Below are 115,538 nucleotides of genomic sequence, written 5' to 3' on the forward strand. Positions count from 1 at the left end.
GGTGTAAAGAGCAAAATGTTTACAAGATGCATATTAACCCCTTAAAGACTAAGCCAAATGTACAAGTTGAGATCAAAACAAAATGTAAACAACTCCAGAATTTGACTCTACATCTGTTCAACAATAATTTACCACTTTCATACTGTCAGGGTACCTGAGGTCTCTACCTTTGAGAAGGGTAGAGACTTAGTTGTTTATCCGTCTAGACGGGCCGTTTCTCCCGTTCCTCGCGGTCCATCCAGTCATTCTAACGCTGGCCGCAAGGGATCCGCTTCCTTTTCTAACATGACGCTCGATACGTGACGTCTTGACGCTATCCCGAGCGACCTGTCACTCTATTGGCTTTATCTAATCAGCACCCATCGGAGGCGTGTCTACTCCTCGGACTCAGGGTATTTAAGCTTGCTTCTCTCGTCAGCTCATTGCCCTGTCGTGGTTCTAGCTTGTCTAGTCACTCAGTGCTCTTGTATTCTAGTATTCTCTTTGGTTCTGACCCGGCTTGTTGTACTATTCTGCTTATCTCTGTTATCCCTCTGACCCGGCTTGTCTCTCGCTTACCTGTCTTCTCGTTCCCTCGACCTCGGCTTGTCTCTGACCATTCTCTGTTATTCTCTGTACGTTAGTCCGGCCATTCTAAGGCCCGGTATACGTACCTTTCTACTGTTTGTACTCTGCGTGTTGGATCCCTGTCCCGATCCTGACATTACGACAGGGCCAATGGATCCTGCAGGTACAAACAGTCAGCTTGGTTCTTCCGACCCCAGGTTTGATGCCATGGAACACAGGATGGATCAGATGGCCCTAGCACTACAGGCGCTATTGTCTCGTGCTAGTAACCCACCAGAGGAGACACGTACTCCTTCGATCTCTCCTGTAAGTTCAGGTCTAGAAGTAGCTACTGTAGGTGCTTCTTCTCGTATTACTCCACCAGTACGTTATGGCGGTTCTCCTGAGAAGTGTCGTGGCTTTTTGAACCAGATCAGCATCCATTTCGAATTACAACCCCGCTCCTATCCTACAGATAGAGCGAAGGTTGGATTTATTGTTACGTTACTCATTGAGAAGGCTCTGAGATGGGCTAATCCTTTATGGGAGAATGATAACCCGTTAGTGTACAACTATAATGCCTTTGTAGCTGCTTTTAAAAGAACTTTTGACCCCCCTGGTAGGAAGGTCAATGCAGCTAGATTACTGTTGCGCCTTAGACAGGAAAATCGAACACTTGTGGATTATGCACTAGAGTTCAGATCCTTGGCGGCAGAAGTTAAGTGGAACGAACAGGCTTATATAGATGTATTTTTAAATGGGTTATCAGATGTAATCCTTGACGAGGTCGCTACTAGAGAGCTCCCTGAGAATTTGGAGGATTTAATTTCTTTTATCTCTCGCATTGATGAACGCTTAAGAGAGAGGCAGAACACTCGAGATAGGACTCGTAGACCCTCCTTTAAACTAGCTCCTGCATTTCAAAATTCTGAGATCGAAACCTCACGTTTCCCAGAGCCTATGCAGATAGGTAATACTCACCTCACAGAGGAGGAGAGACAGTACAGGAGAAGGGAGGGTTTATGTATGTACTGTGGAGTCAGAGGTCATTTACGCCTAAATTGTCCTAATCGTTCGGGAAACGCTCGCACCTAAGTTTCTCTAGAGGACAGGCCTTGGGTGTATCTATTTTGTCCTCTGTTCACAATTATAAAGATCACAGGCTTCTGTTACCCGTTTCTTTGACTTGGGAGAAGGGAGTAGTAAAAACCATGGCTTTGATCGATTCTGGAGCCGCTGAGAGCTTTATCGATCAAGTTTTTGTTAACAAGCATACTATCCCATCCCAGTTAAGGGAGACACCCCTGGCCGTTGAGGCCATAGATGGTAGACCTTTACTTGAGCCTGTTATTTTCCGTGAGACCATACCTGTTAATTTAACTGTTGGTATCTTGCATGAGGAAGACCTATCCCTGTTGATCATTTCCTCTCCTTCTATTCCCATAGTCCTGGGGTACTCCTGGTTAAAGAGACATAACCCTATCATTAATTGGGAGTTAGGGGAGATAGTTTCATGGGGCCAGAATTGTCAAGAGAAATGTTTGCGGAAGGTCTCGCCTCTTTGCCTGGCTAACACGTCGGCTAACTCCTCTAATCCTTCAGAGACACAAATACCGCCTCAGTACCTGGATTTAAAGGCAGTATTTGATAAAAAGAGAGCCGATACCTTACCTCCACACAGATCCTTTGATTGCAAGATTAACCTACTTCCTGGTACTATGCCTCCCAGGGGTCATGTATACCCGTTATCTACTAAAGAGAATTCAGTTCTAGAGGAGTATATTCACAAGAATTTAGACAAGGGATTCATTAGGAGATCCTCCTCCCCTGCCGGGGCTGGATTTTTTTTTGTTAAAAAGAAGGATGGTACACTTAGGCCTTGTATTGATTATCGAGGTTTGAACAAGATAACCATTAGGAATGCTTATCCCATTCCTTTGATTACCGAACTCTTTGATCGTTTAAAGGGTTCTAACATTTTCACCAAGTTAGATCTCAGAGGGGCATATAACTTGGTGAGAGTCCAGCAGGGACACGAGTGGATGACGGCGTTCAATACTCGATACGGTCACTATGAATATACTGTAATGCCTTTTGGGTTATGTAATGCACCGGCTGTATTCCAGGATCTGATAAATGAGGTTCTTAGGGAATTTCAGCATGAGTGTGTTATTGTATACCTGGACGATATACTCATACATTCTAGAGAGATTGAGACTCACCACGAACAAGTCAGAAGGGTTTTGCACAAACTTCTTCAACATGGTCTGTACTGCAAATTGGAGAAATGTAGTTTCGATCAATCCCAAGTAAACTTCCTCGGTTATGTGATCTCTGGGGAGGGATTTAAGATGGACCCGGATAAACTCCAGTCCATTCTAGATTGGCCTCTACCCAAGGGTCTTAAGGCCGTTCAGAGATTTATTGGGTTCTCCAATTATTATAGGCGCTTTATTAAGGGTTATTCTTCTATTATTGCGCCCATCACCAATATGACCAAACAGGGGGCTGATACTAAGAATTGGTCTACGGAAGCTCTCCTTGCTTTCAAAACTCTCAAGGAGCTTTTTGCTTCCGCCCCAATTTTAGTTCACCCTAATACCACTCTTCCTTTCCTACTTGAGGTAGACGCCTCGGAGACTGGCATAGGTGCTATCCTATCCCAAAGGCTAGGTGTGGATAAACCGTTACATCCATGTGGATTTTTTTCTAAAAAATTGTCTGGTGCTGAGAGCAGATATGACATTGGTGACAGAGAACTACTAGCTGTTATCAAGGCTTTAAAAGAATGGAGACATTTATTGGAAGGGACATTACATCCTGTTACTATTTTAACGGATCACAAGAACTTGTCCTATATTGGAGAGGCCAAGCGATTGTCCTCCAGGCAAGCTCGTTGGTCGTTATTCCTTACCCATTTCAATTACGTTCTTACTTTTAGGCCTGGCTCAAAGAATTCTAAAGCCGATGCTCTATCTCGCCAATATGAACCTTTGGCTTCTTCTGAACCGGTTCTGTCCTCTATAGTACCCCAATGCAATATTATTGCTAACACAAGTCTCAAAATCCATTCTCCGTTGCTTGCCCAGATCTTGAACTTACAACATCTGGCACCTGGACAGACTCCTGAGGGAAGAAAATTTGTCCCCCCTGAACTCCAACTGGAGCTCTTACAGTGTTTCCACGAAAGCAAGGTGGCTGGTCATCCTGGCATTCGCAAGACTTATTCCCTGATCTCCAAGGATTTCTGGTGGCCTTCCTTACGAAAGGATATTAAGGAGTTCGTCGGAGCTTGTGAGACTTGTACCAGGACTAAACAGCCTCACGCATCTCCTTGTGGTTTGTTGCTCCCCTTGGACATTCCTGAGAGACCATGGTCCTGTTTGGCCATGGACTTTATTGTGGATTTACCTGCTTCCAAGAGACAGACTGTTATTCTCACGGTGGTTGATAGATTCACTAAGATGGCTCATTTTGTGCCGTTACCTAAACTCCCCACGTCTCCTGAATTGGCGGAGATTTTTGCAAGAGAAGTTTTTCGCCTACATGGGATACCTTCTGAAATCGTTTCTGATAGAGGCTCTCAATTTGTCTCACGATTCTGGAGATCCTTCTGTTCTCAATTAGGTATTAAATTGAACTTTTCCTCTGCATATCACCCTCAGTCTAACGGAGCCGCTGAGCGTACTAATCAAAAGATTGAACAATATCTGTGCTGCTTTGTTTCCGAACACCAGGATGATTGGGTCGGTTTGATTCCTTGGGCAGAATTCGCACACAATAATCTCGTTTGTGATTCTACTCGTTCTAGCCCCTTCTTCATGAACTATGGCTTTCATCCTTCCATTTTTCCTTCGGTCTCTTCTTCCCAAGGAGTACCGTCGGTTGATGATCATGTCGCCAATCTGAAGAAGTTGTGGGATCAGACTCGTCATATTCTCCTGCATAATTCTATGTTGTTCAAGAAACACGCTGATAAACACAGAAGGGCGGCTCCAGTTTTTGTCCCTGGGGATAGAGTATGGCTGAGTACTAAGAACATTCGTTTAAAAGTTCCCTCTATGAAATTTGCGCCTCGGTACATAGGTCCTTACAGGGTTTTGTCTCGTATCAACCCGGTTGCGTATCGCCTAGCCCTGCCATCGGCCTTACGTATTCCCAACTCCTTTCATGTATCTTTGCTGAAACCACTGATTTGCAACAGATTTTCCTCTACGGTTTCCTCACCTCGTTCGGTTCAGGTGGACGGTCAGGAGGAGTACGAGGTCAACTCCATTATCAATTCCCGATTCTCCCGGGGAAGATTACAGTATCTGGTCAACTGGAAGGGATATGGTCCTGAGGAGAGGAGTTGGGTACCTCAGGAGGACGTTCATGCTCCTCGTCTGCGCAGGGCGTTTCACTCCCGCTTCCCGTCTCGCCCCGGTTCCTTCCGCCCGGTGGGCGTATCTGAGAGGGGGGGTACTGTCAGGGTACCTGAGGTCTCTACCTTTGAGAAGGGTAGAGACTTAGTTGTTTATCCGTCTAGACGGGCCGTTTCTCCCGTTCCTCGCGGTCCATCCAGTCATTCTAACGCTGGCCGCAAGGGATCCGCTTCCTTTTCTAACATGACGCTCGATACGTGACGTCTTGACGCTATCCCGAGCGACCTGTCACTCTATTGGCTTTATCTAATCAGCACCCATCGGAGGCGTGTCTACTCCTCGGACTCAGGGTATTTAAGCTTGCTTCTCTCGTCAGCTCATTGCCCTGTCGTGGTTCTAGCTTGTCTAGTCACTCAGTGCTCTTGTATTCTAGTATTCTCTTTGGTTCTGACCCGGCTTGTTGTACTATTCTGCTTATCTCTGTTATCCCTCTGACCCGGCTTGTCTCTCGCTTACCTGTCTTCTCGTTCCCTCGACCTCGGCTTGTCTCTGACCATTCTCTGTTATTCTCTGTACGTTAGTCCGGCCATTCTAAGGCCCGGTATACGTACCTTTCTACTGTTTGTACTCTGCGTGTTGGATCCCTGTCCCGATCCTGACACATACTAGGGGCACCCACACATATTATATATTATATATAATTTTGTTCAAAAGAAACAGAGATTTCATTTCATATCAAACATTCAGATATGGAACTCCATTTTATATGAATAAAATCTAAAAAAGTTTGAAAAATTAAGACATTTTATTTTTCAATTTCTGCTTGGCAATTTAACTGTTAATGTCAGAATACTGTTCAGTTTTACTGCAATAAAACATACATATTTGTATTCAGAAATGTCTCACGAGTAAAACAGTAACCCCCCACATACAGGTTTTATGGGGTTTTGGAAAGTTACAGGGTCAAATATACGGCTTGTCCATTCATTTTGTTTCTGCATAGAAATTTGTCAGATTAGTTTGCTGTGCCTAGGTTGCATTTGAGACCGTATGGCAGCCCAGAAATGAAAATTATCCCCATCATGGCATACCATTAGAAAAAGTAGACATCCCAGGGTATTTAAAATGGGGTATGCCCAGTTTTTTTTTTAGTAGCCACTTGGGCACAAACCCTAGCCAAAGTTAGTGTTCAGATTTTTATTTTGCATTTTTCACATAAAAACTGTACTTTCACTGATAATATTATTGTCATTATATATTTTACTGCTCTGAAACACTCCTAGTTTTGTTCAGTGATGTCTCACGAGCACAACGGTACCCCCCATGTAAAGGTTTTGGAAAATTACAGGGTCAAATATACGGCTTGTCCATTTTTGTTTTTACACATTGAAATTTTGTAAACTGATTTTCTGGGCCTATCTCGCCTTTGAGACTGTATGGCAGCCTGGGTAATAACATTTCCATCGTTATGGCATACCATTTTCAAAAGTAGGCAACCCAGACTATTCAAAATGGCATAATATGAGATATTTGGTCTTGCCATTTTAACAGAAATGCCGGGCCCATGTAGAGATTTCTATTTCCTGATATTAGTTAGTGAAATAAATTCTAGGAAAGGGCAGGGCTTACCTATGTCCTCTATTAAAAAAAAAAGTGGTTACGTAGATTGCAATTTTCTTGTACCAGGTCCTAGTTTAGGGCTGTATGCAGTGGCGTACTAAGGGGGGGGCGGTCCGCCCCGGGTGCCATCCAGTAGGGGGGTGCCACACTCTGAACCTCCTGCTGGTCGGCCTCTCCCTCGCGGCTCCGGCGCTCAGTGAGTGAGTCAGAGCACAGGGAGGGGATTCCCAGCCTGTGTTCTGAGTCATCACTGAGCACCAGGGATGCTGTTATGGAGTGTGCCAGCAGGGGGCGCAGAGCTTGCATTCTGCCAGGTTTCTCCCCTGGGGCCACTCTGCCTGCACATCCTGCACTGCCTGGGCTGGGATGGAGAGAGACAGCCCCTGAATCATGGTAAGTTAATATAATTGTAAATTCACCCTCACCCCCTCCCTCATTCACCCTGTCATCCCCCCTCAGTCACCCTCTCACCCCCTCCCTCAGTCACCCTCTCACCCCCTCCCTCAGTCACCCTGTCACCCCCCCTCAGTCACCCTGTCACTCTGTCACCCCCCTCAGTCACCCTGTCACCAGTCACCCCCCCTCAGTCACCCTGTCACCCCCCCTCAATCACCCTGTCATCCCCTCAGTCACCCTGTCACCCCCAGTCACCCCCCTCAGTCACCCCCCTCAGTCACCCTGTCAGCCCCCTCAATCACTCTGTCACCCCCTCCCTCAGTCACCCTCTCACCCCCCCTCAGTCACCCTCTCACCCCCCCTCAGTCACCCTGTCACTCTGTCACCCCCCTCAGTCACCCTGTCACCCCCCCCCAGTCACCCTGTCACCCCCCTCAGTCACCCTGTCACCAGTCACCCTGTCACGTCACCAGTCACCCCCCAGTCACCCTGTCACCAGTCACCCCCCCCAGTCACCCTGTCACCAGTCACCTCCCCAGTCACCCTGTCACCCCCCTCAGTCACTCAGTCACCCTGTCACCACCCTCAGTCACCCTGTCACCCCCCCTCACCCTGTCAACCCCCTCAGTCACCCTGTCACCAGTCACCCTGTCACGTCACCAGTCACCCCCCAGTCACCCTGTCACCAGTCACCCCCCCAGTCACCCTGTCACCAGTCACCTCCCCAGTCACTCTGTCATCCCCCTTAGCCACTCAGTCACCCTGTCACCCCCCTCAGTCACCCTGTCACCCCCCCCCCTCACCCTGTCAACCCCCTCAGTCACCCTGTCACCAGTCACCCCCCCAGTCACCCTGTCACCCCCCTCAGTCACTCTGTCACCAGTCACCCCCCAGTCACCCTGTCACCCCCCTCAGTCACCCTGTCACCCCCCCTCAGTCACTCTGTCACCAGTCACTCTGTCATCCCCCCTTAGCCACTCAGTCACCCTGTCACCCCCCTCAGTCACCCCCCTCACCCTGTCACCCCCCTCAGTCACCCTGTCACCAGTCACCCCCCAGTCACCCTGTCACCCCCCTCAGTCACCCTGTCACCAGTCACCCCCCAGTCACCCTGTCACCAGTCACCCTGTCACCCCCCCTCAGTCACCATGTCACCCCCCCTCAGTCACCCTGTCACCAGTCACCTCCCCAGTCACCCTGTCACCCCCCTCAGTCACCCTGTCACCCCCCTCAGTCACTCTGTCACCAGTCACCCCCCAGTCACTCTGTCATCCCCCCTTAGCCACTCAGTCACCCTGTCACCCCCTCAGTCACCCTGGCACCAGTCACCCCCTCCCCAGTCAACCTGTCACCAGTCACCACCTCCTTCAGTCACCCCGTCACTCTGTCACCAGTCACCCCCCCCCCCCCCGTCACCAGTCACCCCCTCTCTCAGTCACCCCCCCTCAGTCACTCTGTCACCAGTCACCCCCTCCCTCAGTCACCCTGTCACCCCCTCCCTCAGTCACCCTGTCACCCCCTCCCTCAGTCACCCAGTCACCCCCTCCCTCAGTCACTCTGTTACCCCCTCACTCTGCCACCAGTCACCCCCTCACTCTGCCACCAGTCACCCCCTCCCTCAGTCACCAGTCACCCCCCCAGTCAATCTGTCCGTCACCCCCTCCCTCAGTCACCCTGTCACCCCCTCCCTCAGTCACTCTGTCACTAACCACGCCCTCACTCTGCGACCTGTCATCCCCTCACTCTGCGACCTGTCATCCCCTCACTCTGCCACCTGTCATCCCCTCACTCTGCCACCTGTCATCCCCTCACTCTGCCACCTGTCACTCCCTCCTTCCCTCACTCTGCCACCTGTCACTCCCTCTTTCCCTCACTCTGCTACCTGTCACTCCCTCCCACGCTCTGTCAGCCCCTCCCTCCTACGCTCTGCCACCTGTCCCCTCCTCACTCTGCCAACCCTATCCCACAGCACGCTATGTGCCTTACAATGCCCTACACACACTACATCCCTATCCCTCCCCCACACTATGTGTCTTACCCATACTACATCCCTATCACCCCTACACCAGGTCTGTCTCCTAAATTACTATCAATAAAGATTTGTATCAGGACAAGTAGATTGTCACGGCAGACAAGTAGATTGGGCAAACACTTTAGTCCCTGGACAATTAGTTTTTTTTTTTTTTTATTTCAACACCCCTGCCCTCTCTGCCATATACACCCCCGCCATATACACCCCTGCCTTGTCATAATATCCTCCCTGCTATAAACCCACTACCTGGTCATAATTCCCACCCTGGCGTATACCCCTTTAACATGTCATATAATACCCACACTGCCATAATCCCCTCCCTGCTATATACCTCCACCGTATCATAATACACACCCTGCCATACACCCTGGCCCTGCCTTGACATAATATCCTCTCTTCCATATAACACCCAATCCCATTGTTCCCACCCGTGACATAAAACACCATATACTCACCACCTCACCTGCAGTCACCTCCTTCAATCCACTGTGTGCAATGGCACACACTGTCATAGTATCCACCACACTGTCCCTCCCTGCCATATACCTTTCTCCTGATAGTAATACTCACCCACTTACATATACATCCACATTGTCACATTACCCCAGACAGATAGGACAGATATATACTGGAAGGCAGTGAGATTAAACATTTTTATGGACCATATAGGAGTTTGTGTACGCCCTGCAGTAAGCCGGCAGCCGGGGTATGACGTCATCCTGGCATCGGCATCACTACTGGTCGTGCAAGTGAGCTGTGAAGGAAGAGCACAGAGATCCCAGCCCAGCAGCAACTGCTTGTCACTCCCAGAGTAAGGTAGGGAGGTTGGTTGGACCTCTTAATAACTAAATGCATGTGTATATCTGTGGTTGTGTATATGTTTAGTAGATAGCTCCCTAATTTGGTGTCCTTAAATATGTCAATCCCACATAAGGATAACAAATAAGTGAGTTATCTACTAAACAACCTAAAGATTAAAATTAAGAAAAAGGCTTTTGAAATTTTGATCTTTTAGCTGTTTAGTAGAGAATTCCCTAAATTGGTGCCCTTATGTGAGATTCCATATGTAAAGATACCAAATTAGGGTGCTGTTTAGCAGATAGCTCCCTTATTTGGTGTCCTTAAATATGGCAATCCAACATCTCAGCATCTTGCCAACACTACACACAAACACATCCCTGCATTCCAGTGCAAACACTACATACAAACACACCTCTGTATTAAAACATAACCATTATATATAACCACACCACTGCATCTCGCCAACACTACACACAAAAGCATGCCTGCATTAAAATGCCAACACTACATACAAACACACCCATTCATTCACTCACACTTACTCCATACAAAAGCATGCTTACATTGAAAAAATTTTTGGTTTTTACATTGAAACATGCAAGCACTGCTCAATGCTACATACATTAAAAAAAATTGTGGGTGTTTTGGACATTTTAAAGTGCAGGGGGGGGTGCCAAAACTAGCATCCGCCCCGGGTGCCATATGCTCTAGGAAGCCCCTGGCTGTATGTATTGGTCAGCCAAGTCTACTTCCCCCATAAACTTGCTGTAGTCTACAATGCACTTCCGTTTTTTCCAGATTCTCAGTGCTACCTCTCACAGACACTGGCACTGTACTTTCGTTGTGCATCGTAGACAGCATGTATAGATCCTTCCTATCTCTGAAGCGAAGGGCAAGCAACTCATTCTGGTAGAGAGCTGAAGAGGAACCTCTACTTCTGCCTCTTGCCAGGGTTTGGGGGAAACCCCTGTGATTCTTTCAAAGAAATGGATACATTTTTAAATAATTCTATACTGGTAAAGTAATTGTCAACCCATAGCCTGTATCCCTTATTTAACAAGGGATGGATTAGATCAAAAACAATCTTGCCACTTATACCCACAGAATCAGGGCATCATGGTGGGTCAAGATGACTATCCTTCCCCTGTTAAATGCGAAACGCCCATGTGTAACCAGTACAGGATTGCATAATTGATAAAATGTAATGCCATATCGGGACCGCTTAGATGGTATATATTGTTTAAAGAGCAGTCAACCTTTGAATTTTATCAGGGATTCGTCAATTGAAATACTATTTTCGGGGACATAATTTTCAGAAAATTTGTCTGACATGAGTTGGATAAAGGGCCAAATTTTCAAGAGCCTTTCAAACAGTGGGTCGTTTTTAGGTGGACACAGTGAGTTATCATTAAAATGAAGGCATCGCAGCAGTTAAAATGAAGGCATCGCAGCAATTTATATTTTTAATAAAAATAACCCTAAAAAGGTCAGCATGATTAGAGAGCCCTCTGATCACAGTGATCACTGATACAGTACTGTACAGCAGATATACTGTACAGTACAGTGATCACGACAGCAGGGAAGGGGTTAAGGGAGATTTGGGCTGCTGCAACTGACACAAAGGGTAAAAAAAAAAAGTTAGATTTATTTTTACCCCCCCCCCCCCCCCAAAAAAAAATCAATATAGTACAAGAGTACTAAAAGCCCTAATCAGGCTGATCACAGTGTTAATGCTGTGATCAGCACTGAAAGTTATTAAAAAAAAAATCACTTTTTTTTTTTACTTTTATAAAGTTTTAAAACTTTTTTTCTACAGGATCAGCAACGATCTCTCTGCCTCTCTCTGTCTCAGATCAAAGTGAGGTGAGGAGAGGGGCAGAGACAATGTGTCAGCCAGTGATGATTTAAAATCATTGGCTGACACATTGCATGCCAGGCATGCCCCCTGACCGCGATCTGCGGACGCCACGTGTCAGCCATATGGCCATATGGTGTAAGTGAATCCTCATATTTGTTTGCCAAGATAGGTGATTTTAAGTAGACTTGAGACAGAAAGGAGTATTTTTCTAAACCCCTACACACTTGATAGGGAACACGTGGGCTGGGCGGCAGTATGCAAATACACAAAATAAGACTCCCACTACTGCTGGGCTGCAGCAACGACCATAACACACATCAGCCCCAAAACATACAGAGAAAAAACCTCCATTTGTATAAATATGCATAGGGATTTGGGGTAGTGCGCAGGTGACTCATTTACTATACTGTTACGTGGGGATTATGCATTTAGTCAACGCAGGAAAATAAAACGTTGCATTAGGAACGGACAACTTGGCTGTTCTTAATTAACTCACATGGGCGGCCAGAGGAGGTGGCTTAGGTAGCCTGCCTGGCTGCTCATTGGTCAGATGTGGAGATCTCTGAACTAAATAGCCAGCCTATGTATGGCGTTGTGCCTGCTTTCCTCTGTGTGTGTTAGTGTACAGGTCTGGGCACAAAGCTCCATATATTTCATAAATCTGGTGACATCTACACCGTGCAATTCTTCAACTTTGGTCATAAAACCATTTTACGTCTTTACATTTTTCAAGCTGTAGGTGGAGCTAGCATACCATTTCACCCTAGCAATTCATTTCTATAACTATTTGTCAGTGTTTTTTTTGGGGGTTTCTTTTCAATATATTGCAGATCTCGCGTGCATAGGATTCCCATGAGAACTGGAGACTCACAGCATGAGTATGCACATCTTGTGCTTTGTAGTCCCACTGTAGTCCCCAAAGGCCTCATATCTGCACACAGTGGCAAGTAAGAGACAGAGAGTTGTAATAGAAAAGCCAAAGAGGATGGAGAATATAAATCAAGATAATGTTACAAAACCCAGGGAATTAGGGAAGATGAACACGAGCTAGATAACTACATTGCTCTTAAAGGGACACTGCAGGCACCCAGACCATTTCAGCTCATCGAAGTGGTCTGGGTACTGTGTCACTTTTGCACCTAGTGCTGCAATGTTAAACATTGCCATTCCAGAGAACGGCAATGTTTACATTACAGCTATAAGTCTGCCCTCAGTGGCTGTCTACCAGACCGCCACTGGGGGGCTTCCGGGAATCTTAACAAACTTTCGGTCTGTTATCTAACACTGGACGTCCTCACGCTCTGCATGAGGACCTCCAGTGTCAGATTTATTTTCCCCATAGGAAAGCATTATTTAATGCTTTTCTATGGGGAAGTCTAATGCGCTCGACCTTCGCCACGCACTAGACCCTGCTCGTTGCGGGAAAGAGGAGGGGGCGGAGCTTTGACCCAGTGCCGAGGGACATCGACGCTGGGGTAAGGTATGTAAATAATTTTATTTACGGGGGGGGGGGGAGGGGGATAGAGGGAGGATGGAGGCAGAAGGAATAGTAGTGCCAGGAATACAGCTTTGAATTCCTGGCACTACAGTATCCATTTAAATTTGAAATTCTTTGAATTCTCACTTTATTGAATAACCCTGTTAGTATCAACGTTACGGATTATAATGGATACTTCCAACAAGAAAAAGGAAAAAAAAAAAGTCTAGCTCTAAATTTCCCAGTAAAAACACTCTTCACTGAGACAGGGAGAATGCCACATTAAGGAAATGTGTTTAGACCACATTGTAATTTCTAAAGTAGAGAAGGTAGTCACATTTTTTAATTTTTTATTTAACATTACTGTTTAACCCCTTAAGGACCAAACTTCTGGAATAAAAGGGAATCATGACATGTCACACATGTCATGTGTCCTTAAGGGGTTAAACCAATCATTATGAGATGGGCTTGCTCGCTACTCCCTAATGGGAATATCCATGACGTTGCATATAGGTAGTCCTCCCTCCTCTAAAAGTAGGACAGGCCTCAGGATAGACTGAAATCTTCTCTATACACAGCTAAGAACATCTGCAGGATCACCGCTACCAGAAGTAATCAAATTCCCTTTCTGGGAATCCCCTTCAACACTCTTTTCTGGCAGGGTAGTCTTGAATCCAGTCCTGCAGTTTCTACTGATGGTATTCTGGGCATTTTATGAATCGCAACAAATATCTCTTCCAATGTTCTATCTGAATATAATGTTACCAAGAATCTGTGTCAGTGTACGGCTTAGTTGGATAGCCGCTGTAAAGGTAGTAATCAGATCTCTGATACAGCTTTCAATGACCTTTGCTCTGCTGGTGCCACCCTGATGCTGACTCAGCAAACTAGGTGAAAAGGGCAGCACGATGTCAGCATCTCTACCTGGAAGATGGCATTGAAGTCAAGTTGTTAAAGTAACACTATAGTATCAGGAATCAATGGCGTACACACAATCCATGGGCGCTCCCCCCCGACAGACATACACACAAAACGTTTGTCACCCTCCTGTTTCCTACCTTTTGGGTGCAGGAGAGTGACTTTCCCTGGGGTTCAGTGGTGGCTCAGGCTGGAGGGAGTCAGAGATCTCACTCTGACTCCCTCCCGCACAGGCTCTCTGATAGGTGGGAGGAGTGACGGGCAGTCTCATCATCACAGGAGACCGGTCACGCTGTTAAAGCACCGCATCGCTGACTGGGGCCCACTGGAAATCTATCGGGTGGCCCTAACAGGATGGGCCCCTTAACGTGCAGCCCCGTTGGTTTGCCATGCAGGCTGCAACACATGGCTCTATAGGAAAGCATAAGAGGCTATCATGCATGCACAGCAAAACTCCACGATGTACGCCAGTGCAGCATTGACACAGGAAGCATCTCTAGGGGCAGTCTGAGTGACTGCCACTAGAGGTTATTAGCCAGCACTGTAAACACTGCCTTTGCTATGAAAAGGCAGCGTTTACAATGCTCAGCCTGCAAGGACAGTCTATAGCCACCAGAAAATTAAGTTGTAGCAGTTCTGGTGACTACATTGCCCTTTTAAGGTTGACAAATGCAGCAGTGATCTCAGTCTGATCTTTACACTTCATGTGTTTCAATAGTGTATTGGAGGCTATCATTAATCTCTAAAGATTAAGCATAATTTAATCGGGGGGAGGGGGAATTTGGTAAAGAGCTTTTGTGCAGGTGGACTAAGGCCACAACAAGAAGTGAGCGTCTCTGGCCAGACAGGTGTTTGGGCACACTATGAAGAAAAGATAGGAGGGTGTTTGAGGTGGCTAGAGAAAACAGGCATCAGATGTAGTTTGAAACTAGCCCCAAGGTATGTGCTTTTTCTTCTCATGTGGCTTTGATTGTTTTCAGAGTTATAAAAATATTGGACTACTTTGAGTTTATTTACATTTTACTTTTGCAAAAAATGTTTTTAACTAAACCTTGTACGTCCATATGCCAGTCCTACTATTACAAGTAGCATGTCTCATGCATTTGCCTGTTTTATTAAGAAGCAATTTGCAAGTGTAGAATAGAGAGACAATGTAACCATGGGGTATATACACACACAAGACATTTCCCAATGGAGGGAAGATTACATCCACACATGATAGGTGATCTAAAAAACTCGAATCAGTTGAGTCTGTTCTACCCCATCAATTTTTTTTTTTTTTTTTTTTTTTAAAGGATCTCTGAAGTGCAGTTGAATGTCTGTTTCCTCATTTCCAGGATGCTATGCAGCCTAAATCTTCCATGGAACTCTAAAAAAAAAAATATAGTCAGATATCCCCATAGATAGCACTGATACATAAAGGGAATCAACACAGTAAAGGAGAGTGTATAATAATTAAAAAACCACAAGAGGACAGTCTTAAATTAGAGAGGCAAAGGTTTTAAAATATCCATAAGTATTACTTTACTGAGGGTAGTGGATGCATGGAATAGCCTTCCAGCTGAAGTGGTAGAGAGAGAGAGTTTAAGCATGCGTGTGATATGTATAATGCTATCCTAGACTTAAGATAAGGCCACGGACTAATTAAAGTATTTTGAAATATTGGGCAGACTAGATGGGCCGAATGGTTCTTACCTGCAGTCACATTCTATGATTGGAACCTTAAGACCAAATGGACAATTTAGCACAGTTGTAGTGCCAGCATTCATATAAAAAGCTAAGAACCATGGGTGTTCTAGCCAACAGTGCCCATTGTTTTAAGAGAATATGTAGGTCCCAACGGTTTTAAAATGCCTATACTCCTGTATGTTGAAATTGCAGCAATGTGACAGCAAGAGATCAAACAGCCTAACTAGTGGAACAGATGGGTGCACCAGAAGTAGAGCCCCAGATATTTAGACTAAATCTGACCTGATTGCCTTCTAAAGAATCATGCACGATCAACATCTTTAGATCTACTTTATTGGAGATCACTTACCCTTCTATTAGGTGAAATTAGTTGCAGCCATTTACATAAGTTACAAAAATGAGAACTGAAGTAGCATTTTTTCCTGTCACTACAATAGCAAAGTAACAATACAGTGTAAACAAGTGAAAATAGACGTTAAGACAAGTGTCTGAGGCTGATAAGAAAGGGCATGGCTCACCCATCCAATCAAACGAGGGCAGTCAGGAAAGGTTGTGTTTTATTGGTTTCCTGAGTGGAAAAATATTACCATAGCTACTTAAAAACAGCTGTTGCTAGACAGATTTCGGTTACTGCATGTTTACAGAGTTTAAAACTTTTGAACTCCTCCAGGCCACTTTCAATGCTCAGAATTTGGAACATCTGTAGAATTGCAACTCTTTAGTAGGCTGGGAGAAAGCAATGCATCTGAACAAGACAGGATTTGCAAGAAGTGACTGCATAGCAGAGTTAGGGTTTTAATAGATCTACACACAAATCAAATTTAGTTAACACGATTAAAGACTCAATGAATGCATATTCTCATTTTAAATGGCTCGTATGGGCTTATTCCTTGGGCAATTGAGAGTAACTGACAGCACATCCATTCTTAGTCCTGGTAGGTTTCATTGAGAAACTAAACACCTAGCACTTTTTCCAACACCTTCATGTTGTATACGTTTCAGAAAGTCTTGCCTTCCACTTTTTAAAGTGGTCTTAATCCCTTTAGCCATAGTCACCGCTTGGTGCAGGTAAAATGCAAACAAGCAATCTCAGGTTATAAATCTACTACTCAAAAATATTGTGCAACAGGTTTCCTCAGAGGTCTGTTCCACTTTCATGCCAGTATTTGACAAAGCTACCACCTTCACATGTGGCACTGTATTGTAGTACGAGAACAAAGGCAGATTAGGAGTATGGCAAAAATGAGAACTTCCTGAATTACAAGGTCACTTAAATTTTAACTTCTTTTGAAATGTGGCCTATTACGCCTCAATAAGAGATACTTCTAGAAAAGTGTTTGTTACTTGAAGCGTTAACTTCAATTTCCTTCTTGTAACAATTGGTCAGAAGATTCGCCTTTTTGGTGAGCTTGGTAAGGACAGACAGGAGACCCCGAAAGTGATGTTGAAATTGTTCTACGAGGTCACCAGTTTCTTCCTCAGCACACTGCTCCTCTGTAGACTTGCATTCTTGATTGATCCCCCACTTCATATCATGCCTCAGAGATTTAAGTAGAATATATGAGTCATACAGGTTATTGTGCTCAATAATTTCTGTAGACTTTGAATGATCTTCATTTTCCTCACTCTCTGGAATCATGTCCTGCAGCATGCTTGGCACCATAATAGTTTCGTCCATTATGGTTGTAGCTGTGTTGAAGCGATGGATGGCATCAAGTAAGGATTGGCGTGGATGGCTGTACTTGGATATCTCCATTTTTCTGCGTCGATACCTTTGATTTTGAATCTAAGGGGTAAAATAAAATCTAATAAGTAAATGCTAGATACAGTGGTAGTGCAGGGGTTGGCAACCTTCCAGATATTGTGGACTACATCTACCATACTGATCTGAGCCATAATGCTGGAAAATATAGAGATATGTAGTCCACAACACCTGGAGTGGTGAAGGTTACCTAGCCCTGCTGTTATGTTCATACTTATAGAAGCCTGCAGGCAACCTTCTGAAAATATTATACTCAAGTCACATTTCACATATAGAACTGACCCCATACGAGGACAAACAAGATGCCAAGCACCCTACATAAAAAGGAAACTGAAAACATTTGTGAAATAGTAACCTTAATCAGAAAAGACATTCATCACAGTGCAGTTTGGTTTTCCGTCCAATGGTTTTAGGTCTAGCTACTCAGTTGTGTGACTCAGAAAGTCATTAAGCCTAGCTGAACAAGATTGACTTTAGATTATAAAAAAAGTGTAACCATTTGTTTTTGGCCCTTACATCCAGACACTAGTTCTCTATACTGACTGTAGGGTTTCTACACAGAATTTAGGGATACAGATACATATAAATAAATGGTGGGGACCAAAACTTTAAATTGAGAAAAGTTAATATTGAGCCAGGTCTAATTCCCCAATCACACAAATTATACAACTGAAAAATAAAATAAAAAGCAACACCTAACAGACAGACTCCCAGGAATATCAGAGGATACCATAGCAGCTAAGGGTGGGACCAACTACAGTATATCACTACCCATGATTTTTGCCTACAGTGTTACATAAGCAGATGTTTAGTTTTGCCTAGACATCTCAGATCTTTTGAAAGGTGAATACTATGCTCTAGTTAACCAAACATTCAATGTTTTATTTAATAGAACATCTTCAGGATGGGCATCTGCAACTTCCAGATATTATGTAATCCAGTCAGCACAAACAAGGTGCAGGTTTAAAGATAGATCGCGGCTGCGCCACAAGGAGTAATGGAATATAGTTAATAACAGAAAGTCCAGTGGTATAAATGAAAACCTTTAGGTTCACACCAGATGGAAACAAAAATAGTGTTTCTCCTTTGGAGGTTGGAATCAGCAGGCTGACCTGTCACGGAGTACTGGAGTGCAGAGAGCTGCTAATAAACAAGAAAGCCAAGGTGGGCATCATACTACCACAGCCGATATAGATATCACACACACTAGAGCAGGCTGACTGCTCGATGGTATCGGCTCTGGTATTGTTGCCCCCCTACTTTTGTCATCGTTTGAGCTCCAGTTAATCCAAAAGACTGACGATACCTACAATATATCCCGAAGTGGGGATTGTACCACTACAAGCGCTAGAGCTTGCTATAGCTCTGCCAAGTGTGAGTGCATGATTACCTCACCAGAACCACTTTATATGATACATATTGCACTATTAGGTCCCTCTCCGTTTCAAATGACTGAATATCTGAGAGACGGATTACTGATACCATTTAAGTACCCACATCTCTTGTTGAATATAACAAAGACACCATCCTGTGTGAACCTAAAGGTTTTTATTCCACTGGACTTTGTTATTGACTATCTTCCATTACTCCCTGTGGTGCAGCCCCCATCTGTTTTTGTTCAAAGGGTGAGAGGGACCCCTTTGTTGTGGTTGCTGCCTACGCCCTGATATATTAGCACTGGTTCATTTTTCGTGTACTTAAGGTGTAGGTTTGTAGCTTAGGATTTTATGGTGTGCCACTTCATGGCCAGCCTCTGTTACACGTTGCCAAGACTGGCAGCTGTCACACACCCATTACCAATGTGTTAATGTGATTAGAACAAACATCAATAGCTAGGTACAAAATAAACCTTGAACCCATTAGATATTGTGCAAGCCGACACCAATCTAGAACAGTAATTTTAATACCATACTCCACTGAGCCCTTTCTTGGTCAGATTTTATTCTTGCAATGTACTCTTATTCTGCACTTTATATAGTGAATATGAATATCAAAAGTACACAAGAGACCTAGGCTGTGCAGAGTGATACCCACTTAAACACCTGGAGGCTTACAGCAATATTATCCTTCTAACATGTGCTGTGGTCACATTCTAAGTGGAAATAAACCAATTCAAGCTAACCTGTTTCTGCATGCTGGAACTGTATTGCCACATTAACAGCAGATCAGATAGACCTGTATTGTCATTGTTCCTGTTACCATGCACTGCACATTTCCAAAATATCATGATATGGACATCTACCACAATATTTTTTATTTGTTTTTTTGTTTTTTTAAATTCCACCATTTTGTGCTTTTGTCCTCATGAGCTCTAATGCACTTGCAACTTTCTAAGGGAACATTTAGATAAGTTTCCTTTTACGGTTGTGACCTCTATCCATCCCCATTGCTGCTACAAAGTTAAAGGTTTACTTACCTCGTTTCCACTGTGGAGACCTTTGCTGCAGCTACACGCTCAGCATCAATCACCATTCCAGCTGACATCTCCCACAATCTCGTCCAATCCAGCACTTCTCAGAAAAGCATTGGACGATTTATATATGTGCAGCAAATAGCCAGGCTCTTCTAGTCAAATGTTTCTATGACAGCATGTGATTGAAAGTTCGACTGTCTGGAATTGGAAGCGCCACTAATGGCCATCAGGAAGACAGCTACTAGATGTGCATTTAACCCTTCAATGTTAACATCGAGGTGTCAGAACAGAACAGCCAGGTTTTACATTGAAATATTAAAGTGGTCTGTCTGTATTTACCGGTCCTTTAAGCCTCTTCTGGATTTTTCTCTTTGCCCTACATACCTTATGAGTATCTAGTTTTGTGGACGTAACAAACAGTAAAGATGAGGGGGAATCCGCAAATAAAATAAAAACAAAGTGAAAAGTACTGATGCAGTTATGAATATTCCAGCATATAGGCAATGCAACGGAAGCACAGCCTAAAATGTAAATACCACTCTTTATACATAATCCCATTGTGTGCTCTAGTGTCACAAGTTAATACCAGCTGTCTGTATCACAGGATGCCCCTTGGGAACATTGTATTTTGTAGAAAAGACTCCTGTGAGCTGTGCACGAGAGGACAGATCTATTTGTAGGATGTGCATTAAGCCTTGGTACAGTTTTCCATGAACGCCTCAGCATATTATGGATTCGCTCTGCATAGCAGCTCCTATATCATGACACATTTCCTGGGAAATCCCTGCTTCCCTGCTCAGATCTGCTCTCATTGCTTGGCCCGCTCTGTGCCAGGCAGAGTGTGTCACTCCTGGCCGCGCTCCCAGACCAACGCAGACATTAGAAGCTCTGCACAGCAGGAGACTACTCCACACTTTAGGAAGTAATGAGGCAGAGGGATCATGTTTCCTTCATACACAATGATACAAATAAAATAGCACTCACACACAAAAAAAAAAAACATAACCTGCATCTGATACAGGCCTAACTTTGTTAACTTTGTTAGTTCATATTTATATACAGACTTCCAGTGTCTACATGGATCCTTCCTGGTGGGTCTCCCCAGTGTTTGCATTATGTACTGAATGGCTGCCCTCAAACAGATTTCCCACATTGACATACTGACCTGGTCAAGTCTACATTGTGAATTAGATGCTCAGTCAGTTTGCACATAGAATGGCAGGAAAACAGAATTTGCAGTTTTGAAACCCCCTTATTGCATATACTTAGGGGTGCGGACATTTTTTTCAAAATCCACTTTTGCAATAGACTAAAGCAGTAGCCCAACTACTTGTGCATGACAAGTTGTGTCCTGATAATTTCGATTTGTGAATAACCATGTCAATGACCAGGGACCCCAAACTCCAAATGTTAGGATACACATCCCTCCCAAACACATTCTCGTCTCTAGATGGTATTCCTTAGATCTTTGCAGGAATAATAAAAAGGAAGTCTAAAACACATACCTCCCAAGTGCCTCTCTTTAGGAAGTCCTTATTTGAAGCCAAATCCTGCTGTCCTTTTTCCCCTCTTCCAGCCCAACAGCCCTCTCTTCTGTGTGCTCCATATATTTTGGTGTTCAACAGTTTCCCAGCAGTATAGTTCTCAGTAACGTGTCTTTAAACAAGATACAAAAATGGTCTAAGTTAGAATTACAGTTACATAAACTTATCAGCAAGTAATGAAATTACAAGATGTCTAAAGTAGAGCCACCCTGAAGCCATGCCTCCGAAAGTGAGGTAGTATTGAGTTATAAAAACATGAACTACAGTCAGTGGTGTATCCTGGTTTTGTGCTGCCCTAGGCAGGACAAAACTCAGGTGCCTCTCCTCTGGGCCCCCCCCCCCCCCCGTGCCACCCACACCCAACCCTTCCCTCCGCCCCGCATTCTAAATACACACTTTTTTACCCCCCCCCCCCCGCCTCCTTACCATTGGGAATGCTGGGGGGGGGGGGGTTCTCGTTCTCCCTGGTGGTCCAGTGGTTGCTGGGTGGGCGGCGCTGGCGAGGGAGCACTTCCTCTGAGCGGTCTGCTCAGCTCCCTCGCGCGCCGCAGAGTGAGGCTGGGAGCCAGAATATGATGTCATCTTCCGGCTCCCAGTCTCACTCTGCGGGCGGCGCGCGAGGGAGCTGAGCAGACAGACAGCTCAGGGGGAAGTGCTCCCTCGCCAGCCGCTCGCCCAGCATGTTAGTTAGCTGCAAGGCTAACAAGGCATTTGCCCTGGGCATTTGGGGGCGGCGTTTTTTGCTGCCCCCTGGAAAATGCCGCCCAAGGCACATGCCTTGTTTGCCTCGCGGCTAAAACGTCCCTCGGCATGATGTCTGGAAGCTGGAACCATGATAGTGTACAGTAAACATCACTCCATTTATAAAATCACGAGAGTCGACATTTCCAGATAAATATCTGCTGCCAGTTTGGGAAGCTATTTCATTACAATTTGATGAATACTTTTGCAGGTTATGGATCTATATTCAGGGCCAAATTTCCAATAATGCAGAGACAGCAACTGTTTTCAGAACTAGTCAGCTTTTGTTGGAGCTTAAAGGGACACTATGGGCACCTAGATGACTTCATCCTAGTGAAATGGTCTGGGTGCTACGCCCCACTATTTTTAACCATACAACTGGAAACACTGACATTCCGCAGTCACTCTGACAGACATCAAATGAGCTTCCTCCGAAATAGCAAGACTCAAGCAGATAGTCTCATAATCCACCTGATTGGCACTGTTTATGGCACGCATGCACGTCCATCAAATGGGAAAGCATTAGGTTGGCTGAGATCATCAAAACTGAGGAGACAGGGCTGGCCACAGGAAGCAGCACAGCAAGGAAGAGTAGGTAAATAAGCTACCTTTTGCATGCACTCAGAAAGGGGCCTGTAAACTAAACTGCTACAGGACAAGTGTGTATTCCCAACACAATAGTGTTCCTATAAAAGGACACTCCAAACACTTGAATGTGCTAAAGTGTTTTATGTGTGGGGAAAGTGTCCTCATTCCTTTTTACAAAGTGCAGATTTTAATGAATCTTGTTACACCCCCTTAGCTGTCACACACACACACGTCTGTGGAGCTAAACTCAAGAGGAAGGTAACTGGCCAGAGCACCTGCCTCGCAAAGACTTCTCATTGAGTTGCATTGGGAAGTCTGTGATTGGACAGCCACAGAAAGTCTGGGCAGTGTTAGAAGGGGAGGGCTTGCAAAGCTAGTAGTCAGATCTACAGTTTTTGCAAGCTGTTTTTCGATAGATCACCAATTAAAGTATGCATAATTAAAATGCACATATTTATTTGTGGTACATCTATTAAATTGTGATTTTTAAAAGTCTATTTTGGCAGTGGAGTGTCCCTCTAAGTGGGCTGGTGGGGAGACAGATACCAAGAGCCTTGGCCAGTGTCCTCTATGCTATGTTTGATAGAACTGCTGGTACAGTTAGAGCATGCAAAATGAAGTGCTGTGATGTCCCAGCAATTCTAGTGTCTGTATGAGGCTGGACTGGTAGGGATTACTTCCCATCTGCCCTCTAACAGCCTCTCACACAGGAAGAGATTTGCAGGAGTTGCAGGGACAGCACTGAGTGATGCACACTGAATTCCTGCAGCTCTAATATTGGTCATAGAACAGTAAGTGGATACTATAAAAACTAAGTTTAACTCCTCCCAAAACCTAACCAAACCCTTTCCTTATTCCCAAATGTAAGCACTCCCAGCCCAAGCCTTAAAAAAATTAATAAAAAATACCCTACCTTAATCCTAGCTTTAATACACGATTCTCTTAACACACTATGTAATCTAACTTACTTTAACCCCTCTAACCCCCTTACCATAACTACTTCAAGCATAACTGTACAGCCTTCATGCAGTTACACAACTATATGCTCAATTTCAAACAATACATTACAAGCAGAAAAATGCACCCACGTCAGTCAGTATATGCCATGGTCAGGTGTCACTATACACACATGTTTCTTTAGGTCTGCAATGTTCAGTTCGTTTTCAGTTTAGGGGTGGGGGGGGGGGGCAGAATCATCCTTGGGGCTCTGTGCCTACCTGTAACTGGCTCTCTATATCCCAAATCCCTGCCCAGCATGCAGTTATATGCTCAGACCTCTGAAGATGAAAGGGCTAGTACTGGTTAGCATTGGAAGTAGCCAGCTATGGAAACTTGCATCAAAGGAAAGGGCTTTGAATCCAAGGACTTCACTATTGGTGTAGGATAGTTAAATGGTTAGAGAGTCACTTGAATATACCATTACAATATAACACTATTAAAATCTATAGAATGGGTTTTAGTTTTGCAGGCATTTTGTAACTTCTTGTATTTGGATAATATACAGTGTTGCATTAAATAGAAAATATTATCAGATTACTCTGCATTGCTGGAGACAGAACCTTCATCTCTTTTATAAAGTATTTTCCAATGCTACATCAACGCCCTATGTTGGCTACTTTGCTCCCCACCCACCTTGCAGCATGTCAGGGTGTGTCATAAAACAACTACCAGGGTGTGGGGTAACAAGGGGACTCTGGGGCAACGTTCTACAACTGAAACAGTCACCATGACAACTAATTGACCAACTCTGAACCTTCGAGTGTTCCCCACGACATCATATTAGAATGAATACAAAACCAGTGTCAGCAACAAACCCAGCTTCTCCCTGATAACCTGCTCATTAACCAACAGGAGAGTCGTTACATTTAGCAGAATCACCCAATACAAAGTACTTCTAGTTCCGTTTTGGTTCATTTTATTAGTCATACTCCAAGTGTCATGGGGAAAATAAATAATAAGGAACTTTTAAATCGACAACAACCTGTCTCATCTCTGATTAATAAGTAATCAATGGGGATATTCCATAAACCAACCATCTCCCAATGCTCCCACCCCAAAATAACAGACAATAGAAATATGTGCTGCCCCTGCTCTGCTGCATTGATTTCTACACCCTGCAAGCCAAAAATATTTTTCTACCAACATTGGAAGAACTACAAACCTCCAACTGGTAAAGCATCATGGGGGTTGTAGTCCTGCGACATCTGGAAACCCTTTGATTTAATGCTTCCCCACCGCTGTCTTACACGATAAGGAGAGAAAAATGCAGAGAGTGATAGGAGTTGTGGCCCAATACAGAATGGCTATACCATGAAGCACAGCCACCTCCCTCTGTAACACTTTAAAAAGAAATGCATGAGATTTCCAAACCTGATCTACAGAGCCCAGCTGTGTCTGCCTCCCCAGTGCCTCCATAAACCATCACACCCTACCCCAACAATGGCGCATCTATAGCATTTACCATGAGACTTGCATCCTCCCTTCCTCTTTGTGGCTCCCAGCTGCTGCTCTGCACAATACTTTCTACAAACTTGGCACATCAGAGCTGCTCTCCGCCCTCTAGCGGCCGTCCTCGCTGACTGCTCTATTTATGGTGAAACTCGCCCAGCGCCAGCCTTATCTATGCCCTAGTGCTGCTCTGCAATTGGCTCTTACTCAGCCCAACCCTGAGTCTCATGTAACCCCTTCAGGGCCATAATGTCTCCTGCTGGGGTAGCTTTGTTTACAAACACAGAGTTCTGCTGACTCTAAAGTTGTTGTTTTTTTCCTTTACATAACGTTACAAAGACCCCAAAACACACTGTTAGACCAGGCAATGCTCCTGGGTGTGCGAGGAAGGGGGTATGAACACATTAACAATGTATTAGATAACTTGTAAAAACACTCACAGGTATGCTGTGTGTGTGTGTTTGTGTTATTGTTAGTGTACAGCATCTCTTCCATGCATTACCTCTAGATTGCAAGCTCTTTGGAGCATGGTCTTCATCAACCTATCCCTGTAACATTCTGTAATTGCCTTACCTATTGTTACATTCTCCACTTTATAATATAGTAAAGCACTGTGGAGTATGTTGGCACCATATAAATGGCAATAATAATAATAATAATTACACAACACTGCAGAATATATTGTTATTAGTATTTATATATTATTTATTATAGCGCAAACATATTCCGCAGAACTTTACAATACATTGAGGGTATAAAATGGTGCTTATTATTGCAACAATGTTATTGTTCTCATCTATGGATCCATGACTGAGACAGACAGACAGACAGACAGACACACACACACACACACACAAACACACACACACACACACACACACACTCTCTCTCTCTCTCTCTCTCTCAGCTTTTTTTTTTTTTATTCTTTATTTTTGGAGTGCATGGAAATATAACAAGTTAGCTTGTCATGCCCCAAGTATATGACAAAACATATGTTAACAGTTGGTCAGCATGTGAACAAAAAAAAAACAGCCCAATTTTTATAGAGCCACATATTCAGGTTAAGTGTTTCTCTCAGCTTTTTTGATAGGGTGACATCCTGTTTTCTGAAAGTGCAGCAAAGCTTTGCTAAAGTCGCATGAAAACAGGATGCTTGTGAGGTGTCAGATACCATATGTGTGGAGTTCTGGCTGTACGTTATAAAACACGCACAAAAACACACACAGGGTTACTTACTAAAGTGAGAATTCAAAGTGAATTTCAAATTTAAGGCCAGAGCAGCCAAACTAAAAACATAGCTGAAAGATATTTTTTTCCACTTATCTTTCCCTGCAGATTGTTCCTTTAATTAGGCAGTTTTGGTACACAGATCATTCCCCTACAGTTTCACTGCTCAATTTCCTGCCATTTAGGAGTTAAATCACTTTGTCTGTGGGGCCCTAGTCACCCCTCCCTTGTCTGAGACTCACACAGCCTCCTTACACCAGGGGCGGAGCAAGGTCACACTGGGGGCACGTTCTTTATTTGTGCCCCACAAATCCAGTTCTCTAACATTGCCCTAAACCCTAACTGCAGGTCTCTCTCCAAAGAGTTTATATTATAATAATAATATCATCCCTCCCAAATGTCCCTATTTAGGAGGGACAGTCCCTATTTTGCGCCCAACTCCCTCCCTCCTTCCTTTTTTTTCTAGGAGCTTCATATTGTTTATGTGTCTGAGTATATAAAAGAACTCCACAATAATAATACTTCCAGTAATATGTCTTTACTACAATAAATGTGTCGTGTAAAGAAGATGCATTAGTCTTGTTCTAAGTTATATTTTATTGGCATAAATTGTTATTAGTAAGTCACCTAACATTTCTTTAAAAAGTTCTGCCCTTGCCCAAACCCCCCGTGTCTAAAATTAAAGTATCCCTCTTTTTATGGGATTATTCACTAAAGTTAGAATTGTTTGTAATTCAAACGGAATTCAAAAATTTCAAGCCAAGCTGAAAATATAAGTTGGCTATGCTTCTAGTAGGGCTGCTTACTCAATTCAGTGCCCCTCCAGGGCAACCCATGCACTGAGCCCCTGGTGAATATGCCCTGAGTTTAGCAGGCTCCCAGTCCCAGAACAAACATGATCTGGGACATGTCTTGCACGCTGTATTTGAGCCCCTATTAGCTAGCCGTCCCTTTGCGCAGCCTCATTGATGGGAGGCAATGATTACACTTCTCTTCCTCTCAGCACACAAAGAGCCATGCGGAGAATAGAGAGACAGCAGGAGGGGAGCCATTGTCGCGCATGGGGTCCTCTAGGCGGAGCATTGGATTGGACCGACTGTAGAGATGGGCATGCCTCCTCTGTGATGCCATTGGAAGAGGAGAGGGAGCATCGGCACTGACAAAGGGAAGTAAATACACTTTATTATTTTTATGCCAAATGGCGGGGGACATCATAAAAGTTTGTATACCTAATGCTTTAGTGCTCCTTTAAGTAATGCTTAGTATAGTGCGGTGCTTGTATTTTATTTTTATAATAATGTTAACATTAACTAATGTTATTATAACAATGATAAGGTAATGGGCTCACAAAACGCCCAATTTCATCACCCTACAATTTAACTGACTTTTCCGCTTATTGTAATAAAAAAATAATAATTTATGTAATGTCAACTGTCCTTCACATTTGTCTACAGCTGAGTTGTAAAAGTTAAACATTTAAACGAACACAAACATGTTTTCCTGACCCTATAGTGTTAAAAAAAAACATGCAAGCCCTACTGACCCCCCCCCCCCTTAAAAAAACTAGAAAACTCACCTCATTTCCAGCGATGCGTAGGTCTGCTGGAGCTGGTTCCTCCCACTATCTGCCTCCTTGCCTGACATAATTAGAATTGATTATCTCAGCCAATCACAATGTTTTCCCCTAGGAAAGCATTGGATTGGATGAGATCCTGAATTCTGATGATCTTAGCCAAGGAGGCTGGCTTGGAGGCGGCGCCAAACGCCACCCTGGTAAATCAGCATTTCCTCTTAGAGATGCATTGAATACAGAGTGGAGAAGCTGAACGTCATGTACAGCACTGACCCGGAAAGCACCTCCAGTGTCTGGCTGTCTGAGTGACTGCCACTAGAGGTGTTCCTAGGCTGTAAGGTAAACACTGCATTTTCTCTGAAAATACTGTGTTTACAGCAAAAAACACGCAGGGACTGACCAGGGCCGTCTCTAATCCGGGGCAAATGGGGCAGCTGCCCCGGGCCCAGTTACTCAGGGGGGGCCAAAGCAGCTGCCCCGTGAGCCCTGGTGCCCTCTACTATTTATTTTTTTCACCATGGGCCCCCAGTGCAGCCGGGGGCCTGCAAACTAAGAAGGCCCATGCTCTTACGACCACCTGGTGGGCCTTTGTAAGCAGGAGCCCTTTAACAGCGTGACCAGCCCCATGGTTTTCGGCAGCGCTGGGAGGAAGTGACGGCTGGACGTCACTTCCTCCCAATGAAAATATAGAGCCACGTGGGAGAGACCAAGGAGGTAGTGAGGAGGGGGGCTGGGCAGGGAGAGCCAGCCCCTAACTCACAACAGCCTCAGCCACCACTCTGGACACCAGGAAGGCACCCTTCATGGTTGGAAATGGGAGTTAGGTTAAAAGTGTAAATTGTGCATGTGTGATTGTGTGTAAATGTGTGTCAGTATGTCTATCAGTGTCTCTATGTGTCAGTATGTCTGTCAGTTATGTGTCTGTGTTTGTCAGTATGTCTGTCAGTGTGTATGTCTGTCATTTAGTCAGTCAGTGAATGATTCTGTGTGTGTCATTATGTCTCTCAGTACATGTGTGTCCGTCCGTATGTCTCTGTGAGTATGTGTCCGTATGTCTCTGTGAGTGTGTGTCCGTATGTTTGTGTGTGTCAATTTATCTGTCAATGAATATATGTATGTCAGTATGTTTGTGTGTATGTATCAGTATGTCTGTCAGTGTATATGTTTGTGTAAGCATGTCTTGCACCTCTCTACTTTAGTTCCCCCCACTGTGTCATGTTGAAATGTGTGATTGCACGCCAGTGAGTGGGGGCTGGTGGGGGCAGGGTACAGTGGGTACAAGAAAATGCTTTGCCCAAGGTCATATTAATATTATAGACGGCTCTGGAACTGACTATACTCACTAGAGCAACTACATTAAGCCGTCCATTTAAGTTTAAGGCTAGGATAGATACCTATCAACTTTCTAAGAGTTTGTTCTGTAGTAAGTGATTACTGTTATACCTACCTTTATATAACACTCTGCAGAAAAACAAATATCCTATTTAGTCTTTCTATTCCACCAAACATAGACCCTGCACTCTGTTCCTATAGATATCATCACAATCTCTGACTTGTTTCTGTTACAATGTTTCCATTCAGCTCCTTTTGTTACAATTTATGTGCTATTATGTATCCAATTGTAGACTATGGCTCAAGCACCTTCTCTCTGTAATGTAAATAGAGCTAGTTTATTATTATTTTAAGATATTCTTATATTTTTTTATCAGTTTAATACAGCGACATCATTATTATATACGGTTATTTCATGTACTAGCACAATAGTCTAAGTGTCAAGGTGTGTTGTTCTCACCTTATTATTTATATTTTATGTTTTGGGCTGTACAATAATATTTAAATAAAGATTACACTGGTTTATACTCAAGAGGCAATCCCCTTATGGCAGGGATAGGCAACCTTCGGCTCTCCAGATGTTGTGGACTACATCCCCCATAATGCTCTTACACACATAATGCTGGTAAAGCATCATGGGAGGTGTAGTCCAAAACATCTGGAGAGCCGAAGGTTCCCCACCCCTGCAGTTTTTTCAAACTTTTGGTATATATTTTAGTTTAACAGATCATGTCCATTTATAGTTATTCAACAAATTGTAAATTGTTGAGAACTGATCTGAAACACACTTGTATAGGGGGATTAGCTCAAATGGTAGAGCGCTCGCTTAGCATGTGAGAGGTAGCGGGATCGATGCCCGCATTCTCCAATTTTTTTTTTTTTTTTAAATTGTTCTTATTACTTAAAGAGTTTCATTAAATCATTCTTCAAGATTAATGTATCATATAGATTTGTTTCATCTGATACTCCATTTTCTTTGTAATGTACATATTCCATATACCTGCTCACATATTCCATGGGTGACTCTCCCCTTTTACATTTTTGCACCACTTTTTAGGACAAAACACTTTAAATATCAGAGAGCCCTGCCAGACTAATACAGCTGCCTGTTTATAGATAAACCTTACCCCCTACCCGCTCTTTTTTTTTTTTTTTAAAGATAAGATAAAATATTTATATTTTCCTCCCAACATCACTATATATTGACTTGATACTTTTGTGTTTCCTTTTTGTGGGAATCTATTTGTCTGCTCTTTTCCTTAGTTTATGTTTCTTCTTTTCTTATCAGTTATGGTCACCTTGGTGAGTTAAGCTTTACATTATTATAATATATATATATATATATATATATATTTTTAAATAATGGAGCCATTATGGTTGCTAATGTCATGACTGGCAAGTGTCATTTCCCTACTTCCCCCCACTCTCCTCCCCCTCCCACACTTTTTTTTCACTGCTAAACTCAATAGGCCTTCCTAATCATAAAATAACTTCATATTATGTGATGGAACTGCAATAGCAAACAGCAAAAGTACTTGTACAGCTGCGATCATAGTTATAACACTACAAAAGGCAACGATACCTGTACAGTAGTGATGTATAACTTTACTTGTTACTCAATTTTTGTGACAATTTTGTCTGTATCTCAACCTCACTTTGGCAAATTAAGTGGGGGGAATAATTACTGTGTTCTTGACAATTTGTGGTTTAGTGAATAAACAGATCACTGATATAATAGAACTGCCCTAGACTTAAGATAAGGCCAGGGCCTAATTTGCGTATTTAGAAAATTGGGCAGACTACATGGGCCAAACGGTTCTTATCTGCTGTTACATTCTATTTCTCTAAATGTACATAATTTTCCAAGGCACTGTCCCAGGCAACATACTCTGTATTGACACTCTTATCTCAACATGATACATACATGGGGAATTAGCTCAAATGGTAGAGCGCTCGCTTAGCATGTGAGAGGTAGCGGGATCGATGCCCGCATTCTCCAAGGTTTTTTGTTTTATTTTTTGCTATAAACTACGTGTTTTACTACAAGCTTAGGAAAATAAACATTTATAAGTAGCAGAATATATAGTTACTGTTGTGCCTTTACAGGACTACTCTAGCACCATGACAACCGGTTTAACCCCAACTTCTTCAATCCGACATCTGATCACTCTGCCCTTCACTTCTGCTCCAATTTGAGGCTTTAATCAGGAAGCCTTGGGCCAAGAACCACTGGTAGGCTGAGAGAGTCAGATATGTACGATTTTTAATAGGTATACCTTGTTAAAACTCAATAGGCAATCCCCTTAGTGCTTTTTTCACACTTTTGGTATATATTTTAGTTTAACAGACCATACAGGTTTAATTTTCAATGTCCATTTATAGAGTTATTCAATAAATTGGGAATCGTTGAGAACTGATCAGAAACCTGATATTTGTAAAGGGGAATTAGCTCAAATGGTAGAGCGCTCGCTTAGCATGTGAGAGGTAGCGGGATCGATGCCCGCATTCTCCAAGATCTTTTGTTTTATTTTTTGCTATAAACTACGTTTTTTACTACAAGCTTAGGAAAATAAACATTTATAAGTAGCAGAATATATAGTTACTGTTGTGCCTTTACAGGACTACTCTAGCACCATAACAACCGGTTTAACCCCAACTTCTTCAATCCGACACCTGATCACTCTGCCCTTCACTTCTGCTCCAATTTGAGGCTTTAATCAGGAAGCCTTGGGCTGAGTACCACTGGTAGGCTGAGAGAGTCAGATATGTACGATTTTTAATAGGTATACATTGTTAAAACTCAATAGGCAATCCCCCTAGTGCTTTTTTCACACTTTTGGTATATATTTTAGTTTAACAGACCATACAGGTTTAATTTTCAATGTCCATTTATAGAGTTATTCAATAAATTGGGAATCGTTGAGAACTGATCAGAAACCTGATATTTGTAAAGGGGAATTAGCTCAAATGGTAGAGCGCTCGCTTAGCATGTGAGAGGTAGCGGGATCGATGCCCGCATTCTCCAAGATCTTTTGTTTAATTTTTTGCTATAAACTACGTTTTTTACTACAAGCTTAGGAAAATAAACATTTATAAGTAGCAGAATATATAGTTACTGTTGTGCCTTTACAGGACTACTCTAGCACCATGACAACCGGTTTAACCCCAACTTCTTCAATCCGACATCTGATCACTCTGCCCTTCACTTCTGCTCCAATTTGAGGCTTTAATCAGGAAGCCTTGGGCCGAGTACCACTGGTAGGCTGAGAGAGTCAGATATGTACGATTTTTAATAGGTATACCTTGTTAAAACTCAATAGGCAATCCCCTTAGTGCTTTTTTCACACTTTTGGTATATATTTTAGTTTAACAGACCATACAGGTTTAACTTTCAATGTCCATTTATAGTTATTCAATAAATTGGGAATCGTTGAGAACTGATCAGAAACCTGATATTTGTAAAGGGGAATTAGCTCAAATGGTAGAGCGCTCGCTTAGCATGTGAGAGGTAGCGGGATCAATGCCCGCATTCTCCAAGATCTTTTGTTTTATTTTTTGCTATAAACTACGTTTTTTACTACAAGCTTAGGAAAATAAACATTTATAAGTAGCAGAATATATAGTTACTGTTGTGCCTTTACAGGACTACTCTAGCACCATAACAACCGGTTTAACCCCAACTTCTTCAATCCGACACCTGATCACTCTGCCCTTCACTTCTGCTCCAATTTGAGGCTTTAATCAGGAAGCCTTGGGCTGAGTACCACTGGTAGGCTGAGAGAGTCAGATATGTACGATTTTTAATAGGTATACATTGTTAAAACTCAATAGGCAATCCCCCTAGTGCTTTTTTCACACTTTTGGTATATATTTTAGTTTAACAGATCATACAGGTTTATCTTTCAATATCCATTTATAGAGTTATTCAATAAATTGGGAATCGTTGAGAACTGATCAGAACTGCCAAATACACGAACAAACTATGCCACCGAGGCCTATGCAAAATGGGTACAATGAAGGCAGAAATCCTCAGTGTGAGAGGTGAAAGGATTAAAGATCTACTATGTAGGCATTTCTTTTTTCACCAGTCAAATAAACAAAAACTGCCCCGTCAGACTAAATTTAAAATGATTTTAATGAAAGAGACATCACAACAAAAAGTTCAAATTAAATGGCATAATAGGCAAATTAAAAAAAAAAAAGAATTTTGGGGGTCTTCACCCCCCCCAAGCACCAGCTCCAAGCAGCCTAGATGCTTGTGAAAGGCTCCTTGGAGCTGAAACGTTGTCCTGAGTGAGAATTCTTATTGTTGGCATTTATATAGTGTCAACTTATTCCGCAGCGTGTTACAATAATGTAAAGGGAGAAATGTAACAATAGCCGAAAAAATTGCAAATTATTAAAGAAACAATAGGTTGATGAGGACCTTGTTCAAACGATCTGACAATCTCCAGGAGGATAAAGATAGCCCAACACATCTTTCAAGTGCCGAAATGTGCAAAACTGTTCTGCCGTGGGGGAGGGTGGAGGGCACCCTGAAAACGCCCCGTTCCATACAGATTATAAGAATCCAGGCGTCTACCACCACCACCACATTGCTTCTCAATTGCAACCTAGTCTCTTATAACTCCATTAGTTTAACAGAAAACCCCAATCAATTTGTAGGAATGGGTAAAATAATTTGCGATATACATGAAATATAGAAAAAAAAAATACAAAAAAGTATCACCTATTTTTGCCTCCCTTGATTTGTAGTATGCATCATCATAAACATCTTTTCAAATGAATCCAGCTAGGATCTGCGGAATGTAAAAATGCTGAAATGGCTTCTGTTATAAGGCTTTTGCAGACCACCCATTATGAGCTTGTCTCTAGGCTGATAAAACCTAGATTGTTTGTTTGAAGCAGCGAAAGAATGTCCTAGTTACGTGAGGAACTGACATGTTTATGCAGAGGTTAGCGATTAGGATTTCTGGTTTTCGAGTGCCCTCTGCTGGTCACAATAGCAAAGTAGAAATATGACTGCTTTACGTACTTTATAAAATTTTGCATTCAATTCTAGGAGTTTTTGAGGAAGTCTAGAGAATCGCAAAGTATAAGCAGAAATGGGGGGGAGGGAGAGAAGAGTCAGCCACTATATTTCCTGTTCTGCTATTTTAACATAAGTCTGCAGTTTCTTTTCAAGTTTTTAGTTTAGTGAATTCAAACCAAACTGCAGTATGTGAGATGTAGTACCAAAAGCTGCCTACCCATGCTATTGATACTCAGTTTTTCTCCCCCCCAATATAAAACTAATCCATCACTCCTCATTCCTCTCATCTGAAAGGTCTCCTGCTATACCGCTTACTGTAATTAGAAACTATCGAAATTAACTAAATCCTCAACATTTCGAGCAAATCGTAGAATAAAGACACTACATGGAAAAAAAAAAAACAACAGCAATGAGGACTTTTTAAAAAAAAATTAAACAAAAAAAAACTTGTATTACTTTGCGCCCATCCTCGAATTCAATAACACATCTCAGGCACTCACTGTGATGAAACAAGCACGTTTATTGGACACAGCAACACTTTGACCTATACCTAAGTTTTTATCAAGGCTTCATAAAGACCTGGGTAGTGGTAGAAACGTTGCGGTGTCCAATAAACCTGCTTTATTCGTCACATTGAGTTCTTATGGGATTTGCTGACACATACTCCGTTAGCACCCTGTGGTTTTTATGATTGTGTGCAGTCCCCCCTTTTCCTCCTTGGAAACCAAATTCAATAACAGCAGATTTATGAAAGGGTAATATTTGAAAAGGTTGTGTTCAACTTCCGGAGAATCTTCAGTGTCATCTTGAATATAGTAAACTTTCAGCCAAAACTGTAAAACAAAATTGCGGACAGTCCATTTATCGGACTACTGAGCTCATTGGTGGAGCTGAACTCACTTTTTGTTTTGTTGCATTTATGCCTAAGCAGCAGAGAGTAAGCGGCAGATTTAAACGACACTGTTTTCTGTACTCCTAGCTGTTTAGCACTGAAATTTCCAATACTAAATGAGAAATAGATTGCATTTACAGTTCATAACTGAATCTAAATAGAAAATTCAGCATCAATGCAGATTCTGGCATGAAGGACAGAGAAAAAAGAAAAAAAAAAACCCTAATTTGCAATGAAAACGAAATCTACCTGCATGCATGTCGCATACATCTGCATTCCCATAAATATACTGAGAAATGCTTAGGTCTAGTTGGAACTTTTTAGCCACGTCTGCACACATTCTTGCTGCAGCAAGTGAGAATTCTTCTTGTAGGCACCTCAGGCATCCTCTAACATCAAAACAAAAACAGAAAATATGAGAACGGACAAAAGCTTAATAACCTTTCCTTCAATAAATGCCACTGATTCATTCGATTCATAGTACCTAAAGCCTGTATGTGCATTGCATTTTGAAATGATGCACATAAAGAGTTTAACCCATCTTCTGCTGGAGGTGTAACTCCACCTAAGGCAGTTTTATAGGGGCAATATTAGCCATCCTGGAATTAATGTAAATTCTGTGCATTTTCCTAAGCACAGAATAGCATTCACAGGCTGAGAGTGGTCAGCCACGCTTTCAATCAAGGTATAGGCGGGAGGATCAACTTCCGGCTTCTGCAGCTCCACGGAAGCCGAATGTCGCCGCTAGCCTTTGGAATTCACTCAGTGCCACACGGGGAACCATTGCAAAATGGTTTGCCCCATTACAGGAAACTGGGGCAAGGGTAATGCTGACATCATAAAAACTACATTGGCTGTATTGGTTATGATGTTTGGAGTAAACTTTAACTATTTAGCCCATAAACTCCAGCGGGACAGAGCTTATGGCCTAGATAAAACAAACCATGGACTAGGATGAACGATTCTTGACGGTTGCAGTCTTTCCTCATCTAGGATGGATCTGGAATCTGGAGAACTTGCCTATACCCATTCTACATATTCAGAACTTTTGCAAAAATAATGACACGCCATTTCAGATTATCCCACGATGACAATGTTATATGGTTTATATAAATAGACTCAGTTTTAGCCTCTTGATAAAACAAGACTCTTCCTAGTCTTAGTTTTATCAATGTTATTTAACCCTTTAAGGGCACATGACACGTGTGACATGTCATGATTCCCTTTTATTCCAGAAGTTTGGTCCTTAAGGGGTTAAGATGTGAGCAGGGGGATTTCTGAAAGGCTAATTGACTTTTTGCCCGTTCTCAACATGTGCGATTAAATTGTTTTGGGTAATTTGCATGATCTTAGGCTCCTTAACTCTAGAGGGTAATAAAAACATGAACCCCTTGCTCCCCGTCCACAGAGACATAATCTGTGCCTCATTGACAAGGCCTTAAAAAGGCATAAAATATGGTCTGTGTGGGGTGCTGCTTTTTTTAACACAGAGAGTGGCTGACAAGATTTGGGATCAGTGTGATATGCAATAGGTCTCAATTCCTTCCATCAAGGCACAAGGAAGCTAAAACCCGATCAAGGATTAAAAGCAACACTTCAGACCCCTAAAATACTTTTGTCTGCTGAAAAACTTTATGTGTAAAAAGTATGCCCCATTTTTCCATTTTGGAAAAGTGCAGATTTCAACTGAAATTGACATGTTTATAAATTATACCGGTAAAACAAGGGTCTGGCTGCACTCACCTAAACATGCTTAAATGGGGTGCTGCTGGGGGCCCATAAGTACAGTAAAAATAGAAATCCAGCGCACTCACTTATCAACTAAACAGCTACTTTGATGCTGACAGATTTGACTAGTTTTATTAAAAACACCTAATCTAGGCAAAAAAATAATGGGTGTTTAGTTACATTATATGATCATACATTGCATAAGCCTGCCACAAACGGGGTACATTGACGTTTGTGGCAAGCTTATGCAATGTATGATCATATAATGTAACTAAACCCCCATTATTTTTTGACTAGATTAGGTGTTTTTAATAAAACTAGTCAAATCTGTCAGCATCAAAGTAGCTGTTTAGTTGATAAGTGAGTGCGCTGGATTTCTATTTTTACTATAAATTATACTGGTCCCACCCACTGGATTTTCAAGCAGACAATAAGTTATGTTACTTCCTGGTTTGATTAGCTTATTTGCACTGAACTCATGAGGCAGCAGTTACTCAGAGCACCTATCTTGCAAAAACTTCTCATTAAGCAGCATTGTGAAGTCTGTGATTGGACAGCCACAGAAAGTCTAGGTGGAATTAGAAGAGGAGGGTTTGCAAAAGGTTGCAGAGATCTGCAGTTTTTGCAAGCGGTTTGTAGTTATAACTCTAATGATAAAATGCATGATTAATGCATGCAAGTTTTCATTGGGGATATTCTACCAAACAGATTTTTAGTTTGTGTTTGGCCAGTACAATGCCCATCTAAGTCAGGGGTCCTCAAACTCCGGCCCCCCCGATGTTGCTGAACTACAACTCCCATAATTCTCTGGCTGTCTATGTAATTCAAAGAATCATGGGAGTTATAGTTCAGCAACAACTGGGGGGCCGGAGTTTGAGGACCCCTGATCTAAATGAAGGATAGGTCAATTGTATTATTTATCAGTTCTCATAAAGTATGGTTAGGATTTTGTTAATTTTACCACGAGATGCAGGGGAATCTGTCTTTAACCAAACCTGTATTTCATTAGGGAGTTTAGGGTTTCCTGGACTAAATTAACAATTAGACATTAAATTACTGAAACCTTAGGAGAAAAAAAAAATAAAAAAATTAAATGTTGAAATACAACAACATGTCTAAGTAGCAATAAACTCATGCATACAGTGTCATCTTCACTGGAAACTGGGGTGCAAAAAAAAGAATTCAGATAGAAGTACCCCATTAACATGTTTTCCACTAAGTACATAATACAGCTTTATTTGTTCATGCAGGGTGCCTAAAGAAACCGCATTCACTTCTCAAATTTATGGGTTCAGACGGATCTTGCTCACGTACATTTTGCTTATTGCCCTCTATCAAGTGGCAGCTTCAGGCCAATTCTGACAAAATAAATCAATTCAGAAATTAACACCAACCGAAACTAGGAGTCAATTTGAACAGAGATTTCAAAAAATTGTTAAAGTCAAGTTCCATCTGTTCTTAACGTATACTGCCTCTATTGTATAATCATTCATCTCTATCCCATTCTCCCTTCCATGAACACAAGATGGATTTTTCTTTCTGCTTCATGTACCAAAGGTCTCACTACGTGCACCTGCCTGCAATCAGTTAAATGTCATTAAGTAGGTTAATGTTCCCTCCGACATCTTCCCATCAGGTTTGTAGCAGAATGCGATCTTCGCCTGTCGTCTCATTGACAAAGAGATTAGTTGTGACCTATTACTGGTTGCAACGGCTGTAAATATGAAAGCTGCACTTCTAATTTAACTCGAGAGCAGAATGTTTATACACTGGTCAGAATGGTGTCCTAGGCAAAGAACATTATATAAATGCCGGAAATAGTTCATAAATTAAACTTCCACACCATCTAGATTACAGAAATTTACTGAGAATCGTAGTCAGTTTGTTTCCAGACAGGGCCACGGTTGGTTTTGCTAATGTGCTTTTCTCAGAGTACCAGGCTCTGTAAAATTGGTCGTTGCTATCCATGTGAAAATTAAATGAACACAGGAAATGGTTTGCAGCCAGTACCACGTGAAGGCTGGGCGTTATCAGAAATAGTCACCTTCGTCTGGAGGCTTGTCAGATAAAACTTTCAAACAGTGGACAAAAATAACAGATTAACCATCTTCAACCAAATGCCAACATTTCTAAACAAATTTAAGTTTTGTAATTAATTAAACCAGTTCTAAATCCCAACCAGGGTTATAATCATCCCTAGAGTCCATAGAGCAATAATTTTATACTGACACAGTATGTGTGATATAAACACAGCTGTATCATGAATGGCCCCAAGGAGGTAAAGTGTGTACCAAGTGGTATGAGGCCTTATGTAAAAGGTGCTTTAAATACTGCCCTCTGGCAACCAGCACTGTTCTTATGGACAAACCAACACCATGGATACTTCAGACATCTATTATAGGGACACTAAGCACTAAACCCTAAACCAATTTCATCTTAAAAGTGATTTTAGTGCAAAGACCCTGTCCCTGCATATTTAGCAATATAGAACATTACCAATTCAGAGAAATAGCAATATTATATATGAAATTCTGATTATAAACACTCACACTCTTACACCTATTGGGCGGCAGCAATGACTATAGTATTCCTCAGCGCAAATACAAAGAACAAAACTAATATATTGATTATCACCGAGCATCCAACTGGAAAAAACCCTCAGGTGAAGTGGTGATAAACGTATGCTTCTGACAGACATGTTAATGGCAAAATTATCTACCATCATCATATGAGTCCCACCATGAAATCGGCATTAGGTGGCCTAGATGAGCATTCAAATATACTTTACTACTTGCTGAATTAAGTCGCAAACTTACACTAAGGCAAGAATTCTATGTGAATTTCAAATTTAAAGTCTAAAACAGATGAACTGTAAACATTCTCAAGTCAACTATACTGTCAGTTTGACTACTCTGGCCTTAAATTTGAAAATCCCTTTGAATTCAAACTTTTAGTCTAGTCTATAGTCTCACACATTTGTTCATAACTTACCTGGTACAAATAACTACAACACACTCCTAGACCAAGGAGGTGCATAAGGAACAAGCAAGGAAACATTATTTAACAATGTATTAGTTCATTTGTGAAAACGCACACGGCATGTACTTGTGTGCTTTGTATGTAACTGTTGGTGTACAGCATAATTTTACAGAACAACATTCTCCCACTCGCTTCTCTCTTTATGCCGTTTTCACTTTAAAATTTCTAAAGTTTTAGAAAACAAACCATGAATAAACTTTACAAAAAAAAAAGAAAAAGCACAAATGATTTGAGAGACAATTGAACGTGACTGGTATAACTTATATAAGAAATCACACATTTATTGTATATAAAGTCAAGTAAAAAGGTTTCCATTGTTATACAAGATACATTATGAAAGTCTCACAACAAATGCAGCATATAATACTGATAAAACAAATGGGCATGCTAAGCTCAATATGATTCTGACCTGTCTAGATTGTAAAAGACATGATGACAAACAAACACAAACATATTTTAAACAGCATTGGCAGTGCCCAACACTGGCTGCTTAGAAACACATTTCCCGAAAATGTAAGCCAATACAAGTTCCCTGTGGGAAAGGAAAGCTATCAGGATAAAGTCAGTTAAATAATTTACCATATAAATAGGTAAAAGGCTCAGTCGCAGGCTGAAATCTCACCAGCCAGTAACATCAGTTAAAAATAGGAATATCAATATCCTGGCCTTCGGAAGACAGCACTTCCTGTAATTACAGCATGAAAAAGCAATGAACCACTTTGATCATTAAAAATGTCCTGAAAAAAGAAAAAAAAAATCTTATAGCTACTTATAGAAATTGTGAGGACTGCGGACCAAATGTTTCATCCCTATGAAATACTATATATAGATTACTAGTTCAAATACAATAATAGCCATTGTAAAGTAAATGGTTAGGGATGCACATCCTGGAGGTCCTGGAGATATAAGGCAACTTTGGAAATTGCAAATAATTTATTGCTGCATTAAATGGAATACCATGTTTAACAAGTTCTATTTGATTGAAGGGGTAGTCTAATTACAGCTTGCTGTAGTGACTATGGTGCCAAGAGTCTCAAAACCAATTTGATCAACCAACTGTTTGACACTTACCTATTTATAGCACCTATAAAGTACCTTTTTGGAGCTTAAGTAGGCTGGTGAGGAGAGGGTACCAGGAGTCCTCTGTAGTCCAGTTCTCCTCCCATGCTTGATAGCAGAGCCGCAGGAACAGTTATAGAAGGTGTAAAACTCAATGCTGTCCCAGCTACTCCAATGTCTGTTTGTGAGCTGCACAGCAAGTGATCACTTCCCATGATCTGACATCTAAGACCTTCTCACACAGGAAATGACTTGCATTAGGAGCACAGACAGCACTGAGTGATGCAAACTGTATAACAGTTCCCACAGCTCTGTTATTAACCATACGAGGGTGGGTACTTGGCAAACAACTCTTCAAACTCTTGCACTCTACACAACATGTATAACCTATTCTCTCATTATCCCTAAATGTACCCACCCTCCCCCCAAAAAACAAAAAAAAGCCCTAAAGAAACCCTTTCTTTACTCCAAAATCTAAAGGAAAACTTTAGATTTAGAATCTGCCCCCGCCCTTGCACCCCTCACCCAGTGGCAAGTAAAGGGTTATACAACCTTTTTTTCCACTTACCTGGTTCCAGCACCAATGTCTGTCCCTTGGCGCTGGATTGAGCTCCTCCTCTGCAGACGTCAGACAATAGGGGAAACCTAATGCACATGTGCGGCAAGCACCACAAGTGCATTAGGCTTTCCTCCTAGGAAAGCATAGACCAAATTATTTACTCTGAGTATTTAGAGGACACTGGACGTCCTCACACAAAGCATAAGACACTAATTGCAGTCTTAGCCTTGCAATGAAAACATTACTGTTTCTCAGAAATGGCAATGTTTACAGCTGCAGAGCTAAGGGGGCGGGGACGGGGACAGTGTACCCAGATCACTTCAATGAGATGAAAAGTTCTGGGTGCCTATAGTGTCCCTTTAAGCATGCTATGCCTAAATCTGAAATAAAACCATTCACCTTAATCCTAGGTTTTACTCCTCTTAAAAACTGTGTTTTTGGGATTGGGATTGATGATTTCTAAATTTTGAATCTTAATCCAAGAGTTCACATCAGAGTTAGATTACATAGGGTGTTTTAAAATATTAAAAGCTTGAGAGGGGTTGTAGTTGTGGTACAAAAGGTTTTTAGAATTAGTGGTTATGGTTCGAGTGGTATTACATTTAAATCAGTGGTATTACATTTAAATCAATCCCAATTTTAAATGTAATACCACTCGAACCATAACCACTAATTCTAAAAACCTTTTGTACCACAACTACAACCCCTCTCAAGCTTTTAATATTTTAAAACACCCTATGTAATCTAACTCTGATGTGAACTCTTGGATTAAGATTCAAAATTTAGATAGAAAACATTGGCGAAGAGAGTGTCCAGGCACCAAATTAAAATACATCTAAAGCAGCAGAGGAACTTCCATTTCAGGTATAGCTGAAGAAGTCAGACAAGAGACATCTAGGTAAGAGTCAAACTATAGGAAAAAAATATTATACTCTAGTTGAGCATTTGTTTAAATGTAAAGGGCACTATTTAAAAAAAAAAAAAAAAAAATGTTTTAATATGCATTCCAAAACAATTTTTAACGTCTGTAAATTTACTTTTTCAGAGAATTAGAATTAAGGTTTTGTTAACACTCCATCTGGAGGCAACACACACACACACACACTAAATGCCCCAGTATCAGGGCATTAATCTCATACATAATCAAATGCTTTAACTGCTCCAGGTTGGCCTACATACTGCAGATCTCTGGGAGAAACCCCAGTAACTTTACTAACTATAAAAAGAGAAAAATAAAGAAGTTATGAGCTACCTAGTCCTGAAGAGGTAAAGGCAGAAAAATTGAGAGGTTTTTGTTTTGCAAGATTGTATAGCCAAAGTAGGAGTAGCATGAAGTTTTTTTTTTTAGTTTTGGTGTTGAGCTGACTGTTCTGTAAGAATGCATGGATTTAAAAAAAAAAAAACCCACACACACACACCTTATAATTGGTACTGCAACAATCTGTACGCTAAACCCATTTTCAGGCTTGTCCTCTCAGTCAATTTTCTTCCCAAAACATTCTAGGGGAAAATTACTAAGGGTGCACACATAGGGCACATACAGAGATGCTGAAAAGTGTATGCAAACGTGCTTATCTTTTTCTTTTAAATTTACCAGAGCAGTCTCCACACGAGAACAGACAGGGAACAACAACCAGTTTAAGCTAACCTTTGCAGATTTCTGCTGATGACCATAATTTGATTTTCGGCTCCGTTTCAACAAGGAAAACAGTAAATTGATTCCTGTAATAGTTACAGGCAGGGAAGGCCAGTCGGATTTTCTATGAATGCCGCTTCATAGACAAGCAAATTACATGTATGCTTGATTATCACATTTAAACAAAAACCATTTCCTTGAAGGTTCCTTTTTTCTAACTAAAAGGACAAATAAGATGTATGTGCAAGAGTCTAGTCTGGATCAATACTGTAAGTGATAGAACCCAATATTGGATCTATGGTACCAAACAACAAAATTGTTCTTTATGCGAATTGTAAAAAAAAATAAAAAATTTACAAAACAAACTAACAATAGTGTGGTTACTAGACGAGTAAGGAAGTAACATAACTCAATTCATAAAGTAAAGCATGTGCTATCAAGATATCCATCTTTCCACAAGCATTAGTGTATCAATCCGCAGATCAGTTTGTGGAATGCATCGCTTATGCTAGAGTACAGATATCGTTAAAATATTGTCAATGTTAAGAGTAGAGTGCTCCAGAAGTGAGCACCCACAGACAAAGAGCAAATGAGTAGTGAGGTAAAAAAAGAGTCCTATGCACTGAGCAGGAGGTTTTCCCAGGAAGATGTTGATATACGCCAGTGACAGAGTCTTCAATGCTTCACATAAAAATGAACAATTTCCTGAAAAACTAAATAAAATAAAGCACATTACTAGAAGGGCAAGTGTTCAATATTGCAATGAAAAATATCAACTTAAATGCACAAATTAAAAGAAAAAAAAAAAAAAAAAAAAACATTAAAAGGAAATTGAATAAATAGGGATCAGTGGATATCTCTGAACCCCATCACCAATTAGACACACCAGGGGTGTCTGAGGGCTTAAACCCAAATACATTATATAGAATTAAAGGGACTACTTATTGTAGATTTAAGTGTGAGGAGTATGTCATTTTACAAAAAAGTGCATATTTCATTAGAAATTTACACTTTTAGAAATTAACCCTGTTACACCCCTGACTGTCAACCAACCAATCAATCCTGTTACTTCCTGGTTGTTTAGCAGCAAATGCCCAGAGTACCTGTCTTGCAAAGACTTCCAATTAATCTGCATTGGAAAGTCTGTGATTGGACAGCCACAGAAAGTCTGGGTGGAGTTAGTAGGGGAGGGCTTGCAAAGGCTGCAAGACAAGTGAACTACAGGTTTTGCAAGCTGGTTTTAGGTATAGCCCCAATGGAAAAAATGCACAATTAAATGTCTGCATGTTTTCAGATTAATTATATATATATTAAACATGCAGACGTTCAATTATCTGTTTTTTGAAATGCCCCTTTATAAATGACATCAGTGGTAAAGCGCACATAGGACTATGCTGCCAAAAGATAACAAGAATGCCTGACAGCTGTCAATATCCAGTCAACTCTCTCACAAAACCCAGATGTAAAATTGTGAAAGTCATTTTTAAACATCAGCCTGGGGAACCACATATTTTTGAATAGACCACAATTTCCCACTTAAAGTTAAAGGGACACTATAGGCACCCAGCTCATTGAAGTGTCTTGGGTGCAGTGCCCCAGCCCCCTTAACCCTGCAAAGGTAATTACTGCAGTTTTTTAAAACTCCACCTCTAGTGGTGGCTGTCTACCAGCCACTAGAGGAACTTCCGGATCATTAGGCGACTTTAGGTTTACCTAATTGACGCAGTACGTACTCACATTACGCATGAGGACTTGCAGCATCTCCAGAATCCCCATAGGAAGCAGTGGAAATCATAATGCGAGCGCGGCCATTGCCGCGCATGCGCTTTAGTTCTCTCCCGCTGGCTGTTGTCGGCAGAGGAGGAGATAAGGCGGACCCAAGCCAGCGCCAAGAAACATCTGCGCTGAACCCAGGTAAAGTTACAAAAGGGTTTTTTATAATTTCTGCACCATGGAAGGGAGATGCTATATTGCCAGGAAAAGGAGTTGTTTTCCTGGCACCAATTTCCATTTAACCTGTCATGACAGACATAGGTTTGCAATTTTCTAACCGTCTGGCTTGACTCATGTTATACAATTAAGCGTTTCTTCCTTTAATACTGCTGAAAACTCATTTATTTCCATTACTACCCGTCTCATGCTGAGAGCATTATTCTTATTTTAAATGGGTGTTAAACTTGCTGTAAGACACCCCTCTCCTGCATACCCCTGTTTGGGAAGAACAGACAAGCTTCCCATTACAGGTTAAATGTCCCCAACTTTATGTTGGGCTTTATGAAATGCAAAAAAAAAAAAAAAAAAAAATCTGATCACCATCACTCTCCATTCTCAGTTGCCTGTTCAAAGCTCCTGCAATAAGGCATTGTGGCAGTTTCTCTCATGGTGCTCTCACACAGAGCCTACCCCTCCTTCAACTTACAGACATTGCTTTCCCTTCGCTGAACATAAGCAGCAGAGATGCCCAAAGGATGGTTTTCCTTAGGACACATATGCCGAGCACAACCTTCCTATCTCTGTGCTCTTAGGCACAGACTAAAATTAGCTGGGAGGCGGCATTTTTTTTTTTTTTTTTTTTTTTAACCTCTGACTTTAAAGAAATCTAGACACATTTGCCAGCAATTCTACAAGGCATAGATGAAATGTGCTTTTCTCTTGGTTGTCTACTTTAATGAGAATTTAAAGCAAATTTTAAATTTAAAGGTCAAGGTAGCTGAACTGGAAAAATTATCTAAGCCAGCTCTGCATCCAGTTCGGCTACTCTGGCCTTAAATTTGAAATTCGCTTAAAATTCTCACTTCAGCAAATAGTCCTGTCTAACATTTAAGATTAAGTTGTATCTGTCATGACAGGTAACCTTTAAGGATTGGAGCACTTTGTTGTGACTTTAGTCAAGTGACCCAATGTACATGAGGAAAAAAGTTTTGGTGTCAATGGTGCACTTGTTTTTGCTTCAATTCATCTTTTTGCTGTTCTTGTATAAAAAATGCCTCAATAGATGATCTTATTTAGCGAGATAGTTTATAAGTACAGATGTTGTACCTGAATACCTGCCGCATCAGGCTGAATCTACACCATCTCATACTGGTTGTTCGTTATGTACCGGGACAAGCAGCAGGATAGAAACATTCCAACAAGCTACAAGAAAAAACAAGCACACATAAAAACCACGCTTAAAAAGATATTGTACCAACGGAAGTAACATCCCTCATTAGCAGAATAATTTCCATAAAAATATAAATGAAATGTATAATAATATGTCTGCAATACAAAAGAAAAATAGCAGTTTTCCTTTAATACTGAAAATAAAAGATTGCATGCAATATGTTTGTTTATACTATTCTGTAAAGAATACATAAGTTAATTAATTAAGTGTAACAGTCAGACAGCAGTTTCACTGAAGCGGGGGTATTTACTTAAATGTATGTACTACAAAATAATACACACTGTGCTATAATCTACTATACAAAATCTTTACGTTTAACCCCTTAAGGACCAAACTTCTGGAATAAAATGGAATCATGACATGTCACACATGTCATGTGTCCTTAAGGGGTTAAAGAACAATAACAATGATGAGTCAATGGTTAATAAAGAAGAAAAATAAATGAAAACACAGACCATTTGTAAAGCAATGTAACCCTCGAATAAATAATTTCACAAGCACTGACTGGGGTGAAATTCATAATACAAACTACTCTACACGGCTTTTCAAAAAAATAAACATGATTTAAACGATAAAAGAATGCTATTTATACAGGTTTAGTCATACATGCTCACCAACGCTGTGTAATACACATGCCCACTGCTAATCAGTATGCAAGGAACAATCAGCCAGGATGATCGCGAGGCACTTACCTGGAAACAAGCTATCCCAAATGATATCCCAGCTACAATGCCCATTCTGGACTCCATCACTGTAGTTACCAAAGCTATGCAGCCCTATTAAAGAGCAGAATTAATGGTTAGGATTTTTAAGGTAACAATTATTGATGCTTTTATATTAAATCCCTACTCTGCATTACATTCTATTCAGAACAGAGTGACTCCAGGTGCTCTTTCACAGAACAAAAATATATGGCGCTAATAGATATGTACTGCACGCAAGGGATACTCTAAACACCATGACCTTTACAGCGTGGTGTTATGCTGCCAAGACAATTATGGAAGTTTTAACAATTTGCTAGCTCTGTTGGACAGCAATGCTAAAATGCAAGTGCCTAGTTCTGCATTAGCAGACCAATGCACACCCTAACCTTCAACATTTTAAACTGGTTGAAAGTGTCAAACCTTTGTTTTAGCAATAATGGGCAGACCAAAAAGGATCAGACACCCCACATTGCCGGTTTGTAAATGGTTTGATAGTTGACTCTGGGACTGCGCCAGGGCACTCTGTTCCGAAGCCACTGCAAAAAGGTTGACTTCCAGAGCGCCAAGTATGTGCAGTAAATCTCCAAGGACTGATCTTGAGTTAAGCAGATCTTGTCCTCTATACATTTATATGCTGGTGTATTCGCCAGCATAATGTATAGATCACGTCAATACCAATAGTGACATAATCTATACCTGCAATGAACTTGTAATGATTTGTGGATGACAGGTTCACTTTTCAATACATGGCGATCTTATCCCTGCCAGATAAACAAGTGGTTTGGTCAGTGAGTCAGTTTTAAAAAAATTCTGCTTTACGGAAAATTGTGGAGATCTCAATTAAGTACAGTTCAATAGCTTCATGAGAAACTCAGTATTTCTCACTTCTACAGTCACAGGACACTTGCATACCTGTATTTCAAACTTGTTTTTTTAGTGTCACCACTTAATTAAACACTAAGAAAATAAACAGAAAAGAAATCATCACCTCTTCAGCACCGGGTTTCAATCTCCTCATTTGGAGACCGTAAGCACATGGCAGGGCATGCTGTGATACCCCAAACAAACTGTGATGGCACTGCGCATGCACTCGTGATGTCACAGTATGTTATGTTTTACAAACCAGGAAGTAACAGTCCAGCTCTCGTATCCAGAGGGCTTAGAGGCGTGGCTTGAAGCTGTGCCTTCGATTGATTAAAAGGAAAGGTTTCGGGGATAGGACTGAAAGAACTATAACAACATCAATAATATGAGTTGTTAGAATGCCTACAGTGTTCCTTTAACCCCTTAAGGACCAAACGTCTGGAATAAAAGGGAATCATGACATGTCACACATGTCACGTGTCCTTAAGGGGTTAACGGTTACGTGGCTGAAAGAGTAACGTGATCTTACTACCTAATCAGCTATGTAGAGTGATAAATATCACATAAGCTACAAATTAATTTTTTTTTTCACAATTCTGAGTGCATTCTGAAACATTTTTGTTCTATTAAAGAATAGCAACAAACAACAAACATACAATGTCCATACATTTTGATGTTGTAACCTTAGAACATTTAGCTTTCAAATGCTAGTACGTGCACATAAATGGATGGCCCTAAGCTCACAGTTCTATGTGCAGACAACAAGCAAAGTGAGAATACTGTAACTGCTATTATTAAATCACATGTTAATAGTCCTCCTACACCAAACCTACCTGTGGAAATACTTTATCTTTGGCTTTTACCAAGTCCTTCATGTCGGCTTCTGTGCAGTTACCTGGAAGGCGGCAACAGCTCATGGGGATACCATGCGCCTTGTAGTATGGCGTTTCACCCCAGTTAATGTAAGATTTAACTCCACAACACTGCAACTGTAAAAATAGAAATGTATATTTATTCTGTTAAAACCACCAAAATACCAAGAGTCTCATTTAGAATTCAATCAAATTCGAGGTGTAAACCAGATTGTTGATATTTGTGTGGGGTCTCTCTCCCAGGAGTACAGGTCCAAGCATTGATTAAGATATTTAGTGGGATCAAGGGAGGTCCTAACTGACTTGTTACTGAACATACCATGTTGAGAGTAGTACAATCTGTCCTGCTCATAACCAGAGATAGGCTATCAAGTTTCAAAACTCATTTCCACTAAACTGGATACAGCAGCCAAAAATATTTTTAATCTGCCCAACACTGTCCGTCAGTAAACAGATCTCTAGCACTCAATAATAAGACCTACACGTGGTGTATGTATTCAAACCATGGTACTTTACAAGTTACAATGTTTTCACCAACACTGAACGTATGGGAATGCTAGCACGTTACAGATCGTAGCACAGCAAGATTAGCAATCACTGACCAGATAACCAATAATCTTTTTCTGCAATCAGACTGTGCTCGGAGGTATTAAAAATCATTGTAACTAAGTTGTAAGTTCATTTCTAAACTCTCAAAAAGGCATTCTACTATTTAACTGGCCCTTTAATATAAGCACAATCCATTCCTTATATTTCATCTTATTTCAAGAAAGAAAAGCTCACATTATATTTATCAATGAAGATTTTGATAATTATGAATTAGGTTCCATGGACCGTGAAGTGAATTAAAACATGTCAGCCATGTGTGTATATATATATATAAAAAAAAATGTCAAAATCATCAGGGTTACTCACTAAAGTGGAACTTCGGAGTGAATTTCCCATGCAAGGTCAAAATAGCTGAACTAGATAAAAAAATAAATCAATCTCCAAGTCAGCAATGCTTTTAGTTCAGCTACTCTGGGCTTTAAATTCATTCATTCTCACCTCAGTAAATATCCCTGTATGTGTCTCATGTGCACACATTCAAGTGGCCGGGTGTTCCAGCTCTGCATGGAATGGTATAGATCTAAAAGATAGTATCACTACAAACCAATAAAGAACATTCTTGGCATTATTTGATTGTAGTTCAGGGCATTTTAAAGTTACCCCTCATGCCAGTATTAATGCTACTCACAGTCCTCTGAATGGTATCCACAGCCTGGCTCCTGGCATCACCGGTGGAGTTGTACTGTTGGAGAGCTTGCTGGTAGCCATGTTCAAAGCTGTTCTTTATCTACGAAGAGTTAAACATTTTAAACCCTAGGAAAGTGAACAACTAACTACTCCAACATTCAGACAGCTACACTATTTATTTATTTATTTTGCCTGAGGAGGAAATTATGCTGAATTTTGATTTATTTCACTTCATACACCATTTAAGTGCTCTTTTTAAAAAAAATAAAATAAAAAAAGTGATGCAGGTCTAAACCTTCAGTCAATAACCACTAGCCTGAGGAATTATCTGCATACTCATAGACAAACCGGATGCTGGTCAGTTGTGTGAAATCTAACACTCACCTCGTGTCTGAAGACCAGTCCTACAATGGCTGCAATCAACTCAACCAGGAATATAAGAGAGAGGAACATGGCATACTAGAGAAAAGGGAAAACAGAAACCAGAAACATTATTACCACCAAGAATTAATTTTCTCCCAGGACGCAGGCCTAAAATGTGCTCTGTGTGTGCGCTTAAAGAGAACTGCCTAAATCTTTCAGTGCAAGGAGTATGTACCCTTCATGCATATGAAACCAGGGATTAAGCACTGTGTCATTTTTGGGGCAAGGGCAATTTCTAGTCCAGAATTACTTATTAAAGGGACAATCCACTTCCCAAATACAAAAGTAAAAATCACTGTTTAGTAGCTATACCCCAAATGAAAACTTGCATGCATTTATTTATGCATTTTTTTCATTGGGGGCATACATAAAAACAGCTTGCAGAACCTGCATATTTGGTGTCTGCTGCCTTCGTAAGCCCTCCTCTTCTAACATCGGCCCAGACTTTATGCGACTGTTCAACCACAGACTTCCCAGTGCAGCTCAATAAGCAGTCTTTGCCAGGCAGGTGCTTTTGGATATTGTTGCCTCTTCAGTTAAGTGTAAAAAGGCTAGCCAAACCAGGAGCTTGAAAAGCCACCAATGTCAATTTCTATAGAAATCTGCACCATTTAAAAAAAAAAAAAAAAAAAGAAAAAGACAATCGTGAAGTTTTTCAGTAATCTAAAGTGCTTTAGGGATCTGAAGTGTCGTTCTAAGCTCCTATTTATAATTTTCGTTTGAGGTAGTAATATTTACCAGGCTTGATGTGGTTTTTATTTATCGTATTTATGTTTTTTCATGTGTTTTTAAAACATATCAAAAAAGCGCTTAGATCGGTTCGGTAAAACAAAAGTTATGTTCGTGCCTGGTAGAGGTGGTATTGTCAATTTCAAAAGGAGTCAATTTGATTGTATGGGATGTCAGAGCGTAAATTCCTCTTTGAAGCTGGGACCCCCAGCGGAGCTACTCTGTAAGGCGTGATAAGACACACACACACACACACACACGGCCTGGAAGTCTGGTTTCAGCACAAACTAACTGCACAACAGATTTTACATAATACAATTAACACAATAGCTTTCATCCAGCTCAACATTTTACATAATAACTCAACAATAACACAATGAAACCCCATATCCTATATATCATTTTGAAGTCTGTGCCCAGGCCCATAGTCTGTGGGCAGGAGGCTAGCTGTTATGCCTCTCCAGCAGGCTGTGGCACGGGAGCTTCCTTGACACAAAGCAATGGCTTTTAGATTTACATGGCCTTTTATAGTAAAGCCCAGAAACGAATATGGATTTAGAGAAATCAATGTGTAAAAGCAAACAAGATAATCAAGAAAAGAAGCTATTTTAAAAAGTTCTCACCAGTTTCAGCATCCAAGTACTCCCCCGGCATGTGGCAAAGCACCCAAAAGTGCCCAGGAGAATGATGACAGCCCCAGTTCCAATGAGCACAAAAGGGACGTTGGTGGCATTCTCATTAAGTAGAGAAAAATAAATATCCAGGCTGACTTTCCCCCAAACGCCAACAGTCAGAAGGATGACACCTGTGATCTAAAGTTACACAAGAGAGAGTTACACAGAGATAAATATAACCAAGGCAGTAAGCACAAGTATATGTTTATGCAGATTGGAAATTTAATGCATGAATGTCAACGAAATGCCAAATCTAACAATTATATGAGATATGCAAACAGGCCTCAGACAGGTCATTTAAATTACCTTCAGTATATTCAACATGATCAGCATAATAATTTAAATGAAGGCACTGGAAATATAGCCATTAATTCACTCTTCTCTAGTAATGTGGGTTTTATGCAGAAAAAGAATGTGTGTGATATTTTTAGTTTTAATTTTGAGAGGGTTGTGTGGCATTACTAAAAGGGGTTCATCGACCAGGGATTGGCAGCCTTGAGCACTCTTTGTGGCTGCAAGAGCATTATGGGAGATGTAGTCAACAACATCTGGAGTGCCAAAGCTTGCCCCTTCTACAGTAAGCAAAACAACCATCACAGCTCAGTGTACTGGTTACACAGCTAAAAATTGATCTACCCCATCCACAGAATTTCTGTAAAACAATCTTGACAGGATATGGCAGGGGGTGGGAGGACACGACAGCAAGGCTCCCTTCTGCGTCTGTAAACAGTCCTATTTTGGGTCGCACTGTCCTAGTTTTCCATGCACCAAAATACAAGCAGCTCAACCGCTAACATGTATAAGTTTTACTTTTGTACTATCCATGAAAATCTGTCCACCCTTGGAGAGCAATGACAAGATGTAAATGCTGAGAGGCAGGTTAGCTCGATGCTTGCAGCTTATCAGTGTCCTTCAAGGCAGGATGGATTTGAACAGATAATATAGATGTGACACTTCTGAATTACCACATCAGTGGTTGAGGGATCAGGTTTTGGGTTCATGGAAAACCCTGGTCTTTGCCAAACCATTGCAAAATATTTGACAAACAATGAAGACACAAAACTAAAAGACCACTAGCATAATAACCACTATAGAAACATTGTAGAGATTACACATTTATAGTGGAACCCTTAAATTATAAGAAAATATCTAGAGAAGACATACTAGAAAATGTTTATGTTTACAATAACTAAATAAGTGATTTATAAACAAAAAGGCACCAAGATCTAAACAGTCCATGCAAAGATCACTTACTGCCAACTCCTCGATAGGATGGCCACGTCATATACACTTTGTTCTTTGGATTTTACCCCATGTGACAAACCAAACATTTCATAACCACCTGGGAATTGGCATCACTCCTTTTGTACTTTCACACATGTGGACAACCACTATGCCATGTATGAATGCTCTATTTTCTACATGGAATTTTAATTACAGATAAAAACATTGAGGAAAAAAAACAAAAAAAAAAAAACTGGAATAATCTACTATCCACACTGTTATGTCTGGTTTTATGATCGAAAATAGTAAAGGTTATTTCACCATAACAACTTCAGCTTATTAACATTGTTATGGGGAAAGAAAGTGTGGGTGCAATTCTACCTTCAGTGCTTTAACCATAATGCAATGGATTAATCCTGAAGATGGTCTGATTATGAAGCCAGGTATTTCCACCAGTTGGTGGCCAGTAATAGGCTGGAACCATCAGCTGAGACAGCCTGTCACTAGTCGCACGGCCAATCCTTAATATTGTGGTGCAGAGAGGAAGGAGGCAGAGGGTGGGAGTTGTGTGGGGCACTGGAGAATCAACTTTTGGGGCAAACCATACAATATTTAAACTCAAAGTAGAATTGTGCCTGGACAATCCTGCCCCATAACAACTTGAAGGAGCTGTAGTTGTTGGGGTGGGAGTGTTTCTTTAAATAACCGGTTTAAGCCAACTCTATGAAACAATGACATATCTTTGTCATTCGTGAAAAAATATGTACTAAAAATAAAAAAATAAAAACCCGTGGTCGGGACTAAACGGGTTTTGCAGGTTCTGCAAAGAACACAGTATAAAAAAAAAAAAAAAAAAGAAGAAACCTTCATGTGCCAGAGGCCCAGCAAGTTAGTGAATCAATTTCTTACACATATGTCTGAATGCAGAGCTCACGATAAATTTAAATTATTGCCTGTTAACAGGTCACCCTAATAAAAAGGTTTGGTAATATAAAAAAAAACGAAACAAACAAAAAGTACAGACTATCATCACTAGCTATCAGCAGTTGGCATGAAAGGCTACAGATAATCGATATCGACTCTGGGAAAATTATATTGGTCAATATCCCTAGTGTATAAATGTGTGTGCTTTATTCCCCCCCCCCCCCCCCCCCTCCTGCAGGGAGGGGAATATTATCTATGCTGGTCCAGGAGGAGTCAAAACTACCTGGTGCTCAAGCAGCAGCTTAACTCCCTGGCGGTCCATTTTAAAAGTGTGCGGTCTGCACCACCAGCAGGTTCTGACCACAGTAATTCTCTAGTAGTCCTGCATTCAGGGAATGAGACTGCAAGCTGGGATCCTGGCGGCTGCACCCTGACTCACTAGTGAGCGATTACACTAGTCTGATTCTGTACCCACCATAGGAGCAGACAAAGCACCCCCTCCCCTGATCGCCAACATCCACTGTAGCAGCCTCACCACTTGCCTGCAGCACGGCTAAATCTGCAGCTAGACCTACTAAACAGTGCATTAAAGGAAACATTGAACATTAAAAGATGTGCATTTTCTTTTTAAACCTAGGATCACATTTACCCCATAATTATCCATTAATTTATAAAAAGGCTCTCATATAATTGACATGTGGTTAAGATAATATATATTTTTGCTTTAAATAGCATATACTCAGTTAAGCATGCAATACTTACTTATCTCGGCATTTTCCAGCCAAGGTATGGCAGAAAGAGAAAGAAATGAAAGGTTATCTCTTTTATTTAACAAACTGGGGCATTTGTAGCAAGAGCAAATCAATATCACATTGGTTTTTTTTATTATCATTTTCATTATTTAAGGCCCCAGACAAATTTGAAGAGCAATATTTATTTTGTAGCTAACATTGTAACACAATGCATAGATTGGTTTTGTATTTTTAACTAAACCTGTAAATATGGTTATTCAGAGAATAGTCAAAAGTCAAGAATTTACCTAGAGAGTATAAAAAGTATTGGCCAGTTAGCTGTAAAATAAATCTCCAAAATCAGGGGTTACCAGATCAGCTTTTTTTGAGATTTAATTTCAAATTCCATGTGAATTCTTGTTACGAGTTCTTGGCGAGTTAACAGAAATGATATTAGCATTTTTACAGCCACACGTTCTTTACAAAAAGAAAATGCTGTAACTCAACAATATGTAATTGACATACAAATAGAACGTGTACAGACACAAGAGCTGAAGACGGCCCTGCTAAAACCAGGTTACAATTTAGAAATACATTGCTTTTAAATAGATTTAATAACAAACCTGGCAAGTTAGCTCAGTTACAGATCCAAAGACTGTGTTTTCACATTTACAAAGACATCCAAGAGAACTAAAGGGTTTTGATGGGACCTTTACAAAATCTCAAAGCAAACTAGCTGCAACTGCAAATCCAGCTTTACTGAATAGAAGACAAAACTAGTGATTTCATTGAAGAAATCACATTAAATAAAAAAGATGAAAATCATGTGACCAAATGTTTGCTGTGGGCTTTGTTCAATTGCTATGAAACGACTACACAAAACAGAAAAGAAAATTCCTTTTAACCAGGACGTAAGGGTTTTGCACTGCCACAATGTAAACTTTAAGAATATTTATTGTGAATTTGGCTTTGTTGTGATTAGCAAGTTTAACGTTTACACAATTGTCATGAATCCCTGCTCTAGAACACAGGGCTTCAAATATCTGCTCTCTTTTGGGGCCAATTATAGGTACACGTAAGGACTTGTCTTGTCCCAGGACAATACATTTTTTTTTTCTTCTTTCCCTTACAAAAGCACAACTCAGTCTTTTTAATTAAAAATTGTTTAAAGTGTTATGCACAAATACAATACAACAAAGAATTGTGACAATAATGTCAAAAGTATGCCTGCCAAGAGTAAAACGCAGGAAGGAGGAAACTAAATGAAAAAAATCACTAGGTGGAGATTTAGAAATTTTAGAAAAATACACAAAACAAAGCTGCATTTTACCACCTAAAGTTGTGTTTACATAAAAAATATTGTACAAAATGTTGAACATACATTTCTTTCACTCCCATATTGAAAAGCCTAGTTTAGAAAATTCTGAAGCATATTTGACGTGCAATACTTTTAGAAATAAAATCGCAAAAGGGGGCAAAATTATGATAATTACTTCAAAAAGTTTTAGTAACAACCTCCAGGACAAAACGATTTTCATCCCCATCACTGCTAAAAAAGAAAAATAAATAAATCTCTCATTTAAAGCTTTAGTGTATCGATTTAGGATTATACAACGTAATCATAAGATATGTCCAATAAAGAAAGAACATTGATTACTTAACGAATATATAATATAAAACACTTTCCTTGCTTTGGGAAATTGGAAACAGAAATACTGTCACTAAACCTATTCTTTGTGCTACAATACAAAATGTACCAAGAATGAAGGCAAAAATCCATATAAAATCATATTCGACAACCACAGTTACCAGACTCACTATTAAACTAGCATGTACAACATACCACGACTTAAAAAAAAAGAAACAATACCCAATTTCAATTAGGCAGAGACGTTCAGGCATCTTACACCTTGGTGTGCATTTTAACATTTGTTTCATAATTTAAATCAGTGAGGCTCAACATTTTCTAACACGTGACCTCTATTTATTAATAACCACACTAAAAGCAGCTCAGTAGCCAGATCAAGGGTTATTTTATAAAGTTTGCCCTGGACTGCACCTATTACTTTATTTCTAATTAATCCGTAATGACGTAAATACTTAGCAAACAAGCTTTTCTTGTAACTAGGACTAAGGTTACAAGTCTCTGAAAAAATTGCTCATTTCAAATCCTTATTTAAACGAATATATACTTCTAACATGCAAGCCAATATTATTAAGAATTTGATCACTGCCCCAGTATTGGCAATTCCACCAGGGGAACTCTGCCTCTTAGTTTACAAAATGTTACTATCCTTCTTCTACTCAAACAATACCCTATTAGACTCTGCCCTGTACAAACTCATTTTGGGACCCATTGCTAACTTAACCCTGCACCCTTTTTCCCTAATTAGTGCAATTAAAGATATATGCACTTTATTCGAGTGAATTAACACATTGTAACTTATTGTGATATAGTGAAAGATTTTGTATTTTTAACCCTGCACAAAATAGGTTTGCCATATGAGAAGAAAAAAAAAATTATAAATCATACATTAGTAATATGCAGGGTCCAAGAAAAAAAACACCTTATTGAAAAAACGTGCTGGTGTACAGATTTTAAAGTATCAATACTCAAAAGGTGCACTAAAAAAAATAATAGAATGTCCTGTTCCTTATTTTTTTTTTTTTTTTAAATATAGGTTTTTCTATCAATAATTTTAACAGTTACTGAAACGCAATTCTCTGTTAACAAAAAACATTTCATACTTGTCCTATTACTAAACTAGCATTCATCCCTAGGTAAAATACCATTTTAAATTAGATTAAGGTTTTAGTTTATGTTTTTAAACTTAGGGTAAGGAACCTAATTTTGTTTTGTTTCTTTACTAAGGAATAGAAGTTGGTTTTGTTATTTGGAAATTAAAAGATATAGGTTTCTTACAAGGGGAAATGGTTAATATACTAATTAACTCATATTTCCCTTCTAAATATTAACCTAGTACCCCATAAAGACCAACATATAACACAACTTTATGGTAGATTAAAATTGTAATTGAATTATTTTGATAAGGCACATTGTAATTATATTTTCTAACAATGAAGAATAGGTTTGTATAACTTGTTGATTTCTAACAGGAGAGACAAAATATGCTCACCAGAATAACACATCTAAAACCAATACTGGGCTGCAGGAGGTCCCCATGCTGGGCTGCAGGAGGTCCCCATGCTGGGCTGCAGGAGGTCCCCATGCTGGGCTGCAGGAGGTCCCCATACATATCCCTGTCCCAATAGAGGTCTATGTGCCCCATGGTATTACCCAGGGCAGTTGTGCCCTATACTTACCCAGAAGATGAAGGTATAGATGAGCAGGACGCTCTTCAGACATGTGATAACGGGCTTAGTCTGGAGCCGACGTGAAGGAGACGCCATGATCCCAGCTCTGCCAGCCGAACTACTCTCCTCTCCTCCCAACCGGAAATGGAGCGAGAGCCCACTGGAAGCAGCCAATCACACAGCGCAGCCCCCACTGCATTCCGCTGGAGAATCCAGCAGCGAATCCAGAGCAGACCAACCAGCCCCACGGAGATTCACGAATACTCCCGAAATCCACCGACTGTATCCGGAGATTCACGATCAGGGGGGTTTACTATTTCTAAGACTGCCCTGCAGGCTGGGGGGGGGGGGAATTACTCCGGAAATTACCGAAATAACTGACTTCCGATGATGGCGGAGATGAAAGACGACTCTAAACAAAATAACCGAAGTCATAACAAAACAAAACAAAAAAAAAAACACACAAAAGCAAACAACAAACATCACAGATATTTTGAAAAACTACATTTAAAGAGTCATTATTACTTAAAATAAAGTGTGAGGCCACTTTTTGCAAACCTATAACTAATTATTCATTGTAAGGTATGGGCTTCATACCACCCAAGTGTCCCTATTTAGGGCTCAAGTCCCTCTGTATCTCTTTTATCACTTAAACTGTTACTCCAAGCAAAATAACCATGATTCCCCCTAGTAATTGGACAAACCGCTTAGTAATGGCTTGTCCCCTTACGTTGGTACCCGCCAATTATTATCATTTTATTTATTATTTAGTATTTATATAGCACCATCAGATTCCGTAGCGCTGTACAATGGGTTATATAGCGCCAGCAAATTCCGTAGCACTGTCCAATGACTGTCATTCTGTACAACTCTGGTTCCAGGCTAACTGATGACGGCCCTATGACGACACCGGAAACAGTGTTACATCTCCGGTAGAAGAGGGGTTACTCTCTGTACGTCTAGCGTTTCATAGCAAAAAGCTACACATACAGACTCTAGACACCATGACCAAAAAAATCACTGCAGTGATCATGGTGCTTGGAGTAACCATTTATTATCTCTCATTTTCCATATTGTTGGTGTATCTGAGTGTATAACAGTGCTTCACAGCAATAATGCTCACAGTAGTTACATAGCTGAAAAGAGACTTGCGTCCATCAAGTTCAGCCTTCCTCACATTTGTTTTTTGCTGTTGATCCAAAAGAAGGCAAAAAACCCAGTTTGAAGCACTTCCAATTTTGCAACAAGATAGGAAAACAATTCCTTCTTGACCCCAGAATGGCAGTCAGATTTATCCTTGGATCAAGCAGTTATTACCCTACATTGAAAGATTATATCCTTGAATATTCTGTTTTTGCAAGTATGCAATTAGCAGCTGTTTGAACATCTGTATGGACTCTGATAAAACCACTTCTTCAGGCAGAGAATTTCACATCCTTATTGTTCTTAGTGTGTCTTTAAACAACATAAAATGTTTAGAAATCAGTCTGTGTAAATAAGATTAATGGTTCTTGCTCCAAACCACAATTTATTTGCATAAAAAGTGAAAATACATCAACAAAAATTTCTCAAAACTGCCTGAGCACCATGAGCCTTGGCCAGTGTCATCTGTAGTCCAGTTAGCCTCTTACGTTTTACAACAGACCTGCAGGAACAGTTATAAAAGGTGTAAAACTCCGTGCTCTCCCGGCTCCTTCAATATCTGTTTGTGAGGCTGGAGAGGAAGAGGAAGAGGAAGAGGAAGAGGAAGAGGAAGAGGAAGAGGAAGAGGAAGAGGAAGAGTAGGAGGAATAGGAAGAGATCACTTCCCATGATCTGCCCATTAACAGCCTCTCACAGTGGAAATGCCTTGCAGGAGATAAGGGGACAGCATTGAGTGATGCACACTATGTACATTTCCTGTATCTCTTCTGTCAGTCATAGGAGGGTGAGTACTTTGCAAATAACCCTTCAAACTCCATATACCTGTACTATAAATACCCAATTTCAGTAATCCAAAATGGAATACCTCTATGCCTAAACCTGAAACAATATCCTTTACCTTAATCCTAGGCTTAACTCCTCTTAAAAACGAAACACCCCCATGTACCACTATACTAAATTAAATCCCATTCTAACCATTACCACTAATTCTGAACAGTTATAATACAACTATAACCCCTCTTAAGTTTTTAAACCCCTAACATTAAACACCCTAAACTCTGATGTCACTAAACCCCCACTATCCTAAACACTTTATTACAGGCGACATTCACCCCAGAGTCACACATTCAAAAACAAGCATGGGCTGCCCTAGGATTCTAGGCCTACAGGCTCCTGCCAGGTAAATCCAGCTCTGTACAGGTGTTTTCCTGATCACTGGGCGTAGAAAGGAGCATTGTATATTATGATTCTTCTTTTAAAGCCCATACATGGGGAAATTTGAGGTATTTCAATTTATAAAGTGTCTCTACTCCAATTAATGCCAGAGAATCTGCTACAACCAGGCCAGAAATATGCAAATCTTGAATGTTTATTTATATGTTTATCCAATTTTACTGTTGGAAATAGTGTTCCATTCTTCCTGTTATGGTCAACGTTTTGTTTGTAAGCTCACCATTACCCTCCATCTGTGTTTCTGCTGCAAGCATGGGCACTGCAAGCCTCAGGTTGTTGTTGGACAAGCAGGTTTATTCACTAGTGTCAGAAATGCCAGGAATTTAAAGCGATTTTCCAAATTAAAGCCATTTTGGACTCCTGGCAGTTCTCTTGTCTCAAATAACTTCAATACAGTCTTTTAAAATGCAAAGTGGATTTCAAATTTTAGGACAGAACTGAGAAACTGGAATTAGAGATTTTTTTTTCCAATTTGGCTAAATTTGATATTCACTTTGCATTCTCCATTTAGTGAATAACCCTATGAGTGAGTTTCAAACATGTGCTCCTAATGCTTTTGTGTCCTTAACACCAAAGTGCCCTTCCCATCCCCCCCCAGTATAAAAATCATTTTTTACTCACCTTTCTTTCAGTGCCGAGGGAGCTGATTTCACCTTCTCTCTTTATCCTCCGGATTCAGTCTTATGGGGGTGGGAAACCTCCAACACTCCAGATGTTGTGGACTACATCTCCCATAATACTCGTATAGCCATAATGCTGGCAAGGTATCAGGAGAAATGTAGTCCATAACATTTGGAGTGCCGAAAGTTGCCTATCCCTGGTCTAATGTAATGATCCTCATAGAGGTGCATTGGGGATCTAAAGCACATTGGTGCCGAGCCCTGTTTAACTCGGTTGCTGTAGCAGGAAGCATCTCTAGTGGCTGTCATTACATTGCAGGGTTAAACCTAAATTGAGGTGAATTGGGCTGGGTGACGGTAGTGTTCCTTTAAGGGCACAGTAGCTGAACTGAAGATCTCAGCCAATCCAATGCTTCTCCATAGGGAAGCATCGGAAGGCTAGTGTGCATGCGCAGCAAATTGCCACCCTGAGCCAATCAGCATCTCCTCATAGATTCTATGCATCTCTATGGGGAACTCCAGTGTCTTCATGCAGAGAATCCCATAGAATGAGACTAATGTCACCAAAATCACTTTATCTCAATGAAGTGGTCTGGATGCAGTGCCCAGCAATGTAAACCACTGGCTGTATGTAGAAATGACCACCAGAGATGCTTTCTCTGTAATGAGATGATTTGTTTATTCAGCCAATGCTTGTCATGAGGGGAGTGGAGGGACACAGCTAAATAATAAAGATAATACTATGGTGCTAGGAATGCATTGTAATTCTTCATTAATGAGAGCTCTATGCATGTCCCTTGCTTCTCTGCTACGAACAATTATTTTTTTTATACTTGGGCTATCCCAATTAGTTTCCTTCATTAAACATATTTAGCTAATATTGGTTTTGGCTTACAAAATAGCTGAAATTATTAATTCAAGTCAGAAAATTTTAAATAATATAAATAAATAAAATCGACCATGAAGGGACTCGAACCCTCACTCTTCTGATTCGAAGTCAGACGCCTTATCCATTAGGCCACACGGTCACTTTTATGTAAATGTGCTTATACACACTTCAGTTGCTGTGCCAAGCAGTATTTTTTTTTTTAATTGTATTAGATTAGTGTTTCTCTTTGGAGAACATTCAACATTTTCATGCAGAGTGTGAAAATACTGAATGTCACTCCTGGAAAGATTGCAGTGCTACATCTGGAAGTGCCGCTGGTGGTTTTCGGAGTAACAGCCACTGGAGGTGTCCTTAAAGGACCACTATAGGCACCCAGACCACTTCAGCTTAGGTTCAGCTAGGTTTAACCCTTTTTTCTATAAATATAGCAATTTCAGAGAAACTGCTATGTTTATAATAGGGTTAATCCAGCCTCTAGTGGCTGTCTCATTGAGAATGCTTTCCTATGAGATTGGCTGAATGCGCGCGTGGCTCGTACCGCTCATGCGCAGACAGCCGATGACGGGAAAGTAGGAGGAGAGTCCCCCGCCCGGCGCTGGAGAAAGAGGTAAGTTTAACCCCTTCCACTCCCTAGAGCCCGGTGGGAGGGGGGCCCTGAGGGTGGGGGCACCCTCAGGGCACTATAGTGGTCCTTTAATATGCAATGTAAACACTGCCTTTTTTCACAAAGGGCAGTGTTTGCCGTTCTGAGGATGTATACCCCAGAACTACATTACACTGTAGTGGTTGTGTTGCTTTTATTGTCCCTTTAAATTTGGAATTCACTAAGAGTTCCTGACAATTCTCTCTTTGATGAATAAACCTGAAAGTGTTACAGCTTGACTAGGATAACAATAATTGGACATTAAATCCAAAGAAAAAAAAAAGGATACACTAAAATCAAAAAGTTCCGGTATAGTCATTAGCATCCTTATAACTTTCTTTTTTGTCACACAACTGTTGTCAGGATGGCCGAGCGGTCTAAGGCGCCAGACTCAAGAGTATAATCTCTTCCCTTCACTTGGGATTTCTGGTCTCCGAATGGAGGCGTGGGTTCAAATCCCACTTCTGACAAAATTTTGCAAAAGGAGCGCTGCATGTTGATGTATTTTATTAATTTAATGAACTGCATGTTTTTTAAAATGATTAAAAAAAAAAAAATTACAATTGTACACCACTGCCACATACAAACGTATATCTGTATTGACCAATTTAGAGGGTGAATATTTAGGACTGGAGAAAAAAGGGCATGAACCCAAATAAATCGAATACAGAAAATATATAAAGAACCTGAAAAATCCACGTTTTAATCTAAAATGTAACTTTTGATATAAATTCAATAAAAAGCGCTTATAAAATACAAAGTTTGAATCTAAAGTCAATATTTTATCATAAAGGAGCACTGTAGGGCCAGGAACACAAACATGCATTCCTGACCTTATAGGGTTAAAACCACCATCTAGCCACCCTGGTCCCCTCATGCCTTCCTAAATATAGTAAAATCTTACTTGTTATTAAGTCTGCAGCTGCTTACTTTGTCCCTGTTTCCTTTAGACCTGCCCACTGCCTGCTGACATCATCAGAAGTGGTGGCCTGATCCAATCACAGTGCTTCCCCATAGGATTGGTTGAGACTGACAAGGAGGCAGATCAAGGGCAGAGCCAGTACAATTCAAACACAGCCCTGGCCAATCAGCATCTCCTCATAGAGATAAATTGAATCAATGAATCTCTATGAGGAAAGTTCAGTGTCTGCATGCAGAGGGAGGAGACACTGAATGTTTGGATGCATTTTAGGCAGCAATGACCCCGGAAGGATCTCTAACAGTAGGCTAACACTAGGCTGTAATGTAAACACTCTGAAAATACAGTATTTACATCAAAAAGCCGGAAGGTAATGATTCTACTCACCAGAACAAATACAATAAGCTGTAGTTGTTCTGGTGACTATAGTGTTCCTATAAGCTTGGCCTCAGGATAAAGATATCAGAGAAGTCAAACTCTGACTCTGATATCAATAATGCATCAGTAAGTCACTGGATAGTATCCATACCGGTTTCTAAACTTGAGGAAAATATATAGATACCTGTGTGTATATATATCCTTTATTTGTTAAAATGATTAGTGTGCAACGGGTATCAAATATATAACGTCTGAATGTGAAGGTAAAACGATAAAACATTTGTATGTCTCTTTTGTCCCCTTCTGCTCTGCATGTCTCCTTTTACCCTTGCTCTGTGTGTCTCTTCCCCCCAGCCTTTCTGTGTATCTCATTCTCCCCCCAGCCTTTCTGTGTCTCATTGTGCCCCCTTCTCTCCTGTACCATTTTTCTTTTCCCCCTTCTCTCCTGTGCCCTTTTTCTGTCCCCCTTGCTTCTCATGGAGAGGATTTGATTGGCATCACCCAAAGGGGTGGGGCAGCTGTGTCACGTCGCCGGATATAAGGTAAATAAATCTTACAATTTAAACCTTTTTAAATTCTAGAGTGGGGGGGTCACCTAAATAGCAGCGTTTCCCAATTGGTGTTCCGCAGAACACTAGGGTTCCACGAGAACAAAATTGGGGTTCCGCTGTGATTTGCTCGTCGGTTGGCCCAAGCATTTAATCGCTAAACAGGGGTCCGGTCAGGCACGCAGTCGTCTAAGCACTTCCTCCCAGACAGAGCACACCTGTTAGAGCACCGACTGGAGGGAAAAAAGGGAGCAGCAGATATGGAGCACCTGGCACACCAGCCTCTACCAGCAGCCTGCAGCACTGAAGGAAGGAAAACGGTGAGTTAACATCAAATATAAACATGTGTATGTGCCTCTGTGTGTACCAGTTTCAGTGTGTCTATCTGTGTATGTGTGTGTATCTGTGTGCCAGTGTGTGTAACTGTGTGTCAAATACATAGATATACACACTGGCACATACAAACATAGATACACACACCTTGATACACAGATACATACACACGCACAGATACATATTTGTGTGCCAGTGTGTGTGTATATGTGTGTATATGTGTGTCAGGGTGTTGGGGAAAGGGGGAAGGGTTCCATGATGTTGATACACTATATCAAAGGGTTTCACGAGAAAAATGAATTGGGAACCCCTGTTGTAGAGAATGCTATGGCGCTAGGAATACATGTTTGTTATCCTAACGCTACAATGTTCCATTAATGAGAGCTCTGTGCATTTCCCTTACTTCTCTGCTGTGAACGCATTTTCCAAAGTAATTTCCTTTATTAAACAACATGCATTTAGTCACTGCTTAGTTAGCTAATATTGGTATTGGCTTACCAAATAGCTGATATGAATTCAAGTCAGAAAATTAAAACTAAAAATTAAAAAAAACGACCATGAAGGGACTCGAACCCTCAATCTTCTGATTCGAAGTCAGACGCCTTATCCATTAGGCCACACGGTCACATATGTTTTATTTTCTTAATGAATTGCTTTGTCAAGTGGTAATTACTTATAGGGTTGCATTAGATTAGATTAAAGGACCACTCTAGTGGCAGAAAAGCATACTCGTTTTCCTGGCACTAGAGTGCCCTGAGGGTGCCCCCACTCCCGCCCGGCTCTGGAAAGGGGTAAAAACTTACCTTTTTCCAGCGCTGGGCGGGGAGCTCTCCTTCTCCTCTCCGCCTCCGTTCCTCCCCGTCGGCTGAATGCGCACGCGCGGCAAGAGCTGCGCGCGCATTCAGCCGGTCACATAGGAAAGCATTCATAAGGCTTTCCTATGGACGCTTGCGTGCTCTCACTGTGATTTTCACAGTGAGAATCACGCAAGCGCCTCTAGCGGCTGTCAGTGAGACAGCCACTAGAGGATTAGGGGGAAGGCTTAACTAATTGATAAACATAGCAGTTTCTCTGAAACTGCTATGTTTATAAAACAATTAGTTAACCCTAGCTGGACCTGGCACCCAGACCACTTCATTAAGCTGAAGTGGTCTGGGTGCCTAGAGTGGTCCTTTAATGCTTCTCTATCGAGAACATTCAGCATTTTCATGTAGTGTCCCCCTATTAAAAAAAGGCAGTGTTTGCATTTATGAGGCTGCATTAAAAGAATCTTTACCAGCGAACTACAGTAAACTGCAGTGCTTTTATTGTCCCTTTAAATTTGGAATTCACTTTGAATTCCTGACAATTCTCTTTTAGTGAATAAACCTGAAAGCAGGGCCGGACTGGGAAAAAAATTAGGCCCTGGCATTTTTCAATCAGAGTGGCCCCCTAAGAAGGGGACAGGGCCAGAGTGGGTGTGTTTTGTCATCACTAATGACAAGCACGTCCCCTCTCAAAGTGAGCATGTTGGTTCAATGCGCAGAGCCCCGCAGAAGAGCTCTGGCATTAGAAAAAGGCCCTGAATTTGTTCTGCGCAGCACAAGCAAATTTATTAACATGCTTGCGCTGTGTTTGCTTTTAAATTGTCTCTGGTGTCTCCACAAGTGGGATACCAGAGGATAAAAGGGCCAGGAAAATGTATGGTGCATGTGTTTGGAGCCTGCTTGTGGGATTGCGTGTGTGTAGAGTGTGGTGTGGTATTGTGTAAATAGGTCAATTTCATTTGTGTTTGTGGTGTAATATGTGTGACATGGGGCTGTAGAGAGTGTGTGTATAGGGGGCATAGTGTTATAGGGGATGTAGCGAGTGTGTGCATACGGGCTTTAGTGTGTGTGTGTGTGTATAGGTGACGTAGTGTGTGTAGGGGTTGTAGAGAGGGTGTGTTTAGAGAATGTTGTATGTGTGTGTGTAGGTGGTGCAGTGTGTGTGTGTAGGAGATCTAATGTGTAAAGGACCCAGGGTGTGTATAGGAGATTGTGTGTGTGTGTGTGTGTGAATTAATAATAAAAATAATAAAAGTTATATCGCCCTCCCTTCTTACCTTTAGCCTGGGAGGGGGGAGCCGTGTTGCCATGGAGGGGAGCCAGGTATCCATTGAGGAGGGTGCCATCCTTCCCTGGTGGTCCTAGTGGTGAGAGTGAACTCTAGCCTGCAGAGATCTCGAGATCTGAGTGTTGCCGGAGCTGCTGGCAAGAGCTCGCCGGGTCCTCTCCTCCCTCCCTTCCCAGCTGGCAGCCGCCTGTAAATGCCTCTGGGCCGGTGAGGGAGATCTTTGATGAGATCTTTGGGCGACAGCGGATCGTCGGTCCTACAGCAAAATAAGATTCGCTACCGGTGGCATCTCTCTCGTACCCTGACCATCCTCCATGGAGACGGGACCCACACAGTCCAAGACGTCAAAGAAGTGGCAGCGATCCTACACAGCATGGGCCTTTCTGGCGAACCCCTGGGCAGAGACAAGCTACCCAAGGCACCCGAAACCCTGCACCACTTGAACCTGCTGACAGCTTGCGGAGTTTGTGCCCAGACCGCCTGCTTCGGAACCCTATGCCCGAGCCACCACCTGAAAGCAGTTGGAACCTTCTTCTTAAATACGCAACCACTTAGGCGACAGGTTCTCTACCCATTTGTTCCCCCACACACCCCCCCCCCCATGCCTATGGGTGACTTGGGCACAGGGAGTAATCTCCCTGGTTGATAACTACAGCGAGGGCTAGATAGGACAGAGGGACACACTTCCCAAAAGCGACCAAGACCCTTCATTATGCTTGCTCATTTAGATTTTTGATTTGTACTTCGCGAAAATCATAACCTAACTTCTAGTATCATCGTTTACCTCCTACCGACAGAGCCACGACTATGCCTCTACATAAATACCCACAGCACGAGGGATGTACCTATCAAGATGACACTACCTATATTTTTGTAGTGCTTAATATAGTCCTTAAGCTTTTTACTAGAGCCCTCTAAAATCCAGCACAGCCTTACTGCATAGTTCCACGGAAAGGGTCAGACTGCTCGGTTATAAGCAACTAAACTGGTCTAACCCACAGTTAATCCACTGTTTACCTTTTTGCTGTTACTTAAGCATGAGATAACACAGTCAATCCAACTAAGCACTTAGAAAAATCATAACAGCTTACTCACACAATAGTTTACTCATGATTATTCACCTTTAAAAAAATAAAATAAAAAAAATGCAAGTTTAATTACATGTCCTATATGTGTTTATATGCTTTGTACTCTGCTGCTTGTTACCTGCTCTTGGGGAATGACAAGCGTGTATGTAACAATATGCACAGCAAAATAAAGAATTTAAAAAGAAAGAGTACATTAAAATCAAAAAGTTCTGGTGTAGTCATTACCATTCTTCCTACTTTCTTTTTGCTCTATGTATAGTTGTCAGGATGGCCGAGCGGTCTAAGGCGCCAGACTCAAGAGTATAATCTCTTCCCTTCACTTGGGAATTCTGGTCTCCGAATGGAGGCGTGGGTTCAAATCCCACTTCTGACAAAATTTTGCAAACGGAACTATGCAAGGTGTTTCACTTTCTTAATTGAAGGAACACTCTATTCCCACATAAAGCACATCAACTGCGTGTTTTTTAAAAGTATTACAATTTGTAACAATTGTACCACCACAGGTATATCTTTTTTAGATCAAACAAATCAAATTAATAGTAGAGTGGATTTCCCTAAACACATAGTGAAGAATTGAAGATTATGCAAGCGCAGTGTACTAATAATCTTAATTTTAATAATGACAGGAGGCGAATATTTTGCATTAACTTTCTTTGCTAACTCCATAGCAGCAAAGAAAAAACTGTTAAAAGAAATAATCAATCAGAGTGAGTCAGATTGTATATAAGTCCAAGCATAACCAATCATTTCCTCTTGACTAATGCGACATCACAAGTAGTGATGTCCCGAACTATTCGCTGGCGAATAGTTCCCGGCGAACATAGCATGATCGCGTTCGCCGCCGCGGGCGAACACATGCGATGTTCGATCCGCCCCGGGGACCTACTGTCCTCCCCGCCGACCCCCATGGGTTGTTTTAAGTTGTTTTAAGGACAATAGTTCGTTAGGGGGCCAGTCCCTCAGGACGACATCCACATCCCATAGATGTTGGTATTTAGGTGCTGGGGGTCGTCTTAATTTGATGCCTCGTAGTAGTCGACATATCAGAGGGTCCTGTCCAACCGCTCTTCCTTGGGACGGTACGTGGGCTGCCGAGATAGCCGATTTAATAACGTTGATGGTGCGATATGATTTGCCTTCTTCGAAGATAGACTAGAGAAAATTCATGATATCTGAAACAGGGGCTGTAAAGGGATCCAGGCTTCGTTCCATGCACCAACTGGTCCAAAATCGCCATGCGGATAAGTAACTCTTTCGTGTCCCCGGGGCCCAGGAGTCACATAGGAGGTCCTTAGTCATTGACGATAAGTCGTTGGTACACCATTCTCCCCTGAAAGAATCCAGGCTACCAAGGATAGGCGTCCGTCCAACAGCATCGGGTGTGGGTTCCCCGCTGGGTCCCTGAGTAGGTTGTCGTCGTTCGGCAGTAGAATCGAGTCCTGGCAAGACAATTCAAGAAGGTCTGGGAACCAGGGTTGGCTCGGCCATAGAGGCGTCAGGAGGGTTAGTCTCACTACTCGTCTCCAGATGTGGTGGAGAACCCTCGCGATCATGGCGAATTGGGGAAAGGCATAAGCCCCTTGTGTTGGGTGAAAGCGTCGACCACCAGGCATTCCAGGTGTGGGAGCCAGCTGTTAAACTGTGGTACTTGTTGTGTGAAGCAAACAGATCCAGTAGGAAGGGTCCTTTCTGTTCGTTCAGGTAGGCGAATATCTGCGGGTTCAATTGCCAGTTGCTGGCATCTCTCCAGTGTCGGGAGTACCAATCTGCACGTGTTCTGTGCGTATCGTGATGTTGCGCGGAAGGCAGTAGTCGAAGATTTCCTTAGTCAAATTTACCAGTGTTTGTGATCAGGTACCACCCAAGTGATTGATGTATCGTGCTGCCGATATGTTGTCCATCCGTAGAAGTATACAACAGTTGAATTGTCCTTTCGTTAGGCTGCGTATAGCAAATGACCCCACTAGTAGCTCCAGGCAGTTGATGTGCATGAAGAGTTCTTGGGTTGTCCACGTTCCTCCCGTGGATGTTTCTCCATCCGTGGCGCCCCATCGCAGTCGACTCACGTCAGATTCCAGGACAAAGTCCGGGTGGTTGCCGAAGATGGCCCGACCATTCCAAACTTGCATTTAGTTGAGCCACCACTCGAGTTCTTGACGTACTTCATCCGTCAGCGGGACTGGTTGGTTGTATGTGTGGTTCCGTCGCAGGAAGCGGGCTTTCAACCGTTGCATGGCACGGTAATGCAGAGGGCCTGGAAATATAGCTTGTATCGATGATGAAAGTAGGCCAACGATCCGTGCCAGTTGGCGGAGCGGAATTGAGTCTAGCTTAAGTACTCTGCGGATCTCTTTCTTGATGGCTGTCACTTTGGTAGACGGGAGGTGGAGAGTGCAAGACCTGGAGTCTATCTCGAAGCCCAGGAATTGGATTTTCTGTACGGGGTTCATTGCGGATTTGGCCCTGTTGACTACGAAGCCCAGGGATTCTAACAATTGTACCATATAGTCGGTATGTTGTACGGCCAGTTCCCTCGTTCTGCAGAATAAGAGAATGTCGTCCAGGTAGATGATGCATCTGATCCCGTGAGTCCTGAGGTGTGTGACCACTGGTGTCATCATTTTCGTGAAGCACCATAGTGCAGAACTGAGCCCGAAAGGGAGGCACTTGAATTGCCACGGGAAGCCGTTCCATAAGAACCGAAGGAAGGGTCGGCTATCCTCGTGAATTGGGATCGGTAAGTATGCGTCTTTGAGGTCTAGGTGCGTAAACCAATCCTTTTCTTGAAGGAGGTCCCTCAGTAAGTGTATGTCCTCCATTTTGAAGTGACGATAGGTCACATGGGCGTTCAGTTCTCTTAAATTGATCACCGGCCTGAAATCCCTGGTTTTCTTGCAGACGAGGAACATATGGCTGAAGAAGCCTCCTTGTTGGTGTACAGGTTGTATAGCGCCTTTGTGTGTAGTTTGCAGAGCTCCACTTCTATGAGGGGAGCGTCTGAAGCTGAGAGGCATAAAGGACGAGGAGGATACCTCTATACGGGAAACGTTCATAATTTGATGTGGTACCCGTTGACCGTCTGTAGTACCCAAGCGTCTGTGGACAGTTTTGCCCAATTTTGGCAAAAAAGAGAAACACGGCCTGCACTCATGGTTAGTTAAGGCATTGATAAGTGTTGGTCTCTTACCTGCTGGGAATCTTGCGTGGGTACGTCCGCGACCACCACGTCCTCTGTCTGTGCCCCTTTGGTAGTAGGGGTAGTGTCTTCTAGTGTTGTCTTGATACCCTTGTTGCGGGTAGAATTTTTGTGGGTGTCCCATGCGAGGGCCTGATGGCCAGAATCGGCTGGTGGCACGGCCCCGTTGCCGACCAGCCCTGAAAAAAACACCCCTTGAAGGGTTGCCTCACAAGACTTTGACACATGGCATCCACTACAAAAACACGCACACTACATCCACAACATAAACACACACTGCATTCACCATACACACAACATTCACTACACACACACACTGCATTCACTATACTCTACCTCCACTACACAAACACACATGGCATTCACCAAGATCTACCTCTAGTACACAAACACACACAGTACATTCACTATACACATTACCTCCACTACACAAACACATACTCAGGGCATTGGCGGATCCAGGGGGGGGGCAACGGGGCAATTGCCCCCCCCCGAGAAAATATTGCTGCCCGAGGCTCTCCCCTGCCGGCCCATGCAGGGCTGGTGCTATCCAAGCACCAGCCCTGCTGATTGCCTGCACGGACCGGAGGGGAGATCAGTGATCTCCCTCCCCGGCCCACAGGCACATTGCTGGGCGGCCGGCAGGGGAGGGAGTGGGAGAGAGAACCCGGGAGCTCTTACCTGCAGCTCCGCCGGGTTCTCCTCTCGCGAGCATGGAGCGTTACCATGGCAACGCTCCGTTCTCGCGAGAGTGAACTCTAGCGAGCTGCAGGTTAGAGTTCACTCCCCCACTAGAACCACCAGGGAATGGAAGAGAAAGCAATGTCTCCCCCTCCCTCAGCAAAGGTAAGAAGGGAGGGGGGACATTAGCTTTATTTATTTAATAATTAAAACAAAAAAAAATATCTTTTATCTGCCCCCCTATCCTCTCACACACTGCACCACACAGCCCCCCTTACCTACACAGCCCCCCCCCTTACCTACACAGCCCCCCTTACATACACAGCCCCCCCTTACCTACACAGTCCCCCCTTACATACACAGTCCCCCCTTACATACACAGTCCCCCCTTACCTACACAGCCCCCCTTACCTACACAGCCCCCCTCTTACATACACAGCCCCCCCAACATACACAGCCCCCCTCTTACATACACAGCCCCCCCTTAAACACACAGCCCCCCCTTACATACACAGCCCCCCTTACATACACAGCCCCCACTTACACACACAGCCCCCCCTTACACACACAGACCCCCCTTACACACACAGACCCTCTTACACACACACAGCCCCCCTTACATACACAGACCCCCCTTACATACACAGACCCCCTTTACACACACAGCCCCCCCTTACATACACAGACCCCCTTTACACACACAGCCCCCCCTTACATCCTCAGCCCCCCTTACATACTCAGCCCCCCTTACACACACAGCCCCCTCTTACACACACAGCCCCCCTCTAACATACACAGCCCCCCTCTAACATACACATCCTCCCTTACATACACAGCCCCCCTCTTACACACAGCCCCCCCTTACACACACAGCTCCCCCTTACATACATAGCCCCTCTTACACACACACAGCCCCCCCTTACACATAGCCCCCAATACACTCACTGCCCCCCATACACACACAAAGCACCCCTCACACAAAAACACGCTGCGCCACTCACGCACAAACACACTACTCCCAATACACACACTGCACCATTTACACACAAACACACTGCTCCCAATATACATATTGCTACCCCATACATACACTGCACCCCTCTCACACACGCACTACCCATCCATACACATACTGCGACCCTCACACACACTGCACCCCTCACACACATACACACTACAACCCCTATCCCGGCAGACATGGGTAAGTTATCAAACATTTTTTTAAACAGTTTGACTACTTACTCTGGGAGGGCGCCACAGCAACTCCTGGCACCAAAACCACTACAGAGAGCTGTAGTGGTTATTGTGCCTGGATTGTTTCTTAAAATAATCTGCCAGTGCCCCTCCTGAGATTAGCTTCTGGATCCGCCACTGACTCAGGGCCGCCATCAGGGGGTGACAACCATAACAGTTGTCACGAGCCCGGCGGCCCTGGGGGGCCCGGCCTCCCGGGCCCCACGTGTGGGGCACATCGGGTGGCCCATACACTTAGGGCCACCCGATGAGCCCCCTCCTTCAGGGGCCCGGTCAGCGCTGTGGCCGTTGTATAGCGCGACCGGGCCCCTTTAAAAAAAAAAAAAGCAGCCGCAAGTGCTGCTGGGAGGAAGTGCTCACTTCCTCCCAGCTCACTCCGCGCGGGAGGAGCGCGCAGCCCGCCCGCCCAGCTGTGAAGAGGGAGAGCCAGGCAATGAAGAGGGAGCAGCGCCGACTCCCATCATCCCCAGCCACCCTCCTGCAAAGAAAAGGTAAGAGACAGGAGGGTGGCTGGAAAATGAGCTGTGTGTGTGCATGTATGTATGTATGTATGTATGTTTCTGTCTGTGTGTCTGTATGCGTGTATGTCTGTCTGTCTGTATGTGTGTATGTCTGTATGTATGTCTGTGTGTCTGTATGCATGTATGTGTATTTCTGTGTGTCTGTCTGTCTGTATGTCTGTCTGTATGCATGTATGTCTGTCTGTCTGTGTCTGTCTGTATGCATGTATGTCTGTATGCATGTATGTCTGTATGCATGTATGTCTATGTATGTATGTCTGGATGCATGCATGTCTGTCTGTATGTCTATGTCTGTCTGTCTGTATGTGTGCATGTCTGTCTGTATGCATGTATGTCTGTGTGTCTGGATGCATGTATGTGTATGTATGTCTGTCTGTGTATGTATGTCTGTCTGCATGCATGTATGTCTGTCCGTATGTCTATGTGTGTATGTCTGTATGTCTGGATGCATGTCTGTATGTGTGTATGTCTGTCTGTCTGTCTGACTGCATGCATGTATGTCTACGTATGTCTGTTTGTGTATGTCTGTATGCATACATGTATGTCTGTATGCATGTATGTCTATGTATGTATATATGTATGTATATATGTATGTCTGTATGTCATTATATATGTATATATGTATGTCTGTATGTCTGCATATTATTATGAACGTAGGTCTGTGTGTATGTGTATATGGATGTCTGTATGTATGCATGTATGTCAGTCTGTATGTCTGTATGCCATTATGAATGTATGTGTGTATGGATGTCAGTGTCTGTATGTATGAATGTGTGTGTGTGTGTGTGTGTATGTATGTATGTATGTCGGTGTCTGTATGTATGTGTGTCTGTATGTATGTTATTATGTGTCTGTCACTATGTATGCCTGTGTGTATGTCTCAGTATGTCTGTTTCAGTATGTGTGTCTGTTAGTATGTATCTGTGTCCTTTTGTATCAGTGTGTGATACAATAATTTGGCTATCCCAAGTAGTTTGCTTTCTTAAAAAAAAGAAGTTAATCACTTATATTAGTAGTGCCTAATCAAAAATGGTAAATATATTTGAATTTTGCTATTTATTTAGTAAGCTCACATATAATAAAAAAAAAATCGACCACGAAGGGACTCGAACCCTCAATCTTCTGATTCGAAGTCAGACGCCTTATCCATTAGGCCACGCGGTCATCCATAGGGCAATAGTCGTGGGTGATGTGGGTAGTATACGTTTGAACGATCGATATGGGTACACACACAGGATAACACAGGATACCAGGGAGTTTTCGTGGTTGATTTACCATGTAAGTCTCTGTAGCGCAATTGGTTAGCGCGTTCGGCTGTTAACCGAAAGGTTGGTGGTTCAAGCCCACCCAGCCTGCAGAGATCTTGAGATCTGAGTGTTGCCGGAGCTGCTGGCAAGAGCTCGCTGGGTCCTCTCCTCCCTCCCTCCCTCCCTCCCCAGCTGGCAGCTGCCTGTAAATGCCTCTGGCCGGTGAGGGAGATCTTTGATGAGATCTTTGGGTGACAGCGGATCGTCGGTCCTACAGCAAAATAAGATTCGCTACCGGTGGCATCTCTCTCGTACCCTGACCATCCTCCATGGAGACGGGACCAAGACGTCAAAGAAGTGGCAGCGATCCTACACAGCATGGGCCTTTCTGGCGAACCCCTGGGCAGAGACAAGCTACCCAAGGCACCCAAAACCCTGTACCACTTGAACCTGCTGACAGCTTGCGGAGTTAAATATGCAACCACTTAGGCGACCGACAGGTTCTCTACCTATTTGTTCCCCCAAACCCCCCCCCCAATGCCTATGGGTGACTTGGGCACGGGGAGTAATCTCCCTGGTTGATAACTACAGCAAGGGCTAGATAGGACAGAGGGACACACTTCCCAAAAGCGACCAAGACCCTTCATTATGCTTGCTCATTTAGATTTTTGATTTGTACTTCGCGAAAATCATAACCTAACTTCTAGTATCATCGTTTACCTCCTACCGACAGAGCCACGACTATGCCTCTACATAAATACCCACAGCACGAGGGATGTACCTATCAAGATGACACTACCTATATTTTTGTAGTGCTTAATATAGTCCTTAAGCTTTTTACTAGAGCCCTCTAAAATCCAGCACAGCCTTACTGCATAGTTCCACGGAAAGGGTCAGACTGCTCGGTTATAAGCAACTAAACTGGTCTAACCCACAGTTAATCCACTGTTTACCTTTTTGCTGTTACTTAAGCATGAGATAACACAGTCAATCCAACTAAGCACTTAGAAAAATCATAACAGCTTACTCACACAATAGTTTACTCATGATTATTCACCTTTAAAAAAATAAAATAAAAAAAATGCAAGTTTAATTACATGTCCTATATGTGTTTATATGCTTTGTACTCTGCTGCTTGTTACCTGCTCTTGGGGAATGACAAGCGTGTATGTAACAATATGCACAGCAAAATAAAGAATTTAAAAAGAAAGAGTACATTAAAATCAAAAAGTTCTGGTGTAGTCATTACCATTCTTCCTACTTTCTTTTTGCTCTATGTATAGTTGTCAGGATGGCCGAGCGGTCTAAGGTGCCAGACTCAAGAGTATAATCTCTTCCCTTCACTTGGGAATTCTGGTCTCCGAATGGAGGCGTGGGTTCAAATCCCACTTCTGACAAAATTTTGCAAACGGAACTATGCAAGGTGTTTCACTTTCTTAATTGAAGGAACACTCTATTCCCACATAAAGCACATCAACTGCGTGTTTTTTAAAAGTATTACAATTTGTAACAATTGTACCACCACAGGTATATCTTTTTTAGATCAAACAAATCAAATTAATAGTAGAGTGGATTTCCCTAAACACATAGTGAAGAATTGAAGATTATGCAAGCGCAGTGTACTAATAATCTTAATTTTAATAATGACAGGAGGCGAATATTTTGCATTAACTTTCTTTGCTAACTCCATAGCAGCAAAGAAAAAACTGTTAAAAGAAATAACCAATCAGAGTGAGTCAGAGTGTATATAAGTCCAAGCATAACCAATCATTTCCTCTTGACTAATGCGACATCACAAGTAGTGATGTCCCGAACTATTCGCTGGCGAATAGTTCCCGGCGAACATAGCATGTTCGCGTTCGCCGCCGCGGGCGAACACATGCGATGTTCGATCCGCCCCGGGGACCTACTGTCCTCCCCGCCGGCCCCCATGGGTTGTTTTAAGTTGTTTTAAGGACAATAGTTCGTTAGGGGGCCAGTCCCTCAGGACGACATCCACATCCCATAGATGTTGGTATTTAGGTGCTGGGGGTCGTCTTAATTTGATGCCTCGTAGTAGTCGACATATCAGAGGGTCCTGTCCAACCGCTCTTCCTTGGGACGGTACGTGGGCTTCCTACATGAACATGCACTCTGCATGCACTACACATATTGCATCTAATACACACAAACACTACATCCACTACACAAACGCACTCTGCATTACCTAGACACACACTACGTTCATTACACAAACACACACTCTGCATGCACTAGACACACTGCATCTAATACACACAAACACTACATCCACTACACAGACACACACTCTTCATTCGCTATACACACTTCATCTGTAAGCTGTCTCTGGGGGAAAATCACATTGAGAAGACGCTGACGTCCACTGGAAAGCATTGAGTAATGCTTTCCAATGGGGGTTCTGGAGCCGACGTCGAGGGGGAGGAGAGGTCACCAGCACAGAGGGAGCCCCGCGCTGGATAAAGGTAAGTTGCTGAAGGGGTTTTAACCCCTAAGGACTACATAGTGCCAGGAAAACAAGTTTGTTTTCCTGGCACTATAGTGGTCCTTTAAGTGAAAAAAGGTTGGGAACCACTGTTCTAGATGAAATAATTTGGCTATCCCAAGTAGTTTGCTTTCTTAAAAAAAAAAGTTAATCACTTATATTAGTAGTGCCTAATCAAAAATGGTAAATATATTTGAATTTTGCTATTTATTTAGTAAGTTCACATATAATAAAAAAAAAATCGACCACGAAGGGACTCGAACCCTCAATCTTCTGATTCGAAGTCAGACGCCTTATCCATTAGGCCACGCGGTCATCCATAGGGCAATAGTCGTGGGTGATGTGGGTAGTATACGTTTTGAACAATAGTATGTCATGTATTTTCTACATTACAAAATCTGTTTACGTAATCAATTTTTTAATTTATTTTTGATCTGGGGAGTTACTAATGTACATGGTGTAATATAAATAGTGAAATGATAGCCTCCCCCCCCCTTTTTCTAAAGCTAAATTATTTGATCTGGGGAGTTACTAATGTACATATAAGTCTAATAAAATCTGTCTAGTGAAATAACAGCTATGAAACATACATACACCTATACACCCTGTTGCCAAAGTGAAATAAATTGGTAAACTATATGTAAAGTAATACAAAAAAGCTGTAAAGTCAATTTGCCTAAACCAGACAGCATTTCTGCTACCATTATTTAAATCCAACCTTATATGTTAGTGACTTGAGGTTTTTACGTTCCACATAACTTCTCCTGCTCTGCTGGCTAGTATGTAGAGTAGACAAATAAACAATTATATATATGAACGAAATAATTTTAATAATGTGTTGTTTTTTTTTCAATTTGAATAATTAATAATTTTAAAAGCATGCTGAATTAAAAAAAAATGTATGTCAGAAGTGGGATTTGAACCCACGCCTCCATTCGGAGACCAGAACACCCAACACTGAGTGAAGAGATTACTCTTGAGTCTGGCGCCTTAGACCACTCGGCCATCCTGACAGTTAATATCGCTACGTTGCTGTAAAGTATACAAAGCCTGGTGTGGTGACTTTGTGTGTCTTATTATATGGTATGACTTGTTCTGAATAGGAAACTGCATTATTCAGGAGAATGGGAGTTTGAGACGAATTATTTCTGTACGAGTTTTGGACAGTTCGCCTGCTTCTTTTAAATAACTAATAATTCAATAAGATATTGAATTAGATATCCTCAGTAAATGAGTCTCCGCTTTCTAATAGCATGCGTCCAAATTAATTGTCTTGTTTTGTGGGGTAAAAAAAAGTGAAATAAAAATTTTATTGAAAAAAAAATAATAATTCAATAAGATATTCTGAATTCTGATTCTGAATCACAAATATAGGTAAAGAAGAAAAAAAAAAACATTTGTCAGAAGTGGGATTTGAACCCACGCCTCCATTCGGAGACCAGAACTCCCAAGTGCTGGGAAGAGCTATTACTCTTGAGTCTGGCGCCTTAGACCGCTCGGCCATCCTGACAACCTGAAGAGATTGAGGAAAACTAGTGATATAATGTAACACCCGCATATGTGCTCAAAATAAAGTATATGTACATGTACGTTCCATATGATCATCTCCTCTTAAAGAGAAAACTACATTTACATGTGATATTCGAATTGTAGTGAATTGAATTCCTAATAGTAACAATTTGGCATTCTGTGCTGATTTGATGAAATATTCCAATTAAAAAGTAAAATATTTTATAAATAAATAATTTAGTAAATAATCCCCGCCGTTTTTAGAAGCTTGAAATGTGTTTTATTCATGCTTTGCTTAGCTGCAGTTACATTTAAATTTAAATACAATATACAAAACCTGTGTTTTGGAATGGGCCTGTTTGTTATGCTGCCGCATCATAAACTAAAAGCCCCAAATCCATGTACCTTCCCATACAATATGGAATACATACCCAAGGAAATCACTCTATTATAGTGTATACCAGGGAAAGCCTAAGGTCTCTTAGCATATCCTGGTCATCCCATAATCTTTTAAGAGTAAATGGCTAGGGAAAAGCACGTATTAAATGAACGATCGCTATGGGTACACACACAGGATAACACAGGATACCAGGGAGTTTTCATGCTTGATTTACCATGTAAGTCTCTGTGGCGCAATCGGTTAGCGCGTTCGGCTGTTAACCGAAAGGTTGGTGGTTCAAGCCCACCCAGGGACGCACTCTTTTTTTTTTTTTTTTTCTTCTTTGTTTAATTTATGTATTGAAATAAAATATCAATCATATATCAAAACATAAATATGAATATCTGTGATACCTCTCTCTGGACTAAAATATTTTTTTGAGCATATTAGCCCATGAAAAAGACATAAAAGCACCAGTGATCAGCATATATTGAACATCACAGTATACACTCAATCGCCTAATCAGAAAGGTCGCAGGGTAAGTTTGTATGCAGGTGCTGCCACCCCTTACAATCTTAATGGGACACTCTGGGCACCAAGAACAGCTCCATCGCTATGAAGTTGTTATGGTGGAGTGTCCCGCTAGCTCCTAGTGGTCTTGTGGCAGAGTAAATAATATTAATGCCTCTGAGGTAGACATCAGTAGGCTCCCCTGGGCAAGTGATAGCTATAGGGGTATATCAAATTAAAACAAGTATATTTTATCGGTCTCTACTGTTGCTTTTGTTTACTGATCAATCATTTGGTTATATGCAATATTCAGCATAGGGTTAATAAACCATTCTCTTCAATAGTCAATTCTTATATCACCCCAATGAATAAGCCAAGCTGCTGTTTTGGCAACAGTCCTCACCCCTCCTCCGCCCCCCAAACCTTCCCTCTCCCTTTGTATGAATCAGAAGGAGTCTGGAAGTTTTCAAGAGGCTGAACATCTGGGCTGAGCAGCTGGATCCTTACAAGACATCTCTAAATAAGGTTCCACATAGCACCAAGGATACATCTCCCATCATCTGAGCCAGGTAAGAGACATCACACCCAAATGGTAACTCATGGCATAAATTAAACTCATGCTAACTGTGACAGAGCTGACAACATAGCTCACCAGTTTAATAGATACAAAAAAAAGATGTGGCATCACTTGAATTTGACAATAACTGATTTTGATCACTAATCAGTGAGATTTATGTATATGATGCAAGTACAGTAACTATAGCTGGTGAAGTTAACAAATATAACAAAACAAACATAACATGTTAAATGTTTATTTTTGCATTATTTAATTTATACAAAGGGTGTGTGTGTGTGTGTATGTCACACGTCTGTCTGTCTGTCTGTCTATCAATCTCAAAGTTGACCTGGAATGTGAAATTGCAAAGCAAACAAATCTGAATTTTATGGGTTTGTTGTATCAGTTTTTTGTTGTTGTTATTGTTACCCACTGGAATGCAGTATCAAGTAAATTGCCATGGCATTAGAGTGTTGCAATTGTCAAATGATGCTTTGACCCATAATCACTGTGTTTGAAAGCTGAGAAATATGTATTAGACCAGACCAAACTTTTTAGGTTCAAGGTGCCCTTAATATTTCAATATATTTCCAAGACACCCCAAGTCAAAACAGTTTTCTAGGTTATATGTACAATGCTGCGGCATATACTGTCCCCTAATCTTGGGAGTGGCATTGGTATTTTTTTTATTTTTTTTATTTTGCACGTGCAAAGATATATAACAGCATGCGTGTGGTGCCCCAACGGCATTCCCCACGCTGAGTTTCAACACTTATAACATTGGGGTGTTCAGGAGTATGTGCATAGGCGTGCGCAGCCTATTGCATTAGGGTGTGCACCCTAAAGCACAAGCACACGCCGCATATATATATATATGTATGTATGTATGTATATATATATATATATATATATATATATATATACACATATACACATACACATATACACACACACACACACACACACACACTGCTGTGTGTGAGCTGTGTGAGTGTGCTGTTAGTGTGATGTGTATGTGAGGGTGCTGGTAGTGTACTATGTGGGTGAGGGTGTTTGTGTGTGCGTGCTTGTGAGGGTGCTGTGAATGTACTGTGTGTCAGGGTGCTGTTTGTGTGTGTGCACTTGTGAGGGTGCTGTAAATGTACTGTGTGTGACGGTGCTGTTTGTGTGTGAGGGTACTGGTAGTGTGCTGTGTGTGTGTGTGTTTGTTAGGGTCCTGTTTGTGTTTGTGAGGGTACTGTTAGTGTGCTGTGTGAGGGTGCGGTTTGTGTAATGTGTGTGAGGGTGCTGTGTGTTTGTGAGGGTGATGTGTGTGTGTGTGTGTGTGTGTGCTGTATGTGTGTGGGTGCTGTGAATGTCTGTGGGTGCTGTGAATGTCTATGGGTGCTGTGAATGTCTATGGGTGCTGTATGTCTGTGGGTGCTGTATGTCTGTGGGTGCTGTGTGTCTGTGGGTGCTGTGTGTCTGTGGGTGCTGTATGTGTCTGTGAGTGCTGTATGTGTGTAGGTGCTGTGTATGTCTGTGGGTGCTGTATGTCTGTGGGTGCTGTGTATGTGTATGGGTGCTTTATGTGTGTTGGTGCTGTGTATGTGTGTGGGTGCTGTATGTGTGTCAGTGCTGTATGTGTGTTGGTGCTGTGTATGTCTGTGGGTGCTCTGTATGTGTTTAGGTGCTGTGTATATGTGTTGGTGCTGTGTATGTCTATGGGTGCTGTGTATTTGTGTGGGTGCTGTATGTGTGTTGGTGCTGTGTATGTGTGTGTGTGGGTGATTGTGGGGGGTGGAGGTGGGGGTACATTACTTAATATCCCCCCTCCCTTCTTACTTTATGTAGGGAGGGGGGATCCTTCCTTGCTACATTCCCTGGTGGTCCAGTGGAGGTGGGGGCAGATCAGTTATCCCCCCTCCCTTCTTACCTTATGCCTGTGAGGGGGGATCCTGCTGCTGCCATCCTTCCCTGGTGGTCCAGTGGAGAGTGAACTCTAGCCCCGCAGGGCTAGAGTTCACTCACGCGAGATCTGAGCGTTGCCGCGGCAACGCTCAGATCTCGCGAGAGGAACCCGGCGGAGCTGCTGGCAATAGCTTCGCCGGTCCTCTCCTGCCTCCCTCCCTGCATGTGGGTCGGTGGGGAGGGAGGCTGAGAGCAGAGCCGGCGCTCAGATAGCGCCGGCTCTGCACGGACCGACAGGGGGGATCTTGAGATCTCCCCTGCCGGTATCACTCCATAGGCGTGCCGCGGGGATTAGGGTGTGCCCAGGCACACCCGGCACACCCCATGCGCACGCCTATGAGTATGTGCACATTTTTTAATTAAGAGCAAAGAAAGGAAAATAAAGAATTAAGCTTGTTTAAATCACACATATTGCTCTCTATGTAAAACAGGCATATCTAAGCAGGTGTGTCGTCTGAGCAGGTGGAGTAAGTAAGGTTTAACGGTGCCTGATTGACCAAGCTAGGGTAACTGTGATATGTGAACATGTTATACAGTATTTTTTAAAGTAGGCAGGATGTGAGACATGTCGTTTGGTAGGCATTAAATAAGCTTAATACAGGCTAGTTCAGCTTGTCTATTATAGTAAGTCACAGTAAGATCGTCGGGTTGGAGATAGACATATATTGGTGCTGACAGTGCTAATATCAATTAAACATTGCCTATCTAGTCGAGAGCAGGTTTTATAAGTTATGTCATAAGGTTAACATCATGTAGTATGAAATTTAGTATGTTATATTTACTGACATGTAGCGGCTCATGGTTAACATGCTAAGTTAGACTGACCATGTTCATGTGACTTCGGTTGTTCTGCTTGAGCTTATGGTACGATATGTAGATTACATGCTTAGAAATAATAAAAGTAAAAATATAACAGTTGTCTAACAGATAACTTTACAGTATGCTTGAAAGCCACCGTGGTCTGGGGCTGCATGTGTTTTTGCCCTCTGCTCTCCATGGATGTCAGTCCTGGTCATGCAGTATGTCAGATTAAACTGATGGATGTTGGGCCCGGCGCTGACCTTCTGGAGGCTTTGTGTAGTGAGTCTCTATCATCCGATGCCGTCTCTTTGGAAACAGCTAGCGCTTGGTGGTGAGGTATTGGAGGTCGCTGGAGCAGTGGACAGTGTGGTGGCATCCCTCCAGCCCCAGGCTGTTGCATGGGCCTGCATCTCTGTGCCACGAACACTGCAGCTTCTGGAGCCCGAGTTTCCTCCCCTTTCGGGGGTAGTGGAGGGCCGATGGACTTTGGCCGCTTGCGGCGTTGGAGCCTCCGTGGGTGTGGGCGATGCATCCGGGTCTTCACCCTTTTGGCCTCCAGCCCGGGTAGGCTCTGTGGTTTGGGGTTGCGTGGGTCGTCCGTCGCTATGCCCAAGGTTATGCCCCCCTGTTCCCGCTGTCGGCTGTTTCGCTTACCCGCTGTTCGTGCAGGTCCCTGCGCGGTCTGTGTTGCTTTCAGGCGGTCTCTTAATTTTGCCCAGAAGCGTCTGAATATTTCGTTCAGGCGCTGTGTGGTGTCGTGGTAGATTGTTACTTGCGGGAGCAGGTAGAGATCAGCGTGGCACACACCGTGCGGAACGGGATAACCCCCGCCGGTCCGGGGGGGGGGGGGGTAGGAGGTGAGTAGTTTGGAGGTTCCCACTGCAGTGTCGTCCGCGAGGAGATCTCGAGTAGGCCTCTTGGTACCCTGGTGGTCTGTGGGGAAGCCCTTGTGGTCCCAGTGGTGACAGTGAACTCTATCAGCCTCAGGAGCTGCTAGCGTTCACTCTCGCGATATTTGGAGCATTTCCATGTTATCTGTGACAACGCTCCGAGCTCGCAAGAGGAGAACCCGGTGGAGCTGCATGTTAGAGCTCCCCAGGGTCCTCTCTCCCTCCCTCCCTCCCCTGCCAGCTGTCATCAAAGTGCTAGCGGGCATCTCCCTTCCGGTCCTGCAGAGCGAGCAGGCGAGAGCACAGTTCCCGGTGCTATGATTATAGCACCGGGAAAATATCTTGCGGTGCCCCTGTGTGCCCGACATGGCGCTCCAGGGCTCCACGGCACACAGTTTGGGAACCCCTTGATTAGACACTAATTTGTATAACTATACCATATTTAATGTTTGTATATAAGTGAATTTAGATTTTAAAAAAATTCAATTATATTTTTTATTGCATTCTGTTTATAACACTGTGCAAGTGTGCAAAACCCTAGCTATCGGAACAATGCATGTTAGAACAATCCTGATGTTTATATCTGAATCTCAAGCCATCCCCTTTTTCCATTTCCTTGTTTTGACCTGTTCCTCTCCCCTTAAAATGAACCAGTGTTATTCTGAATTATTAAACCCTCCAGTACAACGCGTGTGCATCGCTATCCTCTTATACCAAAGCTTTCAGAATTGGACATAATTGTCAGAGTTCTTACATAACAGGACATCAGGAATGACATGAAAACTGGCAGCACACTATGTACAAAACGTGCTCATTGTTTGATCACTCATGGCAAACTCTGTGACTGAACTTTGCTTCATACTTAGAATGCTGATCAGCGATGCAAGCAAACAAGCAAAATTATTGTAAGTCTGAAGTTAACATTCACACTACAATATCAACCCCTTAAGGACACATGACATGTGTGACATGTCATGATACCCTTTTATTCCAGAAGTTTGGTCCTTAAGGGGTTAAACTAATCGTTTGAGCCTGAATGCATATTACTAATATTATTATTTTTAATATAGATCTAACATATTCCGTACCTCTGAAAAAAATGTTTTTTAAGGCGACGGATATCATTAGTACCACAGATTTATGGGAATTACATTGCCCATGATGCTCAGCTAGTTGGGAATTTAATTCCCTGACCTCTATAGTGCCCGAGCTAGCCACGCAGGCTTTATTCCTTCATTGTGTAGATTACAATTTATCAATGGATTGCACAAAAAAAGTGATTTCATTCTTCGCTCTGTAACTTGCACACTAACGTCTAATTTTAAAGAGTCGAGTCTGATTGAATATATATATATATTTTTTTTTTATAGCTACAACATACAAAAAACTGAATTGCTTTAATTCACCTGCAATATCCATTTCCTCTTCGTGGATTGTGTGGGCCGACTGCCTAGAACAGCTGGAATTTTCCTGGAATCAAGACTTGCTATTGCTGTAGCTGCTATGGAACAATCAATATCTCTTTTACTGCTTGCACTCATCAAGCTGGTGACATCTGTGTATTATGAAGGTAAAAAGCTTTATCCTGTTCTATTACTGCTGAGTGCGATTGATGTTTTCCCACTTAATGCCAGGGCAAACATTTCTGGAGAGGCTTGTAGAACATGTCTCAAATAAGGAGCAGAAGGATTTCCTATTAAAAACTCCAAGGAACAAATAGGAGATTGTGATAACATACCTGTGGTATGCGTACACAGCATTTCAAGTCAATGATTCCACATCTTCTAAACCAGTGGTGGATACTGTTATAGGACCACTCGAATCGTATTAATAAAGAGCACCGACACAAGTATTGCTAAGCTATAACAACATAACTGATCAATACTATTAAACAAAACATTTTTGGACAGGGGTTTAGTTTAGTGGCCAACACTTCCTCACATAGAAGAGAACCATGCATTTCGTAAATGGAGCCACTTTGGAACTCAGCCTCTCTATATTTCATCACCAGCAAATGAAAGATCAGTGGGGTTCCTAGCAATAATTACTTTCTGAGAGACAATGAGAATGTAATGTCATGATCTTCAAACCTACAAGTGAAGGCTGGACACAAAACTGGATAAGATACAAGGCTGATTTATTGAAGCATAGAATGCAACGTTTTTACTATGAAAAGCCTTTCTTAATACTTAGCTGAAGCATTGCATTGTATGCTTTAATAAATCTGCCTTTGCTATTATCCAGTTATGTGCCCAACCTTCTATTTGTGCATTGGCTTCAGCCTGGTGGAGTTTCACACTATTTGATGTATGCCTTCTCCTTGTAGATGTTCTTTAAACCTGTCCACAGGACCCATTAGAAGTTCCTGCTATTCATTATTTTGCAAACGAAAGGCAGTAGCTCAATCATTTTGGATTAGACCCACATTCTTTGAGATATGTACTTTATTCCTGGCCTGTTGGTGGGTTCTTAGGTTTGATCTGAAACATACAAAGTCAAAGAGCCGAGACTCGATATGTATACAATCATTCTAAAAGAAAGGCAAAGCATATGGATCTTTGACCCATTGGACAGCTAGATAAATTGTATTTAGAATACAGTAGTGGAGAACTATGACAGTCTTCGGTAAATTATATCTGGATAACTGTTAATTTGTAGGAGATCATATACGATAGTAAGCACAAGGCAACACATGCTAATTCTATTTGCTTATTCTCCCCCACCCATCATGAGTTGCGTCTAACAGAATATTAATCTGTTTGTAAGAGGTTCACATGAATACTTACTCAAACAGGGTATTTTAAAGTCTTAAATAGGTTTTACATTTTTGAATCCTCATTATCTCATGGGAGATGATGCTGTAATTTTGACTCTCCCAGTGGCTGTAATTCAAGGCATGAAAGGTAATGGATATTTTTACTATTGGTTGGCTGCTATGAGTCATGCTGCATGATAAAACAGTTGGACAGACCCTCTACATAACAGCGTACTGAGTAATCCATCACTATGTCCTTCTAACGAGTTGCAGTATACATTCATGTATTTTAAAATCAAATAGCAAACAGCTTACTTTAGCTTTCATTTTACCATTTCGATTTTATTTTCTAAAATTCAGGGTTTAATGATTAATTTTAAATTGTGTTCTTTGTTCTTTTCCAAAAATGTTTCCAATATCTGTATTACTAACAATCCACCAATAGGAGGATCTTACCCCATTCTCTATCTCATGCCTCAGTTTAACCCCTTAAGGACCAAACTTCTGGAATAAAAGGGAATCATGACATGTCACACATGGCATGTGTCCTTAAGGGGTTAAAGGGACACTATAGTCACCTGAACAACTTTAGCTTAATTAAGCAGTTTTGGTGTATAGAACATGCCCCTGCAGCCTCACTGCTCAATCCTCTGCCATTTAGGAGTTAAATGACTTTGTTTATGAACCCTAGTCACACCTCCCTGCATGTGACTTGCACAGCCTTCCATAAACACTTCCTGTAAAGAGAGCCCTATTTAGGCTTTCTTTAGTGCAAGTTCTGTTTAATTAAGATTTTCTTATCCCCTGCTATGTTAATAGCTTGACAGACCCTGCAAGAGCCTCCTGTATGTGATTAAAGTTCAATTTAAAGATTGAGATACAATTATTTAAGGTAAATTAGGGATTATTCTAGCCCTAGTGACTGAATAATCTAAATTTTATTAACGACAGGAGGCGAATATTTGCTTATCTTTCTTTACTGAAACCTCCCAGCAGCAAAGAAATAGTTAACAATAGTATAAAAATTTCAACCAATCAGAGTATATATCAGTATTATATAGCATTATGGAGCTCCTCCCAATTCCTCTTTCTTGCTGTAGCCGACAGTATTGAGTATCAACCATGTAAACTGGAACTGAAACTGGAACTGTGGACTAAATCGTGGTCCTGATGCATTCAACCATGTAAACCTTGAATGGGTTGGTGAATCCAGATGTTACAAGTAAGCGGTAGGATTCTTCACACTAAAGGAGGAAAAAAGAAAATCATGAGAGTATAGGTTCTCATACTAGTTGATTGCAAATTTAGCACGTATCGTAGAGATTGACAGATAATTTCAATGCATTTCATGGAAATGTTGTGAAGTACCGTATATACTCGAGTATAAGCCGACCCGAATATAAGCCGAGGCCCCTAATTTTACCCCAAAAAACTGGGAAAACTTATTGACTCGAGTATAAGACTAGGGTGGGAAATGCAGCAGCTGCTGGTAAATTTCTAAATAAAATTAGATCCTTAAAAAATTATATTAATTGAATATTTATTTACAGTGTGTGTATATAATGAATGCAGTGTGTGTATGAGAATGCAGTGTGTGTATGAGAATGCAGTGTGTATATGAGTGCAGTGTGTGTATATGAATGCAGTGTGTGTGTATGAGAATGCTGTGTGTATGAGTGCAGTGTGTGTGTATGAGAATGCTGTGTATGAGTGCAGTGTGTGTGTATGAATGCTGTGTGTGTGTATGAGTGCAGTGTGTGTGTGTATGAGAATGCTGTGTGTATGAGTGCTGTGTGTATGAGTGCTGTGTGTATGAGTGCTGTGTGTGTGTATGAGTGCTGTGTGTGTGTATGAGTGCAGTGTGTGTGTATGAGTGCAGTGTGTGTGTATGAGTGCAGTGTGTGTGTATGAGTGCAGTGTGTGTGTATGAGTGCAGTGTGTGTGTATGAATGCTGTGTGTGTGTATGAATGCTGTGTGTATGAGTGCAGTGTGTGTGTGTATGAGAATGCTGTGTGTATGAGTGCTGTGTGTGTGTATGAGTGCTGTGTGTGTGTATGAATGCAGTGTGTGTGTGTGTATGAGTGCAGTGTGTGTGTGTGTATGAGTGCAGTGTGTGTGTATGAGTGCAGTGTGTGTGTATGAGTGCAGTGTGTGTGTATGAGTGCAGTGTGTGTGTATGAGTGCAGTGTGTGTGTATGAGTGCAGTGTGTGTGTATGAATGCTGTGTGTGTGTATGAGTGCAGTGTGTGTGTATGAATGCAGTGTGTGTATGTGTGTGTGTAATGCAGAGTGTGATGCAGAGCCTTGGTGGGGGGTGGGCATTTTTTATTTTTTAATTATTATTTTAATATTTTTTTGTTTCATTACATTTTTTTATTTTATTATTTTTTTATTTTTATTTTTTATTATTATTAATATATATATTTTTTCGTCCCCCCTCCCTGCTTGCTAGCTGGCCAGGGAGGGGGGCTCTCCTTCCCTGGTGGTCCAGTGGATGGGCACTGTGTAGGAGGGGGCTGTGGGGGCTGCAGAGAGATGTTACTTACCTTTCCTGCAGCTCCTGTCAGCTCTCTCCTCCTCCGCCGGTCCGTTCAGCACCTCGGTCAGCTCCCAGTGTAAATCTCGCGAGAGCCGTGGCTCTCGAGAGATTTACACTGTGAGCTGACAGAAGAGCTGAACGGACCGGCGGAGGAGGAGAGAGCTGACAGGAGCTGCAGGAAAGGTAAGTAACATCTCTCTGCAGCCCCCACAGCCCCCATTGTCTGTATTATGGCAATGCAAATTGCCATAATACAGACTATGACTCGAGTATAAGCCGAGTTGGGGTTTTTCAGCACAAAAAATGTGCTGAAAAACTCGGCTTATACTCGAGTATATACGGTATATGAATTTAATGTTAGAGAGGTGAAATGTAAACCTGACAGTTGACAGATGATGAATGGATGTGTGTGAGACATCTCGAGTAGGAAGAGATAGTAACTTACCTCAGGGTGGGTCCAACTTGTGCTGGAGACAAGGGTGGGAAAATATTCGCCTCCTGTCGTTAATAAAATTTAGATTATTCAGTCACTAGGGCTAGAATAATCCCTAATTTTATGGCAAGACAGGAGGCTTCATATTTGCTGTTTTAACGCTCTTGTATAATGGATAATGCGGCGTGTGGCCTAGGTTTGAAGTAGAATGTCTCCAGTTTTTTTGTGGACTAAAAATATGTTGCTGATAAATGTTTGAGGAAAGGGGGATTTCTCTATCGCCCCTTTTTGTAAGAGTTTGTGCAATTCTGTTTGCAGTGTCAGATTGTCTGATGTGGACATCTGTAGAGGTGTAGGAGTTGTGTCCTGGAAGGGAGTGTTGAGAAAGTCTATAGTGAACCCTTGGACTGTGTGTAGGACCCAAAGGTCTTGTGACAGTAACTCCCACTGTGGGAAAAAATGGGTTAGTCTGCCTGCAATAGGTGTGTTTAAAAAAGGAAGGTTGATTACCTTGAGCAGTTCGTCCGCGTAGGGAGGCAGAACCACGTCCCCGGATGGCTCCTCTGTTATTGAATAACTGCCTGTGATATGGTCGGGGCTGTCCCGATTGCCAATAGCTCTCTGTTGGGCGAGGCCTGTAGCCTGTGAAGGCAGCTCTGCTGTTCGTTCGGCCTCTAAAACGTCCAGCTCTCCCAGAAAAACGGGTTGACTGGGAGCGAAAAACCCTGCGTAGGGATGATTGGGCCTTATTTAATGTGGTAAATACAGCCACATGTTTGGAGAGATCCTTCATAAATGAGTCTCCAAATAATAGTCCATTGGCCTCTGGTCCCAGTTCTCGGGAGCTGAGATCGGCTAGTTTAGCATCTAGCTTGTATAGTGCCGCCCTGCGCCTCTCAGTGGACATAGCCACATTTGCATTGCCCAGGAGACATAAGGCTCTCTGGGCCCATTCTCTAACTATATTGGGGTCGAATTCCCCACTGGTTAAGGCTTCGTCAGCCAGAATGAATATTTGGACAATTGGGCCAGATATGTCCAGAAGTTTATCTTGGGCTGTCTTGAGGCCCTGTTCAATTCCTTTACGGGGGTCCTTCCCCGTCTTAGTGAGGAAGGTTACAAGTAACGGGTCGAACTCTGGTGTGAGAGCTACTTTATTTGGGATGGTAGGTCGAGGGCACTCGGCTCTGAGTTTTGCCCTGATCTCTTTATCAAGTGGTTTGCGTAACCACATTTTACAGAAGTTAGCGATGTGGTCCGGTGGGGACCATTCTGCTGATCGTGGATGCCTGATGATTCTGGGATCAAAAAAGGGGGCACCCGAAGCATCCAGAAGGATGTCTGAGTCGGTTCCTTTCTGTGTTGTTTTAGTGTCAATGTCTTTTGGAATAAGGAAGGTCTCCTTGACAAATTCCGATGGGGTATCCCCTAGCGCATTCACCGAGGGGTCCTCATCGGAATAGCCAAGGTAATAGTCCTCAACTCTATCGCCCGTGTGGAATGCAGAGCCCTCTAGAGGATCGGAGGTTACGTGGGCGGAGTGGGAGACAGACATTTTCAGGGATTTGGCAGGAGCCTTGCCCTTGCCAGCAGTCCTACTATCCCCTTTCCAGGGGCGCTTGCGTGTGGTTTCTTGGTCTGAGGGCTGAGAGTCCTCGGAATCAGAGGGCAAGCGAGTGATAGGGTTGACTTCGGTAGAAGTCCTATCTTGGAAGGCTGCTAACGCCTTGGGGATGGACTCGGCAATAGTAGAGACCAGCCAAGCTCTAAGCTCTTGTGAGATTGCTGGTTCGGTAGTATCAGACATGGTTGTCTTGTACAAATATGATCAGTAGTCAAATATTAGGGAATATCGGGTAAAATGGGGGTCACCCAACAGTTTTTAAGTAAAAAGTTTGGATTGGGGGTCACCCAAGCTATTAGCGCAATAAATGAGTAAGGGCGGCACAATAATAAATAGTGGGGTTACCACTAACATACACAAGTGGGTTGTACCACTGTAATAATAGTAGGTGGATTTCACTACTAAAGTAATTAGACAGGTGGTTATGTCTTTAATATGAATGATGTATCACTTTAAATACTGAGTACTTTTAAATACTGAGTACTAAACGTGGGGGTTCACCCCATAATGGCGGTATTATGACACCTGAATGTTTATCGAGGTGGGGGTCACCCACAAGAAAAACTCAAATACAGAGTAAATTATAAGGTGGGGGTCACCCACAGAGGCCACTTTATTAATAGTAATATTGCTGGTATCTTGTTAATTCGTAACCTGTAAGGAGAAAATTAACCTAAATGAAAAACTGTAAAGGGTATTGGCACTTTAAAAGTGCTAGAATAAATAAATAAATAAATAACCTTGTACTTACCGGATCCGGCGGTAGAGGGTGCAAGCGCGCCGCAGAGACGAGGAGACCGCGCAGAAGATGGCCGCCGATAACAGAAGGCGGGAAGGAGTGTGTCTGGTAAGTATACAGACGCGGGAAGGGGGGGAGCCGGGAAAAGGCGCGAAAAGGTTGAGCCGCGGACTCCTGAAATGGAGTCCGCGGCAGTTATTGCACGGAGTGAGAGAAACCAGCCGCGGCGTTTAAAAACGGAAAAAACCGCGGCTGGGAAGCAAATCAGACTAGAGATTAGTGATAGCCTGATAAATAAATCGCGGTTTTTAAAGAAACCGCGGTTTTAAGAGAGATACTGGATAAATAACATTAGGAAATAAATGAAAATAAAGTAAGGACAAAAGTCCTTTTTTTGTCTACCGACGTCACCATTAACATCTATGGAAACCTGCGGTGGATAAATAGGAAAGCGTATTAAATTTAGGCCTAACATGGTTATTTGCTAAATTCATAATTGCCAGGAAGTCCAAGGGAAAGGGAGATCTATTCCAGGATGGATTTATTTGCATAATGCATTAAAATAATAATCAAAGATTAAAACAGATACTTCTCTTTCGAAAGCCCATCTCCCCAGGAACTAGTTAGGCTTTGCCAGCCAGTCTGTGGCCTCTGGTTAACATACATAAAGGGATCAGCAAGCATGCATTTCTAGTGATGTTAATGGAGATGCACTTATGTAGGTAATACAGCCATCAATGTTCTCCATGGCTTGAAATGGTGGTAGAACTACCACTCAAGTGAATGGATATTGCCAGTGTCTTGTATTTAGATGAGCTGGACCAAGATCATTCATTATTCAAGCAATCGGAAAACTAGCTCTCGTGTATGTGTGTTTCTCCATATACCTGCATTAGAACGAGGGTTCTCCATAAACTTCTAGAATCCATTAGTTTTTGAGGAACATATCATCAGTTGTACATTTTCTTGTTCTCTTCCTGGTCGAAGGAACAGACTATAGTGTTGGTGCAATGGAAAGTGCATATTCTGCAAAAACCATGGACCTGATGTTAAGTCTGTCTCGGTGATATCTTTGTTGGTATGTATGATACATGAATTGCCTGGAGTGAAGAGATCGCCCCTTTGCAGCGAATAGTAAAGGCTTTTACCTGATCAGGAGTCTCACGCTAGTGATTTGCACTAGATTTGCCCTGAACACTTTCTGACTTCCTTTCTTCTGATAAATGGGGCTTAGTGAATATGTCTTTGTTTCCTCTCTAGGGATAGTGCAATATCTTGCTTATTCTACTGGAGTGGTGTAGGCGTAGCTGAGAACATGTACCAGGTATAAATAGACATTTTGCAGAATTCTCTTGGTTTAGATGGCATTCTTGGCAAAGTGTCTTAGATCCGGTGGGACCATCCTGATTTGCAACCCGAGCCACACAGTACTGGGTTACACCTCCAGTTTCTTGGTCAATAGACTACTGTGTGACAAAAAAAATAGAAAGCTTCTCTTTCTCTCTCTGCCCTCTATGTCTTTCTCTATTAATAACTGGGTTAGTACCTGGTTGCAGCTATTATATAGATGCAGTTCCGTGTCCTGGCCTGTCTGAGATTAGTGTGAGTTTCACTCCTGGATAGATATTGCTATTAGGCTTAGCAGCCCTCGCCTATTACTGATATACTAGGAGACATGTGCTGCGGAAACCGAGGCAGTGGGGTTTATTCACAATACTACAGATTGTAGAGAACGGAAATCTGAATGGCAAAATATAAAATAGAACTGCTAATCTAGAAAAATTCTGCAACTCCTCTATAGTTGTAACTCTGAAAATTTAGCTTAAATACTAACATTGACCTTTTAAAATACTACAGTTTGGAATATAGTAAATAAGTCTGAGTGTGATCCTCGCTCCCCAGCATATCGGTAATGGGAGAGGGACTGAATTAAAGGGACACTATAGTCACCAGAACCACTGCAGCTTAATGTACTGGTTCTGGTGTCTATAGCCGGTCCCTGCAGTGTTAGCACTGTAAATAGTGTTTACATTGCTGCCTAGTAACACCTGTAATGACAGTCACGCAGATGGCCATTAGATGTGCTTGCTACTTTCAGCATCTCCACGCTCTGCATAGAGGCATTAAATGTTCTCCATAGAGATGCATTGATTCACTGCATCTCTATGAGGAGGTGCTGATTGGCACAGCACAGCGGTGATGGGAAGTAATTGGATTGGCTGAGATCATCGGTACTGATGATTTTAGCCATGGCAACAAAACTGTCAGGGCCAGCCACTGCGAGACCGGAGCTGCGTGGGGGAAAAGGTAAGTGAAATCATCTTTTTACTGCGATCGGAGTTGGGCCAGTCATCTAAGAAGCCACTTCAGGACTATAGTGTCAGGAATACATGTTTGTATTGCAGTCACTACCCTGGAATATAACTCCCACCAGTCTTAAACACACCCTATCATTATGTCCCGATGCAGCCCTTAGATTAAAGTAACTATAGCCCCAATAGTGCCTCTAACGCTAGCCCTAACTCTGAAATTACAAAATCATATAACATAGAGCATACATGATAACATCTTGGAGCATGAAGGGAAAGAAGGATACTTTGATGTCCTGGGTTATTATAATGTCTCCAAAACTCTTCAATGTCATTATTTCCCATAATATTCTTATAATATGACCAGTTGGATTTCATGAAGCTGTGCAGCCACTTTAATGTCTTGATACTTTATGTATAGCAGTTTTTGTAACCCCAACATTCTCTCACTAAAATCTCATTTCTAGAAATTGGCCTTTCTTTGTCAGGAAACTGGACAAATGCTGTTGACTCAACAATACTATATAGGCACTCCCTAATACTCCAGCACTGTGGACTCTAACTGCTGCCATGCTCAGCCAACCTGTAGGGGTTTAACATGATTGTAGTGTGTAATCACCAGCAGCTGGCCGTCCTGAATATTCCTGTCTGTGGCATAGAGGATATATTTTATTATGCTGAGCCCTGCGTGCTTTGAGGTTTGAGTGGGCGCCGACAGAAGCCTGCATAGGTTTAGAGAAATAACATAAAAAAAGAAAAGGAGGCATTACACAGAAGACAATTTTTTCCATATGTGTTTGGGGTTTGCAGAAGAAATGTTGTAAAAGAGCAAAGATCAAAATATTTCTTTCTCCATGACCATTTGAAGTCATTGTCTACCCCGTATGTGTTAAAATGGTTAAAGGAATTCTCAATGTAATTTGTTTTGTGCCATTTACATTTGATTAATATTTTAAGGTGTGTTTATTTTTATTTATTTTTCTAACACATCAAAAATTACCTTAATTCCATCTCAGAAACAGCCTTTTCTTCTAAGCCCGATCCACTCACCCTTATATCATCAGGCTAATTTCCATATCTTAATGATCATTGCCCAATGAAATGCTTCTCACAGAGAAGCATTGTGAACCAGACAGTGCACACGCCACTTAAATAATTCCTGGTCCTCACAATATTTGATCAAATGTTATGTAATCTTCCATTGTTTTATTTGTTTACATTGTTTTTGAGTACTGCATCAGAATTAAAAGAGGCCAAAAAAGAAAATCACTGTAATAAACACAGATTTACCTAGGTTATTGGTAATATAATGCAGAATGGTATGTTGGAACACCTCTCAGAATTTTAAATTGTTTTCCTATCACCTTGGCCCTCGTTGTGGCTTTCTGTACCCACCCAATGCCTTTGTATGTATCTCACGACCCCTCTAATATGTCTCACCTAATCACTCTTACCCCTTCCCCTTGTATGTCTTTCTTAAGCCCATTTGTCCCCCTTTATGTGTCACATCCACCCCCCCCCCCCCCCCCCATTTACATTAAGGGGCCCTTTACCCTCTCAACTACTAATATTGTAGTGTGGTTAAGGATTGAGGCTCTACATGTTCCTCTTCACAGTCTGTCAGGGAGCTGTGGACAACATGCACTGATAGACCATGAGGTGGTGATAGGCCTGCACTTTACACAGTGCATAGCACACTGCTTGCAAATTCAATTATAGAACAGACAGAGAAACTAGAATAAAATGCAGAACCTCGTCCTCTGCCGTGGTCCTGACTAGTCACCTCTACAACTAATGGGAGTGCGGGGAAAGGTTCCAGTTGTAGCCTCTCCCAATTGTCACCTGGGGCAGACTGTCCTTCTGCCCTCTCCTTAGATGCAACTGCTTCACAATACTACATTTCAACATGCTTTTTCCTAAATACATCATCCACACATCACTAAACAGAAAAAGTGAATAAATATTTCCTTTTCTGAAGGCAGACGCACAAACAGATTTTTATAAGTAGGCTAGACAATGATTCACATTGCTGGGGGTTACCAACTAAAGTATTTTGCAGCTGCCTGTTAGCTTAAGCTGAGTGTTTAAGCCGTACATCTGTGCAAAATCAATCAACTGAAAAAACTATGTATTTAAAATGAAAGTGTGAATTGTATTACCAGCTACTAGACATTATTTTATTCTAACAAATAGATTGTATTTCTTTTAAAAATTAAACAAGTTGGGGGGGCGGAGCCTGGCTTCCTAGCAGGGTGGATGTGCTACACGACAGCTCCTGCAAACTAGCCGCAATAACGGGGAATACACCTCGAATTATTGCACACACACCGCTGGGAAGGTGACTACAGAGTGGGGGAGACCCAGGCACACGTATTGATACCACTCATGACCCCGCGACTCACCGGGTCCCCTCGAATCCAGCTTGAGGCCTACCTGCAAACGAGCCAGGGAGAGGCGGCCGCTCTCCTCGTTGGTAACCCTGCAGATGGCGACCTCGACGTACTCACCTCTAACCCCCCCCCCTCTGGACCGGCGGGGGTCATCCCGGTCCTCGCTGGGGACGATCACCCCCAAGCCACGACCAGCACAGGTGACAAGACCTCATGCGAGCAGAAGCGACCCAGGCACAAACAAAATGGCGGCACGGACACGGTCCACAAAGAACCGCACACTCAGCAAGCCCCCCATGTGCACGAGAGAATTCTATAACCGGCTATGTGCCAATCTGTGGACCAAGCTTCACGCCCGGGGACAGGCATTCAAGCGGGCAATACAAATGGTAACGGCATGGATCCGCCCGGCGACACGACGCCAATTAGGCGGGAATCCCCCCCATACCTCCACAGCTGTCCCTCGACGAAGCAGAACCCACAAACCGGCACGGAGGGCCAGCAACCATACCCTCATGCCCCAGCAGGCGACTTACCGACGAGCAAGTTCTGCTCGCACCTCATCGACTCCAATACCTCTCAGCATGAAGTGCACGGCTCCACATACGAGCACCCACAGTGCAGGCCACGATATTGACCAGGAGACAGCACAACACCATACCAGCCGGACACACAGACGGAGATCCCCCCCACAGCCCGCAAGAGAGAAAACATGGAAGATTGGGAGAGGGGTGCCAACAATGAGACTTTCACAGCAGGACTTTGTGCAGAGGCTTCACCTACCGCAGGGAATACTCACCCAACCCCGTCAAGGCATCGGCTGACTCCACAGAGACTGACACTCTAACTCAGGCATGGTACCATCAGACACTTGCCTTTCTTTACCCTTATGGAACTCACACGAATGTCTGCTGACATATACCATTTATTTTTTCTTTTTTTGATTTTTACTATGTCCAGCCTTGTTTTCCTACATATCCCATCACTCGCAGCCAAAACGGAGGCTATTAAGCTAAGATGCTACTAACCAAAATCTTGTTCTAATGTTTATACCTTTCTTAATTGTCTAGATCTTCTCCTAGGCTAGCTAAGCATTATATGCTCATTCACTCTAGACATGGCTAAACAGCATGTCATACTTAGCGTTTACTTAATTAACAAGCTACTGTACCAATAGTCTATACTTTTATTTTGCGACTTAAGCCTCAGTCCATATCCTGTGTGCAAAGCATGTCATTCTTATTCATTACTATTAAGTGTACCACAAGCCCTGCAAACCACACTATAAGCATTAATGTACTTTTTATAACATTTATTCCAATGTTTAACCACTGTTTCTTTAAACTGTAAGCTTATTGTCTACACACGTGAAATCACCTGTAGGACCTCTAATATTTTAGCATGTTGATTACCGGATCTTATGATCCTTTGCCTGTATTTTCTAACTTCTGTTTTAACGACGAAAAAAAAAATTTAAAACTTGAGGCACTGTAATTCGGGAAATGTCATTTAATCTTGCTGTACCGATCCTATAATGTAATTCATTTACACGTTTCCCCCAATTTCTCTTATGTATCCCATCTGATTTGCCTCTAATAAAAGAAAGAAACACAAAAAAAAAAAAAAAAAAAATTAAACAAGTTACCTTTAGCTACTGCACTGGTTATGATGCTGAGAGCAAAATTCTGTTTTTTAAGAAGTGTCAGCAATATCACAAATAATTAGAAACAAAGTGCCACTCCAGCCAAACAACAACTTATGGGCATCCGAGGACACAATTTTTGTGTTGAATCGTTCAAAAAATGTTTAACACTGTAATGTAAGATGAAACCAGGGGCCTCCAGTCCCCATAACAACTTCACTTGGATGAAGTAATTATTGGCCAAAATTGGGGTCACATTGTTCCTTTATGTTAAATTGCCTAGAAATATGTATAACTCTCTAAAAAGTTTCCAGTAGGTTGAACATTTACATACTACTGAAGAAGGTAAAAGAGAAAGAAAAGTGAAATGTTTCTCTCACTGAAGCAAGTCAAAGCAGAGGTGTAGGGTTCCAGCAAAGCCTGGCTTTTTGTTAAATGGTTTAAAAATGGATTGAAAGGTGGACAACAGTCATAGACATATTACCATTACATATCATTACCATTACAATGAGCTGTAGTGGTTATGGTGCTAGTGCAGATGCTGCTTTAAAAGCACGTTTTATAGTGGATGTGATTGAAGAGCTGCTTAGACACGTTCACCCATCACAGTCATCATGAAGAAGCATTTACAAGACTGTACTAGATATTTATTAAAGAGGCACTGTTACCATCTGGGGGCATAATTTGCAAAGACCCCAGATGGTGACATCGCCGCTGAGGTCCGGTGGCCTGGGGGGGAGGGGGCAGGAAGGCAGGAAGGGTGAGTCGATCCCTCGCAGGTGCCACCATCTTCTTTCGGGCGGATCTCTTCTGCATGCACAGGAGTACAGGACTGAGGATCCTCCATAGACAGAGCCAGTTCCCTGTAGATGTCACTGGTGACGGCTAGAGGATTGACACTTCTAGACGCCGGTAGATCCACCCAGGTCTAGAAGTGTCAGGAATAGGAAACATACTGAGACCAAGTAGTCCGTACGTTGTCTCAGTATATGTTTTTACTGGGTTGAAATTTCAGTGAATTTCCAACACAGTCAATATGAGTATTTCATTTTATCTTTATAATAAAGTCATTTTGCCGGGGGGCAGGAGAAGGGGGGATGGGGGGGAATAGGGTGGGGGGAGGAGGGAGTGACAATGCTGCTGTCAAGACGGTACACATATTTTTTTTTTCTCCAAATTTAATAGTTTCATGATTTCATACATTTGGAATGTCATTATTCAGCTCAAGTACTGTTCATACTGCCAGAAAATCATGAGATTATATACATTCAATTTTCCATTCGGTAAATGTAACATGTACATGGAACAAGGAAAAAAAACATTTCCTTAGCCAGCTGAACATTAGTAAATAAGAAATATAAATCAAATTAGGGGAACAATATTAAATGTGGAAGGGAGGATGTCAAATAATAACAAATACTAAAATTATACCTCTGTCTAAATTACTTCAATTTCTTGATGTATATAAAAAAAAGTGCATGTCAGAGGCCATGTAAAACATTAAAACCAAAAAGGCCATCATAACATAATACACAATTAAAGTTACTGAAACTCACAAATAAAAAAAATACCTACTTAAAGGGACACTGTAGGCACCCAGACCATTTCAGTTAATTGAAGTAGCCTGGGTGCTGTTTTGCACTTAGTGCTGCAATGTTTACATTGCAGCTCTAAGTCTGACCACAATTGCTGTCTACCAGACTGCCACTAGATGGCTTCCTGAATCGAAACAGACCTTTGGTCCGGTATCTGACGCTGGACGTCCTGACGCTCTGCATGAGGCCCTCCAGCATCAGATTTTTCCCCATAGGAAAGTATTGATTCAATGCTTTCCTATTGGGAGGTCTTTGTATTCCTGGCACACTTATAGTATCCCTTTAACAGAGTGTGCAGATAGGCCAGAACAATGGCAACAAAAAATAATCTGCCAGTCTTATTAACTGCCTTCCAGTTTGCTAATGCCCCTTCTACCATAAGCAGAGTAGCTTTAGGATTGTCCAATTCTCTGGCATTCTGTCATAGTCAGCGTGACGTTTTCATCCAAAAATGGCAAGGTAGTGCATGCTAATCAACTGCTCGACTATGGTATAGTTTAAAAAATATATATATATTTTAAATGGCAATTCATTTAGCTAAATAAATAAATAAATAGAGACTAATATTACAGTAATAATTAATTATATCCAGAAAGTCCCACTGCAGCCATTAAACTTTCTAGGGTTTATAGGATACAATGAGCACTTACCCAGAAAGTTATAAAAGCATCAAGATTAGACAGGACTAATAGTTACTTGCCCCCCTAACCTGGCAGGTACACAGCACTCTCACCAGGACAGAATAGCTGTGAATTGTGGTTATGGTAACTGATGCATTGTGGGTCAGTATGGATGTGTCCACACGTATTCATGCAAGAAGAAGAAAGCTTCAGGAATATGAAACTATGTATCTATCTTGGTTACTCTAAAGGAAGTGTATTTGTCATACTTGTTTGACATAATATTACACTGATTGAATATATGGAATACATAACATAACAATTTCAATACTAACCCATACGTGAAGTATATATTTCAAAGGCCTGGTTATTATGTATTTTTTTGTTTCTTTCATGTCAGGTTCGGGATATGCAGCTGACGAGAATTATAACAACGAAGTATACGTTGAACAGCGCCCTTCCACTCCTTTTCTGGATTACCGAGGTAGTATTTTATTCATATTAGAAAATGTACTTTATCAGGATTGAGCACCAGACATGTTATGGACTCCACCCAGAATACGTAAATATATATATATATAGAGTAGAATAACCTGTATTCAGGTTACTCAGGGGTACTGTAATGGATATGAGTTGAAGTATCTTCCAACCAAGTATGTAAAATAAAGGAAATCAAATATAGTGAAGATTGTTATAAAATTATTTTTTAAGACACATTTATTGGTCGCACTTACACATAAAAGATATAAAAACAGCGTGTCTCCAAATAATCATGGGACTCCTGGATGATGTTGTCAAAATTTTCAAAGTAGGAGTCCAGGAGCAACAATATAGATACAGCAAAAAACCAAAATAAACAAATATAAGTATAAAAAGTACACAAGGAATAAATCCAACGCGTTTCGTCCGGTAAGGTGCTGGACTTCTTCAGGGATGTCTCTGGGTTCATCCTTGTGGGTTTTTATGGCGTTAATAATCTCCATTCATCCGGAACACTGGTTGTGCTAAAACACATGTGCGTAACACGCGCATGCGTGAGCATAGAGGACCGTAACCTAGGAAGGACAAAAAACATATGGCGAAAACGCCTGAATGTCTAACTGATAAAAAAAAGGGTAGAATCAGTGTGATAACACCAGAACCACTACTGCACATTAAGACATGGAAAAAATATATTTTTGTTACGCGCATGTGTTTTAGCACCCGGAACTATTATTTCGTAATCCCGGACATTTGGCGCCCTTTTGCGTTCCACGATTGAAACGCACGCTAAACAACCAGTGTTCCGGATGAATGGAGATTATTCACGCCATAAAAACCCACAAGGATGAACCCAGAGACATCCCTGAAGAAGTCCAGCACCTTACCGGACGAAACACGTTGGATTTATTCCTTGTGTACTTTTTATACTTATATTTGTTTATTTTTTTTTTTTGCTGTATCTATATTGTTGCTCCTGGACTCCTACTGTGGATATTTTGACAACATCATCCAGGAGTCCCATGATTATTTGGAGACACGCTGTTTTTATATCTTCTATGTATAAGTGCGACCAATAAATGTGTCTTATATAATTTTATAACAATCTTCACTATATTTGATTTCCTTTATTTTACATACTTGGTTGGAAGATACTTCAACTCATATCCATTACAGTACCCCTGAGTGGGTGAAAGGCCTGATTTCTCATTCGTTTGTAAGTGCATCCATATTTCCACTTATTAACATTTTAATGCTATACTATTTTACGCTATGTTAGCTATTTGATTTTTCCACACAGAGCATATCCGAGGATATTCTACCTGAATACAGGTTATTCTACTCTCTCTCTATATATATATATATATTTACGTATTCTGGGTGGTTTCCACTTTTCTTGTATATTTGCATATTTTCTTAGGTGGTTGTGAAGTACACCTGGGATCACTTCCAGTTATACGTTTTTACACCTTTAGTGTATATACTCTTCTTTTGTTTTTGCACATGTTATGGACTCCCTCTGCGTTATTCACTAAATCATGAATGTTCAAGAATTTACTGTGAATTTTTAATTTTAGGACACAATAGTGACAACTGCAAACATAGCCATCCTTAAGAATTTTCCAGTTTAATGGACCACTATAGGCACCAAGACCAATTCAGCTCAATGTAGTGGTCTGGGTGCCAGACCACCCCTAGTTTTAACCCTGCGGTGAGAAACTGCTATGTTTATATTGCAGGGTTAATCCAGCCTCTAGTGGCTGTCTCCCTGACAGCCACTAGAGGCCGCTTCCGCGATTTACACTGAGTAAATCACACTTATCTGACGCTGGACATCCTCACGAAGTCCAGCATCAAATAAGATCCCCATAGGAAAGCATTGAGTAATGCTTTCCTATAGGCGGGTTTGAATGTGCACGCGCCTCTGGCCAAGCATGCGCATTCAGCTCCACTCGGTAGCTGATGTCAGTTTGGAAGAAGAGGTTACCAGGGCTTAAGGTAAGTGGGTGAAAGGGTTTTAACCCCTTAAGCGCTGAGGGAGGGGGCCCCGAGGGAGGGGGGCTCTCCAAGATCCTATAGTGCCAGGAAATGGGTTTGTTTTCCTGGCACTATAGGATCCCTTTAAAGGACCACTATAGGTACCCAGACCACTTCAGCTCAATGAAGTGGTCTGGGTGCCAGGTCCATCTAGGCTTAACCCTGCCTGCTGTAAACATAGCAGTTTCAGAGAAACTGCTATGTTTACAAATGGGTTAATCCAGCCTCTAGTGGCTGTCTCATTGACAGCCGCTAGAGGCGCTTCCGCGCTTCTCACTGGGATTTTCACAGTGAGAAGACGCCAGCGTCCATAGGAAAGCATTGAGAATGCTTTCCTATGGACTGGCTGAATGCGTGCGCGGCTCTTGTTGCGCATGCGCATTCAGCCAGGGACGTCAGAAGAGGGAGGAGAGTCCTAGCGCCGAGGGAGCCCGGTGCTGGAAAAAAGGTAAGGGATTAACCCCTTCCTCCCCCTTCAGCGCCACGGGAGTGGGACCCTGAGGGTGGGGGCACCCTCAGGGCACTATAGTGCCAGGAAAACTAGTTTGTTTTCCTGGCACTATAGTGGTCCTTTAACCCCTTAAGGACACATGACATGTGTGACATGTCATGATTCCCTTTTATTCCAGAAGTTTGGTCCTTAAGGGGTATAGCTAATTTGGCTAAATATTTGAATTATTATTATTATTTATATAGCACCAACAAATTCCGCAGCGCTGTACAATGGGTGGACTAACAAACATGTAATTGTAACCAGACGAGTCGGACAAACAGGAACAGAGGGGTTGCGGGCCCTGCTCAATGAGCTTACATGCTTACATTCACTTTTATTCACTTTGAATTCCGGACAATGCACACTTTAGAGATTAACTCTCCTTAGCTATCTATAGGGCTTTTTCGCCAACTGTCAGTTATGGAGAATTGACAGGCAATCTGCACGTTTTGGGGCCTGAATAGCCAAAACTAAAATACTGCCATGTTGGAGAAATCCTACAGTTTGGGTATCATGGCCTAAATTTAGCATTTCTCCATAATTCCTAGTTTGGTGATTAATCCATAAGCCTATAATAAGACAAAGGGAGCAATGCAATTAAATCCTGCCATTTGAAGTGTTATTTCAAGCAAAGTTAGGGCACTTAAAATACAGTGATTCCTAAATCTATCACCATTCTCACCACATCACTCGCCCCACACCCTGTTGATTTAAGTGTGGTCATCTTAAAACATGACTTTCCATAACTGACAAGAACTGTGTAAACACTGTGATGGTTGTTTAGAAGGAGAAGCTATGGGGAAAGGATTGAAATGGAATCCTCAGAAGAAACATTCCATGGTTTCCATGGTTTCCATGGTGTTTACTCCATTAGTAGAACTTTGACCCACAGTAGCTTTTTTGTGTATAACCCCCTGCGTTCTAATGGAATGTTTATAGATCCCGTCGGATTATAAATCTGTAGTGTGAAATCCCATATTCTAGGGGTAAATAGTTAAAAGGGGAAAGATATTATTGGCAGGTGGCCGTGTTGTCCTGGATACAATATGTTCCTCTAAACACATTGAAAAGAAAGGTTGATTGAAACAAGACACACTCTGTATAATGGCTGATTCGTGAGTTTACAGAATTAACCATTTAGTTTACATTGTGTATCTTTTTCCATATAAGGGCAATGCCTATTGTGACCATTTTACAGAGATCAAAGGATCGATCAGTTTTTACAAAACATAGCTATTTGCATATTTTTATTTCACTATGGGGAATTAGTATACCTAATATACCATAAATATTAGATCTGCTACAAAAGCAAGATGGCAGCGTCCAGTACTCTTTCAGTAGTAGAGGGTGTGGGTGCATGTCTGGTCTGAGGTCTGGAGGATGCACGTCACGTGAGCTGATCCGAAGTCTGTGGGGGAGGAGGCAGGCGCATTTACATAGTATAGTGTGCCTGCTACTTCCCTTAGATCAGGGGAGTTAACTGAGGCAGCTAACCTCCCTGGCTGTTTCACTGACAGCCAGAAACGTATTCTATAGTTAATTTATAGAAGTGTCTATAAACTTGGGTTAAACTAGGATATTCTTCGCCCATAAAGCACTGCAGCAAGATGAAGTGCTCACAGGGTATGGCGTGTTCTTTTGTTAAGCTTGTCAAGTGTAGGAAAAATACATAAGACAAAGTAGTCCTTATATCTTACACTATCTTTCTAAAGGAATTTCTGTGAAATTAAACACATTATTTATGAACATTTCATAAAGATTTTATCTTGATGAAACAATAATTTTTATTTTTTATTTTTTATTTTACAGGGGGGGAGGGGTGACTGAGCTGCTTCAATATATATTTGAAAGAAAACTAAACATTAAATGGAAAAAAAAAAGCTTAACAGAAGTTATGGTGATTTTTTTTACATAGGGTTATTAACTAAAGTGAGAATTGCATTGAATTTAAAGTGAATTTCAAATTGAAGGCCAAAGCAGCCAAACTGAAAGCATATATGACTCCGAGAATGTTTCCGGGTTTAACTATTTTGACCTTAAATTTTAAATTCACTCTGAATTTCTTGCAATCCTCACTCTAGTAAATAACCCTGTTAATGTCTTGTTCTGGTACTGGTTTTTGTTTTTTTTTATAAAAATGTGTCCTCTAATATATTAGAGCATTCGCTACGGTAAACCTAATGGAAAAAGTGATCTTTGTGTTCTCACATTCTTCAAGCCCCTCGTTGGTGCTATGATCTCAACATTCAGGATGGAGAGGCTGCTTGCTATTCACCACGAGGGGGGACTTATCGTAGCACTCTCAGTACACGATGCCGGTTATCTTGTGACCAGGGTTACCGACTCCTGGGACAGAGTTCAGTGCAATGCTTACCAAGCCGGCGCTGGTCTGGAAATGCATACTGCAGGAGTAAGTATACTGCATACAATTATGCTTGTTGCATGACTTATATTTTTACAATTGACATTTATATACTGCCAACATTTTCCACAGTGCTTTAAAATATTACTTTGGAGTATAAACAGCAAATAACAGTTTAACGACAAGTGTTAACAGGAAAAGAAGGGGAAAAAAAGGGCCCTCACTCTAAGTTACAGACATATGATTCGGTGGATATTTTGTGTTAATAAAATCAAATAAGGTATTCACTGGGTAAATGTATGTCAGAGCAGATCAGTCATGCTCTCTTGTTTTTCATTTGATGTGTCTTATATTTACAGTTCATTTTCTAAATGTAGATATTATTTGAAATCATGGGCTTTACTTTCTGGATGCAATATTAGCCTGTCAATTGGCTACCTATACTTTGTAACCTGACTGAAAAGCCAGGCTGTGGTCAATCAACTGGATTTACACGTGAAAAATTGGAAATATAAATATATATTTTAGCTGGAACTCCAGAACAAATAGCTATAAGGGATAACAATATCTTCCTTAGCAGAATAACAACTTGAAAACAGGAAAAAAATTAACGAAAAAGCATATTGGCAGGATTAGGAAACTTTTCACAAACTTATTGCTTCTTGTTTTATACACGCATTCAACTTGTCAAAACTTAAAACCATTTTTGGCTTAGATTCTGAAATGTATCCTAAATGGGTTTTTTTTGGTCATCATTTATGTACATCAGCCGTATGCTGTAAAAATGTGTCGCAGAGGGTGTTGCATGACATTTTCATTATTATACCAGTTGGCGGAATCAAATAGTTAATTAATTTTCCTATTCTCATCAAATTGCATTGGTGGCAGGACATTGAATTCTATCACATTTAACAAACATTCAGTCCCAGATTCCCTATGGGCGTGGGAATAAATGTTGCAATTGTTTCATTTTTTTTTTTTAAAACAGGGTAATTTACTAAATTTTGGATTAAAAGAGATTCACAAGAAACTTGTAAAATCTAGCACTTCCAGAATTATTCCACTGTGTATATTTTGACCATATATTTTCCTTCCCTGTTTATGACAATTCAAAGCTTAATGAGTAACCCAGACAATATTTCTGTCCTCCGACATGATATATTTTATAAAAGTCACCAATTACTGGACACAAAAATCTAATTCTTAGTCAATGCCTCGGTAGGAATGTAAGAATTTGTAGTCCACCAACATAGGTAAGCACATGGTATGCAAATGTCTATTCATGGTAAAAGTTGTGACCTTGACAGATACAGTATGTTTAATTTTTTCACACACACTGTGAATGGAGAATAGTTAATTTAACTGCAATTTTCTCACTATTTTTTTGTTTTAGAAATTCTGTGCCATGTACTGCCCGCACTTCCTCATGGATCCTACCACTGCTCAGATGGTGTATCTGAAGGGTCTCGCTGCGATTACACCTGTGCTTCTGGCTATCAGATAGAAGGCGACCGTAGCCGTATCTGTATGGAAGACGGGCTGTGGAGTGGAGCAGAACCTGTCTGTGTAGGTAAATTTTCAGATCTATAAATTACATACTAAATGTGCTCTTGGTAGAATTTGAGTAGTCTCAAAGGCTGATAGAGGTTGGTAAGAACTTCTAAATTAAACAGGCTGTGGAATAAAGGAAGTATAAACATCAGATCTCACTTGACAGTTTAGGAAGGCTGTGCTCATTACATGCAGGGAGGTGTCACTAAGGCTGCATAGACAAAGTGATTTAACCCCTAAATGGCAGAGAATTGAGCAGTGGGACTGTAGGGTCATCTATATACCAAAACTGCTTCATTAAGCTAAAGTTCATTTGGTGACTATAGTGTCCCTTTTATTCTAAATCTAATGCTTTTCAATCCCTACCGAAGTAAACAAATGATAAAAAAGTGAATTTTGAATTTGCAAGATTTCTAAGACAATCTAAAGATGGACTCGGAACTGACAAGGACAGAACAAATTTAGGCCAGGCAAAAGACAGATTTTAAGCGTGGGACTGTATACTGATTTTCTCTGATTAACTTGTTCATTAAATGTTCTTTTTGGATCTCTGAGCTGTATATATGAGGATCTCTTGTTTATATTGATGTTTTGGCGACCTCGATTACACTGTAATTTATATCCATCAGTAGACGTTATTGCACCAATAGGCCTTGCTAAGTAAATCTGTACTAGGGTTGAATGTTTATTAAAATATCTTGTATTCTATCAGATGTGGACCCACCAAAGATTCAGTGCCCTACTTCCAGAGTTAAATTTGCAGAGCCAGAGAAACTGACAGCTGTGGTTTACTGGGGCAGACCTCAAGTGAAGGATACAGCTGATGGAGTGATCACAAGGTATGATGGCAGTCACGGTTATATTCACTTGACTGAGAACTGAGTGTAACTGACCAAGGAAAAGCTCATATGGGAACAAAACTATAAATGCTAATAATAATAACAGTCAAACCTTTCCACTTTGACTATTTTCAAACTTAGACTAAAATGTCGGCAGTCTATTTTTATTTACTATCTGTACATACATTTGATTGTTCTCAGAGTAGTGACATATCGCCCGAACACAGTTCCTTTGGCTGATGTTGACATCAAAGCCTGTCTCTATGTCTCCATTGTTATCTGGGTTCATTACTGAGACCAGCTATCTTTTAAGAAAAAAACATACAGTTGGTTGCTTAATGCAGATATACAGTTAAAATCTAAATTTTTGTTGTTGTTATGGTTTGTTTCTTTTCAACCCAGAGTTACACTCAGAGGCCCTGAGCCAGGTTCGGAGTTCCCGGAGGGGGAACATGTAATCCGGTACACGGCATATGACCAGGCACACAACCGGGCAAGCTGTAAATTTATAGTGAAAGTGCAAGGTGAGTATATGTGCTCCGCTCAAGGCCTTTTAACTTGGTTTTCATTTCACCAAAATAAACCGCTATAAATAAATTCCCAGAATTCTTAGTTTAGATGTCGGCTATGCAAGCATCCCTTCCACTTCTATACACAATAGAAATAATTGATGATATATGATAATAGATACAGGATATAAATAATAGATGCTTATGTGCCCTTATAGACCGACACATTTTTTTCTCCGCACAAAAAACGAGATAGACTATGTATTCATATATAGGTGTATTTTATGAGCCTTAATCTTCAGCTGAATATGTATTTTTAATGGCCTAGTGAGAAGATGCCCCATACTTTCTCCTCCCCTTCATGGATACATCACCTGTAGCTCTGCAGGAAATAACTACGGTGCAAACTGCGAGTACCTTTGCGAGGGAGGCTACGAACGCCAAGGACAAGCGTCCAGAGTTTGCCTGTTTAGTCAGCAGTGGGCAGGAACCCCAGCCACATGCACACGTAAGTAATTACCATTTCTGATAATCAATGTAAGGAAAAAGCACCTAGCTGAGAAAGTATCAGCCAAAGCCAAGGAGGGCTTGATAAGCAAGACAAAAATCAACATGCAGCTATTTGTCTATTCTTTTAATTAGTACTTATACTTTTATCTTGGCCATGCAAACACACCTTCCAAGTGTCTCTCTGAAGGATAGTCCCTCACTTACAGCAGAAGATTTTGGTCTCTCTTCTTGGCCCCTGTGCCCTCCCCCTCCCCCTTGGTTTTCCAGGATCCCAGAATTTGTGGAGTGTATAAGTAAAGCACAGAGATCAACAATAATAATACTGACAATACTTTTAGTTAATTGTAGTAAATAACGATTTGGCATTATCATGTGAATTACGGTAAATAATTAGCTCACGGTAGAAGGTATGGCCAAACCCACACTAGCTTTGGGTTAAACTAGCCCATAAATGACCTTGCATAGCTAAAAATGTGTCATTAAAGTAACGTCAAGCACCATAACCACTACAGCTTGCTGACACTCTCAGGCAATGAATTAAGCCTGCACTGCAGATTTTAGCTCAGGAGAGCTATAACCAAGTCCCTGCTTTGGAACCTATGAATCTATGGTGTTAGTAGTGGAGGTGGGGAGCAGTGTCCTGCAGTCTCCAAGTAGAGAGTCAAGCTGTTCAAAATCTGTTTATCTTCTTACAATGGGGAGTCGGTATGGTGCTTCTGGCACCATAACCACTAGAGTGAGCTGTAGTGGTTATGGTGCATGGAGTGTTCCTTATACGCTCTACTATTGGGGATCAGATATCTTGTGACAGTAAGGAGGTATGATAGGAAATACTTCAAAAACTTGTAATTCATGTTCTGTTTCATTTAAGGCATGAAAATAAATGTTAATATGAACTCTGCTGGAGGTTTCATAGATCAATTCTTTGAGAAGCAACGTCTCCTGATCATCTCTGCCCCTAGCTCTTCTGACCGCTATTACAGGCTTCAGTCATCAGCCCTGCAGGTAAATGCTGACACAGCACTCTATCCTACTCCTGTATATGCCACCTGCTGGAAAATACTGGGTATTGCACAAGAGAAACTAATCTGTACTAAGAACAGGATTTAGCATGACTGTGCCAAAAAAATTTTTTTTTTTTAAAAAAAAGGCTGACAGTATTATTCTAACTGCAAACAAGCCACTAAGGTTTTCACCCTTAGAATCCTATGATAAAGACAATAATATGAACATTGAATGCGCTGTGATCATGCAGGAGAAAAAAACTATATCAAATATCATAAAATTACCAGATGCTCCTAGTCAAGCCTTACCCTGTGTAACCATGTAAGTGCTGCAACATAATATTGTACTCAAGAACACACACACAAAAAAGAAATGAAATAAAAAAAAGTTGAGATTCACAGGACCCAATAGTACGAATTAGACACAGTTCAACTAATAACAGTGGAGGGCTATCGGTGTTTAATAGTTATTCCCTTTTTAGTAAATCTTTGGCATACCAATGGCTGACCAACCACATGGGAAAACTAGGAAATACTTCACATTGCCATGTAAATTCTACTGTTCCTTTGCAGGCACAATGCCAACTCTCATGCATATGCAAAGTCTTACGTGTGATGAACAGTTTTCCTGATACTCTACAACTCGTAGTAGGATTTGTCTACAGTAATACTCCAAACATGCTTCTAGCAGGCTCAACCTACATGGGATTTAATTAGCTGATCAATACATTCTTTCGGGCAGAGACAGCATATTCTTTACTTAAATCTATGTCTGGGCTTAACCCCTTTAATATAAATCTTAAAATCACCGTGCAAAATATTCAAAACAACTAAATGTTGACTTCTATAAATTATTAATCACTAGACTAGATAGGATGTGACATGAGACAGAATTTATCTTAAAGAGGTGATCAACCATAGATCCCACATTTAATAAAATATATGGATATTTTATGTAAACATAGAAATCCACCATTTAGCAATTACATTTCTAAGACTATATGAAAAGTTATTTTCATCATTTTGACAAATATTTACTACAGTGATGATGGTGCCTGATGTGCCTTGGTGTTGTCAGTGTAATTTGTCAAATTATTTTGTATTGGTTTGATAACATTCCTGGGACCTGCTTAGCGCCCACAACCACATACCCTACTTCCAGAGTTCTCCTGAAGGTGAATCTGGTTAGTTTTAACGAGCTAAGCAAGGTCATGCAGTGTCGCTCTCATAGGCTGGCTGAGAGTGTAATTTGAAGATGAGATGCGGTGTAGGTGTACTCGGGTATCTTGTCAAACTGTTTCAAAATGGTTTTGATATATGAGATTAAGCCAGGACACGTCTGGCAACATGACCAGTAATCATGCAGCCGTGGCAATTAATTTATTTTCTGTTATGGTGGGAATCTAGGGTTTTAAATAGGAGAAAAGTAGGTTGGTCAAATGGAATTGGTTTGGATATCATCTTAATTGTGTCCACTCTCTGGGGGGTTTTACAGCTTAGAACAGGCCCACCACCATACATGAAGATAATACTTTGAAAATGTGGAAATTATCTCATAAAATTACCAAAACAGCATGCAAAGCAAGTTATAAACTCACGTGAGTCTGTTTCTGTCTTGGCCTTTGATGAGATCCCTATATACCTCATAGAAAAATCCTCTCAATAGCACAACTTGATAGGAAACAAGTTCCAACTGAACTTTAAATAGGCTCCGGTGTTGATGCAGATTTAAATAAACAAATTTTAAAAACATGTTGTGCTCTCAATTTACTTTCATGAACATTTCTTTCTAGAGTGCAAACTGTGGATTTGAACAGCGACAAGTTGTCGTTGTTGAGCTGGTCGGAGAGGAGCCAAATGAAGTTGGACGTGTGCGTGAACAGCAACTTTCACACGACCTCATCGAACAGATAAGGTAATTATCTTGTGCAATAAGAGGATTGCTAATATAGTTTTTGTGATGTACGAAGACACATATTTCAAATAAGTAAATAGAATTCCTAGTTAATAATCACTGTGCACACTACTACGAACACTATAGAAAGCATATGCCGTTAATATTAAGGTAGTGATGTCAAGGCTCGTAGTGTTCCCAAAATCACAGGGTTAGGCAACCTTCAGCACCAGATACTGTGGACTACATCTACCACATCTCTTACAACCATGTTGGCAAAGCATCAGGGGAGATGTAGTTCACAACTCTGGAGTGCCGAAGGTTGCCTAACCCTGTAATAGAGCTTTTTCATGGAGTGATCTGTAGAGTATATTAATATTATTTTGTTGCCATGTTGGTCTTTTTTGCATCAGTTAACACATTTGATATATTTGTTTTTTTTTGTGTTGGCAGGTAGGTGCAATTTGTAATGCTCACTATGTTATTTTTCAACAGACAAGCTCTTCACATGACCCGATCATACTTCAATATGGTCCTTCTTGATAAATATGGCGTAGATCGGGAACGCTACAGGGAACCCATTGGGTCTGATGAGATCTTCACATATATTGATACCTATTTACTGAGCTCCCAGGAGATGACTCAGCTGGAGGCTAAAAGAGAAAACTGTGAATAGTAAATCATAAAGCCATTCTGTATAAACCATGTATGCTTCCGATAGGTAAACATATGGGACAATGATTGGCTATATTCCAGGAGTAACTATGTTTGAACATAAGCGCGATAAAACCAATGGCCGATGCACTGGAGGGGAAATCTATTCAATGAAAGTTGTCCTTAAGTGTCTTCCGAGGTCTAGGACAGAGGTAGGCAACGTTCGGCACTCCAGATGTGATTACAGCCATAATGCTGGCAAAGCATTAGGGTAGATGTAGTCCACAACATGTGGAGTGCCAATGTTTGCCTACCTCTGGTCTAGGGTTTTCCTGTTTCATAATCCACCAGTTGATTAATTAAACTTCCACAGAGAGCTATTGATCATGATGAGGTGGCTTCCTGGTTCGTCTACCCTTCTCTACCACGTGGTCTAGAAATCTCTAAACAGCCAAGCAGAAACTTTAGAACTAAGCTGCTTGGGGGAAGGCTACGAAAATCAAGGACAGTTGTTGGACCAATTGAAATACAATTTATAAGTATTTATTAATAAGAAAAAGTATATTGTTGTTATTTAAAAAAAATAAAAATAAACACAGACCTTGGGTAAAATAGGATGTATTTGACAAATATTTAATAACACTGATTTATATTAGTTTTAAATTCATTATTTTGTAAATATATTTTTCCTGTCTAAAAATCAAAGATAGGTTTTTGTTATTACAAACTATGCATATTGACTTAAACATTACTTACCAGAACACACGCAAAACGTACATTCTAGTGATCATACTTGGAATCCTTGGAAGTGAAAGGGTTAAAACATTTACTTTAACCCCTTGAGTGACAGCCTTGTAATGTTCAAAATGCTGTGTCTCACATGGTTGGAGTTTTAAGAGGTCTCCTCGTCCACCCTGCAATTTCAGCAGGGGTTGGATGAAAATACATTTAACCTAACAGTCAAACAAACAGAACCACCAAAGCGCAAATAGCACTGGAATCAGATGTTTTATAAACTTTTTTTTATAGGAGATCTGAGTCTGACACATACAGCAGGCCGACAGATTCTTTGGAGACAGTTTTTGGAGATCTTTAATTGTACAGAAACAAGTCTGAAATTGTTTCTGTATGGTCTTCGAGATCTTTTCTTCCCCTCTCTCCCCAGCCAGCAGCATCTCAGGCTGTGAGATGTAAGTAATATTATAAAAGCGTATCAATTAAACTGTTAATAGCTCCTGACTGATTCCTCTCTTACAACTGTCACTAGTCTAATACTATCCTTACCTTTTGTGTCATTTTACCCCACTCCCTCTAGCATGTAACCTCATTGAGCAGGGCCCTCAACCCCTCTGTTCCTGTGTGTCCAACTTGTCTGGTTACAACTACATGTCTGTTCGTCCACCCATTGTAAAGCGCTGCAGAATTTGATGGCGCTATATAAATATCATAATAATAATATCTAGCTGCTATAATGATAACACTCCCTGATCTCAATATATTACAGGAGAGAATACTAGTGTGTGATCTAATAGATTGCAACTACTACTGTGACACTGCTATTCTTCTATTTCAGTGAGATGAAGAGGTTGTGCTTGCTGTCAGTGTAATAATGCAGATAGCATACCTCCCAAGTGTCCCCATTTAGGAGTGACAGTCCCTATTTTGAGCCCATATCTCTCTGTCCCTCTTTTCTGGGAGATCCATATTGTTGGTGTGCCTGAGTGTATAACAGAGCTCCACAGCGATAATACTCCCAATAATATGACTGAGTGTATAACAGAGCTCCACAGCAATAATACTCCCAATAATGTGCCTGCGTGTATAACAGAGCTCCACAGCAATAATACTCCCAATAATGTGCCTGAGTGTATAACAGAGCTTCACAGCAATAATACTCCCAATAATGTGCCTGAGTGTATAACAGAGCTCCACAGCAATAATACTTACACTAATGTGTCCTTGAGCTGCAATTAATGCGTTTAGAATTCAGTCTGTAAATATAAAATACACTGTTCTTTTTCTAAATTACATTTTAGTTGCATAAATTGTTATTAGTAAGTAACCTAAAATTTCTCAGAAAAGCCCACACACCCAAAAAACATCACTTGTTTAGAAAGATGAGATAGTCATATAACTGGTTACATGACTATTTGCAACCGGACATATCTGCAGCTAAAGTAGTCTGACAGAAACAGTAATTGTGAGCAAGAAATGTCAAAGAAAAGTCTCCTCCTCCTTTCCACCCCCTAACAAAAAAATGTCACCTTAGTGACAGATGTGGTAGGACTGGAACAAAAAAATGCACATTTACTTCTCGACTGCCCTGACACATCTTGGACTGTTTAGCACCAAATATGCAATCCCGAAATGCCTTTGGTAAGCTATTTTAGGGAGTATCCCATAACTGGCCTGCACAATCCAATAAAACAAACAAACAAATAAAAAAAAAAAAACATGTTTGTTTAGTGTTTTCATCTCCGTAACTGCGATTGCTCATACACACTCAGTATACTAGATTTTTGTGACAACCATGCTCTTAT

General features: G+C 41.6%; 3 protein-coding genes and 9 non-coding genes across 13 annotated transcripts; 4 read left to right on the top strand and 8 right to left on the bottom strand.

The window, feature by feature from the left end:
* Positions 1–16,241: 16,241 nt before the first annotated feature.
* Positions 16,242–21,531, bottom strand: LOC134572741 (mid1-interacting protein 1-B-like). Of its 2 annotated transcripts, XM_063431885.1 has the most exons (3): positions 21,382–21,434; positions 19,880–20,028; positions 16,242–17,487 (listed from the first exon to the last, which is right to left on the bottom strand). In XM_063431885.1, the coding sequence occupies exon 3, from the start codon at positions 17,455–17,457 to the stop codon at positions 17,011–17,013; it is 447 nt and encodes a 148-aa protein (XP_063287955.1). In that variant the 5' UTR covers positions 17,458–17,487; positions 19,880–20,028; positions 21,382–21,434; the 3' UTR covers positions 16,242–17,010. The 2 variants fall into 2 exon arrangements, with proteins under 2 accessions (XP_063287955.1, XP_063287956.1); XM_063431886.1 differs by lacking the exon at positions 19,880–20,028 and having other exon boundaries at positions 21,382–21,531.
* Positions 21,532–42,609: 21,078 nt separating this feature from the next.
* On the bottom strand, positions 42,610–58,295 carry TSPAN6 (tetraspanin 6). Its single transcript, XM_063431887.1, has 8 exons — positions 58,143–58,295; positions 51,889–52,077; positions 50,498–50,572; positions 50,115–50,213; positions 48,839–48,994; positions 47,130–47,213; positions 46,314–46,409; positions 42,610–43,987 (listed from the first exon to the last, which is right to left on the bottom strand). Exons 1-7 carry the CDS (start codon positions 58,227–58,229, stop codon positions 46,341–46,343), a joined length of 759 nt encoding a protein of 252 aa, XP_063287957.1. The 5' UTR covers positions 58,230–58,295; the 3' UTR covers positions 42,610–43,987; positions 46,314–46,340.
* Positions 58,296–62,084: 3,789 nt separating this feature from the next.
* On the bottom strand, positions 62,085–62,157 carry TRNAR-UCG (transfer RNA arginine (anticodon UCG)). Its single transcript has one exon. It is a non-coding gene; the product is annotated as a tRNA-Arg (tRNA).
* An 862-nt stretch (positions 62,158–63,019) lies between these two features.
* Positions 63,020–63,131, top strand: TRNAL-CAA (transfer RNA leucine (anticodon CAA)). Its single transcript has 2 exons — positions 63,020–63,057; positions 63,086–63,131. It is a non-coding gene; the product is annotated as a tRNA-Leu (tRNA).
* A 2,260-nt stretch (positions 63,132–65,391) lies between these two features.
* On the bottom strand, positions 65,392–65,464 carry TRNAR-UCG (transfer RNA arginine (anticodon UCG)). The gene has a single exon. It is a non-coding gene; the product is annotated as a tRNA-Arg (tRNA).
* A 2,818-nt stretch (positions 65,465–68,282) lies between these two features.
* TRNAL-CAA (transfer RNA leucine (anticodon CAA)) lies at positions 68,283–68,394 on the top strand. The gene is made up of 2 exons: positions 68,283–68,320; positions 68,349–68,394. It is a non-coding gene; the product is annotated as a tRNA-Leu (tRNA).
* A 6,370-nt stretch (positions 68,395–74,764) lies between these two features.
* Positions 74,765–74,837, bottom strand: TRNAR-UCG (transfer RNA arginine (anticodon UCG)). Its single transcript has one exon. It is a non-coding gene; the product is annotated as a tRNA-Arg (tRNA).
* A 1,368-nt stretch (positions 74,838–76,205) lies between these two features.
* On the top strand, positions 76,206–76,317 carry TRNAL-CAA (transfer RNA leucine (anticodon CAA)). Its single transcript has 2 exons — positions 76,206–76,243; positions 76,272–76,317. It is a non-coding gene; the product is annotated as a tRNA-Leu (tRNA).
* A 1,348-nt stretch (positions 76,318–77,665) lies between these two features.
* TRNAR-UCG (transfer RNA arginine (anticodon UCG)) lies at positions 77,666–77,738 on the bottom strand. Its single transcript has one exon. It is a non-coding gene; the product is annotated as a tRNA-Arg (tRNA).
* Positions 77,739–78,325: 587 nt separating this feature from the next.
* On the bottom strand, positions 78,326–78,436 carry TRNAL-CAA (transfer RNA leucine (anticodon CAA)). The gene is made up of 2 exons: positions 78,399–78,436; positions 78,326–78,371 (listed from the first exon to the last, which is right to left on the bottom strand). It is a non-coding gene; the product is annotated as a tRNA-Leu (tRNA).
* Positions 78,437–78,821: 385 nt separating this feature from the next.
* On the bottom strand, positions 78,822–78,933 carry TRNAL-CAA (transfer RNA leucine (anticodon CAA)). Its single transcript has 2 exons — positions 78,896–78,933; positions 78,822–78,867 (listed from the first exon to the last, which is right to left on the bottom strand). It is a non-coding gene; the product is annotated as a tRNA-Leu (tRNA).
* Positions 78,934–85,415: 6,482 nt separating this feature from the next.
* Positions 85,416–113,598, top strand: SRPX2 (sushi repeat containing protein X-linked 2). Its single transcript, XM_063433339.1, has 10 exons — positions 85,416–85,588; positions 101,066–101,149; positions 105,894–106,085; positions 107,431–107,607; positions 108,301–108,427; positions 108,830–108,951; positions 109,265–109,444; positions 110,318–110,451; positions 112,244–112,365; positions 112,840–113,598. Exons 1-10 carry the CDS (start codon positions 85,522–85,524, stop codon positions 113,018–113,020), a joined length of 1,386 nt encoding a protein of 461 aa, XP_063289409.1. The 5' UTR covers positions 85,416–85,521; the 3' UTR covers positions 113,021–113,598.
* Positions 113,599–115,538: the final 1,940 nt, after the last annotated feature.

The sequence above is a fragment of the Pelobates fuscus genome, chromosome 9 (genome assembly GCF_036172605.1).
Source record: "Pelobates fuscus isolate aPelFus1 chromosome 9, aPelFus1.pri, whole genome shotgun sequence".
In the NCBI taxonomy this organism is placed as follows: domain Eukaryota; kingdom Metazoa; phylum Chordata; class Amphibia; order Anura; family Pelobatidae; genus Pelobates; species Pelobates fuscus.

Coding starts and splice junctions, on each gene's coding strand:
- LOC134572741 (XM_063431886.1), bottom strand. CDS start 17,457: ATGGAGATATCCAAGTACAGCCATCCACGCCAATCCTTACTTGATGCC.
- TSPAN6 (XM_063431887.1), bottom strand. CDS start 58,229: ATGGCGTCTCCTTCACGTCGGCTCCAGACTAAGCCCGTTATCACATGT. Junction 50,214..50,497: donor GACTGGTCTTCAGACACGAG/GTGAGTGTTAGA, acceptor AACTCTTCGTAG/ATAAAGAACAGCTTTGAACA. Junction 47,214..48,838: donor AAGATAAAGTATTTCCACAG/GTAGGTTTGGTG, acceptor GCTCTTTAATAG/GGCTGCATAGCTTTGGTAAC.
- SRPX2 (XM_063433339.1), top strand. CDS start 85,522: ATGGAACAATCAATATCTCTTTTACTGCTTGCACTCATCAAGCTGGTG. Junction 109,445..110,317: donor AACCCCAGCCACATGCACAC/GTAAGTAATTAC, acceptor GTTTCATTTAAG/GCATGAAAATAAATGTTAAT. Junction 110,452..112,243: donor TTCAGTCATCAGCCCTGCAG/GTAAATGCTGAC, acceptor ATTTCTTTCTAG/AGTGCAAACTGTGGATTTGA.